Source organism: Drosophila ficusphila, unplaced genomic scaffold (assembly GCF_018152265.1).
Source record: "Drosophila ficusphila isolate 14025-0441.05 unplaced genomic scaffold, ASM1815226v1 contig_436, whole genome shotgun sequence".
Lineage (NCBI taxonomy): Eukaryota > Metazoa > Arthropoda > Insecta > Diptera > Drosophilidae > Drosophila > Drosophila ficusphila.
Window position 1 is genome coordinate 1,127,367 of NW_025064352.1, and position 141,948 is coordinate 1,269,314.

At 40.9% G+C, this 141,948-nt stretch overlaps 13 protein-coding genes and 2 long non-coding RNA genes across 15 annotated transcripts in view; 7 read left to right on the forward strand and 8 right to left on the reverse strand.

Moving 5' to 3' along the window:
- Nucleotides 1–3,494: 3,494 nt before the first annotated feature.
- Nucleotides 3,495–5,633, reverse strand: LOC108094548 (leucine-rich repeat-containing protein 24). Its single transcript, XM_017195157.2, has 4 exons — nt 5,365–5,633; nt 5,204–5,306; nt 4,118–5,087; nt 3,495–4,047 (listed from the first exon to the last, which is right to left on the reverse strand). Exons 1-4 carry the CDS (start codon nt 5,541–5,543, stop codon nt 3,638–3,640), a joined length of 1,662 nt encoding a protein of 553 aa, XP_017050646.1. The 5' UTR covers nt 5,544–5,633; the 3' UTR covers nt 3,495–3,637.
- A 623-nt stretch (nt 5,634–6,256) lies between these two features.
- Nucleotides 6,257–7,229, reverse strand: LOC108094524 (seminal metalloprotease 1). The gene is made up of 2 exons (XM_017195126.1): nt 7,013–7,229; nt 6,257–6,950 (listed from the first exon to the last, which is right to left on the reverse strand). The coding sequence occupies exons 1-2, from the start codon at nt 7,227–7,229 to the stop codon at nt 6,403–6,405; spliced, it is 765 nt and encodes a 254-aa protein (XP_017050615.1). The 3' UTR covers nt 6,257–6,402.
- Nucleotides 7,230–12,614: 5,385 nt separating this feature from the next.
- Nucleotides 12,615–14,017, forward strand: LOC108094536 (odorant receptor 35a). Its single transcript, XM_017195139.2, has 4 exons — nt 12,615–13,496; nt 13,560–13,655; nt 13,717–13,899; nt 13,949–14,017. The coding sequence occupies exons 1-4, from the start codon at nt 12,615–12,617 to the stop codon at nt 14,015–14,017; spliced, it is 1,230 nt and encodes a 409-aa protein (XP_017050628.2).
- A 4,562-nt stretch (nt 14,018–18,579) lies between these two features.
- On the reverse strand, nt 18,580–19,368 carry LOC108094535 (zinc metalloproteinase nas-13). Its single transcript, XM_017195137.2, has 2 exons — nt 19,155–19,368; nt 18,580–19,094 (listed from the first exon to the last, which is right to left on the reverse strand). Exons 1-2 carry the CDS (start codon nt 19,366–19,368, stop codon nt 18,580–18,582), a joined length of 729 nt encoding a protein of 242 aa, XP_017050626.1.
- Nucleotides 19,369–19,933: 565 nt separating this feature from the next.
- Nucleotides 19,934–20,797, forward strand: LOC108094527 (seminal metalloprotease 1). Its single transcript, XM_017195128.2, has 2 exons — nt 19,934–20,153; nt 20,226–20,797. Exons 1-2 carry the CDS (start codon nt 19,943–19,945, stop codon nt 20,768–20,770), a joined length of 756 nt encoding a protein of 251 aa, XP_017050617.1. The 5' UTR covers nt 19,934–19,942; the 3' UTR covers nt 20,771–20,797.
- A 661-nt stretch (nt 20,798–21,458) lies between these two features.
- LOC108094529 (seminal metalloprotease 1-like) lies at nt 21,459–22,427 on the forward strand. Its single transcript, XM_017195131.2, has 2 exons — nt 21,459–21,684; nt 21,812–22,427. Exons 1-2 carry the CDS (start codon nt 21,468–21,470, stop codon nt 22,357–22,359), a joined length of 765 nt encoding a protein of 254 aa, XP_017050620.1. The 5' UTR covers nt 21,459–21,467; the 3' UTR covers nt 22,360–22,427.
- A 1,875-nt stretch (nt 22,428–24,302) lies between these two features.
- Nucleotides 24,303–24,989, forward strand: LOC108094526 (seminal metalloprotease 1-like). Its single transcript, XM_017195127.1, has 2 exons — nt 24,303–24,339; nt 24,439–24,989. Exons 1-2 carry the CDS (start codon nt 24,303–24,305, stop codon nt 24,987–24,989), a joined length of 588 nt encoding a protein of 195 aa, XP_017050616.1.
- Nucleotides 24,990–25,410: 421 nt separating this feature from the next.
- LOC108094530 (seminal metalloprotease 1) lies at nt 25,411–26,350 on the forward strand. Its single transcript, XM_017195132.2, has 2 exons — nt 25,411–25,615; nt 25,668–26,350. Exons 1-2 carry the CDS (start codon nt 25,417–25,419, stop codon nt 26,219–26,221), a joined length of 753 nt encoding a protein of 250 aa, XP_017050621.2. The 5' UTR covers nt 25,411–25,416; the 3' UTR covers nt 26,222–26,350.
- A 725-nt stretch (nt 26,351–27,075) lies between these two features.
- LOC108094528 (seminal metalloprotease 1) lies at nt 27,076–28,048 on the forward strand. Its single transcript, XM_017195129.2, has one exon. The coding sequence runs from the start codon at nt 27,090–27,092 to the stop codon at nt 27,870–27,872; it is 783 nt and encodes a 260-aa protein (XP_017050618.1). The 5' UTR covers nt 27,076–27,089; the 3' UTR covers nt 27,873–28,048.
- A 20,587-nt stretch (nt 28,049–48,635) lies between these two features.
- On the reverse strand, nt 48,636–82,761 carry LOC108094546. Its single transcript, XM_017195155.2, is given in 5 exon segments — nt 48,636–49,789; nt 49,791–50,775; nt 51,990–53,974; nt 80,358–80,883; nt 82,614–82,761. Coding segments are annotated over 3 exon segments (3,108 nt in total). The 5' UTR covers nt 53,924–53,974; nt 80,358–80,883; nt 82,614–82,761; the 3' UTR covers nt 48,636–49,600.
- Nucleotides 82,762–84,709: 1,948 nt separating this feature from the next.
- LOC108094532 lies at nt 84,710–85,550 on the reverse strand. Its single transcript, XM_017195134.2, has 3 exons — nt 85,296–85,550; nt 84,845–85,102; nt 84,710–84,786 (listed from the first exon to the last, which is right to left on the reverse strand). Exons 1-3 carry the CDS (start codon nt 85,451–85,453, stop codon nt 84,762–84,764), a joined length of 441 nt encoding a protein of 146 aa, XP_017050623.1. The 5' UTR covers nt 85,454–85,550; the 3' UTR covers nt 84,710–84,761.
- Nucleotides 85,551–87,887: 2,337 nt separating this feature from the next.
- On the reverse strand, nt 87,888–88,659 carry LOC108094534. Its single transcript, XM_017195136.2, has 2 exons — nt 88,530–88,659; nt 87,888–88,472 (listed from the first exon to the last, which is right to left on the reverse strand). The coding sequence occupies exons 1-2, from the start codon at nt 88,575–88,577 to the stop codon at nt 88,119–88,121; spliced, it is 402 nt and encodes a 133-aa protein (XP_017050625.1). The 5' UTR covers nt 88,578–88,659; the 3' UTR covers nt 87,888–88,118.
- Nucleotides 88,660–102,257: 13,598 nt separating this feature from the next.
- LOC108098425 lies at nt 102,258–102,779 on the reverse strand. The gene is made up of 2 exons (XR_001771843.1): nt 102,667–102,779; nt 102,258–102,583 (listed from the first exon to the last, which is right to left on the reverse strand). It is a non-coding gene; the product is annotated as an uncharacterized LOC108098425 (long non-coding RNA).
- Nucleotides 102,780–102,908: 129 nt separating this feature from the next.
- LOC108098424 lies at nt 102,909–103,523 on the forward strand. The gene is made up of 2 exons (XR_001771842.1): nt 102,909–103,059; nt 103,127–103,523. It is a non-coding gene; the product is annotated as an uncharacterized LOC108098424 (long non-coding RNA).
- Nucleotides 103,524–140,325: 36,802 nt separating this feature from the next.
- Nucleotides 140,326–141,948, reverse strand: part of LOC108098444 (serine palmitoyltransferase 2) — a 5,476-nt gene continuing 3,853 nt past the window's right edge. The window contains 3 exon segments of the mRNA XM_017201347.2: nt 140,326–141,282; nt 141,346–141,608; nt 141,667–141,948. The exon segment at nt 141,667–141,948 is cut by the window's right edge and continues 843 nt beyond it. Of these exon segments, the coding sequence (XP_017056836.2) occupies nt 141,066–141,282; nt 141,346–141,608; nt 141,667–141,948 (762 nt within the window). The 3' untranslated portion in view covers nt 140,326–141,065.

The following is a 141,948-nucleotide window of genomic DNA, read 5'->3' on the forward strand; positions in this document are numbered from 1 at the left end:
CGTGCAAATCTGGAAATAAACTTCAAAGCATTTAACATCTGCCCATTGACCAAGAACGCCCCCGACTCGTCGGCGATGTAATCTGCACAATGCCATGGCAGAGTTTTAATTGCTATGACACAGCCAAGACACGGCTCACTGGATAAGGGAAGCGAAGGCATCGGGGATGCGGATGGGGATCGGGATCTGGATCTGGATCGGAGACGTGGAGCCGTCGACCCGTTTGCCGTTGTCGTTTTCTAATTTGATAAAGATAAAAATCATTTTGTAAACGCCCTCGACGATGTCGCCGTCAAGTGTGCATGCCCCCGACAGACGGACACCGAAAACAGGACACTCCCGTTCCAGGACACGCTCTCGCCTGCCGCTTAATTGAATGCTCATTTCAACGAGCGGACTACAGCTCTTCAGCTCTGCAGCGTCGACGGCTTTAATTGCATTTTTATTTCATTTCCGAGCAATTATCGCAAGTTCGTGTGCAAATTCTATAAACCCACCGAGGATAGAAGATGTGCACATGGAAAAAAAGTTGATTTCGTGGCTCGATAGTTGTATATGTCTCAAAATATAAAGGTTTTGTAATTTTGAAAAAATCTACAAAAATTTCAGTGCTTAAGGAAAGCTTATAAAGAACAAATTGTAAGAGTTAATGGGTTCAGGATTTGATATTATTTTAAGTAGTGTATTTTTTTTTATATTTAATTTTTTGTTAATGTTATTGTTTATTTTTTGTAGTGCACAAAACATTGGCTTGAAGCGGCGAGGATGTGGCACCTGCAACATCCCGAAGGCGAGAGGTCAATCGTGTCATGGGTGTATTTGTGCCATGTGCAACTAGTTAGCAGTTAGTGTGAGTGTGTGTGTGTAAGTGTAAGTGTGTGGTTGGATGTCCTGCGAAACCGTAATTAAAGGTAGCCAGGACTTTTAGCCAAGCTCCTTGCCAGTTCCTGCTGATATTTATTGTCGTAGCTGTGCATTCTGCCCTCTCATTGTCAGTGCAACTCCAAGTTGCTGCTGTTGCTGTTGCTGGTGTTGCTGTTGCTGGTGTTGCTGTTGCTGGTGTTGCTGTTGCTGCGAGTTGTTAGCAAAGCAATTAGCATGAGTTTGTTATTGCAACACACGGCCAGCAGTTGGCAAAGGGCGAGTAGAAAGTCGGAGGCGACACGGCGACCATGTCCGGCACCTCCTGAAAGTTTTACACCAAACCCAGGGGCCAAAAGGCTCCCCTCCGAATGCCGGCAAATAAGAATTTAATTTATTTACTCTGCAGTGGGCAAAATGCCGGCAAATGGCCATGTAGCGTTTAACACCCTGCAAACAAATCACAGGTAACTAAAACTTATGAAATAGAAACGTATAGATTGGGGTATAGGAAACTGGGAAGCGGAATTATGCAAATGGAAAAAGAAAATGCACAACTAAAAGAGGTGTACTATTTGTTTATATTGCAATCAGTAAAGTGTCGTTGTGTTTTATAGCGAGTAGTTTTCCTAATCAAAAATCGCTTAGCTAAAACCCTTGCAGGCTCAATTTTTGTTTTTGTAATGCAAAGCTTTCTATAATGGATCGTCTGGCCGTAAAGGTTTACTTTGAAAGGACACTTCACCCCCTTTGATATACTTTCAACCATTTTCCAATCAGTTTTCCTTACACCAATTCCCTTTCAAAGCGAGCCCCACAGTTTTTACAGTCTTGGCTTAGATTTAGTTCAACTTTCGCCACGGCAACCCCAAAGTCAGAGCCATCTCATCACTTACTTCTTTCTTGAGGGTAACCTTCGGCACCTTTTAAGCCGCTTGGCGTGTCCTTCAATGCCTCAAATCTCTCTCGTTCCGCCTCCTTTCTCCCCACGGAATCTGTTGCTTTGTTATCCTGGCCCTCTTCTATTGCATTTTATTCACTCGATGGGGAGTTCCGGCTCCGCTTGGCTGCATTCTCCACTGGGAAGCCGGGGGGTTTGATTTCGGTTTGCTGCTTTCGCCGCCAGCTTCATCGTGGATTATGCAAAAAGTTTTTCATTAATGTTGGATTTAGATATTTTTTCACGCTCTGCAACTGTGCTTCCTCCAGCCCGCCTGCTGAGAGCATTTTTTCCCGAAGCTTTCTCGATTCGGCTTGCCTCTTTTCCCAAATCCGGTTTTTTTTTTCGTCCTGCGTTTTGGTTGTTGACAACGCAACTTTGGTCCCAGGATACGTTAACTTTTGTGCACCGCAGCGCCGAGCTCGGTGCAATGAAAGTTGGCACCACAAAACACAGATACGTTCGGATGGATAGATAGACAGCTAGACAAACACTTAACAACAGAACCCATGAAGATGCCACACAGCAAATTTGCTTTACAAGTGAGCTGGCAAATGAAGGATGAATTAAAAGAGTTCCGTTCTTTTGGGTTGCAAATACTCTGAGGTTTTGAGTCATGGTTAAGTTCAGGAATCCGCAGTGAAAGAGTAAACCAGAATAATACAAATTAAGAAAAAAAACTTATACATTCACAATACAATAAAACACATAAGATTTGTCACACTTTTTTGCCCATTTACTACTCTCATTTAAAGATTGATTTCAAGTGTTTGCTATTTTTAATTAATTGGTCTTATAAAAAAACATATAAAAATTTATAATTTGGCTTATTCTGCTTTTAAATTCGTTAAAGTGCTCCCTTTTTGCCCAGTGCATTTCCACATACAGTTTTTTCCACAACATGCGCTTTTTTTCCATTGCAACATAACTTGGACCTTCTTTCTACCCCTATATATATATTTATTCTTTTTCCGTATCTGGTCGGGCTTTGGCGGTTGTTTCTTTGGAGACACTTTTGCCGCTTTGCAGTGCAAATTGTTGGGTTTGCTGTTGTTTTTTTATAAGTTTTATTCTTATGGAATTTTTTGTGCGGTTTTTATTTTCCTTTGTGGTGTTTTCGATTTGTCTGCCGACGAGGATGAAGGGGGTGCTCTAAAGGACCACCCATCTTCTTCCGCGTTTCAGCATTTATTTGAGTGTGTAAACTTTTGCTACTTGAATTTTTCGGGGATTTTCCTGTGGCAATTTCACAGTTGGCTCTGCCCCATCCTCATACTCCCCTCCATTCTGTACCAACTTTGATAGTTTTGTCAAAAGTTTTTATTGCGATTTGTTGCAGCTGCAAGTCCAAGTCTTGTAAAAGTAATGCTTATCACAAAAAAAAAAAAAAAACAAAGAAAATACAAAAATGCTGGAATTCCCCAATTGATATTTCTGTGTGTGAGATGAAAACGAGGAAACATTGAAGTTTTCAAGGGTTTCTTGAACAGCATGTTGTGGCCTCTCCAAAAAATCTTTGGGGGCTAAGGAGAATAAATAGTCTGCTTCAATTGACAGCCATAAAAGTATTTAAAGTAGTATTTATATATGTGTTAAATATTACTTTATAAATGTTAAGTTTGCTGGAAAATAAACTAATTAGTTGGACGCTTCTTAACATTCATTACTTTGAATTGGATATTTAAAATATTAAACGGATATTACAACCAAATTCTTTTCTTTGTTGATTATCTTATATGTGTGTTTATTATAAATGAGGTAAGTAAGAGAAGAGCGATATCTTAGAATATATAATAGCTATAACGAATGTTTGCCTTCACAGGAAGGGGACTTTCTTCACTTGTTATCACAATTCTCGATGACCACCACATCGCCGTAGTTTGGAGGCGGTGTCTCCGGTCTCGCGGCGCCACTTTCGACCACATCCGTGTAGAATCTGGCCGCAGAAGTTGGCGGTGTGGTTGGTGAGCTCTGCTCCCGATCCCGACTGGTGAAGAGGTTGCTCCGACTGAGTCGCCGGATGAGGGTGGCCGTGTTCTGATTGATGGTGCGGTAGTACTGACTGCGAGCCGGACGTCCGAAAAGGCGGGACACGAAATTGTCCTGCGGTCCGTAGGGTTGGCGTACCACGGCACGCGATGAAGTGCTTCGAGGACGCTGGGGATTGGAGCGCCTGGGTTGGCGGCTCCTCTGCGGCGACCAGGTGTGAATGGTGGGCAGACTCTCCTGGGAAGGATCCAGAGGGGCTAAAAAGGAAACCACACAAGAAATAGCTTAGAAAAAGAAGCGAATAATCCTCCGGGAAAGCAACCTCACCTGAATCTCCATCGACAACCTCTGGGCTGCTCTTCTTTTTCCTCATCTCACAGCAGCTCTTGAGGCACAGGGCAAAGGTGATGATGAAGATGACCATGCAAACGCCCGTGGCTCCGCCCACCACAAAGGCCAACTTAAGGTCATCCTCGTCGTAGGAATGGGTGCGTGAAATACCATCATCCAACTGGGCGTTTCCTCCAGCCAGAAGTTCATGGCTCACCCGCTCCAGGCAGGTGCGATACCTCAGGCAGAGCTTCTCCCGACTTCCCTCGCAAACATCGCTAAGTGATGACATCTTCGCATCCTCCTCCTCCTCGCTGTTTCCCTCCTCACTGGAGTCTAACTCCCGCCAGATGGAGAGAACCGACTGAGGTCCCTGGGTACTTGGTTCCACATGCTCCATTCGCTCGAACTTCATGGTTGCCTCTTCCTGGACTTTCACCTCCTCCTGGACTTCCACCTCCTCAGGAGCAGCTGCCTCCTCCTCCACGCAGTCGCTCATGAAAATGGCCACGCCGCGTTGTCGTAATCCAGTTGCCACTTTGGCCAAAGCTCGATCGCAGTTGAAGGGATTTTCCTCCACATTCAACGAGGCCAAGTATCGCGGCGCATGAAAATCCCCAGGACTTAGGGTCACCAGCATATTCTGAGCCAGATCCAGCTGGCGCAGTTGGGGCAGAGCACTCAATAGCTGGTTTCCCAGTTGATTTACCTGCGAGTTGCGCAGGTTGAGAGAGCGAAGCGAAGGACTCCTCAAAATTGGTCCTTTTCCGAGAGTGGACAACTTGTTGCCCTCCAGATTGAGGTGGATAAGTTGGTTGTTGGACTCCAGGATGTGTTCATCGATCTGCTCCAGGCGATTGTAGGATAGGTCCAAGTAGCGTAGTCTCGCCAACTCGGAAAAGGCATCTCCGTAAATTGTGTGAATGGCATTGTGGGCCAAAGTTAGGTTTAGCAGATGAATTGTAGTCTACGGAAAGTAGTAACATATTCGTTAAATAATAAACAATTAAAATAAATTATATGAATTACTTTCCATTTCTAGAATGCTTACAGTTCTTCGCACGAAAACATTTATCTACTTACCTTGAAGGAGTCATCATCTATTGTGGTTATATCATTATAGCTCAAGTCCAACAGCTCGACGGTTAGGGGCATTTCTATATTGGCGCTTATTAGGCGCTTGGCACTGCACAAAAAAGATTACATTTATAGTAAAATTCAGTAGTGGTTGAATGAAGACTCACCTGCATATCGCTCGGTTTCGCTGGACATGCAGATCACAGTGGCAAACGGTGGGACAGAACATCTGCTCCGGCTTGCTTCTGCAAACTTGAAGAAGGACACAGAGCAGTAGGCCCACGTAGAGCAGGATCTGCTTAAGGCCCAACCACATTTTGGGCTTTATGACGCATTGCAGAGCCATATGCTTTCTACAAATAATATTTTCTTTGACTGGAAGCAATGTCCCCAATTAGTGGTTCGTCATTTTCGAGTTGGTTGGTTTGGGAATGCTTGGTTGTTCTCGACTGACTTGGTGTTCAAAAGCCGTCTCTTCATTCACTTTATGACTAACTGGTGAGCTACCTTCCAGTGGTGGGTTACCTTACTTTAAGTGGGTCTTGTGTGAATTATTGTATACCAAAATGCATCCATTTGTTAATATACCAGGTAAGTGCTCTACACTTCCACTGCAGATAAGATAAGAGTCTTTGTTATTATCTAATCAGCTGATGCCGCTTTGGTAGTGTTTCAGTGAAAGAGAGTACGTGTTTTGGGTTTCACTTGATTGGAAATTATACGCCCAGAAAAACCAGTTGAAATCAGTAGCCGGTTTATTAGTTTCATGTGCGCTTATCTCGAAGCTATTAAACATACTTTCTTAAAAACAATAATCTACCGATTTGTAACTATAAAGATGTAATGTTTGATTCATCAGAGTTCAACTATTTGGTATTAAATAATCTTCCAGCCGCAATCAGTTGTGTTTTGAAGTACTTTCTATTTTAGTGATAAGCAACACTACACGCAAATATTGGGGCAAAAGTCAATGATTTTTATTATTACTGTTTTTAATTGTTCAGTTTCTTTATTTAAGCTGTAAAAAAGAAAATCAATGGAATTACTTGCTCGTTTTTAGTTCCAATATACAAGCGTTTTTATTTATTAATAATTTGAGAAAATACAAAGAAAGTTGTTAATATAACTTTTCGACACTTGAAAGTAAGGCAACTCTTATTTAATTTTAATTTGATAAAAAAAATGTAATTGTTAGTTTGCAAGCCTTACAATTGAAGTGGGCACTTATACATGGTGTTGAGTCGATTGATATCGGTCTCACTCATTTGTAAACGCTGACCCATTAACCCCTGTCCCTTTGGATCCAAAGCCACAATTGTAGCCTCACCGTTGATCGAAAAAGCCAAGGAACTATAGTGCAAAATGCTTCCATAGTCATACGGCTGATCGAAGTCCCCCACATCATCCTCTTCGTACTTCACAAAGTTCTTTTCGTGACCCTCGGATATGTTCTCTTCCACAATCTTTACGAACTCATCGCGATTTGGGGAGCATTGCTGATGATGAAAACCCAAAGTGTGGAGCAATTCGTGCTGAATGGTTCCCAGTTTGAAGCATCCGGTGTCCAGTTCGGCAGGCTTGAGTTTGACTGTTCTTTCACCTGGCTGGTAACCCACTTTTGAGCTGCATCCCGAAGTGGAGGGAATCACAATGAGATAGTTTTCCTCGTCTTGAGCAGCTGGCACAAAACGAATGCAGGAGTAATACTCGATGAACTGCATGCCAAGCTTAATATACTCCACTTGAGGAGCATCTGTAGATAAATAAGATTTTATTAAATACATAGAATGTACTGACGATAAATAGCCATCCTACCGAACTCCTCGGAGATCCTGTAAGGAACCGTGGCGTTTGGCCAGCGACGAGTCTCGGTCAGCATTCCATTTCGGGTAAAGTCCACATCCATATCACCCTGGAAGTATCCTGCAGTCAGTTCTGGATCCGTTTCCTCATACTGATTACCAAGGGGAGCTGCTAGTATCCCCGAGCACAGAGTTCCCAACAGGAACAAGTGAATCCGCGCACCGATCATTTTCGACTGAATTAAAGCGAATTAACTGCCAATAAATTTCAAATTATCGCTAAATGTGAGGTTTATTAGTACTTGTGATTGATTAGCCTTAAGAGGTCGCGTATTATGAAGTACTGTAAAAATGTTTAAAATTCCCTCAGTTTGTGAGTGTTGCAGTACTTCCACCCGCTATTTCTGAGTTCTGGTAAAAAAAATGCTTTAGGTCCGGTTTGTAGATTGTGCAGAGCACACCAAATAATACTATTAGTACTATTACAATTTTTAAGACAAATTGTTTTTTTTTTTTAAATTTTTAAAGTGGATGCTATATATAAAAAATTTCTTATAAGATATACTTTTTTTTTAATATTTTCTTAAAGGAAGGTATTATTTTTCTCCGACTGGACAAGTTGATCGTTAGCCATGGCTCGAGGCTACTTAGCAGCCCAGCTTGCACTTCCGTTTAGTTACAGTCACAGTGGCAGGCTGAGTCGCATTCCCTTGGCCAAGATGTAATGGCTGAAAATCCACTTGTCCGCTTTCCCCAGTTTCCCTCTTGTGAATCTGCTTCCGCACTCGGTTTGTTGGCTTTAATTTATGGCCATGGCCAGACGACTCTACCACTTCCACTGCGATTGCGACTGCGACTGCGAATGAGAATGAGAATGCGACTGCAAATGCGACTTCGAGTTCGACTTCAACGGCGCCTTCTGTCAGTCACTGGGGGGCGTGGCCAGTGGTCGTCACATCCGCTGTTTGCCCGGGCTTAGATTTGTCCACCGCCCCCTCCCCCCGTTTGGACCATCTTCCCATCGAACGATCACCGCAATGGGCAACCAAAAACTTTTCCACACACATTCTCAGCTTTTGCCGCTCGGGGTTTTTCACTTTTCAGCTGCAGCCGGACCGTCGGAAATAGTTAACTTTTATGCGCATTTCAAATCGGAAAGTTTTGCATTCAAACTTTATTAAAATTACGCTCGATGCTCGTCCAATTGTGCCTGCCATCCAACTGGCGAGCGAATCCAATCCGACGGTTGGCCATCTTCATGGCCATTATCGCGGAGGTCCGCAGAGGTTCCTTTTCTTTGTTTCGATGACATTTGGAGTCCCTGGGCATTCGGGGATAGAGTTGAAGTAGGACACATTGGATAAGTTTTATCAATTCCAATTATGAAGTTGAAAAATTGAAAATACTATACTTGTATCTGGCTTATAAATATAACTATATAACTAGCCATTTTTATATAATTACAGTAAACTACAAACTTAAAGAACAATTTAAAAGTATAATTATTTAATAAATTAACAAAAAAATTGTGTTATTTTAATAACTTTCTAGTCCTTTAAGATTTAAAAAATGTGAAGAGTGGACCCTATTTCTATTCTTATTAAATGTTATATTTATTATTCTCCTGTATTTCCATAAATTCATTTGCTAAAAATATTTGTAAAAAATTACTAATAAAATATGTGACTGCAAATGTTTGTTTTGTTCCATTAAAAATTTCGTAATTATCTGGGTGCAAAAGTGCGGACTGAATTTGGAAGTGCATTCCATCTTCCTCCATGTGGAAGGGAAACTCGGGAGTTTTACCCGCTGCACATTTGCATTGTTGTTTTGACTGCTGGCGCCTTTTTGTGGCCATTCCCGTGCTCCATCCCCTCCAGACTTCCAGCACTAATGACCGACATTGCTTCCTAATTACAAAAGTTTTGCATGCACTCGCTGGTGGGCCGAATGGCTTGCCGAAAATGGCTAAAAAAAAAAAACTTTGAAGTTTATTTTATATCCTTTATTTAACGTTGAAGCGCTTTAAGTTCAGCTTTTCATTCGGTTTTTAGTGGCGCTAACAAACGACTCCATTAACCGAAGGCGGCCGCAGTACACATGTTTGGCCAACAACAAAAGGGGGTAGGCCAAAAAATACCAGAAAATATTGTGTCCTGGCCGTGGGCGAGGAGCACTTCCACTTCCACTCAGTACATTCCAGTTGCACATATGTCATGTGGCACATGCTGACCCAGGAACCGAAACTATCCCGATCCCGAAGCGGGATCCACTCTTTCTGCCCATGGGCCGCACTTAATGATAAACAATGCTTGCGGTAAGTTTAACATGCCGCGCTATTACCCTGCCACTCAGCCGCCCTTCGTCCTTCCTCCTTCGTCCTCTTGTGGCAGGACCTCTTCCCCACCACTCCTCCCGCATAACGAGTGGACAATTTACACGCTGAAAATGAACGACAGCGGACACGGGATGACGGTGGGTGGACCAATTGATACCTCATCTCTATTGGGAAACAACCTATTTACCTGATATGGATTATATCTAAAATTCAGATTTGGGAAGGTATGCTTACAGTTTGACTTGATGACTATTAGCAGTTTAATTTATTTCTAAGCATTGAACTTTCTACAATATGGTAAACATTTTTTAGAAAGACTCAGTTGCATTTTATGTAGGATTTCCATTCTCATTTTGCTCTAAATAGTTTACATCTCATAGTTTATTTATTGATTGTCTATTTACCTATTTAAAATAATAGGGATACACCAAGTGTAGTGACTTAATATAAACATTTCATAAATCATTTTAAGCTGTGTATTTAAATTTAATTGATTTATATATGTATTTAATGCACTCGACTATGATTTATTTTGAATTGTAATACAAATAATTATGGTAACTTAAGGAAAACATCCTCATTTACTATGATTCCACTTAATTTATAGAAAATTTTAAATATTTTGTAAATCAAGCTCCATCTAAGTGCAAGATTCCCCAACAGTTCTAAACCAAATATATGGTAACTAGCAAACCAAGGACAAGAAGAAGCGACAAAAACAGCATGCTTAAAAGAGCAGTAAATGAGAATTTATCCACTTGCTGACCAACGAGACGCCCAAACCCTTCTCCCGCCCCCTTGCCACACCCCCCATTCCGCAGACAGAGAGACAAAAAGGAGGAGGAGGAGATATAGAAGGGGGGATGTACAAGTATAACTGGCCGACACACGCACATCGTAAAGTTTTAATCGGATGTTGTCCAGCTTTACATGACGCCATCTACTGGCTTAGAGTGCAATATCCTGTGGCACGCGATAACATCGAGCAAAAGAGTTGGGTGGCAGAAAACGGCAGAAACGGCGGACAAAGGATGGCGAAGGGATTCGCCAAAGGGGGCGTGGTGAAAGAGGAGGGAGGGGCGTGATGTGCGCCGCCACCCTTGTTTATGCGAAACGCTCTTGGCCCTTTGCTTTTTGACGGCATTTGGCACTGCCACTGCCACGCACAACAACTACAAGGATTCACCAGGATGCCCGCCGCCGACTGCCAGTGCCCAGCAATTCCATCTATGGGCTACAAAGCCGGCACAGTTTCGGGCACTGCTACAGCTACAGATACAGCTACAGATACAGATGCCAAGGCTAAAGGCAAAGCAAGTGAAACAGCCGCTACAAAGGCTTAAAAAGCGTAAAACACGAAAAAAGCGAGCGGAACATGGAACGTGGAGTGGGAGAAAGGGAGATTCTTTGTAAGCCGAATTAGTGTGGCTCTACAATCCCCAAAAGCTTCGCTGCACGAAAATGTATTAGCTACCAACTAAAAAAAACATTAAAATACAACAAAAAATAAAATAATATTAACATGAAGAAGGATGTCAATTTTTTCTGTACATAAAACGATTAAAACTGATTTTATTTCAAAGGGAATTTTCTTTTCTTGCCGTTTTGTGATGTTTTTGACGGATATTAAAAAAAAAAAATAAAACAGTAAATAATAAACAAATTTAATTTAACACCTTTATTTTCTCTTGGGGCTTCAAATTTTAAGATTTAATTTTTATAAGTAATTTAATTTTATAAAATTTTATTTTAACCTATGGTTCTGACAATTTTGGCCTTTGGTCAAGACAATGAAGAAAGGTAATTTAAATTTATAAGGAATTTCCCCGATGACTTTTATGATGCATGACTCTCACCTTAGCCTATTCGAAAACTTTGACTTTAAGTCATCTGGGTGGCGAAGCTCATAAACAATACATTGTATCCTTGCCGGCAAAGTGCATACAAAATGGCAGTGAAATGTGTGGCGCTCGTTGTTTTCTAGGCTTCGGTCAACCGCTTGGCTAGACGCACACTTGGCTGGATGGGCAGGATGTCCAGGACTGGCCACGAAAGCGGACCGAACCCACCGAACCACCAAGCCAACGAACCTCGTTGTCATTGTCGTGACAGGAAATTAAGATGAATGTGGCGAGCAAACTGTAGTTTCTATGCCGGAGTTGCAACTCCTCGCTGCTCGGTTTCCCTTCAGATTTCGCCCACTGTTTTGGCCCTGTTGCCTTATTGTCGTTGTTTTTTCTATTCGGTTAGACAAGGGAGAGACAGACGGCTGCCTCTTAAAATATTCATAACACAAACTGTTGCCACTATCTCGAGTGCGGACCGCAGCGGATGCCGGCGGACCGGGACAAATGGCATTGCTGGGAGTAATCCGGGAAAGCTGAAAAGCTGGAAAAGCGGGCGAAAGTTGCGCGTTTGAATTAATTGATTTTTATGAATTTGTTAAGTGAGTTTTTCATGCCCCAGAACCATAATGGGGGAGTTCATGACTAAAAAAACGTTGACTTTGAGAGAGTGCAAAAATATGTTATACATTAACAACGATTTAAACGACAGAATACTAACGTGGGTAAGTAGTTATTAGTGCGGAAATTTATTTTCATTTGGATTTGGATTTGGATTTTATTTCTTTTTTTGTCCCTTTGAAATACGAAGTCAATGTTTGTTCAAAAAACATAAACAATAACTGGTAATCAATGTTAAATGCCAATTAAAGGTGGCTAAATAAATAATAATAAAGATTTGATTTTTATGAGTATGAAATGAAAAAGAATCCATATTTTTTTTGTTAACATAAGTACTTATAAAATCCATTCAAATAAAAATGAAATATTGATATCGCTTTTTGCTGTATAGGGATTATCAGTAAAGCGATTAAAAAATTCATTGTTAAATAATTCTGAATAGGAAAGTTTTTAAATACCCAAGTTTTTGAATGATTTTCTACATTGTTCTGCAATGTTTACCCCTGTTTACAATATTACCTACGTTTAAAAACCCCCAATTAGGGCCGATTCCCCCGTCGTGGTCCTGGAAAAGTTGTCTAAATTATTCGACTACAAGCCATTACATCGTAAATGAGGCAATATTAATGTGAAACTTTCAAATGTTTCCGTTTGGCTTGGAACTGGAGGATAATAACTTAATTGAGCCATTGCACGCATGGGAGAGTTCATTTAAAAGTTGAGAAACTGTCATCGCCTGTGCTCCCGACTAATCCCTGCTGCATATATAAGTCGGAGGAGAGCCGACATTATTCAACAGTCTTGGCTCTATTATGGTTCGTTACGTGCCCCGTTTGGCAGATGGTCAGAAAGTGAAGTTGGCCTGGCCGCTGGCTCTGTTCCGATTGAATCATATATTTTGGCCCTTGGATCCGAGTACGGGAAAGTGGGCACGGTATCTGGATAAATTTCTAGCCGTCCTGGGCTGCTTGATTTTTATGCAGCACAACGACGCGGAATTGAGATATCTGCGCATTGAAGCAAGGAATCGGAATTTGGACGACTTTCTCACTGGAATGCCAACATATTTGATCTTAGTGGAAGCACAATTCCGAAGTCTGCATATTCTATTGCACTTCGAGGAGCTTCGAAAGTTCCTTCAGATATTCTACGCCAATATTTATATTGATCCACGAAGGGAACCGGAAATGTTTAAAAAGGTTGATGGACAAATGATTATAAATCGATTGGTTTCTGCAATGTATGGTGCCGTAATATCCGGTTACTTAATCGCTCCCGTATTTTCAATCATCAACCAAAGTAAGGATTTTCTGTACTCCATGATATTTCCATTTGACTCGGATCCCTTGCATATTTTTGTGCCCCTGCTTCTCAGTAATGTTTGGGTTGGCATCATCATAGATTCCATGATGTTTGGAGAGACAAGTTTGTTGTGTGAGTTGATTGTGCATCTAAATGGAAGTTATTTGCTACTCAAAAGGGACTTGGAGATGGCCATTCAAAAGATCTTGGTCGCGAGGGACCGTCCTCAAATGGCCAAACAAGTTAAGGAACAAATTATCATAACTATTAGGAAGAATGTGGCCTTAAATCAATTTGGGCAGCAGTTGGAAGCTCAGTATACTGTGAGGGTGTTTATTATGTTCGCCTTTGCTGCAGGATTATTGTGTGCCCTTTCTTTTAAGGCTTATACGGTGAGTGATTAAAAATAAATTAAATAAAACTCATCATATTAAACACTTTAATCTAATTTATAGAATCCCATGGCGAATTATATCTATGCAATTTGGTTTGGTGCCAAAACAGTTGAACTTCTTTCATTAGGACAACTTGGTTCCAATTTGGCTTTTACTGTAGGTGAAACTATATATTTATCTTACTGATATTTGTATTTTAACGTTGTTTCGAAATCAGACGGATTCCCTTAGCTCGATGTACTATTTAACCCACTGGGAGGAAATCCTACAGCACTCTACGAATCCCAGGGAAAATCTGCGATTGCTTAAACTCATAAATTTGGCCATTGCGATGAATAGCAAGCCCTTTTATGTGACGGGACTGAAATACTTTCGTGTTAGTCTGCAGGCTGGCTTGAAAGTGAGTATGAAGCGAGTTCAGAAACATTCCATTATCGCCTCTTTCACAGATTCTGCAGGCATCGTTCTCGTACTTCACATTTCTCACCTCGATGCAGAGGCGACAAATGAGCAATTAAATAATTCACATTTTTTTAATGCCGCAATGATGCCTCCTTCTGCGAGTCTAGTCCGCTGATACAAATGATTGCATATTAAAAGTCAATTATTGGTGAATTAATTTTAATTAAATTAAATTGATAAAAGGCACCGGCTCACACGCATCATTGATTTTCGCTTCCTTTGCTCGTTTTGCTTGGCTCTGTGTGTGAGAAAAATGCGTGTATGTGGAAGAGAATGTATATGTGTGTGTGCGTGTGGGTGGAGACGACTGAAAATATGCAATAAAATATTCATGATGATTCCTCTGCTGCAAAAACTTGCAAAAAGTTAATAAAACTTTTGCCACTGCTGGTGGGTAATGAAATTAGAATATCGCAAGCATACCAAAACGCACAGAGCCAGAAAAAAAGTATAAATTTTCAGCTTGCCATGTTTTGCCATCTCTGGAAATGATCAGCGGCCATTAAGCCGGGGTTGGATGGAGTCTCTGGCGTAAGCCATAAATCTTCAACTTTGGAGAAGAGTCTTCCCCCGTTGAATCCCCCCCTCTGTTCCGCCAACTATGTTTCAATTTCCTCTGGCACGAACATTTTGGTAAATTAATCCATTAAAGTTTCGCCATGAAAATGCACAAAAGTTTTCGCATAAAAAGCCCATGCATCTCGCTCACTCCGCTTCTGTCGCATTCGTGCTGTCTCTGTCTACCGCCCATAACTCCCTCATAAGAGGAAGTCGAAGTTCGACAGGCGTCGCGCTCATTGATAATTAGACCCTGTCGACGTCTCCACCGTCGTCGTCGATTTCAGGCTTCGACCCGCCCCATTAGCCAATTTGTACTTCATTAGCGCCATGTTGTTCGACTGGATTTGTGTGCTGCTGGCCTTCGCATCGCTTGCACTGCCTCGAATGACGACTAATGAGTTTTATTTACACTGGCCATTAGAGCGAAAGGGGTTTGTTTTACAGCCAGGTTAAGAATATATCTTGGAGATCTTAGAAAAGCCTAACATTTGTATCATTGATCATCCATGGTTGTTTGATTATTATATTAATAATTTACACAAGTAAGTATTTTGAAGCTCTGTTTACGGTTCTCCTCAATTGAACTTAAAGGTTCAAATTTAACTTTTTTATTATTATTTTTTTCATATTCAATTTAAACAGATTCCTTAACAGTTTCCGTAACAATATCCGTTCTTACTTGAAATACAAAAATTACCAAATTAAATATTAGGGGAGATTTACTACAAAATTTCAAACTCTGTATTTAGCTGCTAAAAACTGAATTTCTGATATCTTAATATGCATTGACTGTAAGTCGCAATAATAGCGCTTAATTAGAACCGACAGTCTGGGAGAAACGAGTGTTTGGGGGCCAAATCTCCCGTTTATGCACTCAGAATCCCTTATCGCTCCCTTTGGCTTTGCTGAACTTTTGCGCTAACCACTGAAAATTTTATATTTATGCTTGTGTTGCCAACTGAAGCCAAAGGCAAATGCACAAATATACTGAGGGGCAAAAGTAAATGCAGGAAAAGTTTTAAGCTTGTAATTATCATTAGCGATATTGTGTCTAAACTTTTCAAGGAAGCAACAGAATGCGAGTGAAGTAAGAAAGGGATTTTCCCATTTTTCCAGGGGTTCAACTTTGATTCGAAGGCCTTAAATCAATTACAACGCAGAAGTAAGGAAGCTTGTTAATTGCCAGATAAAGCAGCAAGAATTCTCGCTTTTATTCCAGTACCTGTTATGTAATACTTTCTCAACTGGCAACACGTCGTATGCTTAATTAATTTTAAATGCACTTTAAAAGTTTGCCCTCTCGAGTGGAGACCTTCTGGGGAAAATAGGTGGCAGCGAGGTATTTTTACCTTTAAGTCAACTTTCCTCTGGCCCGCGTGAAAAGTAAAAACACGACAGAGAAAGCCCCGAAGAAAGCCCATTCATGTGTGACTGCATTTGTCAGTCTCCGGCCCAGAATCAGAATCAGGCTCCGAGTCCTGGCACTCGCATTCCTTTTGGCCCAGGTCCTGTGAGTTGTGTGTGTAATTATGTCTGAGATTATGCCCACAGCCACGGCGGTGCTCCTACTACAGCTGTCTGTCTTTAATATGCCACCGCAGCCCCCTCACCCTTCGCTTTTTATTCCGCCTTATTTCTCGGCAGTGCTGGCAAGTAGGGAATTCCAAAGAGCTACAAAAATATTTCTTGTATATAATAGTAGTTAGAGTTATTTAATTGTTTTTTACCTAGTAAAAAGATATTGCAATTATTTACCTCACTACCGGGTATTTCCCAGACCATCTTTACATAACATAACATTTTTTCATTCGAATTATGAAAGTAATGGAATTTAGCTAGGATTATGTTAGTTGGGCAGGACTATATCCTTGCTCTTACCAGCCTGTCAAAAGTTTCTGCGGTCTGCCAGCTCATCTCCCCTTGGCGCCGCTGACGTGTTGGCATTTGCTTTTGCTTTTACTCGCTGGCTGCTTTAAGTAGAGGTCTTGAGATATTTTTCAGGGCTTGCCTTCGCCACGTTGTTCATATGCAGTTTCTCAGCTGTACTGCGAGAAAAATGTTGAGGTGCTATCAATTTGTATAATAACTAGATTACAACTTCAATAAGGTTGCTAATAAAAAATAGCTGCACTGGCATTAAACGATTTTTAATTAAAAAAGAATACAACATTTCTTCAATCACATTTATTTTTGTGGCATGCTCTTAGAATTCATGCAAAAGAATAACTTAAACACTTTACGAGGTGGTTGTTAGTTTGTCCAGTTTGGGAAAAATATCTGTAATGAGTACAAAACTGATTAAAATTAACCTAGAGCTAAAAGTTTCAGAGGGACAAGGACTCTTCAGCTCGAAATTTGTCCAAATTGTGGCCATTAAATACCGGCAGACTTAATTGCAGTGTACTCTGCTTAAGTATTCTCATTTCCCTTTAGTTGCCGCTGCTGCTGCTGCTGCTGGTGGGTTTTTGGCTTTTGCCTTGGCTCGTAAAGTCGCAGGAAGTTATTATCCTAAAAACTTTACCCCTGAGGGCAATACAAACAAAGGCGTAGCAGGGCAACAAAGCGCAGCATTCATGTCTGACTATGAAATGGCTATGGCTGCACTCGCCCCGCCAAGCCACCCAACCACCCAACCACCCACCAACCAACCATTCCACCCACACATGCGTCTCGTTTGCTATGCATGAAAATAGAATGTCATAAAATTAGAACGATCATAAGACGAGCGGAGGGCCAAACACAACACAAAGAGCCCGGGAAAAGAAAGCGAAAAGAAAAAGAAAGCGGAGCTCCAGCCAGCTGACTTTTTTACTGCTCTTGGCGAAAAGTTGATGGCCAGGCGTCCTAGTGGCCGCCTTAACCCATTAAATTCTCTTTATTATGCCAACAATATTTTCTCAAAATAAAAAGCAGGAAATTCCCAAGACATTATGACTTTAGAGCGTGATAATCGCGTTGAGAAACTGAGCTTGAATGAAATTTGATAAAAAAAAGTTAAAGAATGCAAATCTTATTATTGATCTTTCCTTACTTTAAGTTTTTTATGTTAACAATAATCAAAGCATAATAAACTTAAATTTAATAAGAAACCTTAAATAGAGATATGGCGAGGTAAGTTATTTAATTTGTAATCATTTGAGGTACAAATAATTTATTTCGGTTTGCCCAAGTTGTTCAAAATGTGACTACACACTTTAAATTATCTCTTGGAGTAAGTATAAATTTGAAATGCCTTGTCACTAGCAACGCGGCTAAAAAGCTGATAAAAAGACCAGCAACACCAGGGCTAAACCACCTATTCCATACTAGATGACGTTGGCCCATCTTTAGTTGCAACTAAAAAAGCGAATGCACTGCTTGCATAAATTAAATGTTTACGACTTCCGTTTTGCGGGCAGGTAGCTCTGGAGAAGCTTTGGCTTTTGCTACAATTTGTGCCATTAAAAAACCAAATATATGTATACGTGAGTCCTTGTGCGAGGGAGATAGAGAGAGAGTGCGGAGTGAACGGAGATAGTTGGTCCTGGGATTATACGAAAGGATTGCTTGGCTAGTTGGTCGTAGGTGCGGGCTGCTCGGTCGCATGGTTAGTTGCCTGGCGCGCTAATTTTTAATTACGACCACTAAATATTCAATTTTTAGTTGCCGGCAAAGGCAAACACTTCCTCTACGCTGGCCGGGGCTTTTTGTTTTCCAGATTACCCGGTCGGTGGGAAAGGTTTTTTGGGGTGGGGAAGACTCTAGTTTCCTGTCAAGTGCAACAACTCGTTAGAATTGCAAATGTTGCGATTACTTTGAGCCAGGATGTAGTCTGCCTGTGTATATAAAATTAACGCAACACGAGGGGTTTTTGTAACTTTAAGGTTGCTTTCTTGTTGCTAACAAGCTGGTCAATTGCGATACGGGAATGTAATTTGTGTTGTATGGAAAACAAAACAATATTATTATATTCAAAAAAACATGCAAAGTAATTCGAAATTATTAAAAATAACTTATATATGTTACAAAATATGTATTTTTATTTTTAGAGATTCACAACTATTTTTTACAGGGTAAATTAACAGTACATCCGCTTAAGTGCTGCCACATCCTTTGGGCTCAGTTTTCTTGCCTGGCCAATTTTCGCATTCTTCTGGTAGGGAACAATGGTTGGCTTTCCGTTCTTGGAGAACGCATAAGGACCATAGTGCATGATGCTATCGTAGTCGTAACCAATGCCAAAATCAGTCCCCTCTGAAGCCAGAAGCTTGTCAAAGTTGTGCTCATAGCCGGGTTGAATGTTTTCCGTATTGATCTTTACGTAACGATCTCTTTGCGGATCACTTTGGCTGTGAAAGAAGGCCAAGGCGTGGAGAAGTTCATGCTGAATGGTCCAACTGGACATGCAGTTGCTGCCCAGATTGAGAGGTTGATTTGTTAGACCCAAAAATCCCACATAGGACCAGCAGCCGGAACCCTGTCGTTGAATTATCACTTGTGGCTCTTTTGGGTTTGCTGTTCGGCGAAATCTCACACAGGTCTGAGATGAAATCGCAGACATTGCACCTTCAACACGAGTTTTATCCAAATTTGCTGCAATCAGAAAAATATATGACAATAAATTAATATTTTTTTAAAACCTTCTTTGCTTACAAAATCCACCAGCGAAGCTGTAAACCAAAGTTCTATCCTTCCAATAATATTCAGACCACAATTGGACAACACGGGAGGCTGGATTTCCTTCAAAAAATTTCAGCTGTTCTGGGATAAGTTTGATGTCATCCTCCAGAATATCATCCTCAGTGGAAGGACGACCATTCGCCGAAGATCCAATGGCGAGAAGCAAAGCGAGTACAAGAAAATGCATTTTGGTACTGATAAAAATTCTTACAGTGCGAGTTCTTTTTATTCGTTTCGAATGCATATACATTTATAGAAGTTTATATCAGAAGAGTTTTTTAAGATAACATGCGAAACCAGCGAACAGAACAATGTTTTGACCTAGGCTAACAATTGCCTATATTTGCTTCTTGCTTTTATTTATTTGGTGTTATCAAAAAAGTCCTCATGCTGCAAGCAGTAAAATATTATGTAATCCTTTGAAAAAAAAAAAACAAAATAAATTATAAATGATCAATTATTAAAATCATTGAAATGAAAAATATTTAATTTCCAGCAAATTAAAAACTTATTTATTTTTTTTTTTACCATGCCAAAAATATGCTAACAACAAAAACTTTTGTTTAACAATTCACTACAGATAAGAAATAACAGTTTGCCACCGATTTTTCAGACTGACCCATTGATTAGGTTCAAGTTGACATCGGTACCTACTAATTTAGATAACATAAATTATAAAGATTAAGTGTAATAGCGGACTTATAGAACGCTCGTGTGCTTAATTGTCCAGACAGTATTAACTAAAGCGTTAAGCAACCAACATGAACTATTATAGTGCGTTACCTCTGGTTTTGGTCCTGATCAGCGGCGCTTTTGCAGCCCCAGCTGAGCGGATTGAAACCGATCCGGAGCTGACAGCTGGTTATATTGAGGGTGACATGGTTCCCAGTGGATCTTTAAGAAATATTTGGCGCAATGAGACATATCGCTGGCCCAACCGCGTTGTTTACTATCACATCAATAGTTATATTGGTAAGTTCTCTTTAGTTCTGCCATAATTGTTCAAAATATTATTTTATATTAATTTATTTTCTATCTCTACAGACGTCGAGCACAGAAACCATATTGTTAGCGCAATTCACGAGCTCGAATCAATTTCATGTCTGACCTTTAAGGAAGCCACCACCGATCAAGAGTATTATGTAAATGTGACCTCCGAGGATGGCGGTTGTTTCTCCTATATTGGTTACCTAAATCGTGTTCAGCAACTCAACCTGCAGAATAATGAAATAGGAGTTGGTTGCTTCCGACTCTACACTATTGTTCATGAATTTTTGCATGCCCTTGGCTTTTTCCATCAGCAGAGTGCCGCCGACCGGGATGAATATGTCCAAATTGTGGAGGAGAACATCACCGAAGGCATGGAGTTCAATTTTGATAAATACACCGAGGAAACAGTTAACGATTTTGGAGAGAAATACGACTATGGTAGTGTTATGCATTATGGTCCTTATGCGTTTTCCAAGAATGGAGAGAGGACAATCGTGGCTTTGGAGGAGGGACAGGAAGATGTTATCGGCCAACGACTACAGCTGAGTGAAACTGATATCAAAAAGCTAAACGCCATGTACAAATGCCCCACTGTTTAGTAATAAACATTTTTTATCGCACCTTCATTCACAAATTTCAACCGGCTTTTGCAACATAATGAAGATAAATTTCGTTAAGCTATTGTCATCTTTTCTCGCGAAAAATGTAATCTGTTTATTGTGTTGACACATGCAATTAGGCAATGGTTCGTCGTTGTCATATGCTTTCAGATGAATTTTGGCAGTGGATTTCCTTATTTCGGGGGTGTTGCAAAATAAAGTGACGCAATGGGAGAGGAAATGGTTGGGCATTGTTATTTTTGGATAAAAAGTAAAGGTGAAAGACTTTTTGGGGAGAACGATGACGCAAGAATAAATCGAAATTAATGAAGATAAAGTAAATGTGTTTTATTCAGTGCTACTTAAGATTAAAATTGAATATTGTAATTTTTACAAAGGCCCGAAACAATTGCAAATCATTTTTGCTTTATTATAAAATAACTTTCGATCTAATCACAGTTGCCGCGGGAAAACCTGGAATGCTAGTTGAAACTACCTTGAAATAAGATTACGTATATGATGCAGGCAAACCCAAACCGATTAGATAGCATCTTAGTGGCGACCGTTGGTCAATTTAGCTGGCCATAAAGGCTTAACGCCGGCAAATACCATAAATTATCCAATGGCCAGGTAGACCGCTTTGTCACTTTATAATTGGCGATCTAAACAGTTAGCTGCCGAGCGTGGATCGATCAACATGAGGACCTGGGCCTTGATTTTAGCAGTTATTTTCCTGGTCAACTCCTGCTTGGCTGCTCCTGCCAATCAGCAGAGGATTGAAACGGATCCGGAGCTGACAGCTGGCTATTTCGAGGGAGATATAGTGCTCGATCCACAAGGAAGGAATGGACTTATCAACGAAGTGTACAGATGGCCCGATCGCACGGTGTATTACTACATTAGCCCAGACATAGGTAATTTTTTTTATTTTTTTTTATAAATTTGAACATAACCGAGCGATTTAATTGTTATCTATTGAAATCTTTCACATCTGAACAATTTGTATAAATTTATTTTTATTTTATTTTACTTCTTTTTTAGACACCGAGCACCGCAATCACATTATTCGCGCTATTCGCATCATCGAGCGAAGTTCTTGCATTGTTTTCAAAGAGGCCACCACCGATCAGCAATACTTTGTCAATGTCACGGGATTCCCGGAAGGTTGTTACTCATCCGTGGGCTTCCGTAATCGGTCCCAACAGTTGAACCTGCAGACTTATGCTCTGGACTCTGGTTGTTACCGCCTGGGATCCATTGTCCACGAGTTTCTCCACGCATTAGGCTTCTATCACCAGCAGAGCACGTGGGATCGGGATGAGTACGTCACAATCGCCGAGGAGAACATCACAGAGGGAATGGAGCACAACTTCAACAAGTACGACAACGAAACTGTGGAGGACTACGGCGAACCCTATGACTACTCCAGCGTGATGCACTACACGGCGTATGCGTTCTCCAAGAACGGAGAGATGACTATTGTGCCCCTGCAGGAAGGAGCCGAAGAACTAATGGGTCAGCGATTGCAACTCACCCAGTCTGATATTAACAAACTGAATGTCATGTACAAGTGCCCGAAGCAAGTGTAAAATGGCACAAATTTCATAAATATTTTATAATTTCGGGTAATAAATTGAAATACAAAAAGTATGCAAAAGCATTGGTTTTGTTGTGATAACTATATATATAGAGAAAAAAAAAACAGGAAAAACAGGATGAAAATATTATAAAAGGATAGAAAAAAGGACAAAAAGTTTGTTTACAGTAATTTAATTTTTTATTATTAAGATAATAGTTTTAAGTCATCTTCGATTATTTTTCCTTCGTCATTATTGCTGTCCTTACTTTTAGGCAAGTTATAATTTAACAACATAATTTATGGCGACGCAATCCGAATCTGAAGAAAGAATACATCTACATGAATTAATAGCTATCGCAGCTATCGAAAAGTTTCTGAAGATTTGACCGGCTCGAAACTAATTTTACTTTGTTTCACTAAACTTGATGTATTTTGCACATGTTTTTTGTCGTCATGTGCGCTCTTATTTGGTCAATTTTACAGTAAATATTGCATTTGCAGTATTTGCAATAAGCCTTGTTAATATCCGAACTATGTATATCGGCTAATCTAGTCTTTAAAATCGGGCTGCAGTAGCCAGACATCCCGAAACTTTTGCTTATACATTTCTTTTGGCATTTTGAATTTATAAATACAAATATTGAAATTTCGCGATCAGTGCCGAAAGAGAGAGTGCAAGTAAACCGTAAAAGAGTTGTTTTTCGATGAATTCTGTCGTTATAAGTATGTCGATATAAGTATGCAGACGAAAAGTTGCCACCTGTTTCATATTTTACAGCTGATAATAAATTTAAATTGGAGCGCGAAAGCAACTATTTAAGAAAAAAAATAATTAATATTAGATTTTAAAAAAGGACAGATGACCGGATAAAAACAGGACAGATCTGTGCGGAAAAAGGTCAAATTGGCATCACTGCACCTCATGTTAAGTTCCATACACCATAATTATTTAAAATGCACCTTCATAAAATAATTTTTAATTTATTATTTATTTATAAAGTATAGGCCAACGCAGTTACTGGATCCTTAGGTTATATTTTTTAACTGTTGCTTTTAGATGTGGCCCAAAGGTTAAGCGCTTGTCCAATGCAATTCCAAGATATTTGGCATGCAACGGCTTCTTTAGAGGGACTTCCTCTACCTGGATTTCGGGGGTGTTCATTATTAGCCTCTTCAGAGTGAAGCAACGGTTCGTTGTTTTCAAGGGATTGATTTTCATGTTCCACTGTTTAAGAATGTTAAAAATTTTTTATACTATTTCAAGATTCTCAGCGACATATGGAATTATAGGTGACTGCCATGTCATCTGCATAGTACTTATTGCTTTGGAAGGAGCTACCAGATAATGACTCACGTCCATCAAGGTGTGATCTTAAAAGTCCATAGTATGGCCATCATGCCACACCTTATCGAAAGCTGGCTGCATGTCTATAAAGTCTGCGTTGACTGTATGACTACCCCAGCGTGATGCACTACAAGACAAAAGCAACAAACTGAATTTAATGTACAAGTGCCCGATTCAAGTGTAAAATGCCACAAAACTCATAAATATGGTAAATTGTTCTTAGAGAATAAATCCGAATTTCGGTTAATAAATTGAACCCTAAAAGTATGCAAAAGCTTTGGTTTTGTATTGATAGCTACACCTTGAAGTATGCAGGAGTTTTGGATTTGGTTTTATAAAATCAAAATTTTCACGGTTTTCAAAAATATTCAGCATACCTCATGGTAATACGCCAAACGCCATATACATTTAATAATTTAAATAAATCTTACATTTTTAAAGATTTATTTTAATAAAAGCAAAGAAGTCCTAAGATAATATATAATATTTATTCGAAAATTATCAGAGTATGTGTCTCTAACTTTGACCTTAAACTCACGTCCATCAAGGTGTGATCTTAAAAGTCCATAGTATGGCCATTATGCCACACCTTATCGAAAGCATGCTACATGTCTAAAAAATCTTACTACATTAGCCCAGACATAGGTAACTTTTCTCGTCAGATTCAATTGATTTTCTATTGAAATATTCCAAATCTGAATATTTAATTTTTAAAATTTTAAATTTATTTTATTTCCTTTTTAGACACCAAGCACCGCAATCACATTATTCGCGCTATTCGCATCATCGAGCGAAGTTCTTGCATTGTTTTCAAAGAGGCCACCACCGATCAGCAATACTTTGTCAATGTCACGGGATTCCCGGGCGGTTGTTACCATGGAGGCATGGGCTTCCGTAATCGGTCGCAACCGTTGAACCTGCAGACTTTTGCTCTGAATAATGGATGCTACCGGCTGGGAACAATTGTCCACGAGTTTCTTCACGCATTGGGCTTCTATCACCAGCACAGCACGTGGGATCGGGATGAGTACGTCGCTATCGCCGAGGAGAACATCACGGAGGGAAGGGAGAATGCCTTCAGAAAGTTCAATAACAAAACTGTGGAGAACTACGGCGAACCCTATGACTACTCCAGTGTGATGCACTACAAGGCAAATGCATTCTCGAAGAACGGAGAGATGACCATTGTGCCCTTGCAGGAAGGAGCCGAAAAACTAATGGGTCAGCGATTGCAACTCACCCAGTCTGATATTAACAAACTGAATGTCATGTACAAGTGCCCGATTCAAGGGTAAAATGCCACAATACTCATAAATATGGTAAATTGTTCTTAGAGATTATTTAATATTCTATTAATTTAATAAATTGAACCCCAAAAGTATGCAAAAGCTTTGGTTTTGTTTGATAGTATGCAGGAGTTTTGGATTATGTTTCATAAAATCGAAATTCTCGTCGTTTTTAAAACATTTCAGCATTCTTCACGGTAAGTTTCATACGCCATAGATATTTAAAAATCACCTTCAGAAAAAATTTAAATAAATCTTACATTTTTTAAGATTTATTTCATTTAAATCCACGAAGCCCTAAAATAAGGTTCGTATTGTATTGTATTAAAAGTACCCACCTTTTAGCATTAGTCATGCTATATTAAGTCAGGCATGGAATGAGTATAAAATTATGACTTTTACTTTCGTTCAGTTCAATTTGCTTTTTGCACTTACAATGTTTAAACTGATTGTGGCTCTAATTTCGTTACTCGCCAAGGAAGTTTCAAGCGTCCTTTTGCAGGATCCGGAACTCATTGGAGGCTATTTCCAAGGTGACATCGTAGAGCCAATTCGTTCCCGTAACGGAATTGCTAACCCGCAGCGTAACTGGCCAAATGGCGTGGTTTACTACCATATTGAGGAAAATGCATTTGGTACGTATGCAGTCTGAATGAAAAGAACAGTGACGTTATATAAAATTCAAAGGCGTCAGGCATTATGCGGAAATTCTACGGGCTTTTTCTATTATTGAGGAAAACTCGTGTGTTTTTTTCAAGAAGTCCACCGAAGAAGAGCGCAAAAAGTCAATCCTCATTACATCGAAAGCCGTCGGATGCCATGCCATCTTTGTGGGCTTTCGCAATAATTCCTATGTGGTGAACCTTGGGCATTATCCTCTTGGCTTTGGATGCTTTCGCATCGGCTCCATACTTCACGAGTTGCTCCACGCCCTCGGATTCGAACATCAGCATGTGGCCCAAGACAGAGACGAGTACATCAGCATTCAATGGGAGAACATTATACCCGAGTTCAAAATTAATTTCATTAATAATGACACTACCACCAAGTGGCATAGTTTTGGCGAGTCCTACGACTATGATAGTGTAATGCACTATGTTCCCACAGCGTTTTCAAAAAATGGTAAGCCTACGATTGTGGCACTCAAGGATGGAGCCTCAAACATGGGGCAGCGATGGGGAATGAGTGCAAAGGACATTCGAAAGCTTAACAAAATGTACAAGTGTCCCGGCTATGTTTAGGATTTTATTTCAAATGCAGATTTTATAACCAAAAAAATCTTAGTTAATTAAAAACTTATAAAGATGAATTTGTTTTTGAATACAAAGCTTTCGCATCAAACAATGTGAAATATAATATTACACCAAATATGTTTCCGAATTTCAATTCAAAATATCAGTTTGGTACATTTATTTCGTTTTTACCTCAGTGTAGAATTTGGTACTTTTAAAACATGATAGCTTTTAATTCTCCTATATCGCCTCTCTCCTTAGTAAACTTCTTACCACGAAAACTAAAATGTTTAACGCCTTGAAAACCCTATCTCGTAGTGTTGGATTGGAGAACCAAGCCATGTGAAGCGATAAGGGCAAATTCAAACACCTAATAGACAACCAAACGAACACTTGTATTTTTCGAAGCGATTACGCGTGTCTTGATTGCTAGGCAATAATCAGTTATCAATTGACAGTTTTGGAGGAATTACTCATTTTTAGGAAGCAAAGGTTTTAATTTGATATTTGTGGGTCGGTACTTCAGAATTTAATCACTGCGGCACTTGATTTTCGGGTTTCTACATTTAAATCACTATCAGTCACGATTAATTGCGGCAATCCAAGAGACAAATTGTGACGTATGTCAGAGATATTTATCGTAAACTTACATGACTAATGGAAGGTTTCCACCCGGGCGCCTCATTGAAGGGTGACATGCTATAAACCTTGATCCCATTGGACGTTCCGATTGTCATTATCAATTTGCGAAATAGGTTTTTGCCCGTTTGTATCTAATCTGAGTTGTATGGCCAGCCTTCGTGCGTGTGTTTTATATTTAGGTTGCCATGCTCCCTGTCCAGTTTGTTAGTCTAGTTCGAGGAACCCACCTGGCAAGATGTCGCGACTCGGAATAGTATATCTTCTGGTGCTGCAAGTGGTGCTCAATAGTGGCAAACCCCTGCCAGCTGGAGTCTACGATCCGGAGGAGGCAGCTGGCTTCGTGGAGGGAGATATGATGCTCACGGAGGAGCAGCAAAGTAATCTGGAGCACGGACCCAAGGCCAGAAATGGCCTCATCAACACGGAGAGGCGATGGCCAAACAACGTTGTGGTCTACAGGATATCAGATGACTTCGATGCGGCGCACAAAAGAGCCATCCAAAATGGCATCGATACCTTGGAGCAGAACACCTGTCTGCAGTTCAGGGAGGCCACCGACGAGGATACCGCCTACTTGACAATTACGGCCAACTCGGGTGGCTGCTACACAGCAGTGGGTTACCAGGGAAAGCCCCAGGAAATGAATCTGGAGATTTACCCGCTGGGCGAAGGCTGCTTCCGACCGGGAACCGTCCTGCATGAGTTCATGCATGCCTTGGGATTCTATCACCAGCAGAGCTCGTCCATTCGGGATGGTTACATCAACGTGATCTACGACAACATTGTGCCCGGCAAGGAGTTTAATTTCCAGAAATATGCCGACACAGTGGTCACAGACTTTGAAGTTGGCTATGATTACGAAAGTTGTCTGCACTATCGACCCGGAGCCTTTTCCATTAATGGCGAGGATACGATAGTGCCACTGGATTCCACCGCTGAAATTGGACAGCGGGTGGGCTTAAGCTCCAAGGATATCGATAAGATCAACATTATGTACAAGTGCCCCATTCAGCTGTAGTTCTGAATCGGGCTACTGTGCACTTAGTGCCTAGTTAATTGTGATATAATATACACTTATGTATTCCTCAGTCGTCGACTGACGTGATTAGATCGGTTTTATTGATCTACGCTGTCATTGTCATTGCGGTCTGAACTATTTATAAAACAAGCGTAAATTAAAGCCATACACCTTTATGACATTGTCTCCGATAATTTCTTATCGGGGGAGCACCAAATTCAGGCGGGGCAGGAACTATCAGTTGGCAAATTCAGAAGCCTGAACCGCAGTTCGTGTGCCCATGTGTCGAGGTCTAGTAATTGCGTGCTGCTAATGCGATTTATATGCGAGATGCAAATGTCTGGGGAGCATCTGGGCCTGGGGAACGAAAGCCAGTACGAATGACCTGGGAGTGCCAGGACCTCCGAGCAGGCACTCAATTCTCACATTTTGACAGCGCTTGTTAGACCATAAATTCGATTCCCGTTCGTTTCGACGACACGGTTTGCCCTCAGCCGTGCAATTCCCTACCCCGAGCCTCCTGCAAATGTCTTCCTTTGCGCATTGTTTCATCCGAAATTAAGAAAGGACCTCAGCAGCGGTGTGCGAGCATGTTTGGGTAAAATTACCATACACCAAGGAGCAGCTACAAATATTCCGAACAAATTTTACATGGCAAAATTAAATTGGAAAAGGCACAAGATGGCTGATCGATGCAGTTTTAGGCAGATGGTGTCTGTTTAGTTAGAAAATGGTAACATAGGGGTTTTCCCAAGAAATTAAATAGAAATGGGTATATATATGTTAGTGCCATAAAAAAATAAAATCATCAAATATTAATTACCTTTTGCCAATCTCTGCTTGTAGAATATTTTAATTAGTTCTTAACAGATTATGTCGAAACAAAGTGTGAGCTAATGCAAATTATCAAATATTGGTCATAAATAAGGGTGATTTCAGTTTCAATTGTCGATTAGAAGTCCTTAAGATTGTTTGAGATTATCAAAAGATTAAAAACCTAATTAAAAGCTTGTGGGAAAGTATTTCAATGAGGTTATAAAAAAAAGCAGTAACAATAATACCAATGTTATGAATTACATTTTTGAAGCCATTCAGGAAATTAACTTTTTTATTTACTTTAGCTTGACGATGAGCAATCACCCAAGTTGAAAACCCGCTGCTATATTATATCTTATCAGTTAATTTTAGTTGTTCCTGTCAGTATTATCAGAAGTAAGAGCCAATAATAAAAATATTTACAGGTTGTAATTGGTTTGATTAAAGTCTTTACTGAAAGTTAAATACAAATCAGAGTTATCAGCTTGTTTCTTTATGATCAACGGCGATAAATCTTTAATTTGTTAAATTATTTATTTAACTTTTTTAATAAAAAATTGTTTGGTATGGATAGTTAGATAGGTACTCATTAAACCAATCATTGACAATATTTTTAGGAAGTCCCCATTAATGAAAATGTATGGTACATTTAATAGGGAATAACCAGCTATTAAACTGACTCATTGACGCTAACAAATTTCACAAGATCCGTAAACTGACTTTACCTGACATTCCCCGCAAAAGTATACCTCGTTTTAATGGCCACCAAGTGTCTGCTAATTGCGCTCAGCCAAAAAGTAAGCCATGCCAGCTGCGAACCATAAATTAGGCAGCCTTTCTATTGCATTCAATATGCAAATCAGCTGCAAACAATTCCAATTCCGCTGGCTCTTCGGGGGATCCGCGTTTGCCAATAATAACTCATGGGGAAAAGTGTGCGTCCACAAACAGAAGCGGAAGCCAAAACGCAAAAACCGAAGCCACATGAAATATGAAACGAAGTGTAGCAATTTCCCCAAAGGCGCAAAAGCGCATATGTGACTGAATGCGAAACAGAGAAACAGATCCTGGCTTCGAGATGGGCTCCTTAACTCCAGGAGCCGCGTGTCCTCTGGCCCCTGCGATTTATTGCTGACGAATGCGTATTCAATTTTAAAGCGAGCGCCGAAATGATTTATACATTTAATTTTATATTTCTCGCCCATCCGCTTAGCGGAAATGTAAAATCACTTGCAAGGACTTGCATCCCTATTTTCTTCTTCCCCGTCGTTCTTTTACGATCCATGTTTTGGGCACAATTTCTCATCGTTCATATTTATGACTATGACGTCGTAAAAAATTATGCTTTAATTTGATTATGGTGCTGCAAAGTGTGTGTGGTAGACGTGGCGTATGCGCAATGTGACTGGCCATAAATTCCCTAAAGGTTATTGGGTCAACGCATGGACGAATCTTATTTGCAATTCAGTTTTGGGAGTATTTTAGCACTAAGCCTTTCAAAGATGACTTGCCTTTCAGAAGATTTAAAGAAAATATTCTGAAATATATTTTTAAATTAGCTCTAAACACAAATGTATTCCTTGAAATAAAAAAAAGTATTGATTAAGGTTCATTATATGGATTAGATTTATTCAATATATGCGGGGCATTAATACATTTTACACAGAATCAAAGTTATCCTCTTTCTAAATTAAATCAAATTTAAGCTAGGGGCTTTTCTATTTATAAAGCGAGGTGGAACCGTAACAAATCAATTTGCATTGAGTAATATCCAACCAATGCTATTATCGTTTGCCATTAACAGGCCCATTATCCATTCCGAAAAACCTTATCGGGACAAACGATTTCGGTAAGCTACTTAACTGTAACTCAATCAAATAGCGAACTAATTAATTTGCATTTGCATTTCTTTGGCATCCTTTAAAGCTCACACACACACATACATACAGATGCGGTTCCATTTGCCAGGACCCACCCACAGATGTATACATTTAAAATGGTTATTTTGGCATGGCCGCCTTTTGTGTGAACATTAAAATCTTAATTTGAATATGTAACCGCTTGTCTATGCCACTTTTAATCCCTGTTTGGCACACTCCCCACCTGTGTGTCCCTTTCGTCCTGTGGGCATATCCTTGCCTGTGTCTGTGTTTGTATGTGTCTATGGGTGGGTGTTAGATTGTTTCCGCACACCTGGAACTAGACTGTTTCGGGTGGTCGACGGGCGGCATCATGTTCATTTAAAAAGGTAATTTCGGTGCTGAGCTTATTATGCTCATTAAGTCATCAGGCGGCGGCCAAAACGAAATGGGCCAGGACTCCGGCTCCTGCTCCTGGTCCGGGTGAGGATCCTGCTCCCGGACCAGAACAACATTATAAAGTGCACTGCGACCGCAAAACGTGTGCACTCATTTGCTGTTGTTGCTTAGCTGAGCTACCCCTTCATGCACTGCAATATCCTTAATTTATCAAATAAATGGAAAATATATTCTGATTTTATTTTGCGAGCAACACACAATTTCTGGTAAGTTTTATACATGTTTTATAGCAATATTTTTTCCATATGTTATTTATCATTATTAAATTAATACACCCTTTGAAAGGGTTTTGGTTTTATTTTGAGTGCAGTTACTGTCGGACTGCACTTCACTTAACTCCACTTGCTCTCCCTTTATTTTTTACCAGGCACAGGACATCGAGCGTGAATTAATTTTTAATGATGTTGTGTGCGGTGCAGTGAAAACAGGTCCCTTTTTGTCCGTATCTGGGTGCGTGTGTGTGCTGTGTCCTGCCCAGGATGTAGGTCATTTCAAAAAATTGTTTGCTTTAAATTGCATTTGCGTTGGCCGTGCGATGACATGATGCACTATTCGCCATTCAGCAGCCGCCCATCAGCCACAAGTGTTTTTATATGAGTCACCGGGGGGCAGGTGGGGGTCACGACGGGTCAGGGGTGAAAGGGGAGGGGGTACAGACAGGGGTAGGCGGCACCTCAACCACCAAAGAGTGGGTGCCACGCAACCACGCACAACCATGTCACTGGTTTAGGGGTCCTGGGATGGGTAACAGATGGCGCTTGTTTAGCCATTAGCGAGAAGTACTGCTGGCAAATAGTGGTGTCGATAACAGAAAGTTTGTAAAAAATAACCCTAGAGTGCAAGTTATTTATAAAGAAATAAAGATTCGATACAAAAATATAGTGAGTTCAAAAGAAAAACTAAAACTTTATGGCTTACTATGTTATGTTAAATAAATGCATCTGTTCAAGCAAAAAAATAGTATTTATGTTATCTTGTTAAGTTCGGTTTTAAAAAAAGCATTTTCTGAAAATTATAAAGAAACTAGCCAAACATCTTAACATTTTTATCTGGCTATAAAAACACTGTTCTGACAACACTGGCAGCGGTAGTGGGTCAACTGCCTAATTAAAAAAATTACATTACGAATTGCGTTATGACACCTCATGCACGGTGCACACAATTAAATTACTCCACCCGCCGTGGTATTCGCTCTTAAAATCCACCTTCTTTATGAATATCTTAATCTGGGCACGCACTTAATTTGCTTGATCAACTCTCGTGTTTTAAATTCCTTTAGTACCGCTGGCAAAGCAATTAAGCGATTAATTCGCATTCATGCCACTCGATCTTCGCCCATATGACAGCCTGCGAATAAATCAAAAAGGGATTTTTATTGTGGCAGCCGCTGGCTATTGCCAACAGTTTGGTGTTGGCCATTTTATTGCCAGGATTCCGGCTTTGTTGCCGCCTGTCGGGTGGTCGTGTTGTCGCCCCTGTTCTTTATTTTCTCAACTTTTTGTTCTTCGGCTACTTTGCTGCTTGGTGTTGATTCAATTGCACGCACACGCACGCTCTCGGTTTATGCAAATGCAATAAATTACATTTTATTATGAAAATTTAAATGCTTCAGTCCGGTGGCGAGGTGACAATAACAAAAAGGGTAGTAAAAATCCAATTAATTGTTATTTTATTTGTTTATTGTTTTCTGATTACGGTACAGGCGAGACATCGTGTGAATGTTTTTGGGTTCAGCGCCGCTTTTGATTTATTGTGCCACATTTATTTTTATAATTTAATTAAAACATTTATGGCAGGCATTTAATATGTATAATGCTGTTATGTTTTTCGTTACACTTTATTCGGATTTCTCTTATAGATTGAGGTGAAGAATAGCATATGTACATTTATTCTTTAAAAGCTTACCACATACAATATATACATTATTTCTAGAAAACATCTAAATACTATGTTCAAAAGAAAAAATTTTTTGATTTATTTTGAATTGTGGTTGAGTAATTATCCTCTTTTTACTAAACAATACTCCTTTCACAGCCATTGGCTAAATGCACCCTAAAACAAATGATGTGGTTTCAAGTCTCACTCCCAAGCGACTCACTTAAAAATTCCAGTAGCACCTTTTTTATACCTTCATTTGAGTTGTCAGCTTCAACTCATTTATCACCGCCAAATGTCTCGCGTTGGTATTTATTTATACTTTTCCGTGGGGATGGCTTAGGAGGGTCCACCGTGTGTGATCCTCCTACCTTCAACATCGCTCAGGTTGACAAGCCCCGCGGAGCAAGATAAATTATTATTTTAATTGCATTTAAATTACACGTTGCGTTGCACGAGGCGTATGCGCAATAACCTACAAAAAGTCAAGGCTGCTACGCTCCAAGTGACATTTTAGGGTGCCGGGGTTTTGGGGGGACTTGACCGCCCGCAGCTAGATTAACAGTTAGCCACGGCAAGGGACTTGACCAGCGTTTTGCTCGCCAGCATTTGGGGGACTTATTGAGGCCTTTATGCTAAGTCCTGATTTGGAACTGTTTCTAAGGGCTTCCAACCAAAAAAAAAAAAAAATTATACAAATTATGTTATTTTTTTTAATTACCTATAACCATATTTTTATATAATAAAAACAACCGAAAACGTTATATGTAACTTAAAAAAAAAACAATATTTTTGTGTTACTAATGTCAAATGTTGTTTCTAACTTGTACACAAAACGCAAAGAAATACTTGTGACTTATAGAGTACGTAAAAAGGTATTATAATTGCTAAGAGCATTTCAACTTCAACGTACTGAACTTCAGTTCAGATTATTTGATATATGAGTGCCCCTGGGACCTCGCCGCAGCCTTAAGCTACAATAATAAATGCTGGCATTTCTGGGGTCCTTAAATCCCGATTCACCTGCTCCGTCTGCTTTTTTTTTTATAAATACTGTATATACTTACATATATATAAATGTATACATTTTTCTGTGTGTTATAATTGCCAACCACCCGCGGCGACTTTAACTTTTGTGAACAATCTCAGGGAACAGTTGGCGGCTCCTTTCGGCCAGAAAGTGAGGCGGCAATTTATATTCATGAGTTGTTGTAATGCATGTACAAGTTGTTGGGGCTGCCTTCCCCAAGAGCATGCTTATTGTTATCCGTGAATTAACTTCTCTTATCGCGGCGCCTGGGCCCCTTGTTCGCCGCTTTGATTTGCGTGCCCTGACTTTTGGTTTATATCGCATATTAGGCTTATTATGGCCATACGTAAAATGTCCCCCTGCCGCTTCCTTTCTTCCTTTCGCCTTTTGTGATCTTGAATCCCTCATATTCTTGGGCTCACGCAGGAAATAATTGCCAAAATATAAACTAGTTATAAATTATTAGCCTAGCTCTGCCAAACGCATCCAAAGCTCCAAGTGACAACGGCAGCAGCAACGACAACTTCATATCCTGGCCAACAGGCAAAATGGCTAAGACAAGCTCAAGATGTAAGGGATAAGCACGGACACACATAGAGCTGTTGACTGCCATATTTTAAAAGCCTGTGCTGTGCGGTTGAAATTTTAAACAAAAACCGAGTAGCAAAATTGGGAAGGAGGAGGAAATTTTACTTAAGTTATTCCTAAAAGGGAAGTCGGCAGGATGCCAAGGAACGAAGCATCTATACACTTCCTAATGGCTTGAATTGAATTATTAAGGATGTTCTCGGATTTTGGCAGGGTTCTTATAAGAAGCTTAATTAGTCAATTAATTGAATGATACTGTCGCATACAAAGTGACTTATTGAATAATATTGATGTTTTGGGAGACTACCGACATTTTTGAAGTCAAAAATAAAATATATGTATGTATTAAATTTTGAAATATATGATAATAAAAAGGTAACTTTAATTTCAGCGAAGAAAATCGAATGAGGAGATAGCAATTACAAAACATTTTATACAAAATGTAATACGTAGAAAATGTTTCAAAATTTGATTTGATGAAGTCGAATCCTCTTGAGCCCTGCAAGCTCCTTGTCAAAGTTCTAATGCCCTGGAAAATGTGTTTAGGAATCAAACAAAACAGTGAAGCGCATCCGCACAGGATTGCCACTTCCCTCTTGCCACGAAGCAATGTCGTCAGCAACACATTAAAGCATCTCCATTGTCCTTGGATGCTGTTGTGCCTGCATGAGTATATGAGTGTATGAGTGTATGAGTGTGAGTATAAGGACGAGGATATGGGCATATCAGTGGATGTTGGCGCTTGTGTGTGGAGGCTTGTAAGCAGATAAAGTCATTTGCTTTGATATCTTTTACTAATTATTGCCAAAGCGTAGTCTAAGCCAGTCTTGTGCGGCAACAACAGGAATAATAAATGACAACAATTCCAGCTAACTGCGGCTGCTCGAATCCTTTTTTCGCTTCCAGCAAGAGCGGTACACACATACAGACTGGCAGCCCAGCAGACCACAACATCCTGGCATCCAGAGCAGGAGGGAGAATAACATTAACAGCATATTATCCTGCCGGGTATCCCCATACAAAACAAAAGCCAACGGAGCGTAGACCCAACAAGGATGCGACTTCCTAGGGCTGGCGATTGAGATTTCCTGCCGCCGCTGTTGTTGTTTTTAAGAAAGTGAAAAATATGATGAAATTAATTTTTGTGTGTTTGGATTTAAGCACTCGCGCTGCTGAAAGGTTGAAAACTGAAATGCCGTCAGATTAAATTAAAGCCTGCTGAAATGTTGTCATTTATAATTTTGGCACAATTGCCGCTAATCAAATTGCTGCCAGAAAGGAGAAAAGGGTTAACCGAATTCCCAGAACTGGGACTCGAGAGCTTTTTGCACGCTCTTGCTTTTTAATATGCCATAAAACTCAATGGGGATACTCACTGGGCCACAGCTTCTTCTTCTGCTTCTAGACAGCCCTGAAAACAGCAGGCTGCCATCCGAGCAACACTCTCTCATCCTTTTTGGCCAACCATTTATTGTAACGAATCTATTAAGTGGAAATTTATTTAAGCCAACGCAAAAAGTTTAAGCCATAAAGTGTAGCTTGTTTGTGCTGTTGCTGTTGCTGCGGCTGCTCGAGTACATAAAAATATTAAAAAATAGGAAAAGGCCAAGGAAGCAGCCAATAATAGGGAGGCGTTGCCGTTTTTTCGGCATATCTACGCTTTTCCGCTGCCGTTGATATTTTTATTGCACTGGCGGCTTAGGTTCGGCAATTTTCCTCAACCAATTCCGCTGAACGAGTCGCATGGAAATTTGCACAGGATTTTGCCTACAGCTTGGTTAAGCTTATGGATTTTCGAGCGAAAGAGAGAGTGGTTCTTTCCATAAATTTGCCTTGTATCCTTGGCGTATGCGTAATATTTTAGTGCCTCTTATAAATGAGTGATGCGTGGAGAAGTTGGGCTTAAAATATAGTTGAAACGAAAGCTCTTGAATAAATGCAGTATATCAAGTAAAATTATTTACAGTAGATAATCATTTAATAAAATGATTAAAACTACAATTTTATCTCTCTAAGTTCAATAAATAATATAAAACTAAATAATAAATTTTCTTTCGAATTAAAATGTAATAATTCGGTTCTCTGCAATATAAATTACTACAGACATCTTAAAATATGCTTTCTCTTTTTGTTGTCTTAACAATCCATGATTATCCCGTTATGGCGACCATTTTCTTGCATTATGCAGACCCATTTCTTTTATTAAACCCGCTTAAAAAGTTTTCCATTGCCAGAGAATACGCATTGTAAATTTTACTTTCCATAGCCTTAAAGCAGCTTCGAGAAAAAAGGGATTTTCTTTACCGCACGCCTTTTTCCTTTTTCCCATCCATTGAGGTAATTTGCAACGGACACAAAAAGGGGAGGGCAACAAAAAGAACTCGCGAATGAAGCCTGTAAGTGAGAAAGAGACAATTAAAAATCCATTAATTTGAGTAGCGGCAACCATGTAAAGCTACTTATATCGCCTCCCGAACGGGCAAGCCCATTCCCCTACCGTATGAAAATTTACATTACATTATACTCGCATTTAAATAATTTTTGCAAAATTAAAACGTAATGCATGGGACCGTTTCTCGTCGGCGGTGACCAAGGCAAAACTTTATGCCACGGGACTTTCAGCAGAGATGAATGAGAGTGTGTTTGTGAGTGTGTGTATGTGTGTGTTTGTGCGAGTGTGTGCAAGTGGCCGGGTGAGTGTGTGTGAGTGCATCCTTGATGCATTGACCGGGTGCTCAACCCGGCCCATGGCAGTGAAATTATTTATGTGTCGCACATTTAACTTGCACATGGCAAAATATGTAGTATATATTTTGCATTTACCGAGTGCACTTCCATCATTATCCACCCAGCAGGCCGCACCAGCCGTCCAGGATCACAACCGAATCCAGAATCCTGACCGGATGCATTCGCTGGGAGTTCAGCCCTTTTGGGCCGCACTTGCATTGTTTTTCGGCCAGGCCAAAAGAGCCTGGGCTGCCGCCTGCGGATTAAAATGCATGGGTTCATGAAGTGGTCATCTGTCATCTTTGCGGTAGGAAGAACTTCGCATGTTGACATTGTCGCAACAGTTTTTATGTGTACAAACATACGAATACAAAGGGTGGCACTCCAGGCAGATCCAGCTATTCAAGTCCAGCTCGAATGGCCAGCTTGTAATAGTATTTTTTCCTTCGAAGTTGAGGGGTATAATGGAATAGATTCAAATGACCAAGCATCCATCATAAATGGGATTCATGAAAGTGATAAGAATCTTTTTCATAAAATGTATGCAGCAAGAAGATACTTTTTACTCAGTTTATATAACACACTTTGTTTTGGCTGCTTAACTAAACTATAAAATATATATAAGTATAAACAAGTTCCAATTGAAATCAAACTTTTTTCAGCCATCTAATTAAAGCATTTAAAACTGTATTACCTTTTACCCTTATATATAATTGATATTTTTCTTCAATTAAGGTGTAAATATTTAAAAAGGTTCTAAAGGTGTTTAGATATTGACAGCAGAGTATCCCCAGTGCCTTGATTTATTTTCCTTGGCACTCACTGTTAGTTATTTATACTTTTGCTGTTTTGTTGCCTGTGGAGAATCGCTCGGCCAGGGTAACTGGTGCGCGTTTCCCTTACAAGCCGGATTAAATATGGCTTAAAAGTCAGTTGACACGAGTTGGCCATTTCTCGCCGACTTGTGTTCACTCAACCTCCGGCGGTTTGGGGCTCCTCGTCCTTGTCTCCGGGCGAAATGTTGTTGTTCGGCGGTGTGAGATGATAAAACATTTATGCAGATAGCCCAGGTCCAAAGTGCAGCAGCAATCATTGACGTTAAGTGGAAAACCAACGGGGTGGGGCCGAGGGATTGGGCGAAAATGTCTTTTAGATGTCGTTTAAATTAATTGCAATGAAGAGATTACATAAAAGTGGAAAATGATTTAATGCACATGGCTTAAGAGCATCACATTCTAGACGCAGTTGTTGGAAAAAAGAAGCCTGGGGCTCAGCTTTCATTATTTATTAATCTGTCGCAGTTTGCTTCCGACCATTTGATCCAATCTTATTTTTCAATTACCAGCAGCTCTTTGCCAATTAAATCACCTGCAAAATACCCAAAAGGGAAAGCAGGAACCAGCTCGGACAACCCTTATCTGGCCAATTATGAGTGGCCATTTGGCAGGAAATATGTTGTGAAATATTTCCCTTCAGCCCTGTTGCTTGTTTAATTGCTTGACTTGGTATTGATTTTTGTGAAACAGAAAGAAAAACCAAATCAAAATTGAAATTGGAAAAATATATCTCGTCTGGTCCTCAAAGGAAATTGTCAAATTTTCACATGTTGTTGGGTAAGAAAGACCGACTCTCTTCGGATAGAATTTTTGCTTTTTCATGACACGTTTCTGAAAAGCTTTTGAAGACTGAGATATGAGGTGAAAACGGAAATTAGCTTGATTAGATTGTCTGATGATTTCATTGAGCCTCAGACAGCTGGAGTATGAGAGAATATGATTCCATTTGCTGAATGCACAATAAATTCAATTATTTCACTCAACCCTTTAAGTTGCTGACCCAAAATTTAAACATAATACAAAAAGAGAAATTGGAAAATAGTACGTATAATAATTAATATTTTACCTGAAACAAAAATTGATTTCAGCTTGATTTACCCTTTATGAATCGTACGTTCCGTTCAAAAGGCTTCGTTGTAATATTTACTAATTTGACAGAATTCCGAAGTCAGATTTTGTGCTGATTCGCTTCTATTTGCGGCCTAATTTTGTCTGTTCTGCTTCTGCAACCCAAAGTCCACTCTGTGAGCAGCTGTCTGACGGTGGAACAGGTGCTGGACCTGGTCCAGATCCTTGTGCCTGGTGCCTTGTGCCTGGTGCCCTGCGCCTTGTTCGTCCTGCATGTCGCACAAATGTTGTATTACGTCCTGACATGCAACATGAATATTCACTTTGCACTTTGCGGGCGCATTGGCCGGGGCAAGGATTTGGGATACAGGTGTTTTCCCAGACTGTCCTCGGGGCAGGGCGGCATTACGAGCTGGATGTTGATGTTGTCCTTCCTACCTGAATTTGCATCTTAATCTCTGCCGTCAGCGCCGCTGTTGACAAGCAGCAGGAGCAGCAGAAGCAGCAAAAGCAGCGGTAGCAGGACCAAATCACTTGCTTACGTCCTCGAGAGTCCAGCACGGAGTCCCCTGCTGATTGCTGTTTAGTTTTGCAATTTAAATCAGACTTTCAGGTGCAATACCCGGACATTCCCGGCTTAAATTGGCAGGACATCTTTCGTCCTGGTATACTTATCATCTATCCGCCCACCGGGGAAACGGGAGCCTGTACCGCAAATTCCTTCTTTTTTTGGTTTGGACTTGGACCCACATAACGCCTTGGGGGACGGCTGGTTGGCTAGTTGGCTTTTATTTTTCGGGGCTGCCTTTTTGCTGCGAAATAAAATCAAATGAAATGAAATGTAGATGCATATCCTTTTTTCCCGACTGCTATCCTTGTATCGCCGCTGTGTGTGCGCATGTAAATTGTATAAATGTGCGCATAAATTTTCGTAGGCAAAATTTGAAATTCCGATTTTCGACCAGATTGGTAAACAATTTATGTAAGCAACCGAACTGAGCCGAACACATTGAAAATCTGGTCAGAAGTGTCCTCTGGCTTTGTTTTGTTAGCCCTTCGCCCCCTCCAAAAACTCCCCTAGTAACCCCGCTACACCCCCCTTTCCGAATGGTGCTGGAAATCATGTAATTGCGTAACCCTTTCGATAATAGGGCCCTTGAGTACTCGTGTGTGTTTTGGGTCCTTGCTTATGGTTATGACCACACAGACAGACAAACAGACTCGCCCCATCACTTTTGCTTATCTTAAGTATTTTACTTATGTCCTGTCGGAATGCCCCCGCTCCTGGTCCCTGTGTCCCCAATGTTTTCCATGTTTGCATTTGCACATTTTCCATTTTCCAGGCCATTTTGGACTGAGATTCACATGGTGATTCTGTGAACTTTTTCTACGAAGTTTTGTGCACAGAGAAAAAACTATTTTTATGACTATTTGAGATTTAATTATCATCTAGTTTTCGTGGTAAGAAAAAGATAATTGTCAAGAGTTTATGAAATGTGTAATAAATCATTCCTGAATTTTTAAATTAATTGATTTAAAAATTTATTTATTTTATATCTAACCCATTTTTTGTTTGAAAACACTACCTGTGAACATGATAAATTTAATTACTAAAACCAATCAATCAAATCAAAACCATCATCAAATTTTTTTTCTGTGTGGGGATGCTGTGTTTTGGAATTTTTGAAGAAGATTGCTTAAATTAGCCAGCAATTGATTTATGGCAGTTTTGAGGTGGCTTAACCATTTTTACTGAGATCTGGGTTGGTGAAATTATCAATTTCCTGCCGACTACTTTCTCCATCGAAAGTAATTTATGCAAAAGTTGAAAAGCAATCGGCTTGGAAAACCTCTTTCATGATTTTTGTTGGTTAACTTTTACATTGCTGTGCGAATATTGTTTTGTGGAATTTTTCCTTTGAGCTGCCAATTCCGAAGTGAGCCGACTGAGCGGCTTAACGTGCTCGACAATTTGCCATTAATTGAAAACAAATTTTCCGCCGAGATTGCATTGTCGACAGGCATCTGATTTCCGCACAAATTAATTATAACTGCCATTGACATGGCCCAGAACTCGACTGGCGATGGCCAATGGCCGATTGCCCAGCATGGGACCCGAAAAGCTGCTGGGACCTCGGCGATAAGGCGCCAGCCGAGCTTAATTCAATTTTATTGAGATTTATTCAGCCCGAAGCGGCGACTAGCGAAATGGCAGTGAAAGTGCTTTGCTCGCCCATTAAGCGGCATATTAAATTGCGCGTGGAAAATTGCTTAGTTGCAACTAAATAAAAACTACAATAATTGCAGCGACGAAGCGTCGGGCGGAAACGGAAGTGCCACTGTGCAGGCGGAAATGCAATGGCGAGAGAGTGAAATAGATAGAGTGAGATATTCAGGAAAAAAAAGGGAGAGTGTCATGACAATTGAGTAGATGTGTTTTTCCGTGTCGGTTTTGTAAGATGAATGTACCGCATATGTTTTGTATAATTGCACAGCTTTTTTACAGCTAATTAATTTCAATAATTGGGATTTTCGATAGCCTGCAGCAGTACAGCTTAAATAATCGATGGCAGGGCTTACTAATTTATGTTGAAATGTATAGGGTGATTGCAAGGAAAACATATGTCGGCTTAATATTACCCTTGCTCACTTGGTGTTTCTCTGAAGCGCCAGAAACACGATTTGTCTTGGATTCAATTTAAATTATAACCTTGTCACTTAACCTGAGAAATGCTTGTGTATGTTTTCGCATCGCCTTGAAATGAAAGTGAAATGTTGCTTTTTTTTAATTGCAACTGTTAGTGCTGTCCACATTAAGATAATGCACTTGAATTGAGATTAATTATCGGTTGACCTGTCAGCTGTCTAATTTGGTTCGCATTGCTCTCTGACCCGAGCCGTCAGGCAATTGAAATCCGAATCCGTAAATTTATACAGATGTTCGGGATGTTTTGTGTTTGCCAGTTGGGGCATTTAAATCGAGACAACAAATTAGTTTTATGTTTAGTGCTATGCAAATAAAATTATCGTTAGCCCGACACTCTGGGCCCGTTGAATGAAATGGCTAAAATTCTTGAATGGACAGTTGGATAGATTGATGGCTCTACATATTGATTTGTTTGCCAGCCATATATATTCCCCTCGTGCAGCCATTTCAATTATTTTGTTTTGGCAAGCCAGCTGCATATATTCCTGCATAAGTGTGTGTGCTCTTGTATCGGGAGTATCTGTGTGGGATTTTAATTAAAAATTGATTTAGCGAAATTTGCATAAATTATGCATAACTCTACGGTAAGCCAGCAAAACATACAAACCCAGCCTGTGTCAATAAATTAGAAAAGATTAATGGCAAATTATATAGCCATTTCCAGAGAGAGCTGGCAAAAAGCTCTGATATAATATTTCCATGTTCCTGTTGCTCAAATTAAAGATTTATAATTTACTTTACCACAATTAAACAAATATAATCTGCCACATTTGGCTTAATATGTAAAACATATTACTGCCGAACCATAATTAAAAATCATGTAATCTATGTGACTTTTCGAGCTTCTTTTGTAACTGGAAAGTGAGCCAAAAAAATATGCAAAGTTCACGGAACGGAGTTTTCGCAGTGGGAGTGCTCGTTCACAAATTTATTGTGGCAGCGTAAAATATGGCAAAAGTTTTGAAACGAAGTTGGCCGAGAAGGACCGCAGCAGCTTCAATAAACGAATGTGTGAGTGAATAAATGAATAACAGATTGAAAGATGGAGTGCCATTTTCAAGTCAGTGTTAAGTAATTATTTTGAGATGGGTTAGAATATGGTATTCAAAGGATATTATAATTTCAGGCAAAAGATCGCAACGCTAACAAACTGCATCAATGGTTAATTTTGTATTTTCCGGCGGGTTTTTTTTCAATTCTTAATTTGCAACCACCTCATTGGACTTTTTTAGGCTTAATGGATAGGGAGCTGTCAAGTAAATTTTAGTACAGTAAACTAAAATAACCAAATTGTTTAATTTATTTAATGTTGTTTGGTTTCATTTTCCCTGATTTCCACGCGTCGAGCAAATATTTATCTGCACTTTGCCAAAATGTTATTTATATGCATTGCTGGCGGTTTGTTGTGATTATTTTTCTCGTTTCCCCTGATGAAGAAACATAACCTGTGGCTCTTTACGACCAAACACTCGAACACTTTGGTTCACACCTGCAAGTGGCTTGCAGGGAGCATGGAAATGGACTTTGTTAGTTTCCCGAACATTTTTTTTTTTGCATTCCCCGCCCGGCACAAACAAACTCCCACGTTCATCGATGGCAAATCCAATTTAAAATCAAATTTTCCCCACCGGCCAGGCGGAGGAGAGCTCTCGACATGGCTTCGAGTGCAAATTAAATAAAATCGTAAAGTGGCAAGAAAAACGTCGTCCTCTCTCTCTAGTTGCCTGGTGATGATTGTCTGTGATTGATTTTAATCGCCTCAAGTGATTTCACTAAACGATTCAACTCCGAAATTGGTTACTTTGCATTGTGTCTGTATCGCCCTGCATACATATAGTACACACATATATATAGACGAATATAAGTTTTGCATATGGGTGGGTGGCGCCTTACTTTTGGCGCAGAGTGTTGCGCTTCCGGCAGTTTTGGCTACTTCAACGAACTACGGGTACATTTGAAAGCTGTCCGCCGCACATTGGCTCACCTCAAAAGTGGGACAGCTCTCAATTTTCAGGTGGCTTTCAACTCAGATATTCAGAATATGAGTTTAAAGGTTCACAATTATGTTTTGCTGACTTTATCAAATTATACCTAAACTTATTGAGTTTGGAGTAAGTTGAAAAAAATCTTTTATTATTTAGAAAAGGGTATTTCGAAATTTAGGTTTTTTTCACACTCAGTTGAGTGGCCGGCGTTTTTTCGCCTTTTGCTTTCGCAACAATTTCATAAAATTCAATTTAAATGCACACACGCCCGCGCAGAATATTCAACTGAATTTCAAGCGTAACAATTGCACTCCGCTCCCCGCCTTTTTTGTTATTAGTTGAATGGAGTGGATATTTTTCGTAGTGGCCAAAATTGTTGCGAGAAGTGCAATCTTGATACCGCGCTCTGATTGACATTTTTCGCGTAAAGCTTGCATTTAACTCGGCTCGCTTAATTAAAGTAACCCCGGCAAAATGAAGCCGCTGAAAAGCTGGCCAACAAAGCCGGGCGATGCAGCTGAGTCGCGAACAAAAGCGGCGAATAACTGCGGCCGACAAAAACCTGGCACAAAGTTTTTGGGGCCACAATTTGAGCCTTTTCGTTTTGGGCCGAGCTCAAACGAAACGGAGGCGACGAAACCAATACAAACAAAAAGCAAAGCACCAGATAGAGCCACAAAAAAAAAGGCAGGAGTAAAAAAGATGGCCGTCAGATTATCCTGTTGCTGGCAAACAACAAATTTCAAGTGCACTGCAAGGCCATAATCCTTTCGAACCGACGGCAAACCGTAACCGCCAGAGATCCCGAGGACTAGCAACTGCCATAACATGGCTGATTACCCGCTGCAACTTGGCCAAAAACCGCTAAGCGCCGGGCAAAGTTTTCATTAAAGTGGCTCCCGGCTTTCGTCCTTTGTAATTGCTCGCCATTGAGGAATTGGCCGCACTGAGAGCTTAGCGTGGTTCGGCTTTTGGCCATGAGTGACAGTCGCCAGGTGTGGCCTAGATTGACCCAGATTGGCCAGCGCAAAAGGAATTTACAAATGGAATAGTTGTTGGGAAAAAATTGAGTCCTAAAAAATACTTACATATATATAGATGTTTTTGCATGCCAAATATTTAATCGTTTCTTTTTTTTTATCAATTTGCGATCTGGATTTCAAGGTAAAGATTTTTGTAAAATACGTTTTTATTAAATTCCAATAAGCAAAACGTTAAATTCATGCCGTCCAAATTGCATTTACGATTTAAACCAATCACGAAGCTCTGTAATTTTAAAATGAATTTCGGCAGCAGAAAACATTTCAACAAAACTATCTGTCCTTCCACGGATTTCGGCATGCAAACGAATGAAATTAAAGCTGAAATCGTGCTACCATTTCATTTCCGGCAGCAGAGCGCTGGCACATTATCCTTGACATTTTTCCACCAAGCTTTTGCGCTCGGATTTTACTTTTTTTTTCGGCCGTCGCCTTCCTTTTGGCCCCGCTTTGTTTAATGAATTATCAGTGCGCTCATTACCAGCACTTAAGGGGCGGTACGGGGGGAATTGGGGGCGTGGCAGTGACACTGCAGCTTGAGTTTGTTTTATGTTACCGGTGTCCTTGCATCCTCTCTCTCAACCGCAGGCGCATTGAATGCCAGATAACCCCCTTCCTTTCCCGCCACTGGTTTCTTTTTCGCCAGCAGAGGATTATTTGACATTGATGCGTTGACTTGTTGAACTTGCGGTTGAGAGGACAATATCTGCTGGCTTAGCCAAACAGGAAAATTAAATCCAAGTGGCATTTAGGGGCAAACTTGATACATCCCACTCCCACTTTTGCCGTAGCTAATCAATAAATGCAATTGCCATTAACTTTTCGGGTGCAACTTTTGCCCAGCTCGCTTGTGTTTCGTTTGCGAGCGAAGGCGAAACTATTTTTCAATTTTCGCCGTTGGAAAAGTTTTTTGTTCGTACAGCTGCCTCGGAAAGTAATGCAACATCCATTAAAAAGGACGACAGCAGCGGCGTCCTGAAAGAGGGGTTTTTTCATGCTGATGGGGGAAACAGAGCAGGCAGCAGCACATTAAGCAGGCGGCAGCCTCTTCCTGTTCCTTCCTGCTCCTCTCATATCGATTGCCAATGTGGCCAATTGAAAAATAAATGACAGGCTGAAAAAAATAACAAAAAAAAAGTTATCTTAAAAGTGCGTTTTTTATATTATATTTTTATTATTAATTGAAACCACTGATTTATTAAAGCTGAGAAATTGAATCTTTACATATTATATTGAGTTGATTTATTGTTACATATATTATCGTATATTTTTATATTTTTTCGGTTTATTAATTTTTTTTTTGTTTTTTCTGTGTAATATGAAATATTCATCTCCGTCTGAAGGCCATCAATTGGCATTTTGCGGCTGAATGTGGCACCGCGCAAAGTTTAGATCTCCCTTCAAGACCAATCGATACCCTTACTACGATCTTGCAGGAATTGCTAGCCTTTCCCCTGAAAAATTGGCCACCACGTGAAGGCAGCAATTGATGCTGGCTAAAAACAAACAAAGCAGCGGCAAAAAAGCGGAGGAGAGAGCTTCTGAAAAACTGAAACAGGTAGCAGCTGCCTGGCGCTAAAGTGCCAACTTATGCCACGAAAATGCTTGAATATAATGGTCGTTGTGGGAGGCTTGAAGAATGGCATTGGGAGGTGGATGGTAGGTGGGGTGGATGGGATGGGATGGGGGTGGGTGGTTCACTGTGGGCGGTATGCAGTTGTGTGATGCCACCACAAAGGCCGCCAAGATGACGACGACGACGACGACAACGACATGCAAAAGTGGGACGAGAGCTGGTTCTGTTGGCTCTGCTGGTTCTGCTGGTGCGTTGGCATTAAGTGGCATGTGGAAGCGGCTACAAGGACACTGATAATGATGGAAAAATTCCCTCTGCACATCCACATAACACACATTGCTCCGTTAGCTCCGCTCATCGCTTTATCTGCCCGGGGAGTCAACTAGTTGGTACTCAGCTTAAAAGTCCTTTACCGCCTTGGCAAAAAAGCCTTAGGGAATATGGAGTTTACAGAGGCTCTTAACACTTGTATAAAATACAGGAAATAAAGAATTGTAAAAAATATTTAACGGATCAAAACATTTATTTTGTAATATTTGATTATATGCTTTCTACCGTTTTTTGAATATAAGTTTATTTTAAGTGCTTAAAATTTGTTAAAAATTCTCCTAAAATACGTATATATCCCTTATACCCTGCTCTGGCCACATATATAAAAATTGCACTGGCAGCCGCAAGACAGTGACAAAAAGGCACTTGCCGACCCTACACACCCTCCCCTCCCCCCTTCCCCCACACCTCCTTTATCCTTTTTGCTACTGACAGGTGCAGGAGAGGCAGCAGGAGGAGGAGCGGGTGGCAAACGAAATCGACCTTGACTGACAGCTTGACATGAACTCGACTGCTCTCAGCGTTGTTGCTCTTTACTCTGCTTCACGCCGAGATCCAACATCAGGCTCATTATTTTCGCTTTAGCCGGACAGCAGGCGGTCAGGTGGGTGGTTTCCCCCCAAAAAAAAATATATATATAAAAAAGGGGGAGAATGTAAATGGCTTTGCTCTTTAAAGCCGACAAACCGCAAAGGGCTGGGCTCGGTCCACGGTAAGTAACATCAACTAACAAACTCGCCCTCCGGCAGATGGAGTTCGCTTAAATGGGCAGCCATTTTTGGTTACTTTTGCCTTCTGACACGTCTGCGTGCTTGAAATTCATAAGCCAACCCGGACTTTTATCAGCCAGTCATAGCTTAATTACATGTTATTCACGTATAAATCAAGGCCAACGGAACGGCATCGAGATTACAGGGGGAAATTAGCTGATAAAATGATTGAAAGTGTGAGGTGTATAATTATGGAAAGAAAAGCGCCTAAAAAAACTTTGTATAAAGTTATTTTCAAATATTCAGAAACAACTTTTGAATTTAATATTTTTGTATGCAAGTTTTTATGATTTATAGCTCTTCATAAATTCTTAAAAAATTATTTACAAAATGGATGACCTTGTAAACTGTGTTTTTATTGGAACTCTTGACTCTGTTGCGTTCTTAAAATATTTACTGCTTACCCACTCTTAAGACGAGGCTTAAATATTTATGAGCTTACACGAACAAGGCCCAAATGAGCTATTGATGACCGAGACCACAGGAGGATTGGCTCAGATTCAGGTTGGCCTGAGCGTTTTACATTTCACACAATGTATCCGGGAAAAGTAGGCAACGCTTTTGTGCAAATGCCTTGCAGCCCAAAGACAAAGTCACGAGCTCTCCTGTACGACATTGTGCATGTGTATGTGTGTGCGTTGGAGTGCGAAGGATGTGGTGTGGGAAGAGGTATAAAACGGCTATCATGTCGTCGTTGTCGTCGTGCCAAAGGTTCATAAATTCGTTTTAATCCTGCTTTATGGCGACATCACATCGAACATGAACTTTAACGCGCATGTGACTACGGCGACGGCTTCATTTGCATTTTACAACTTCATTTGGCAGCCGGAATGCGAGGCGAAAATAAAAGAAATGTACGCCGAACCAATTGGCGTAGTTTTCGCCATGAAGGGAAGGAAGTTTCTGCCACGCCCAGTTCCACCTATTTTTTGTTTTTGGTATTTCCACCCAAAATGATTGTTTAATCTTGACCAACGCCCCCGCGAATTGTGAATGCGGCACGACAAGCGCCAATTACTTGCCTTTAACCCCGGAAGTGGGCATTTCCACGCCCCTCGATTAACCCATTCGATCCAGTAAAACTCGCTCGGCATTTATTTGTTTTTCTTTCAATTCTCAACTAATTTTATTTTGCTTTCTCTTGTTGGTTGGGTGAAATGCTTTCGAGTTTTAGTTTAGTGACACCCTAAAATATGTTTTTAGTTTTTTTTTTGTTTTTTGTATCGCTTTTAATTACAATTTAGAGGTTGGATCTAATTGGCTTACAATTTGTGACCTGAACTGCGTAACTGAAAAACAAACATCTAACAATCAAACGATACGTCAATCTATCGATCTGCAGTCTGTGCCAACTCATACTTATGATATTTAAGGTCATCTATATTTTCCTTGTTTATATTGAGATCGCTTAAAGTACAAAAACACTTGTAGTTAGACTAACACGAGAGCTTTTTGGGGATTCTAGAATTAGGTTCCGATAGGTGTGTTTTCGAGATAGTGTTTTTTTTTTTTATTTTTCTTAGGGATTGCTGTCTATACACTTACAATTTCTTATGACCTTCGTCTTCCGATTTCTTCGGGGTCGTGTTTAATATTGCGTAGTAGCGAGTATAAAGAGTGGAAAAGTGTTTCTATAATACAACAGAGGGGCTGGGTACCGAACCAGTTGAATGTCCTCCAGCTACCTAGGCCTAACTAACTAACCAGACAAATGCATTTAATCGATGGGCAGGAGCTTTCAGGGATTAAGGTGTATAAGTTAATTGTTCTCAAAATAATAATTCATTCAACGCAGTTTCAATTTGTTTCTTGTTTGGTAGCATTCAAAATAATTTTTCATAAGTTATTAAAAAAAAGAAATCAATTCAATATTATATTAAAATAATTATTGTATGACTCTAAAAATTAACTACATTATTGTTTCTGGAACCTTTAAATTTATTCTTGGTATCAGCCATTATTTTTTTTAACTTCTGTTAGCTCCTGCCATCTTCGGCATGCCGAAGCCCATCGATTTCCCTCCTCCTCCCTCACTCAATCCTCCGGCTGTACACGATTGCGATTAGCTCTTGAAAATATCCTGTCCGGGTTGCGGGGAGGCGGGAGATCCTCCGGATCCGTTCGCTCCAACACTGCCGTCCCCGTTTAACCGCTTCAACATGGCGTTGCGGTGCAGCCAGTAGGGCGGCGGATCCGGCGGTTGTCCCGGCAACAGGGTCTTCGTCTTCAGATTGCTGGCCGCCGGCGGTTTCCGGACTATGCGAGGCTGCACTGTACATCACGGGATCGGCCAACTGGGCAGCCGACTGGCCAATGGCCACGCGCAGTGGCGTCTCCTTTTTCCGAATCGTGTCGCAGGTCTCCTTCATTTTGCACAGCTGATCCTGCAGGTTGCGGTACTCCTCCAGGAATCTCTCCAATTGAGCTGCATGATAGTCGTAGGCGGCCACCGAGGAGTTGGCCGCTCCAGCTGCCCGCGAGGCAAGGGCGGAGAAGTCCAAAAGAGGCGTGGCCGCACTCGATAGCGATCGCTGATGCTGCACAGGACTCGAGGGCAAACTGGGCTTCTGACCCAGATGACCCGGCATCAGGTTGCCCTTGTGGGCGCCACTCTGCACCAGATTGAGGAAACTATTCGCCCGCTGACCACCACCAGTGTATGTGGCTGTGCTGGAATAGTTCGCATAACTGGATTCCGCGGAGTATCTCCTGCCCAAACCCATCGCCTCATTGAGGAAACTTCCATCGCCAAGGGTGCTACTCCCGTATTTACTGGAGTTATCCGCCAGCAGAGGCGACTGACTGTCCGAGGAGTTGCGGAAGTACTTGCCGCTGGTCTTCAGTTTTCGCGGCAGTGTACAGAGGCCTCCGTTCGGAGTGGGCGTGGCCTGGGCGTAACCCGTTCCACGACCCTCCTGCTGCGCCTGGGCCACCGCATACTTGGCGATGTCCAGCAGATCCGGGTAATTGCTGTCGAACAGATCGCTCTCCTGTCCTTCGCTGCAGAACACCGAGGTGGCCATCTCGTCCGCCGGATGGTTGCCGTAGTGGGCGTAGGGCGTGGCCGTACTTGGGGGATTCAGGGAAGAGGGAGCCGCCGCATTCGCTGGCTTGCTGTGCGGCGAGTTGATTTTCGTGGTGGCAATGGGCGTGGTCTTCCAGGTGTGGCCTGCGTATCCCGCTAAGCGGGCAGCCGCGTCCACCTGGCTGGATATCGAACTCGAGGCGGAATCGGTTCTGTGGGTAGTAAAAAAATGAAGTTACAATTAGCTATTTTTCTAAAGTATTGATACTCGAAATGAAAAAAATCAAACATACATTGAAATAGGTAAATTAAACCTTCAACAGTTCCCTTTATTATTATTTTATTGTTATTCAACCAATTTAAATTTCACGATTTGGCCACCTTTAAATTAAAAGAAGATAAAAGGCTCACCAAAAAATCTATAAATGAATAAAATCAGAAATTATCATTTTTTAAAAGCACTTTCCACATTTTTTTGGCACAAGCCTTGCGTAATATCCCTCTCTGAGTGGCGCAAATAAAAAATCCTCCTTTGTGTCTACACCCACTTGCATATGCCTATATTCGTTGAGTGCTCGACTTTTGAGATTCTCGTTATTCGGCAGTGTCCTCGTCGGCGTCCTCGTCCATGAAGATACCGGTCGCACATCCATTAGCCGCAGTCGCACTCGTGGCCGCGGTACAATTCCGTTCACATGACAAGCGCCAATCAGGCAGAGTGAGTTCTCAGTGTGCCCGAAATAAAGCACTTCTCGGATGACGATGAGGTTGTGGATGAGGATGTGGATGTGGATGAAGATGAGGATGAGGATGTGCACGTGGATGTGGATGTGGATATGGTCTTGGATGTTGGATGTGGATGTGTTCGCATATTTCGCGCGTCATTAGCACGCGCGTTCTTTCAGTTGGCGGAGGTGGAAAAGGAGGCAAATGGGCAGTGGAAGGGATTCGGGTTGGGGTCGGGGTTTGGGGGCCAGGAGAAGGGAGAAGGGAGAACCGAGAATGGGGCTCGAGCTCAAAGTGGAAGTGTCAAGTGTTGCCCATAATACGGACGCAATACGGAGATCCGGGCGCGTTCCGCACTCGAGCATGACAGCTCTTTGACAGGGACACGGACGCCCGGTCGGGGGACAATTGCCACTCGAAGTAACGAGAACCGCAGAAACAAAGGGCGCCCGAGGCCTACACTCAGCGAAAAGCAAATGCTAATGAGGAGAGTTAGAAATATTGAATACTAATGTATTCTAATTATTTATACGCAATTCCTTCTTAACAATAATTATTCTCATTAATCAATTTATTCATAATATTCAAAAGCATATTAAGAAAATTTAAAGAATCTAAATTAGGATTATAAATCATAATACTTAAAAAATTGTATTTAACGTTAATGCTATATATTTTCTCGCCGTGTAGGTCAACTCACCCGCCGATGTCGATGAGGCGCGGTATGTGCAGATCCGTTTCCTCCAGCGGCGCTGAATTATTCGCCCCGGATGCGGAGACAACGTGGCCCTGGGAGCCCTTCCTCTGCTGCTGCTGCTGCTGATTGGGATGTGGGTGGTGCTGCTGCTGGCTCGTCGGCTGGGGGTGGTGGTGCACCTGCTGCTGCTGACCCTCCTCCTCCTCGTCGTCGCAGTGGGTGGACACGTGCAGGTAGTCGCCGTTCCTCCGCTGAGCGCTTCCCGCACTCGGATTCACGATGGCCGCCGCCTGTCCCGCATCGTTATCATTCAGAGGAGTGTGCGCCGCTCGCAGGTAGCCCTGCTCCTCGGCATCGTGGAAGAGTCCAGCGCCCGTGGCACTGCCTCCCCCACAACTGGCTCCACCACCCAAGTCCGGTCTCGTCCTGGCGGTCATCTCGATCTTCTCGTAGCTCTCGCTCCTCCTCACCGGCGGCACGGAGTTCCAGAGTCGCAGTTTCCTTCGCCGCTGCAGGGAGCACAGGCAAATGGCGGCAAAGGACGATCCACCGACGAGGAGCAGGGCGGCTATAACACCCAGCAGGATAATCCTCACACCCCAGGGAGCTTCAGGAGGCCTCCTGGAAACAGCCAGGGTAACGCTGGCCTCCACTTTCCCTGCCTTGTTCTCCGCCGCACACGTGTAGATCCCCGCATCCTGCATGTCAGCCGTGAGAATGGTCAGATTCGAGGCATTCCTCAGCATGTTGACCACATAGGTCTTCCTGCCCTGCGTGGCTGCAGCGGTTCGCGGTTCCGAGTCGGAGTCCCCATCCCCGCCAGCACTGAGATTGGCTATCAGGCGGTTCTTCAGCAGCCACTTGACCGCCGGCTGAGGAACTCCCTCCACATAACAACTCATGGTTATGTTGCGACCCTCCACTCCATGAGCCGTGGTATCGGTGGCCACGATTTGAGGAACGCAGGCGAAGTCATCCACATCGAGCTTATCCCAAGCTCTGCCGGACAATCTTGGAGGCGACTCGCAGGTTGGTGGAATGCCACTGGGAATGTTTTGCTGCAACATCCATGCTCTCAACGGCCGCAAGGAGCAACTGCAGTTCCAGGCATTGCGCGCCAGCTCCAAACCGTGCAGCGATGCCAACGAGGTGATGGTGCCGCTCCTCACCTCACTCAGCCTATTCCCGTCCAGCTTCAGCCACTCCAGACTGCTCTCCAGTCCGGCAAAGGCCCGCACAGCAATGTGGGAAAGCTTGCAGTCACTCAGCTCCAGCTTCACCAGTTGTGGAACGTGACCAAAGGCGTCATCCGGCACTCGCAAAATGGGATTGCCACTCAGCCGGAGTTCCCTCAACTCCGAAACGTGGTACAAAGCCAACGAGGGAATGGCCGAGAGGAGGTTCTGGCTCAGATCCAGCTCCACCAGGTTGATCAGCTTGCGGAAGGCGTGCCGCTCGATCAGTCGCAAGTGGCACCTGGCCAGGTAAACCTTCTGCAGGTTGAGCAGCTGGGCTGCCGCGAAACTATCGTCGGGGATCGATTGGATCTCGTTACCGCTGAGATCGAGGAGCTGGGTGCCCGCGTCCAGCGGCTGGGGGATGTGGGTCAGGTTGGCGTTAAGGCACAAGACGGACTCCTTGCCGCTCCTCCACTTGCACTCGCACACCGCCGGGCACTCGGCCCTCAGCTGCCCCAGGTGGCAGCAGCAGCAGTAGAGCAGCCACAGCAGCAGCTGCAGGTGGAGTGGCAGGTGGAGCGGCCGACGGGGCGGGGGTGCGCGACGCAGGGGCGGGTGCAGGCGCCGCTGGGGGCGTGGCCCTTTTCGACGCACCTTCGTGGATAGAGTGCGTCGCTGGGCGCTGTTGTCGCTGGCTATGTCCTGACCGCTGGGCGGACCCGGAGCCTCCAGCATAGCGGCGGCTCTTCCCGCTGCCATCGCATAATCGACCTGCGGTTAAGAGGATCCCGCCGACGTGCCGCCGAAGGCCTGCAAATAAAAATGGGAAAAAATTTATAAACGGGATATATTTAGTGCAGCTGTCGTAAACTCGGAACTGCGGACAGTTAAATGGGCTCCGGGAAGGGTCTTTATATATTCTATTTGATGCACCGAAAAAAATTGTTATAAACCGGCAAAAATATTATATTTAAACACCCAGAAGAGGATTTTTTTGTAGTAAAAATCTTGGTCCTGAATTCGCTCTAAAAGTACCCTATTTTGATCATAGCAAGAATAAGAAGCGGCATATCTTTTAAGCTTGTAAGACAATATAGAATGTTTTTTTTTATAATCAGTCCGAAAACAGTTTGCTTAGTTAATTTGGACGACCAGATTTCCAAAAATCATAATCCTTCGTCTGTGAATTTGACTTTTCTCCAAATGGAGATGAAAACTCTCTGAAGAAGCAGTATTTCCAACGGAAGCCAAAAAATAAAAAAAAGTAGTAATGAACTTTACAAAAAACTATACATAGTAACCCATTTATTTTATTTGGATAATTTGTTGAACAACAAATGATCAACAGTTGTCTCTCCCATAAATTTTTCATTGCTGTCATACCATTGCAGTACCAGTAACTTTTCCATTTTCTTCGAGTGCTCAACTCACAAATGCCACACGAGTTGGCCACATTAAGTTATAACAACACCCTGCCAAAAGTTTCACAGTGCCACAAAGGTTCCCCTCCTCACTCACTTCGAAGCACAACTAGAAATTTGGCTTTCCTTCGTTTTCAATTTTTTTTCTGATTTTTTTTTTTTTTTTTTTTTTTTTTGTGGTTGTTGTTGTGCCCTGCGGTTTGTTTGACTTGGCTAAGGTCCCAAGTCGCCCGCTGCGCTGCGTGTGAGTGTTTGCGCGGCATGTTGCAATTATGGCCGTCGACCATGCAAGCCAAACACAACAAGTTACCGCACTCCCCTACTTCTTCGCGACACCGTCCCCTTGTCTGGCTTAATATATGAAATTTGCATGCAAGCAACGGGGCGTATGCACAACATTTTGGCATTTCCGCGTTAATTTTTCAAGCACAGACCGCACGGCTGCCGAGTTTCTATCTCGCTTGCTCTTTGTTGAGTTACTTAGGATCAAAATAAGAGTTAAGAAAAATGTATCATATATTGTCACGGAAAAAATTTATTACTTATTGTAATAATTTAAAGGAATAGGGAATAGGAATAGGAATTAAATTCAATTTAGCATTAGATCTAAAAAAATTTCAGAATATTTTTAGCAAATCTTCTTTCTCTTTTTAATTAAAATGTAGTAAAAACCCGACAGATAAATGTTTATCTGTTAAAAACAACACGTAAATTGAATTGTACTTAAGTGCTGTGGAAAATGCACACAATTTATTTTACGACAGGCTCTTTTCTCAGATTTCGTGCTGTAAAATCGCCTCGTTGACTGGCCGCTGGCATTTCACGGCGGTTTCTGATTCGATTTCAAGTGGCAAATACCTGGCGGGCAAGTCGATCGATTGCCGGCTTAATTATGAAGCAGCGTCGTATTCATATTTAAATAAAACCTACCGGCTGGTTGGGTAAATACTCAATCGAGCTCAGGGCAGTTGACTTTTTGGGGTACGATTGCGAATGGTTAAAGCCGGATTGCAAACAGGAACAGAAAGAGTAACGGGAACAGAAACCGGAAGCCGCAAAGCAAACAAAATGCTTGCAAAAACCGCGATGGTGTCGAAATGGCAGGGGGTGTGAGTAAAATGGAATGGCTTTGTCACTAATGCTTGTGTGTGTGTGTATGTTTGTCTGCTAAAGTGAGTTTATTTGTGTGTGTGTGTGTGTGTGTGGAGGGCGTTTAGGGGTCAATACACTGGACGACAGCCGCAGAAATGAAATGAAGTTTTTGCATGTAGCTGAAAATACTCAGCTGCATTTTTGCCTGGCCAAAACAAAGACAAAACGAATGCGAGCCAGATACAGAAAAAGGAAATACCCGCAGACATAGATACGAGTGTGCTAGTGAGTGTGTGTGTGTGTATGTACTGGTGTGCTGGTGTGTTGGTTTTGTGGTTGTGGCATTGCACTATGGGGCATTTGCCCACATTTTGTGGCCAAAACCCATTTTATAAAAGTCGGTAAAAAAAATTTTGTTTAATCGCAATGAGTTAAGATAACATTGAGGTAAAATGTTACGTACTTAAAATTTTAACAGACCGCACCACTGTTAAGATATCAGCTGTCAAAGTCAGCTGTTTTTTAACAGAAGCACATGCTGTAAAATCGTTTGTATTTGTTCAAACTTTAAAATGTTTAAAAAGCGCATTTAAAACCAATTTTTGTAAAATGTGTGAATGGAAGTCGATTCAGAATGGTTTGGAGTATATGTTTGTGAGCTTAAATTCTAAAAATTGATTGTGGCGTTCCTATAATCTTGTGTAAGTTCTAACCTCAAAAAAATTGAAACGTAGTCTTACATTTTTGTTTTTAAATGGAGCAACAAAGTGAGTCCAGCGGAGTCCAGCTCTAAAACTTGTTTTATTTTGTAGAGTGATCAATTCTCCTTATACTCAGTTAATATAAAAGTGCACTTTTGCGCACTTTCTTCAAAATTTAACTTTTAAGGTGCTAACCTAGCAATAGAAATTTAACACAGTTTGAGAGAAGAAATGGCACTTGGCCAAGCTCGCAAACATTTTTTACTATAAAAAACGCTAAGAACCAGGTGGACCATGAAAAATAAGTCTGAAAAACATAAACATATTAACTAAAAGTAAAGTTTTATAGTTTTATGTAACAGGGTCTAAAAAAGTGTTCCGCAAAATACAAAAAAAATCGATATAATCATTAAAAAAAGTTAGAACAACGATTTTTTTTTAAATTGTTTTGTTTAATAATTCTAGTCAGAAAATAAAAACAAAAATTTTTTTTTTTTAGTATTATTAATTAAAAAAAATTTTTTAATCTAAAAAATGGGTGAAGCCACGCCTTTTTTTCTTAAAAACATGCATTATTTTTTTATTAACTCGAATCAAAAAACAGATCACAAAAAGGTTGATTAGTTTTCAAGTTATTAATTAATGTAACAAAAACTAGTCGTTTGCCCCATAGTGCATTGTCGTTGCCGTTTATCATATGTGAGCACTGCGCCGTGAAGTATGCAACATGCAAATGCAAATGCTGCTGGCTGCCTTTGTTGTGGCCTTTCTCCGGCGTCTCCTTCGCCGAGTCCAAGTCGTGTTTGTTCTCCTTGTGCAGTTGCTGCAGACACTAATCCTATTTATGTTGCATTGCAGCGGGGTTAATAATTTTATTTCCAACAGCACAACTGCAGTGTCCGCTGCAGTCGCCGCTCCCGAAACCCGAAAGTCGAAAGCCGCTTTCCCTGCTTATGACATACGATACGTGCCCGGGGTTCGAGAAACTTTCCGTGGAGTTTGTCAGTTCTTTCTCCCAGACACACACACACACACACACTCACCCATAGCATAAGCCCAGGAGCAATGGCCGCTGTTAAAGGGAAGGGAGCGACCGACCGTTCAGCCTAATGAAACTCACATTAACGTGAAACACACAAATGTGAGATATCACATGTCACAGATGATTCCCAGACAACTTTTCCTACAAGCTCCCGCAAAGATACTGTGTTCCTTATACACAAAAAATAAAAATATTTATATGTATTATATAATAATAGTAATAATAACAAACTTTTTTAAAATAAAAGAAATTGGCATTTTTAACTAAATTTATTTAATGTAAATGCTTAAGAAAACAATGAAAAAATAAATTATATGAACATATTTATTAATTAATTTACAACTCATTTAATATATATTATTTTTTTAAATAAAAAAAAGGTTATTATATATTATACCTTAATATATTTCCCCCTAATAATATAATTGCCCCTACAAAACCGAACATATTATTTTTGCACCCGCAAACTTCCCACCGAAAATTCGAAAAGCTTATTCAGTCAACCCAAGCTAATACAATCTGTTCCTATTAGAAGTCCATAACTCTCCCGCATTATTTATGACTGCTCGGTATGAGATGTATTATGTGACAGCTGCCAAATGGTGGCTGACTGGGGGTTTTGGCACGGATTTTCGGCCAACTTTTGGCAGTCTCTCTCGCACACGCTCTTAGCCCTTGCTTTAATGTAAAAATAATGTCCTTTCCGGCCGCATTGATTGCAAATAAATTACGCACACACCGAGGCGTTTGGGGCAGGAGAGCGGGTAATACCCGAGATCGAGTGAGAGAACAGATTAAGTGGCCACAAACGCTGCCAGCGTTGAGTTCATAAAGGCACAAACATACACACACACACACATACACAAACCCAAGCAAATAGGCGGAAATGGAAAAACCCGGTCTGGCTAAAATGGCAGCGCCATTAATTTCACTTTGGCGCCGCGTTCCGTTTGCTGAAACTTTAATTAGAAAATCCGAGCAAAGATTTTTGTGTAGTTTTCCCTGCTTGAATGCCTCGACCAAAGCAGAATTTCCACTTCCTCTTTCTGGGCGAGCTGCTTGGCGCAGGTAATGAAGTTCTTTTCTCCACTTTTCTTGTGTTTTTTGCATTCACACTTCCGGCTTCATTATGCGCAAATTATTTTAGCTGCACTTCCCCAACCGATTTCTTACCCCCTGAGGTTGGGGTAAATATTATTTCACTTCTGCTGTCCGGAGTCTTTGATAGTAAATTCCCTTTTAATACCCTTACTCGTAGGATCCATAGTTAAGTCTTTGACAGCGCATATAATCCACGAAAATAAGTTAAAACTTATCTTTAAAAAGTTTGCCTGAATTTCCGTAAATATCTGTAAGGGGAGTTATATTTTTGAAAAAAGATTTAGAATAAATAAATTAACTGCTTTTTAGTTTATCGATCTTAAAGTATTAAATGTTTTCATCATACACTAAAAACAAAAGAAGAACTAATACAAATGGCTTTCAATTTGATTTTACCATTGAGAGTGTATTTCGGTTTCTCCCCATTTCTACCGAAAAGCAAACGGAGTTAAAAGTAATCTCTAGACCACTCCCTCCAGTTCGCTGTCATTATTCATTTTTGTGTGTATTTCTTTTTGTGCTGTGTAACCTTTTTGCCGCATTGTTTTGCAGCTGTACAGCAATTTTCGCAAGCATAATAGACTTTACCAGCTAAAAACAAAAAGCAAAAAAAAAAGGGAAAACAACTTGGGAATGAAGTGGGGAAACTCCGAGCAAAATGCCAGAAAAATATAAAGCAACAGCAGCGGCGAGGGAGAACAAGCAGAAGCTAAGCGTTATTTCTCAAGAGTCTTGGCCCGAGGAGAAGGCTCGTGGTAACCTGGGGAATACGCTTTTACCAGCATTTTCCTCTTAGCCGCGTCCTGTGGTCAGCAGTTGCAGTGGGAGCACGAAATCCAAAACCAAAACTAGGCCTAGTCCTTGCACCCGCGCTATTTGCCTCGCTGCATCCTTTCAACTCCGCCGTTCCCTAGTTCGCTCTCATTTTCGTCAAGGGCCACTTCACCGGCTGTTGTTTGTTATTTGTTGCCTTCCTTTGTCAACATTTGTCCTGCCATTTGTTGTTGATTTTAAGTGAGGCATTCCTGCAGGGGGAACTCGAAATATGCCAAAAGAACGTCGCTGCGTTTTATTAACCATTAGGCTAACGACCCCAATCGTTTTGGAAATACATACTATTTAAATTGTGCAGACCTCAGTGAACAATAACATTTTATCTATGTTTTTACAAATTATAATAAAAACATATAATTAATCAGTCACAATCAGAAGTAGTTTCACAATGGAAATCTAATAAACAACTCAATGAACATTAAGAGCCTCAAATATGCTCGCAACCATACATAACAATTAAATAAAATAGTTTACTATTTTCCTCACGGGCTTTCCCTCTTGAGTAATAAATTCTCCACCAATCAGCTTCAGACTCAGGAGAAACTCCAGAAGAGAGAATTCATATTTATGCCCTGCAAGTAGCAGCACTCAAACATAAGTTTTCATTGAGTTGGACACTTATTGGGCATGATAAATCACTTGGCAGATTCAATGAGCTAATTATTACCATAGGCAAATATGAATTTATGGCCCTTGATAAAAGCGGGATGGTGTTTTGTCATCGCTGTGAAAGTTTCGTGAGCGGCAATTAAATAAACGTTTATCTTGACCGGCCGTAAAAAAGTTGTTGGTTTAAGTGCCCGATAAGGATCCTTGGCTTCGGCTGGTAAACCCCGAGAACGTGTGTCTTATTAAGCCATAAATAGAGAAATAAAAGTTAAATTATAACAGGCAGCTAGACAGGCACGCGCACCTTTTACCGATCCCTGTACCTCGATTCCCTTTCCACCCAATAACCAATAATCCCGAAAGCCAATAAAAGCAAACAACCCAACCGACAGCGTAACAGAGCCGAAGGGGCCACCCGCATATTACGTATACGCATTACGTATACGCACACTCTGCCACACACACCAACACACGTTTACAATATCCTTAACATAAATATCCAAAAATACTGGGGGTGCTTCAATTTTACGACGATACGGAGTCAAGTCCCTCTGACAACGTGTTCAATTGCCGCAATAAAACTTCTTGATAATATGTGAAAATCATACAAAGCACAATATTAAATTAGCCCACAACGAAAATGTGAATGGCATTGACGACGACAATAACAACAACAACAAAAGCAACAACAACAATAACAACAAGAGGGGGACCAACAAAGCACATCGAACATTAAATTGTGGCCATGGACCATAAAATGTGCAAATGTCAGCCCGAAAAAGCGAACGAAAACTTGATCAGCATATTCTTGGGCGGGGAAAGAAGGGGCGTGGCCGAAATCAACTGCCGCAAGGTAAGCAAAGCCATAGAATCGAATGGTTCCATTTGAATGTGGGATCCGGGCATCAATTTCAACCAACTGACATGGGGATGTATTTTAGAAATTAAATTAATGTGTGGAGATATTTTGGAATGCCGGTCGATTCCCGGGATAATTTTATAACAGCTTCTGATATCTTTCTTTTTTTGTGTTATTTCGCAATGTTCTGAAAAAGCCACAAAAGCCAAATGTTAGTTGCTTTCCTACATAAAAAACAATTGTCAGTCTCAAATTGAATATACTTGCCTAACAAGTCGACCCACACCGAATTAGTTTTTCCTACCCAAACGAAATTAATTTACCCAACCGAAAAGTTCTCCCCAGGACTTTCACTTTCACCTGCTGTGGCCGTAATTCAATATTCAATTTTTCATTGACCAATCCAACCATCCGCCTTCATTTGTTTGAACAAGATGCAAACCTCAATCAAAACAAATGAAAACAGCGCGTCACTTTATTTGTTGGCTCTGTTTTGGACACACCGAACTTTTGTCAGGCGAAAAGTTCTAGGTGCCCGAATTGGTTTTGTGTGACAGTTATTGATTATTTAGTTGGGCTCCTCGCTGATAGTCGGAGAATGGAATCGAGTGGCAGGCCAGGCAGCTGGGAAATCACCGAAATGGGAACAAAAATTCCAGAATCGAAGGCTGCCCTGGCAGCTCAACTAATTGTCCAGGTCGGAGTGAAGTGCCATGGCAACGTGGCCGAGGACGGCCAGATGCAACTTTAATGACGAAAAAAGGATTTTTTGCCAGCGGTGCCATGGTCCGGAAATTTGATTTGCTCCTCCAGCTGAGCGTGGCAAGCTCTTTCCACAGAAATTCGCACATAGCGAAGGGCAGCCCTTGTTAAATGCAGTTTACCATATGCAAAAGGGACGTTCAGCGCACAAAAGCTCAATAATAACATAATATATATTTTTCTGATTTTTTCGTTCGGTTTTCCCCTTTTTGTTTGGCTTCGATTTCCTGGCGCGTTTTCACGCCAGGATGATTCGATTTGCACTTGAATCGCTGGTTGGCGGTTTGCAGACAGGCGGAGGCTGCAATTTTTTCGACTGAATGCCAACGATTGCGCCAAATTCCATTGCCATTTACACTCATTCCAAGCGCAAATATTTGACAAAAATAAATGCCAAAGTTACACATGGATTCTGTCGTCAACAATTTTTAGCCTTGACTATTATGCGCAAATCAAACATTGCGATTCATAATTGTATGTCTGCCATAAGCAAACTTTCTAAAATACACAGTTTATAAAAAAAAGATTTCTTTTATTTTCAATGTTAATATGAATACAAACATAACAAAATTATATACCCTTTGGTAAGGCATAAATATGTTTCCATAATTATGCTCTTCTTCTGTTTCGATCTCTTCATGTGATTTGCTTCACTAACTCTTTAGCTAAGAAAATCGAAGCCATTTCGATATCAAGCAAAGTTTCTTCAGAGAAGCTTGCAGAAATCTTGTGAGAAATCCTCTTATGACATCAAGGAAAACTCAGACAGTAACCGACTTGATTGCATTTCCTTAGCCTTCCACCTGCCTGCCGTCTGCGATTCTGTTTTCAATTTCCCTTATTTCAGCCCGCCTTCCAGCCGAGGAGACAATATTGCCACTGGCATTGCAGCCAGCCGTTGACTTTTCCAATTGCAGCATCAACATCAGCAGTTGGAAAGCCCCCAACCCCCGTCCATGAACCACCCACCAAGCTGATTGCTCCGGGAAAACTTTGAAACAACATGTAGTGGCAGCTAAACTAACAGATAACGGATAGCGGAGCAGTCTGCTCCTGTTGACGGAGTGGTTCGTCAAGGACTTCCTTTCCATTTCCACTCTGTCGCTGGCAGTCGCGTTTTCAGTTCAATGGCAATAATCAACCAAGTGTAAGCCTTTGTTTATTAGCGCTGCCACTGACAAAACGAACTCCTTACTGGGGATTGATATCGGGGAAGGTTGGCTCATATATAAATTGTCGAACCTTTTGCCTGGCAAACAAACATTTCACTTATTTAACTTCTGAATTGAGGTAAAGCTTAAAGAAAAGCCTTCGCGCATGAAAAATATTTTAACATATAGGATACCAGAAAAATAACTTTTTAGCTTCTTCAGCTAATTTTAATAAACAGACACAATTCAACGACTCATAAAATCACTACAATTTACAATAGGTCATACATCAAAATAAAAACTAAAAACAGTGAGTTAGAGCATCAGTTTTCACAACAATATGTAATCCTGCATTGTTTTACAGCTTATCCTGCTGGGATCTACATACAAAAAAAGGACAATTTATGATTGCCATCATCATCGAACTCACTCGTCGAAATGAAATGCAAACACATCTCGGCCCATTTCTCATAATTGAAATTGTAACGGATCAGGGAATGCAAATAAATACAGTTCCCGATCCTCGGCCCATTAAAATCCTTTCAATGGATTTCCCACCCGTCTATTGTGCACAGTCATGAATTATTGGCCATCGAACCCATAATCTGCCGCCCCTCGATTTTTTACGCAGGGCTCTTTGTCCCTGTTAAGGACTCTCGGGTGACCCACATGGAATTTTTCAGTTGTTAGTTGCAGTCAATTAAATGCAAGGGATTATATCAAAATCTTTGTTATTTTTAATAAATATGCAAACATTTGCATAGAACACGACCATAAAAAGAGAGCTAGTATCGAGAAAAAAGAGCCGAGCCCTTTTTATTGTTGGCCTGGCCACGAATGGCAATTTATAATAACGGGTATATTTCATGGCTTTAACGGCGACAATCGACAGGATAAAGCTAAAAACATTTTGCAGGACAAGGACTAAGCCCGTTCAAAGTCCGCTGCTGGTTGGCTGATGGAATTGTAGGAAACCCCATTTCCAAGGGACTGGCATTAGTTTGGCATAAATTTAAGGGCTTACCCACCTCTATTTTTGGTTATTTATGCTGAATAACAAAGCGTCCGCTCGGAAAGTATTTAAATATGCATATGAAATGGTCGGCGAAAGGGGGATTAGTACAGTGGATTATTCCTTCCAGGAAATTCGTTAGTGCATTGTTTTCCTTAATCCCCTTGCTTAACACACAACTTGAATTTAAAGCATGCCATAAATATTTGTATTTAATTTTGCGTTTAATTAAAATTTGTTTAATAAATTCGAGAAATTCTTTACTCTCTCATAAGCAAACACCAAACGGGGGTGGACTGTACAGTGGATAAAGTGGGCACAAAAAATGGTTTGACTTTATTTTAATGTATTTTGTGACTTATAACAGTGAGTTGGCACTATTTGAGGGATCACTCAACATTGAAATGTCACTCAAAATAAGGTAGGCAAATAAACAGATTAAAGGCCTTGGTTTTAATTTTATAGAATTAATAAGAGCTTTTAAATAACTTGTTGTTTGAAAATTTTATTTATGTTGCAAAATGGTCAACTCAAAGCTTTGATGTTTCTCTGCATTAGATTATTACATTATTTTAATTTTTTCAACAACCACTGTACCTCCTGAGGTATTGGCAATATATGGTAGAATTTTTAATACCTTTTTGCTGGATGCACCGGCACAAAAGAGTGCCACACCTGACCACATACACGCACAACCACACACACACAGGTGCACTCCTTCAAATTCCCATCCCAGCAGCCATTTCCCTTCCGCCTCGATTTTCCGGGCGCCGTTTTCCATATATAGTTTATTTGCCATTGTTGTTGGCTTTTGTGCGATGTGGCTGTCTGTTGCTGTTGTTGTATTGAAAAGCATTTGGTCATCAAATATGTATATGCATACGGCCATATATTCTACCTATTCATACATCAATATACATGCAGGAATATGTAGGGTATGGCATTCGGGTCAGTGGATCAAAAATGCCAAAGACGACTTACAAAAGTTAAAAACAGGCTGGCCATCAGCATCGATATGTGTGTATCTGTGTGTTCACCATGTACATGTTTTATTTGAATGTGTTCGCCTCCTCATCTGTGCCCCACTTTCGCTTTTGTGTTTGTGCATTTGCCATAATGGTCCAACTTTCGGTCAAGTGGAGGCCTTTCCCGAAAAAGATCTGAAAGGCGAAGGTCAACAGCTGTTCGATGGTGGGAGGTAAAAGTTTTTACTCAAGCTGTAATTCATTTGCCCTCGGAGCTGCTAAAGTTATTGGAACTTGTTTTGCGTTTCACTTCAATAAATAAATATCCTAATTGAATCAGAGCTTCTGCTAAACGAAATAAACTTTTTCGAGGTATAAATCTCGTATTTAGGTCAAAGTTTTCTCATTCTAATAATTCAGATTAAGTTGGGGTATAATAAATAAAATTATTTATGATTAACAGAAAGTAAAGTAATTTACAAATAGGGTGTGAAGTTTCTAATACCACTAGTACCTCATTCTCCTTATGCTTTCTTTCAACATTGTACATAAGTACTTTTTTCAAGATCTTATTTTAATCTGAATCACTGTTAAACGCGATAAGCTTCAACAAAGTGTGAGTCGCATTTTTTTGGTTTAGAGTAAAACGCTCCAGATTTTTCATTCCCTCGTTCCCTGAAAAGCCAATAAAAGTCACAGCCAAGTCCCAACGCCAAGCGCCAATCGCATTTGCCACGCCCACCGTTCACCACCCACCGCCCACCTCCCCGTTGCATTACCATAAAAAGCGAATGCAGTTTGGGGAGTACAAACGAAACGCATTTGTATGCACTTTTGCTTTTCCAAGCCAAACATCAGCCGTCGAATGCAACATTAAGGCGAAAGTGTTGTTCCTCGATATTCCGGCATCTGCATATGTGTGTGTGGGTGTGTGAGTGTGAGTGCGAGTGTGGCAGGACTTTGGGGGCGGGAGGCGTGTCCCGCTTATGCGCCATTATGCAAGAGGAGAGAAGGAGCGGTGCTAAGTGCTTTTTCTTTGCTTATGAGCGGCCAAAGAGCTCCAACGGGGAAGTGAAATGAGGAGCATTGTTTGACTATTAGGGGGTGGGTGGAAAATAATAGCGGGGGGTGGGGTGGGTGCTAATAGATGGAGTATGGGTGGTGCAGGATTAACGTTCGGATAGGCCACTTTTCCATTCACGTTTAAAGCTCACATCGAGAATTCAAAGCCAAGCCAGAGGCGTTGATTTACTCATAAAACTTTTATTATTGTGCCCATAATTAAAGAAAGGGTTTAATTTCATTATTAAATTGCCATATCTTAAACATATATTATTAGTGTTTATTTAAACTAAGATTCATGCCTATTTAACAATCAGTAATGTTTGGTTAAGTAAACCACATATTGGAAGGCACATTAAGTAAAAGGGTAGTGAATTTAGTGCAAGTATTGCATTATATAAATATATTTATTAAAAGGTTTTCTCTTTCAATAATGACATAAAAAAATAGAAAACTATACCCTAAATGCTTTACATATAAAATTAAATATTATTTGCTAAGGGATGTAAGCTGATTTAACAAGTTTTTGATTAAGGTGACTTCATTTAGATTAAACGCTAAAAATGTGTTAAAAGTAATCCTTGTCAAGTTTTTGACTAATCGAGCTAATCCGGTTTGGAGTCTATAGAGCATTTGGCAATCAATGTTAACCCGTTGTGTTCCGGCACAATAGAAGCCACTAAAAAGAGTAAACAATTTGCGCGCATAAAAGCCGAAGAGCAAATAAACTCCCTCCACAAAGTCCTGGCAGCCCAGAACAATGCAAATAAAACAAAAGCGAAACGAAACGGAGCAGTTGAGCTTGCCTACTAATGCAAACAGGACCAAAGCCACACACCAACACACCACGCACACATACTCTGGCAAACACACACACACACACATGTAGCTTGCCGCAAGGTGCTTTGTGATGCTGTTGTTTTTGTTGTTTCTGCGGCGACTGCGGGTTGGGATGTTTAATTTGAATTGCGGATAGGCATCCAACAATTTTTAATCATGTTTATGGCCAAGCAAATACACACACTCTGTGATCAGATTTAATTGCACACAAAAAATTATAAATTCAGAAGCAGGAAACACAAGCGCTGGCGTTTATTTCAATAAATAGAAAACAAAGATTAGCCCTAAAACCAGCCGAAGTGTAAGCCACAGTAATTGAATCTGCCAATTAATAATCTGAATGCGAATTCAAAATTCATTTAAGCCATTTAAAACATTACAGATACCGTTATTTAGCATTTTTGCAATTTTAATTGCATAAACTAAGTGATCAATCAGAGCGATTTTTAATTGTGGCATTTAGTTATGCTTAGAGATTGCAAAACGTATCTCTGTTAAATGAGGTTTTCGATATGAATGTATTGTAAAAAATATGGCTCTTTAAAATATAGAAATATAATGCTTATTAACGTGTGATAGTTACAATTAAGCTAAATTTATTTAGTATTTGTGATAAGAGTGTCACTTTGTATTTACAAAGTCAGTCTTTTTTTTTTATATTAATTTAACCTTTTCGGTTAGGCAAACTAATAAAACGAATTCGGATTTTCCATCTAAAAATTAAACACACCTTGCTGAGTCTGCTAATTTTAATTGTCTGAATCAATCCGCGCTCGAAATTTTAATTAAATATTTAAATTAAACGTTGAAACAAACAACACAAGTAAATGTGCAAACAGGGGAATAAATGCACACACGCCCCTGTCCTTGGCTTTCCCTTTAACCCAGTTTTCCTGTGATGAGAATTCTTTTTTTTTTTTTGCGCATAATAAATACTTTTTAGTAGTTTGTTGTTGCTGGCGTAGTCCGCCATTCATTTGCATTCATTAGGAATTTTATTCGTGTGTGCGGGAGTGTGTTAGCAATTAAAGCGAACTCCCCCGAAGGAACAGAACGGAGAAGGGGCAAAGTCAAGGACAATTTTCGCTTTACACGTGCCACGCACACAGAATCGGGCGGGATTGGCAGGAGCCTAGAGCCTGGAGCTTTTGCCAGGACAATCAAACAGTTTTACAAATGGCCAAACGTGTGTGTGTGTGTGTGAGCGGGCTTTTAAATATGCATGGAAATGCACAAAAGAGCGAAATGCATTGCCAACATGACGCTGATTACACAGAAAGCGGATGAAATACTCTCACCTTGGTTGGGGACTAACACAAAAGAATGGAAGGGACTTTGCGGCCGTGCATGTGTAACTCTGAACATGGCCATTATCTCGGCTTATTTCATTGGGCTTAAAAGTTTGAAAATGAGAAGCTTGTCATTAAAAGTGATTTGGGTTTTCAGAGTTAAAGTCGTGGCAAAATTCGATTGAAATATTTTCGTTAACATACCAAGATATTTAATACTTCAGCAACATGAAAATTTACTTTGGAAATAAATACTTCAATAAAATTTTTCCTTTAAATTTGTGGACAGAATTTTTCAATAAAATCTCTCAGCTTTAGAACTTCATGTAAGTTCTCGTTGCAGCATGGCCTTTGGAATCCAGAGATACCCGCATGGGTGTGGAGCACACAAAAAGTTTCCGAGGACAAAGGTCAAGTCCCAGATTGCCACGTAAGCAAAGCGACCACCACCTGCTCACCTGCCGCACCTGGCGGCCTAGTTTCGGTTCCCAGCAGCTTCCATCTTCCATCTTCCATCCCCGTTTGCTCCATATTACAATCTGACCTTTGGCCATTGTATCTAAAAGCCTGAAAATGCTGCCCCGTCATGCGGTGGGGACTTTAATATAGAAAAGGCCGAGGCCGACTGAACAGCTGAACAGCTGGCCAACTGGCCAACTGACCACTGGACTTCCCCTTCCGCTCTTCCGCTTCCCCCCTTTCCCCTTCCCATTTCCCTCTCACCATTTCCCGATTTTCCTGGCCATTTTCTGAGGCAACCTTCAGACCGGGCCGCAAACTTTTGATTAATGTTTGTTAGTTTGTCTCGGCGTAAAATGTATTTGTTTTAAAACAAAATGCAGTGCACAAAGTGTGAACGGGAGGCGTGAACGAGATGCAGATAGCACTGCTCCTGGCTGTATCCTTTACCCCCCAGTTCCACCCTCCACACCCCCGCTCCTTCCTCTGTTTTCGGCCCAACGACTTTTGCTTTTAATTCTCTCTGCTTTTTTTTATGGGTTTGCTGGTTCATTCCCTTTTACATATATCCTTTTTTCCCTTTTGCTTATTTTTCCCCTCTTTATTCCAGTTTATTTTGGCTGTTCATTCATCTTCACAGTCCGCAAGCGCGCACAAAAAAAAAAAAAAAAAAAAAACGAATATATTTTTTTTGATATATTGACTAGCAAAATATTTGGCTTTTACACGTGTCTTTGCACACAAGCATAGGCTAACACTATCCAAGAATGTTTGCACATGAAAAGATTTGCACAGAAGGAATCAAATATATTAATAGGAATTTTGGTTATTTAATCCCATTCTTAAATTGGAATTTTCCCTTTTCTTGGCATACAAACATTCAATTTATTGCAATTTAAATGGCGTTGTTTGCCATTCAATCAACTCGTTTCACTTAGGCAATGGCAACTGTTTTTGGTTAGTCATATTTTGTGTATATTTTTATAGGTCTATATAGACGGCCTACAGTGTTTGTTTTGTGTGTGTGTGCGATGTAGTCAAGCGTAAACTAAAAGATTAGAATTTCAAACATTTTTTTGCACTCAATTCTTTTTAACCGATGCGATACCCAATTTGTTGGTGGCTGCCTGCTTCTGGCCTCCATTTGCTTGTCCAATTTGCAGAGCAGCTGCCAAAAAAGCCTGGAAGGGCATGACGGAGTCGAGCAAGACAAACGAGGTATTAATGCGCCGTCCCAGAAAGTAGTCAGCGTAACATTTTTAAAGCCCCAGAAAAAAGAAACGGGCGTTTAATATACTTTTCACGCTTGATTTGTTGGCCGCAAAAATATGCTTTAACTCCCCGAAAGCTGTTGTTTTTGCTGGGGGAAACGTGCTGATTTCCGGCCGAGGATAAAGGATGCCCGCAGGAGGGTTTAATGAGTGCCCCCTCGCCGACCCTCAGGCTTTGTGCGAGACAAGGCACGCATCAGGAAATTAGAAGGGATGGACAGATAAGAATTAGCTGGCGGTGGCGGTTAAGCCTTATTGTTCTAAGGCTTTATGGGGTTTCTTCATTGGGTTTTTAAGGAAAATATTAAGAATGTATGAACACCAATCTTGTATATCTGACTTGACTACAAGAATATTTGATTTTGAATATCAAAGCATTTTCAAGAAATGTTTCAAGTATTTTAAAGGATTGATTACATCGGTTTAAATAACTCATTTCACGAGTAAAACTTCAAGCAATTTAAATATTTGATCTGCTTAAAATGTACAAAATCATGGCAACATTCATACGAGAAATACGAGAAATGTCTACAATATGCACAGCGAATTTTCCTCCAATCTACGTACGTGGCCAGGTGTCGAGCTGCAGAATTACCAGGCAAACTAAATGCAATTGAAACAAAATGCAGCTGCCAGCGGGAGAATGTCAAGTTCAGAGTTGCGTGCAAAAGCGGAATGATGCCATGATGCAATGTCAGTTGATTGTGAAAGCGATGGGGTGGGACTTTGGGGGAGGGCGAGGAGGAGAAGGGGCGTGTTGAGTGAGACATTTAGGTGCAATGCTGACTGACTAATCAGAGGGACGCTGGGTTGTCAGCATTACAACCCGTTTCCATTCCCATTGAATGACGTCGCTGCGATTCAACCATCATCATCGTCATCGTTGGCGGCGCATGTAAAGCGATATTTCAGCTGTCACTTCATGCTTCAACTATTCCAAATCAAATCAATGCGAAAGGATTTTTCCCTCGCCAAGTGCCGACTCCTCGTTGGCAATGATTTATGTTAAAAGGACTGCACACACACATCGATTGCCAGGGGAGGTGACGGAGGGGCTGATGAAGGCATTACACCTTTTACCAACGCATTGAAATCGATTGCGTATCAACTATAGAAAAAGCAGCTGAAAATCAATTCAGAAAGTTAAATTTAACCAAGGCAAATGGAGAAATTTCTGAATGGCGCTGAAGATGTTTTTCAAGGTAAGAGAAATTTCTTACATGTTTTGTGCCGTTTTATACATTTTATTTATAGGTTGAACGGGGTACCTTTATTTAATTTCCGAAGGTCTTATAAAGATGGTCCTTTTTAATTAATTATATTTAACTGTTCCTATAGTTTGTATGCAAAAATAGTTTAATATGGTTTAAAATTAAATATAAAAACCTTTTTGTGAGCCTTTTGAAAAAGCTAATTAGCCCTAATTTATGGTTTTACCACGTTTTTGGAGTGTACTTGTGGAAGCAGAGCTTTCAGAGCTCTCTACAGTTTTTATTGTCGTGTGAGTTTTTCCACCATAAATTCACAAAAGTGAATCTACATTGCAAATGCACGCGGATATGTGTGTGCGGGTGTGTATCGGTGTTTCAAAAAAGAGAAACAAAGCATAAATGTGGCTCACGAAAGGAGCAGGAGGAAAGGGGCTTCGAAACAGAAGCTAACGAAGCGTAAAGTTTGGCAAGAGCCAACCGCCCCCTTTTGCCAACCGTCTCTTGCCACCAGTGTTTGCCTTGTGGCATTTTTTTATTAAATATTCCTAATAAATTATGCAAAATTCTTGTATTGCCCGACGAGAGAGAGAGAGAATGGCAAAAGAATTCCGGTCAAATCAAAAGGATGGCGGCCAGCTGTGCGTGTGGGCGTGCCATAACTATCAATAACTTGGCCCAAAAAGCCAGCCTCAGATCTTTGGACCGTATAGAATGTGTCAGAAAGAGGAACAATGGATGGAAATGTGTGGAAAAAGTGCGGAAAACGGGTTTAAGGACGAGACGGTTTGCATTATAATACAATAAAAGTAAAGGATATCGCTGTATCCGCTCGTGTTCTGTGATAATAAAATAAAATTGAAATATGGTTTGCAATTGAGTGAGCGCAATGAGTGGAAAGCCTGAAATCGCTTTTCCTGTGTGTGGAAAAGCCACAAAGGGACAGGCGACCCTGTCAGCTACAGTATCTTGTATCTTGTATCTGAGCAGTTTATCCGAGACGGATGCTGCAAATCTTTTTTGATAGATGGCCTTCAATAACTTTACAATCGCTGTTTAGTTGCTGATGGAATGACCATCGGAGTTAAACTGCTAAATGGATTTGCTGCATTTCCAAAATAGAATTCATTAAAAAAAATTTTTTTGGAGAGGATACTTTTCTGTTACTTGTTATACTTCGAAACATGGCGTCTCCACCTTTTCATTTTCGCAAATCAAACATCTTGGAAAATTCAATGACTGCACAAATAAATGCTTTACAACAAAACAAAGTCAAAGACTTTTACATTTATTTCCTTTTCCCTCTGGTTTTTGAAAAGGGTAGTGCCTTTCCCATTGACAAGTCAACTCAGCTGTAATCAATTTACAATCGCATCATCATCAGCCATTTCCCTCTCCCGAGTTTTCTTCTCAATTGCCTGCGCATTCCGTCAACGTGGAAACTCGTGATGTATGAAAATTGTTAAACAAAGAAATAAGCTTATGAATTAATAAGCTCCACACAAGAGAAAAGCGAACGCCCACATCCATGAAAATACAGACGAGCATTTGTGGAGGAAAAAGGCTTTCAGCGAACTTAAGATTTTTCGAGGGCTGGCATAAAAAATCTGCAACACCAACAGCAAAAAAATAACAATAACAATAAATACAGCAAATGTCTTATTTATTTTGGATTTCTTGCCAGCAGCAAAATTAAGTTGCCGCCTGCAGCTTTGTAACACCAGCAAGAGATTGCCACACCCTCGGCCCCATAACCGCCCACACACATACACAAATACACAAACCCGCATAAAAAAAACAACACAATACTAAGAAAAACATCAACAAAAACATGAAGGAAAGGCAAAGAGTGTTTATCTGATTTAAACGTTGCCAGCAGTCGGCAACATTTCCCCGCTTTCCCCGCCCTTTTCTGTTTTCCTTTGGGCCCGTCGTTGGGCAACCTTTTGCGTGTCTGCCTTTCCTCCCCCACTCCGTAAAAACTTATGTTTTCCGACTTTCTCTGGCCAAGCTTAATTCTCACTTCTGGTGGAAACTTTAATATTAATCATACGACCCGTATGCCGCACGAAACAAATCTACACTGAAAGCAAAGCAAAATTTAACTTATCTATATCTATATATATCTATTTATATCTTTATGTATATATGTGCTCGTCGTACGCTCATGTATCTCTTGAAAACTCTTTCAAATATTTTTCACACATATTTTGAAACTTACAAACCTAAATTGTCTATACGCAACTCAAGAAGAAATGAAAATCCTTTAAAACATTAGTCAATTATAACACTAATATCTTATTATGTATCACAGACTCATACTTCATCTCAAAAGTATTTACCCATAAAAACTTCTTGGGAAAACAAGAAACATCCTTCCAGAAGATTACACATGACCAACGCATGAAGCGCTTAGTGTAAATTTTCCCACGCAGCTCCGTTGGTTTTTGTCTAAGCCCGTGCTATTGACTCTCCCCCGAGTGAAAATGTTTTCTGCGGTTGCAGTCGCCAAACGTCAAAAGTTCTTAGTTAAATTCGTTTTCGTTTTTCGCCAAACTTTCCTCAAGTGGCTCATTGTGGTTTGCTGGTGCTGTGAAATGTTGACCCACCAAACGGGAAGCACGAAAATACCAGGAGACTCCGAAGGGAGCAAAGATGGAAGATAACCACCGCGACACTTGCTTACTTTTGACAAGGACACGCAGCACGCACACAAATAACCGAAACTAAAACTAAGACCCTGACTAGGACAACATTCGCGTCTCTCGCTTTCCTTGCGGTTCCGGGCTTCCGAGAAATCCTGGCAGCGACAACTGAGCCCCGGACTAAACCCAAGACATGCAAAAACTTTTCGGATGTGGCAGGGAAAACGCAAATGATTAAGTGCGTAGCTAGCTATAATTCAACAAGACAACATTGCAGCGATAGACGCTGGGGGAAAACCCCGACTGGCAGCACGAAAGGGAATCCTCCCGCAATGATGCAATTGCAAATGACATGGCCAATGGAGCGAGTTGCCCCAAGTGGCGAGGCGAAAGCAAATGCTTTGTGGCACTGCCATGGAAGGGATAACTTTTGATTGAGGCGAATTGAATTTGATGCGACAAAGAGCCAAATGAGTATCCTGGAATCACGGCGGGGATTACGGGATAAATCAGGCAACCCGGGTCAACTTTGGGGCTGCGTAAATTAGCGCACAAAAGTTGGTCTTAAGTCAAACCTTGTATTAATAAAGTCTTCAGTGCTGGCAACTCAACTACTTTCTGGCAAGACATATTTTAATATTTAAATACCAAAAAGATTTATTTTTGTGTGGCAACTCATAAATAAGTTGTTATCTAACCAAAGAAAGCAGTCAACATTTTCTCTAATAAATATATATTTCAAATTGTTTGGAATTCAGAATGCTTGCTCAAAATACTATTTCAGTTGGCAACACTGAAAGTGGAATCCTGTGACAGCCATCTGGTCGTGTCTGCTCCAAGATTTCTGCTGGGCTTTTCCACCGCTTTTCCTGCCTTCCTGCGCTTCCTTGCAGATTTCCCAGCGACAGCAGCAAACACTAGTTTTGCTGTTTAGCATTTCAACACAAAAACAGACAGAGTTGTTGCTGCTCCTGTGGCAGAAGAGCAATTAATATGTATCTCTTACTCGGCACGCTTTATCACTTTACGCCACTCCACTCCTCGGCTGGCAAATGGAATTTCACTCCATGGCGAGTTCCTTATATTTTTGTTGCTATTTTTGTTGATTTTCCCCCTCGTTTTGTTCTGCTGGTTAGTTGTTATTTCTCCCCTCTTTTTTTTTTTTTTTTTGTTGTATTTTGTTGGTTTTTGTTTTTCTACATCTGCTGCTGGTGGACAAGAACTTTGCACGTAGCCATTTTATTTAGTGCCCGGGCATTTGGCACAGTTACAGTTAGTGTTACATTAGGCCACGCCCATAAGCGCCCATCGCCCATCTAGCAGACGCACATTTTTGGTAGCATTTCTCGCAAGTGATTTATGACAGGCTGGATGGCGTATACTTGATATTCCCTTTGCCATTGCATGCAAAACGCATTTTCGCAAATTTTTAAATGGCCAAAGTAGAAGAAGAAGAAGAAGAAGGGATAGAGGCGAAGGAGCAGCAAAAATGAGTGGCAAGAAATGGCACGCGCTCAAGCTAAAAATTTAATTAAAATGCACATTTGTTTGTCCTTGACAGCGTTTTATATTTTTTACTTAATTGGGAGAGCCGACCAGCAGCTTCTAAGCTCGAAGGGGAGCAGAGAAACGAGAGCGATGAGTACACGCCAGGATGTAGGATATCCATGCCACCTTATAAAACAAACTCACTCACTCACACACACACAGACACATACACACATACACTCTTGCTTTCCATGATGCGGTTAGATAGGGAAAATTACGACGAAACGTTGACACAGAAACTAAAACACGCACGACCAACCTGAATTAGTCGGGCAAGAAGTGTGTGCGAGTGTGCAAGTGTGCGAGTCTGACTCCAAAATGTAGTTAGTGAGGACGAGATCCTTGCTCCATCCTTCGCCCATCTGAATGCCATTTTGCAAGCGCTCGAAATGAAAGCGGCCCCGGCAGAAGTTAACTTGATTATGCTGCCGGGACATGTTGTTGATCAACTTGCGTGAGATTTAATAAAATTGACGAGGTGAAAACTTCAAAATTAAGGAGCACTTGGCGTTGACACAGTTGACATAAATAGCGAATGAAGTGAGTGCCGTATGAATTATTAACTCAACAGCCTTGAGACCTTTGTGGGAAAATGTTATTTATTTCAAGTGTTTCAAGGTTAAAAGGATTTTATATAACTATTCATCAAAATGTTATTTTGTTTTAAGTGTTGATAAACCAATAATAAATCCACCTTTTTATTGAATTCATAATCAGTTCAATTATTTACGATACTTTCAATTAAGTAAAATTCACAAAATTACAGCTAGAAACCTAATAAATTTATCTAAGATAGCGAATCATCAATTTCAACTCAATTATTACAGGGAATTACTAATTAAACAGTTTCGCCTGACATGAAAAACCCGCTGAGCATCCATTTGGGGTCCAATTCCCACAGCTTTGCGAAATCATTTCCGTATGCTGAGTGGCATACATATTGCATGGAGAACGGACTTTGCATTTTCGGGCGAACTTCTGCTGGTGTTATATTCCTGGCGGAAATTGGGAGCAGCAGTCGCTACGTGCCGCAAAAGCTGCCAACTTGCAGCAATTTTTCACATTCTACCGCCCCTACACACCACACCCCGAATTTTCGACCCGGGTTCATGGGGTCGTAGCACGCAATTACGGAGGATTGGCATTACCAGGACTTCCCGGGATCAGACAAACTAATATCCATTTCGGCTTGTCCCCTGTCCAAAACAAAACGCATTAAGGCGGAAGTGCATTTCGGGTTTATTTTGCATTTCGCAGAGACATGCACGTATTCATATTTACCTAAATAACTACTCAAAAGTGAAGGGAAGGAGGTGAAGGGGGTGCAGCAGCCGGGGGTAGGACGTTCTCCTGTTGTCCTTTTTATGATGGGCATACAAATGCTGAGCCAAAAGGATTTTACTTACAAACGAGCGAGCAGAGGAAAAAGTGCAGAAGAATCGCATTGTCTCTTTGCCAGGAAAAGGACGGAATGACGAAGGACGAAGGACGAACGACGACGAACGTGGAACTGAGGGGTCATAAGCCGTTGCATAGACAAGCGCACAAGGATATGTAGTGGCATAAGGATTTGTTTTGCCCGACTGCAGATGATGAGGATGATGATGAGCCGGCGCTCCTTCGCCTCTCAACTTATGTGCAGTCACGGTCTGTCTGCTTTGTTGTCCTGACACGAGCGCTGCCTGCCTGCCTGCCTGCCTGCCGTCTCTTTCTCGCCGACAGTTGCCGTCTCTTTCAGTGTCGCATCTTGTCTGGGACGTGGGACATGGGACATGCATAAGTGGCTGCCTCACAAAACTTGTTATTTGTATTTACTTTTGATTGTTGCAGCAGCATTTTGTCTTCCTTTTTTTTCTCCTTTTTTTTGTCCCACTGCAGACAAGTGTCAACAGAAAAATTGCACTTAACTTTAACTTTTATTCTCAGTTGCTACTCTCAAAACAATTAAATGCCCCATCGCATTCCACCTTTTTTTACTTAACTATTTTGGGGCCGCTGCATTTTTCATGGGCCAACTGTCAGGCTTCTTTGTCCTTTAAAATTTGCATCCGGGCATTTCTTCATTTCTGCTATTTGTTTTCCGTTGACGTCACTCGCTGCAAAATGAACTGTCAAATGGGAAAATCGAAGGAACGAAACGAGGCTGTCACTGACTGAATGATATTTTAATGGGCTCTTTCCATCTGATGTTGAGAGGATATGGGAGAAGTGAGATAAGATGAAAAAATATTTGTCGAATGTCTGCCAAAGGAACGCTGAATAAAAGTATATTTTGATTGTATTTTACATAAGATATGTAATCCTTTACAGCATCATGTCATTTAAAAACATTTCTAGAATAAGTTTTTTGTCAAACTTTATTTCATTATTACTGTTTTACTGTTGTAATAAGTTTTTTTTTTACTTTTTATTTTTAATAGATTATTTTTCTTTATAGAAATGACTTCCTTAAGAGTGGATAACTTTAAGTTTCCAAAAATTTGTTAGCTTCTTATGAACATGAATGTCTTTATTGAATGGCGAGTATGGTCCATGGATTCCACTTCACCGAACCGAACTCATTCAACTGCATTGGCTGGCTAAAAGGCCAACACATGACGTCAGGAACAGGTCGGAATTTCCCTTGCCCATTTTGCCCGCAGTTTCCCAGCTCCTCTGGACCATCGGAAATAAAAGACCCCTGCTGCTTGTTGGCCAGTCACCCACAAATAGCATTTTGTGTCTATTTTAGTGTAATTTTCCACTTAAACGGTTTTTTCTCTCGCAGGCAGCTGGAAAGCCTTTGGAAATCCCCCTCTCGATGCCGGCAAGAAGTCATCTACTTGTGCTGCGTCTGGCAGCCGCCAAAAAATGGCAAGTTGGAATGAAAATTATTGGTTTCCCCCTCCCTTTTGCCAAAAATGGGTAACCGAAAGAGGACGAGGAAAAATATATGGACGGCTCCAAATTGAGTTTGAGCGGTTTTACCAACACGCCCCGTAGTTTTTCACTCTTCTGGTATCGATTTCAATTGTGCTAAGGCAACTGTATCTCAAGCCCCTCCCCGATTTTCCACCACCCACCACCCATCCCCCTCCTCCAACTGGCCCACTCTCCCCCCCTTTTGGCCAACTTCAAAGTGAGCAGCGTGCAATGAAATTGACACCCGCAGCGTCGACTCCATTGGAACGAAACTATGGATGGGTGAAAAATAAATGTGTAACGAAATGGAAGCATCTCGCAGCGCCCCTTCCATTTTGAACCCTTTCTCCGCTGCCATTTGCCTTGGCAATAAAATCATTTTAATGAGATTCAAGCTTAAAATTTCGCGCTTTATTTACGTGAGTGTTGTGCATGAGCGTTGGGATGAAGGGGATGAAGGGGGAAAGAAAAAAGCCGCTGGCCACAAAGGGCATGGCATAAAAGTGGGCAGGAGCGTGTTAACTTTGATGGCTGAAGAAGAAAGTTAACGACTTCCTGCTACTCATCATTCATAAAATCGAATAAGGTCAAATTAAAATTGATTTCTTACTTTTTTTTAATGAAAGACCCCAATCTCTTTAATTATTATATAAATAATTGATATATTTTCTTTAAATATAAAAAATTTTCTGAAGAAAATATATTGCATTTAAGTTGTAGAACTTTTTGTTACAATAACGACCATTAGATTTACCACATTTGTTCTTCCAAATTGTGGGTAATATTGAATGCTCTTTTGCATAACATAACAAATTTTTGGCCGAACATACCCGAACTACATGCGAAACTTGTGCGCTGACTCAATTATGTAACTCAACGAGAAATTTAATTAAAAGCATGCAGATGATTTAATTGATTCCTGTGTATAACGCATACGCCGTGTGGGCACCCGCTGACCAACCAACCAACGAACACTGGCTAAGCAGCCCACTTAGTTAGAGTTGGGCAAATATTTTAACAACTTTGTTACGGCGTTTTTATGAAAATTGGACAGTAGCGAAAAACAGAAGGCGGCTGCTAAGTTGAAGGCTCCGAGATGGAGGTTTACACAGTTAATAATAAAAACCATTTACTATGCAAATATTTGATCGGCTGGCAGGTCAGCGAAGGCGAACAAGGCGAAGAAGGATGCCTTTCCCCAACTCGAACTCGAACAATTTTTCACGCTTAGCGTATGGGAATTTTCAATTTTGGACACGAGATGAAAGATGAGCGAAGTCAGAATCCAAGTTGAGTGCCAGGAAATGTGTTTGCGATGGGCTAAGTATGACTTACAGTATGCATATGCATTTCATAGCCACCCTCCCGACTTTTAGTTCGGTCTCGTGTTTGCTTTGACTTTGAGCGAGGCAGCCATGAAAAATTAAAAAGGGATCTTCGTGCGGCAGCTGAAAAGCATTTTCCACTAGTAACTTGAACAACTTTTTCCACTCGCTCGCCTGTCAGCATTTTCTTCTCGATTTTTCGCCGCCTGCGAGGAGATGATGTATGTTTGTATGTCGGACAAGTGCTTGAGTTCGAGTGGAATGTGGTGGTGGTGCTGGATGTGGGTTAGTCAGTCAGCCAAGCATGTGGCTTGCATTTAATTACGGGGATTTCCCCGGATCCCAGCCACAGACTGCCGGATGGGGGAGCTAATTGAGCTGCGAGCAAGTGAATTGCCAGGGCCAATATTCTGCGGCGAAAGCACTTTCTCTGGCCACAAGTTTGGGGCACACAATAAGGAGGTTAACAAGTCAGGGGTGGCCCGAGGATTATGGTTTCAGGGCGGGGACTTTAATTATTATTCATCGCTCTCCTTCAAGTAGTTTTTGGAAAATTGAGCACCCTCCTTCCATGTCTTGTAAATTAAACAAAAACATTATTTCAAAGCACTTTCAGGAGCTTAATTTGAATTTAAATTGTGTAATGCCATTCGATGTAGGTATTTTCCAATGCATGAAATGGTTTATTCAATTGGGTTGTTCAATGATGGAAACCTATAAATTTATATATTCTTGGTTAACAATTGTGTTCATTACTATAGTGCAAAAAGTTACTCTTCACTATAAAATTTCCATCAAATTTTTCACTAGTGAATCCATCACACTAGTCTGTCGTTCCAGACGAAGGAAATCCTATCTATTCCATTCCCTTTCCCAACTTTTTTTCCAACAATTTTAGCACAACTTTTTCCACTCCGAACTCGTCCGAAATTGCGATAGGTCAGGTTCTGTCAACCCCTGAAAAATGTAGCAGCTTCCATTAAATTTTGCTGCTCGATTTGCCGGTCAAAGGTGACCATTGACATCAATTTGCCGCCCCCTACAGTAAACTCTAAATAAAAAATATATAAAAAAGAAACGAAACGTTGGGGCTTACCTTGTGCAATAATAAAAATTCGTTGTACAAGGTAGTTGGCAACTCGTAAAAGTGTTGCCAATGTTGATGTGGCTGCTGCTGTTGCTTTCTTTGTTGTTATTTTAGCATCAAATGCTTTGGCGAACTTTTGGCTTAGTTGTTGTTGGCGATTTGTTGTTTGTAGCTTTTGTATTAGCCATAGAACATAGTTGTTGTCCCCGTTGATGACCGAGTGGCCGGACCTGCTGCTGCTGACGATGTTGATATTGCTGCCGTGATGATGTTGCTGCTGCACTTGCTGTTGCTGTTGCTGCTGCCGTTGATATTGCTGCTGCTGTTGCTGCTGCTGCTGCTGCCGTTCATTGTTTGTGTTTCGAAAGAGTTTTAAAACGTTTTGTGCTTATTGTTTTAGCCACTTGTCATGGCATGAATTTGCAAAACTATTTTATTTGGTTGTCTCCTGCCCTTTTAGGCAATTGTAAACAATATATGTTATTCGCTTTCGTTTGTTTGCTCGCTTTCTGATGAATTGTTTATGGGCGTTTGGCTAACGATAAGGGAGAACAATAAAAATTTAATTTTTAAAATATTTTCGTGTGTGCTTTTTTCGGATTTCACATTTCTTTCGTCGCTGATGATGATGATGGGAAATGGCAGCCCATATGCCAAGAGATTTATGACCATACAAAATGGCAAGCGGCTGTCTTGCTCCCAACTCCCCATTCCTCCCCCCCGTAACCCATGAATTATGCAATGAAATTTATTTCATTTTTCCCATATGAGGGCGAGAGCACAAGAGCATTTTTTTAGGACTGTCGGGTTCGTCCACACACTTCTGTTATTGTTATAAATGAGGGAGAAATGATTGTTTAATTTTTGCAAGAAAAAGTAGGATACTTTTAGCAGCTGCATCAAAGATTGTGGAAAAACTTTTGAAAATGAAACAACAATTTTGCTTCAGGAGGTGCTGACACCTTTATCTCTCTCTCTCTTTTGACCTGGCCCATTGTCTTTGGCCACTTTTGTCGCCTGACTTTTCCTCCACTTATTAGTCTGCGTTTTGCAAATATTTGCATACGAGGCACGTTTCAGACATTTTTCTTCAGCTCATTCCCTTTATTTTCTTCTTATTATTATTACTCCTTGCTGCCACTCCGCTTTTCTCAGTTTTCATTTTCCTGTTTTTCGCGTCCTTCGTTAAAGTGTAAATGCGAGATTTCTTTGCACCACATTAGGCAAACTTTAGGAAATGGGTAAAAATATGCAGAACGAAAAGTATTTAAGTCAGTTATGAAATTTTTAATGACGGAAAGTCGGAGTACAAAACATAAATTTGGTGAGACGGTACGGAAGTAACAGAAGTTGTATAAATTTTAAGATAAGAAAAGGAAAATGAAGGAAATATTAAAAGCGTGACTTGCCATTAAAGCCCCTATAAATTAAACAAAATAACAAAAATGTTATAAGCAAATTGTGAAAGTAAAAAATTTATTAAATTCCCAAAAATATAATTTTAATATTTAATAACACATATTGAATAATGCATAAATTAATCAAGAATACACAAAGGAATAAAATTCCTTTCAAAATAAAAATTCTAGGAAATTTAACGATAGTTTTTAAGCTCCTAAAAGCCTTTAAATATGATCGAAGAAACACAAAAAGAAAGCGATGTAAAACACGAAGTTTGTATTGGATCCACTTGTTAAGTATCAAGACGCCAATAAAACTCGAGGCTTGCTGCCCAATTTAAAAGCTGCCTTGACAAGGACACTCCACCGATTGATAGCCCGAACATTTCCAAGGAACTAATCCTGAAGGCGACCCCCATAATCCACTTAATCCGCCGAGCCGAACACGTTGCTGCCTATCAGACAAACGATTTCAGAGGAGAATAAAGGCGCTGCTGTAAGGACATTTGGCAGGCTTCCCCTGTTATCCGCCATCCCCTTTGACGACCCTTGATTGCTGCTGTTTTTCGGTCCCTTCCACGGGCGCCACATCAATTTGTAATTTGTAAATGAAATTGCCTTTTCTCCGGCTCCCCTACTCCCTTCTCTTTTTTTCCTTTTTTTTTTTGCGCCCACCAGAAAAATGCAAATTTGTCAAATTGATTTAAGGCCCGGTGTCGGCCAATTTAAATGCCAAAAATTAATTACACATGCACGCGCACACATGAGTATGGGATTTGGGTTTTATTCTGTTTATTTTTTTTATGGGGTTTTGTTTTGTTTTTTTTAGCTGCCTTCTCACTTGACACTTTTGGGTGTTACGAACTTTGATCTTTGGTAGAAGCGCTTGCCTGATTTATATCACCGCCCGATTTGCTGAGATTCGCACTCGTCCTCGTCGTCACTGGCACCTCACACATTCAGTTGGCAGCTCTGGCCCAAGTCAAGTATCCGCACCGTTGGCCCGCCGCTGAACGAACTCCGCCGCGCTCCCGAGTGAACTGACTTAGGGCGACGAGTTCCGCCAGCAGGTGACCCGAACCTGGCTTCGGCCATCGCCCGAAGCTCGTTCTTATCAGGCACGAAGGATGAGCCGAGAGAGGGCAACGCAGTCGCACAAGAGAGAGCCGGCATTTGTTGGTGAGTGGTGAGTTTTTTTTGAGAACAGCACTCGTTGGTGAACGGACCCATGTGCTGTGGTGAGTGTTGGCTCTTATCAGTAGTGCGTGGTGGGGCAAAATAGCTCTTATCGGAACTCCAGACTGCTGCCCCCTGTTCCACATCCTCTCTGGATGTCTCGTCCTTTGGGCTGACGAATGTGGGCAGGCGTCTGGCAGGAATGTGCCAAAATGTCGGGCAAACAACGTCGCCAAGCTGGTTTTTGTTTGCTCCCGAAAAACCGATGATAAGGCCAAGTCACTTGCCAGTGTGGCGAACTGATTTCTTTGCCACAGAGTGCGTGATGTTAACCAGAAAGTCACTCTTCTTTCAACCAAGTTATCACTTAAGTTACTTATGTCTTCTGCAGTCTTATTAACAAGTCATCGAAGGTAATTATTTTATATTGAATGTACTAACGAATATATAAGAATAATAAAACTTTGAAACTGTAAAAATAATCATTTGGTATTTAAACTTTTATTGTTTTATTTTTCCTGTATGTAGCAAACGATTTAGTTTTAAATAATTGATTTGCCAAAATTTCTTTCCCCTGGGTGTGCAAATATCCTCTAGTTAAGTTTTTGAATAATTAAAGCGGCCTAAACGGATATATCGTTTTAGAATTGTTCACCACAATTCAATAAAAAATAAAATTGTTTGTTTTCTAATGGCAATTTAGAATGTATAAATCTATAAAAGTTTAGAATATTTAATGCCATTTGTTGGAGTTTTATAATTTTGATAGGTGTTTTACTATATTCAATAAATAACGACCTACATGTTTGAGAATTAGTTTACAAACCAATTTGCTTCAGCTGCAGTAAAGGTCTGAGTTTTAAGCCTTTCACTTCGAACCCTACAAATCACAGCTCGAGTGCAACCAGTCACAATTTCCCCCTTCAACCGCTCCATTTCACAAGGATCCTGATGAAGAGCTGCAGCGCGAGGACAACGTGTCCGAGTCATGTTTTGTGCAGTCAGAATGACCAAGCTCCGGACACTCCGGGCACTCCGGCTCCTTCCTCCGATGGCTGTCACCTCGGAACATTCATTCCGACTTTCATGCTCCTGTCAGCCGGAGAGTGCTGTGTTTTGGGCCACTCCATCGCAGTCCGATGCTCGTGGCGATGGCAAAAGGAAATCCATCGCTTTTGCGCGCTTTCCTCGGGGCAAAATCAATGCAGCGGCATGTCAGCCTGGTTTATTGGCTTCCATTTGGACGCTAAGGAGGCCAAACTAATTACCGTGCATAATAAATCAGATCCCTGTCATAGTCTGCCATTAGTTTGACACCGCCACCCTCCTCTCCTGCCCTCTTGACCCCCTTGACTGGCCACTGGTCACCGGGAGAGGTCTTCTAGCATTTATGCAAATTGGCAGCAATGCCCGTTCCCCGGGGCAAATAACGCAGTCGCGGAGTATCGGACTTGGCCCGCTGCCTTCTGCATTATTAATTGCAATTTGTTTGCTATTTTTTCCAAGAAAAGTGTACCAGCAATAACCTAATAATAGTCAAGCACATGGCTCTCCCCTGCTGACCACGCTGACAATCGAGTTTATTTATGCAAAATTAATTGATTTCTATTGAAAACGAAGGGGCAGCGGAAAATGCAATTGACACATTTTCTTGGAACATAATGAGGGGTAATTTATAATCATAGCACAACTGAAAGCTTTTAAAGGAGCCAATTTGCGTTGAAGTTGAAGGGGTGATATTATGATAAATTGTTTACCGCAGGGACTTTTGATTATTCAGCTTAATTTCACTAACTAGCAATTTTAATTTTGGCATTATAACTTTAAGTATGGCACGTTAATACAGAAGGAATGATTGGTTTCTGTTATATAAAAAAAAGTTTAGTGAGGTTAAATACTTTAAACAAAAAGAATTCTCACCTTAGTTGTCTGAAGAAGTTGACTTTCTTGCGCGTTTCGGAAAGATTGTGCATGTGATCATCTAGAAACTTGAAATCGAGGCCGGTAGTGAACTCAAAATCGTTTTTGGGTCTGCGATTAAATACCGGATCAGGTGATTCGGTTTTTGGCACAAGTGGCTTGCAGCGGTTTGGATAAGGTTGAGAATATTGTCGTGTGTAACTTGACAACATAGGGGGTTCCATATTGTCATCGTTATCAGCATTTCCATAACGGGGGCTGTGAAAAATGTTATCAATTAGAAAATTAAGAAATTATATACAGAAAGATAAACTGTAATAAAATTGTAAATCAAGTAATCTGTGCTTTTAACAACGAAACAGTTTAAAGTAAACAAAAACCTTTAGAATCATTTGTAGGAACGTTTGAAGCATCCCTTTTTTTCTCCCAAGCTCGATAATTTTCTACTCACTCATCCATATTGAACGACTCAAAGTTGATCAGCTTTTTCTCCTGCGTGGAAATCGTCCTTAACCCCTTGGCGCCCTCCTCGAGCATCGCCTGCGTGGTGCTCTTCCATTCATCCTTGGTCATTGATTCCCACAGCTTGGTCTTCTTTTTGCAATCCATTTCAGCAGTGATTGTGTTCGAAAAGGTAAGTTAACGATGTGAACGGAACAGCCAGTCGGAATGAAGTTAACTGCGCGTTCATTCTGAGAGGTTTCTCAGAGTGAATTCCTTTCAACCTTTGAGCTTGCTATAATCCCCAGAGCACAAAAACAAAAATCACATCATTAAACAGGCACTGAGTTGCCGGCAGTCGTTGCACAATATTATAAACGCCACAATTGAATTCACAAGCGGATTTATTGTGGGCGGAGGCAAATGGTTTCTGAATCAATAGGCGATGAAAATGAAAATCGAATAGTGGGTCAGCGGTGGAAATGCACAGGAGCCAAAACGAGGTTCTGTGTGCTTAGTGGCCGAAGCGACTACAATGGCCAATAACAATGGCCGATTGGCTCATTGGCGTCTCTCATAATGAGCTGCCACCTCTGTTTGCTCTTGCAACGACATTAATACGGGCTAATTAAACAAATATTGTGTGCATCCGATTGCGAGTGTCTGTGTGAAGGGGTGTGTGCCTGGGTGTAAATCGCTTAGATGTTGTGCGGCGTGATTGCGTGAGTCACGTTACAAAAAAAAAAAAGAGTTTTTGAATAGAATATTTTTGTGTTTACCCTATTTCTCTGAAGGATCCAACTGAATAATGACTGTTTGGAGTACCACAATTAACAACAATTTAAGCTACATTTTATTTTTGAATGGTGTGTGTAAGAAAAATTTGGAATGGAAATGGTAAGATTTAAAATATATTTTATTATGCATTTCCTTAAATGTTTGAATTAATTTATTCTTAAATAGTGATGTTTCTTGTATATCTTATTACATGACTTTAGTAATTATGCAATTAAAAAATTTAAAAATTCCAAGAAGGCCAACTCACGACTGAAATCACGATGGCATCTTCATATCTTGTCCGGGAGTGTATCTATTGCCGTGCTTACGCATATCAGACGGCTTGTATCAACAGTCGACATCGGGTCGTCGATGACACCAAACCGAATGTTGAACAACATAATGCGCTGGCCGACGAGGGGAATCGGCGGAAACGGAAGTGATGCAGAAAATGAACGCATGGAAATCGGGGTGGCGGCAGTGGCGGTCTTCATGTGGCTCATAAATTATGGGGTAGCATTCTGCGTGCGCTGCATTTTGCGGCGCATAATTTGCATTTTTAAGCATTTTCACAGTGCATTGGGCATAATTAAAAACAACGACTCCGAAGCTTTCCAACGCAAGTGGAACTCCAAATTCGATTCTCGCGCCAATTCGAAAAGAGTACGCAAAAAAAAAAAAATATAGAAAACCTAAAGTTATTGAAAGGCACTGTGCTTAAGTGATTATTAAGAAAATTTCATTAATGGTACGGGAAAATGCCCAATATTTTTATTTTGAAAAGATTGTTTTTAAAAAGTGCATACTTTACATAAATTAAAAAAAAAAAAACATAAAATATTTATCAGTTTTAATTGCTTGCTTTCTAACCTTGGAAAAGTGCGCATCCCAATGCAAAGATGTCAGCGGCAGTCAGTTTTCTCAAAGTTTCTCCACCCCCAGTTGACTTTTACAAGGTTTTCTGGGGGCGTGGCCACATCAGCTTCAGGGGCAGGCAGCCGTGGTGCACTTAACAAATTAATGTCAGGCCACAATAAAAGTCAACAGCTGGTTTCAACAGGGGCGGCGAAAGGCAAAGCTTAGTTTTTGAGTCGGGCAGCTTCTTAGGTGAAAGGTGAAAAGGGCAGTGAAAGTGGTGGTGGCACGTGCAATGAACGGAAACCGACACACATAAGTTAAACAAATATACTGCGAGCCCGCACACCCATAAAAATGCAGATGCACAAATGCACAGATGGTCGAGCGTCGTAAAGTCTCCGAGAAAGGGGGAAAAAGGGAAGTGCACCTGCTGCCAAAGTCTGCGAACTCTCGAACGGAGAAGCTGAATCAAGTCCACATATTTAATAATCGAATTCCTCGCATGCACATCATTTTAAATTCACGTTCGCACTTTCATCCACATCCAGTGCACATTCATTCCATACTCACACATCCCGCACTTTGGCACTGCGGATAGAAACTGTCTGCCCTTCTCCCCGAAAAATTTTCCCCAAGCTTTTTATATCTCGCATCTTTAAGCAATTTTTCTCGCCAACTCGCGGTGCCCGAGATTTTGCGCTTGACATATAATTTTTATGAGGCCGGCCAGTGGAGTGGACAAGGGGGATTAAGAGATTAAAATGTAATTAGAATTTTTAAATGATTACAAAAAAAACTGGCCTAGAATATAAAATAATAAAAAAGAGTGTAGAAGCAAAAACTTTGCCTTCTTAATACTCAGGTTTAGTCTTAAGTAATATTCATTTTGCCTTAATAACTTATAAAACTTAACTACAACCCCTGCTCGAAAAGGGAGCGCAACAACTGTGGTAAAACATTTTCTGAATCCTTTCAGTATCCTTTATTTGCGTATAGCAGAAACTTCTGGCACGCACGTCCTCACCAACTTTTGATGGCTGAGGTGTGAAATTTTGCGAGCAGCACGAGGCAAATAGGCATAAAATTATTTAAAACTCGAAGCGAGACTGCACAAAAGGATGCGGCATAAATGCGTGGCAGTTTCCGCTTCACACTCCTCCAATTTATGCGCTATCGCTGAGCAGTTTCTTCCTTGAATTTACCGGGAAGCATCCTTCTTTTGCTGCTCCAGTTTTTTCCAGGCCTTGACGTATTCCTGGTAAAAATCGGCCAGCAAGTGAGGAACTTGTTCCACGGCCACTTCCAAAGGAACCAATTCGGGTTGAGGTAGATCCTTGAATTTTATGTACAGAAACTGCTCCTTGTAGGTGTTTTGTACAATATCCAAAATCGTTTCCACTTGATATCCTTGCTCGAAAGCATTGATCTCGGGTATTGGCGGGAGATTCGAAAGATCTGAAGAGAACTTTTTAAGGGGTTTCTGCACAGTTTGAACTAAAGTTGAGAGCGGCGTTTTCGTTGGCAAGGTGCAGGTTCTTTTGTTTACATGTTTCTAAGGAGGCCAAGGTTAGATTTTTTTAGTAAAAAATTGTTTGAAACATCTACTCACATTGGTTTGCGTAAATGGAGATTTACGTTTTCGGTCTGGTTGTTCCATTTCTTTTAATAAAATATATATATTTTTTATTCTTACTGTTCCTGTAAGTGGAGTGCTATAAACTGGAGCTTAAATCTTTCACTTCTTCCGAGTGGCACTTCATAGCCTGCCCTTCACTGGAAATTCATATGACTTTCGCTTCTGTTGCCAGTTCTCCAAATGAACTTCCTGCGGCCAAAACAACTTCACGGCACTTTGAGCCGGCCCATGGCAACTGGTTGGATGGGGATGGAAAACGGTGGAAATGCAGTTAAATGAGCGGAAATGCAAAATTAACTCGCCACGAAAGCACAGAGCAAACAAAGAAATTGTTGTACAACTAAAAAATGCTCCCCCCTTTTCCCCTTTCCCCCACACACACATTTGCAGAGTGAAGAAAAATGAAGGGGAAATAGAGAATGAGAAAATCAAGTGCCGTGGCACAAAAAACCGTTAAAAAAAACGCAATTGAAAGCAAGTAAAGCTGCAGAACAGAAAAAATGTATAATAGCAGAATAAACGTTGCCACTTGGCCAAATTTAATGCAAATATTTGGCCAGCCGCAAAAGAAAATGTTGTTTTTCCCCTTCCAACCAAGGCATTCATTGCTTTTCACTAATGTGATGGGTTTCTACGAAGGAAAGCGCTGAAATGAAGTGATTAAAGGTGGCATGTATAAAAAATTTAAGTTTGATTAAAGAATATTATAGACGTTAAAAATGGCTTCCAGGCTAATAAAACTTTTTTTAAATAAGTATAACTCTATGGAGTTGTTTTATTAAATTTTAAGTACAAAAGCTGCTTTCAATTTATGTTGCAAGTAGAAAAGTCTCAGCGAAGGAAACCTTCTCCTGACCATAAACCAAATTTTCACGCGCTTTTGCAAAATATATATTTCCGGAAACTCCGCCCGACCTTCTCCAAATTATTCTCCACAAAGAATTCCGCTGAGCTTGATAAAAAGAAGCGGAGCGTTCGAGAATTGTGCATGATTTATCTCTTCTTTGCTTCGTTTTATGCCGGTCTGCTGTTTATTTCCTTGCTGTGACAACGACGCACTTTTCGGGATTTTCGAAATTGTATTTAATTGTTGGGGTAGCCCAACGAGACAGGGGAAGTCCTTTTGGTCGGCATTTAAAATTAAACAAACATTCTGCCTTGCCATGGAAATGACAATAAAAACGGCATCAAATTTATGGCATACCGAAATAGAGAGGTGGAGGAAAAGAAAATGGAATTGAGGGAGGAGGAGGAGGAAAAGGAGGGGGAGAAGCAGGAAAGAAGGAGGAGCACCTCGTTCAGGGCATTTAATTCTCTTGCAACGTCCTTTTATTCCAACTCCATTTTGTCTGTTGTTCACTTTAAAAAAATATAAGCTACTTTTGAATACAAAAATATTGGAGTATATATCGAATTATTTATACATTTAATTATTTATTACAAACTACTCGGGATATGACAATTTATAGATATATTTTAAGGCTTTCTAGAAGTAAGATTTTCTCTAAGTGCACTTTGGCAAGGGGCGTCTGTTAACTTGGCACTGACTTTGGCTTTTTCAGTCGCACTGACTTTGCACAATTAATGGCCACCTTCTGCTGAACCGCTGCCACTCCCCCTTCTTCCGCCCACCCCCTCCTCCTCCCCCTACCCCGTCACCCGTCGACCGTTCCGAATTCCGCGCAATTATTGCTGCCATTGTGTGAGAACCTTTTGCCAAGTGTCTTGTGTGTCATCGTCACCGCTAAATTTAACATAATCCTCGGACGCTTCAGACCGAATGCTGCCCACTCCGGCAGCTTCAGTTGGGCGCCAGGAAAATTGTTGGCAGGCAGCTGACGCGACTTGGCCAGGATGTTACTCGAGGTCCTTTGTTAGCCCTTTTCCGCTGCTGCTCATTCGCCTGCCGCCTTTTCTTCTTGCGCATAATTAATTTCACGTTCTTGCCAAAAATTATGCGACAGGATTTGTTTGCCCACGCTCAGTTTTCCCGTGCCGGGAATTCCTTCACTTTGATTTCACTCCGCCTTGGTTTGTTGTATTTGTTTTGCTTTTGCTTTTTGGCAACATCTCGCCAGACGCCTTGAAAACTTGAATCCTCCGACGAACCATCAAGCTGGCCAATTGTGCTGCAAAGTCAGCTTAAAATAAAAACTTCCTGGAAATAATCTGTGTAAACGGCTAAGCCATTTTAAATGCAGAAAATGCCATTGTCAAGTCCCAAAAGTTGAGTGCAGCAAAACGATTTTCTTGAATAGCTTAATAGTTTTATTTTAAAGTCGTTTCCATAAGAATTTTAACGCCTCTTTGATCAACAGTAAATTTTTGTGTTTTTAAGACTAAATTAAATATAAATAATATTCATCTTTTAAAGTAAATTTAGGTACTTCCAATTTAGAAATATTGGTTCCTTCGTATATGTAAAATATTTAATTTGAAAGCCATACCGAATCAAATCAATGGGGATACTGGTGCATTTGAAATGCAAACAAGAGTCCAACCAGACAAACACCATCAAAAATGCATGTTTATTGATGGCATGAAGTTCAATCTTGCAAATTTCCCTGAATAAGTTTAAGCACTCGCAATCCCGTAATTCACGTTTGGGCATTTATAATTGTTTTGCAGCTACAATCGATAACAATTTAAATCCATTGCTGCCAATAAACAATTATTGCAGCCACCAGCAAAACAGAGCTTCTGCCCAACTTGCCACCGATTTCCCAGCCAACCAGGCTCAAATGGGTTCTAGGCCATCAGCCCCATTAGCCACAGAGTGGTAGTCGCATATAAGCCGGCGGACATTTGGCCAGACTCGTTGAGCTTTTTATCTTCATAAAAACGCCGCCAGACAAAACACACATACGGAAAGAGATGGCAGACGGACTTACCAAAAACGAAATTCATTGCAAAAATGTTCAAAAATTGGCGAACGAAAAATTCTGTGAGAATTCAGGGGGGAAACTGTAGGGTGGGCAATCCATCGAGGAGCACTAAATAAAGTTTGCACTGAAAAACTATTAGGGAGTCGGCACAAAAAAATTCACTTAGAATGTCACAGAGAAAAAATAACAATAGACCAGCAAAAAAAAAAAAGGAAAAGGAAAGTTTATCCACCCATGGAAACTCGTATTTGCAAATTCCAAAAGAGGCAATGAAATGGCAACCGACTGGATGGGATTGGATTCGAGGAATCCGAAGGGCTTTTCGGAGAAGAACAGACCGAAACAGGAAATTAAAATCGAATCGTGTGTGCTTTGAATTGTGCATCTTCCATTCGAGGACGTGTATCTTTGTATCTGCGTATCTGTGCATCTGTGCGATAAGTAGACGCCCCAAACACCAGAAAGTGTTTAATTTGATAGGGCCCCAGGGATTCTAAAGCGGGAGGGGGGCGGTCAAAAAGTTTTCGCCGTTACCTTGACTTCCAGAATTTATGTGCAAAGTTTTTCCGCGTCTGCGTCTGTGTGTGCGTGGCCAAATTATGCAATTTTAACGCATAAATTTCATGACTCGCGACCGGCGGCCATTGCAGGGAGGAAGCTCCAGGATCCAGATTCCAGTTTCGGTATCCAACTCCAGTTTCAGTTTCAGCTCCGGCTTCCTCTGCCACAGTTCCAGCGGCAACTTTGGCCCCAAGTTCACACAACTGCGACTGTCTAATTAAAGCGTCCAGCTGCCGGAACATCTTTCCTGGCCCAGAATCGGTCTAACCCTCATTTCCCTCCGCGATGCCAGTGCAACTTAAATGCAGCAACCAAAGTAGGTAAAACCGCTTTTATAGCCCCCAGAAGGGTATAATAACTAGTATAGAAGGGTTGATCAGGGAACCTAAAGAGTTTACAAATATTTAATCTGAAAAAGAACGATTAAACCGAAAGAACATGTTGGCAACTTTGTTACATTTAACAATAATTAAAAAATACTGTTTTAAAATTGGTCACTGTGGTTTTTAGTTACCCAATTTTCGAAACTTTTTTACTACGCTCAACTAGAGGAAACCGTCCCTAATGAAACCCAGCCAATCTGCTCAGATATTCATATATCCCGCCAGTGCATTAATCAACTCCAAGTGTATTCCATCTTCGTCTCGTCGCGGGTCTGCTGATGGCGGAGTTTGGTCTTGGTCCCGGTCGTAAATATAAAAGTTGGCATCGCTCCCCGGAGACAAATCAGTTTGATTTTGATTGCATCTTTTACGGCCTTTGGCACCTTATAACTTTTTCCGGCTCACCTGAGCGACCCGTGAATTCTGAAGTGGCGAGGAAACCGGCGACACAGGTCCGAACAGAAGCCCCAAGCAGATGTTGGGTAGAGTTTCTATCACGGCGACGCTTGTCTTAATCCCAACCAATTGCACGGAAAGAAAATAAGGTAGAAAAGTAAAAGGTTATCAAATAAAAAAAGCACTAACAAAATATACAGCTATTCCCCAATAAATATTCTCATCTGCAACTCAAGCAAAATAAATTATATAAATTGAATCCCTAAACCAACAGATTACTTTAATAAACTCTCTATCTTTTCAACGATACCTTTATTGCTTTTATTTTCGTTTAAAATATTTCTCCCAGTGCTTATTTCTCTTCTCCTTTCCGCTCAACTGCAGTTTGGCATCATTGGGCCATGTCCTGTATGTGTTTCGTCATGTTTCGCAGCTCGTCCTTTGCCGTTCGTCTGCTTTTACTTGCCAGGATAAGCTCGTAAAACTTTTTGTAAGCCAGGAGCGAGGGAAAAAACTTGACTTTGTTTATTTGTTGTTTCGCTTTTTTCAGCCTTTGTTTGCCGGAAGTTTTATGCGTGAGCCGCAAGGTGACCAAACGGCATGGAGAACAAGGAAAATTAAGGACTTTAATGAATCGTCGGGGAGCGGTTGAAACTCCTATAGGCAAACCAAAAAAAAACAAATATTTAAGGCGGATGGAAGAGCTAAAAAAAGTCTCGCACAAAATGCTTTTACAATTGAAATGTCAATAATGTTTTATGACATTGCAGCGACGGGCCCAAGTAAAACCGACCAAGATGAACCAAACCATCAACCCCGGAAAGTATTTTCATTTGCCTGACAAATCTTGACATGCAACAGCAATCAAAAGCGACGGCAACGGAGAAGCCCAGGGGCCAGTAGGGGGTTAAGGGTGCGGGCGCCAACGAAACAGGACAACATTTTTGTGGCCTGTCTTGCGGTGTTTGCCTGAAATTGGCCAGAAACGAGCGCAAAAAGTAAAAACGATAAAAGGGACAGAGGAAATCCAATTCAAAATGCCATCAGACATTCTAATTTCATTCATTTTTCAATACGATTCCAAGGTCCAGCCACTCACTTCCTTGTGGCCGCATAAATTGTGATTCCGATAAAGGCAAAACAGGCTAAAACACGGAATCAACTGCAATGAGAACGGGAACAGTGACATTGACTGTTCCTGTAGCGTGTTGCGAAATTTTGGATTACACTACTTACGGACAAATTGAATTTCATCGCATATTTCTATGGCACATCCACACTCACCAACTTTGGATAAGATAACAGAAATTTTATTGTCGGGTAAGGAATGTGAATTCCTTTTGAGTTTTTAGTCGTTTAAAATGGTCCATTTCATGACATTTTCGAGTTTCCAGATGATTCGCTAATAAAAGTTCCTAAGCTTCATGTCCGAACCCCATTACTTTGATAATTATGTTATAGTCAAGTTTTAAAGTGGCATACCTCAAAACTTTTGTTATCGCATCCTTGAAGAAACTGCATTAAAAAATATTAATTTGGTAATGATCGATATTTTGACCCTTATTCTTCTCAGAATTTTTTAGATGTCCATAACTTGTTCTTATTTTTTAAAGCCCAGTTTGGTGAGGTATTTGTTTTATAAGTGTTTTTTTTCTTACCACATTCCATATAGATACGCAACGCGACAACACAAGTGACACTAACCCATTTTGAGTTTTTGTCGCAGTTCCATTTGCCGAGCACCTGGAGTTAAAAAAAAAAAAAGTCAAACCGACTCCAGACAACATGACAGTTAGAATCTTTCAAGGAAATTATTTTTTTAAGGGTATCCTTTTGGACTTAAACGGGGAACACAGCAGATGTAAGGTGATTATTGAACATTGATTTGGTCTTGGGGGCGAATTGAATTTATCCAACGCCCATTGTTTGACTGGCAGAGCGAAATTGAATTTGGCTGTCGCAAAATGATAATTAGCCTCGTAAAGCACGATAACTAATTAAACCTACAGCAACAACAGATACAATTGGTTACAATTCGCCAGAAATACAATCACAAATTAATTGTGGCAATAATTGCTTTATAAATAACTGTAAACCCACGACTAGCATGTTGCCATATATGTTAGTTTGTAGGTTTATTTCCATGTGTGTATTTGTGCAACAGCACGAGAGTGGGTTGTGTGTATGTATGTGTTTCCTAGCAAAGCTATTTGAACGCTTTACGGTAGATTAGTTAATAAGCAAACCAAGTTGATTTAAGGCCGTATTGCGAGATTACAGCTAATACACTAGAATAAACACGATATTTAAAAATACTATCAAAAAAAAAAAAAAAAGAAAAAAAACAACATTTGAGAAAATAATTACTTTTTACAATTTGTTTGCATTAAAATAAAATTTATATCTCATAAAGGTTAAATACAAAAAAAAAATAAAATTAAATAAAAAATTACAAGTTATAATTTTATATAAATCAAGAGAAATAAGAGTGTGCTTCTAAAAATAAGCAGTTTCCTTCAGTGTAATTTGAGGAGGCCAAATGAATAGGCAGAGAAAGTGGCCAAGCTAAACGCACGCCTAATGAGGCCAACGGCGCGTATGATTGATTTAGGTAACTGTTAGTGTGGGGCTGAGTGAAATCCGCTTGGGGCTGCGATTTCTGTTTGCATAATTCATAATTCAATTGATTCGCACTCAAATGACGGTCTCGAGCTTAAATTCAACATCATCTTATAGCTGAAATATGCTAAGAAGTGAGATTATTTGTCTAAAATCCTGCAACTCTAGCCGTCAATAAATTTCTTAGTAACTTAAACCATAAACATAAACTAGAGGTGGCAATTTCAATTTTAAGTTAATGCTGATTCTTTAACCAATAACCAACTCTGTAAGATAAATAATTATAATGCTTAATAAATTAATTTTTAATGCAGTTAGCCATAATTCTCATAAAAGTTTCAAACCTATCCGTCAAAGTCGTTTTCCATTATTCAGTAACCCATCATTCAAAGGCCAATCGCAAAATTGCGTAAGATTTAAGTGGCTCACGTCATGATACCCATTGGTCCTGGACTTATCCTGATCCTCTTGAGCTGTCCTGGGGAGGCCACTCATTATGTAAATTGTGTTCTCTGTGTATTTGCCACATCGATAACATTATTAGCAACAAATGTCCCTATCCTTGACTGCTGACCAATTTTGTCAGCTTTGCCAATTTGGGGCTACCCTCGTCTTCGTTTTTTCTCTCGATTTTCCTTTTTCTTTTGGCGATGTGAATGGAATGCCTGGATTTGGAGTGCGTCCGCTGTCAACAGCATTTGTTGAACGCTTCCTGGGAGCCGCTGCTGCCCTCCCTGCCCTCGATTCGCCATCCTTCTCGCAAGGACTTTTCCATTCAGACTTATGAAGCATCGCGCATTGTTGTGCCGGGACAACCGTTGACAGGCAGAAAGGAGACAAGTTTTTCTTTCGTTTTGGCTTGGACAAAACGGTGCGTAGTTGAGCGCAGCTGCTTCAAAATATAATAAATAAATAAACATAATTTATAAGTAGCAGATTTTTTATGTCTGTGTTGGCACAAATACTTAAGGACTCCCGCTTCCATACGCCGACAAGGATCTGCTCGACACTCGAATTTATTTCATTTTTATCTCGGCAGATGAATGCGGTGCCATGTTGCGGGTATTTTTGCCGAGCCAAGAGCCCAGAGCCCAGAGACAAAACACGATGAGATTAAGCATCTTTTTTCCACAGGATACCTTATTTTGCGGGTTGTGGCAGCGGGCAAGTGGGTGATGGTGTGCGTGCCACGTCAAGTGCATTGCGTGTCCTTACGTAAGCGGGATGTTGACGATTCAATTCACGGTTTTTGCTGATATTAGCTTTTTATAGTTTATTCTTTGCCCTAAGCCAGTGTTTTTATACATACATCAATTAGCCATTTCATATAAAATAAATAGTTGGTTTTAATTTCAAAAAATTAAAGGAAATAATTCTAAGCTCTTTAAGCGCTGTTTACATCAAATGCGAAACCTACATAAAACATTCTCCACTATCTCTAGCAACTAAAGTGGTTAACCCAGTTTCACAAAAATTAAATTTCAGAGCTGTTTGCTTTAAGATAAAAAGCATAGTTTCACTTTTAGCGATCTGCCGTTCACACTCACCCACTCAACGTAAGGTAACGTAAAATAACACTTTTCGTTACCCTTCGTTGTTGTGGCTCGCGTACCCTTCACCACTCAACTCCCGACCCACTTGACCCACACAGACTTCATATTGCACTTTAGATTGTCAAAACCACAGCGGTCCCGCCCCCTTTTTTTTCCTAGCTGCTGTTAAAAATGCCACACCGAAACGAAGAACAAAGAATTTGTAGGAGGCCTGGCTAACCGGAAGTCGAAAACACAAACGTACTAAAAGCCGCACTCAGCAACAGCGCGGGATATATTATATATATATAAATATATATGGGTATGGGTATATGTATGTGGGTGTGACGCGCGAGTCCGGGAGAACCACACCCACATACTCGACTCAAGCCGAAGGGGGGCACATTCAAATGGTTCCATATTTCTTGACAATTTAGGACACCATTAGCGAAAAATTATTACTGTGCAGCCAGTAAGTGGAGTGCGAGTGGTCCGAGTGAGAGTCGAGCGATGGGAATTTACCCGGGCCTCAACTCCGGCAGAAGCTTAAATGGGGGAAAAAATAGGCGACAATAGGCGAAGGCGGCGTCGTCCGATTTTTGGCAGTGACAAGTCCCGCAGCAGCCATGAAAACGCTACGAGAAAAAATCGAAGGAAAGTTAGCTTGGTACAGTGGTTCAAGTTAAATAAACTACTAAAAAAAGATAATCAGACATTAATTCCATGGGCAAAAAACAAATACAACAAAAATTAATGAAATGCGCATATTATCCCCTACAAGTTTCAAAAAGAAGAATATGGATATTTATTAATTGTTTAATTATAAAAAAGGCATAAAAAGAATATAATTCTGCTTGGACCCAAAAGAATTCTAAAACTTGTACTCAAGCCCAAATAAATTATATAAACAGGGTTATTAGAACCACATTCCATTAACAATAAAGTTTAAAACCAGGGTGCATTGTTGTTGGCTTTTTCCCTTTTTTTTTGTGTTTTGGGAAAAGCGCGGAAAACTTATGTGGGTGCTTAAGTGAACCATTAGCGCCGCGCGTCATTAAGTTGTTTCCGCTTCGCACACTTCTCGCTCTGTTTTCCATTTCGGCTGTGGGAAAGGAAAAGGATCCGAGTCTCTAGGCGCAGACATGCGGCAAGTATCGAGGTGGCAGGGGCCACATCATTAATGGTTATGGACCCGGCCACAGACCCGAGGCAGACACCTAAGACGGGCTGCGTCCGTCCGTTCGTCGGGCCTTTTTTTCAAGTCCTTTGCGGTTCATTGACCAGACGGAGGGCGTGTTGATTTATGCCGCTCCAATGGTATCTGGGCGGCAGGCTCGTTATTTTCCCAGCAATAGGCTCAACATGTTTTCCGCCTGCTTTCCTTTCCTCCAGCGCAATTAGATGGTGGAAATGGGAAATGGGTGGGCCAAGTCAAGTCCATACACCAACCAGTGTCAAGAGCAAAATTCAATTAAACGCAAATCGGTGCAAAAATCACACGAAACGTCAGGTAGCCGTGTTGTTGGCCTTGTTGGTTTTGTTGGCCAACTGGCCAACAGGCGCTGCCGGCAAACAGACACCAGCACCACGAGGCCATCGAGAAACTCAACCGGCTATCAATGGCATGTCGCCCCGTGACCACCGCACTCCAGAACTGCGGAACTGCAGGCCAGTTCGACTCGGTTTAGCTCGGGTCAGTCCAGTTCGGAGCTGTTGGTAGCTGTTGGGAGCTGTTGGGAGCTGTTGGGAGCAGTTTCGAGCAGCGGCAGTTTGTGCACCACTTAAACAGTAAGTCCAGTAAACAAGGACACTGAGCGAAAACTGTTATTAGAAAATAAAAGTGCATAGTGTGTGAAATTCTTGATTGATTTGATATACTATTTAAAGAATTTGTCGTCTGAATCGTAATACTGATTATTTAATTGTAAAGTCTGTATTTTTGTACTCAAATCACAAATTGAAACATTTTTAGAAACTACTGAATAGGTATACACAATACTAAAGATAAATCAATGAGTAAAACAAACTAACCATCAATGTGTGTTCAATTTTTTCTGGCAGTGTGCACACCTGAAACGCAGCAGCACGGCGATGGTGTGCGTGCAGCTGGCTAATGGCAAATAAAACCCTCGGGCAGAACGGCAATCGGAGCAGCGCGGGATCAGAAGCCTGAAAATGCCTGACGACCCGGCAGTCATTACGGGCTAAATGGATTTGATGAGCGTTTATGTGCAGTGGCGGCGATTGCATGTTCTAATTATGACAAAGGGCGCAGGACCTGCCGCCCACTGACCCTTGACCCCACTTCCCCAATTCCCCCTCCCCCTTCCACCTTGCCCCTTGCCCACGCCCATTTGGCTTTGTCTTGCGCCCTGCATGTCAGGCACTCGGGTGTGCGAGTGGCAGTTGTGGCAGTTGCACCTTGCCTTGCGCAGCCAGCGTGTTATGTAAATGTTTGCCTTTATCGCCGTTCAACGAGCTAAGCGCAAATTAAATTTGATATTAATAGTGGGGGAAATGTGGCAGCCACAAGCCATGGGAATGCTCTTATTAGCCAGAGAGTGTTTAGGAGAAAAGCAACTGACTGCTTATTAGCAATTCGCTCTTAATTATGGTAGTAACTTTATGTAAAAGTGGTGAGAAGAGAAATTTAATAAGCCTCATCACGTTAAAATATAGACTTATTTGTCGAAGTGCTTTTCAATTTAATTTCTTTAAAGCTTAAACTTTAAATTCACCTATACAAACTCATCAGTTGTGAAAATAAGTTATTCAAGTTCAAACAAATTTACCAGCACAAGGGAATGGTAAAAAGAAACTTCCTGGAATTAAGCCACACGAACTCCATGGGTTAATCTGAAACCGAATAACAAAATCTGTTTATTAACCTCCTGTATGCTACTGAAAATCGCCATAGAAATCCCGGCACACACAAAGTTATTATTGTTTGTACCTTAGCCGTATTTCTTTAGCACAGCACTCGGGCCGCCCTGCCAATTGGCTTATCAGATATCCGCCTTTGGGTCACGCCCCGTGCAAACCGAATTTGCATGTTTATTGTGCGGTGGCTTTATGGCTGTAATAGCAATAATTAAGGCTTATTTACAAGCTCACAGTGCCCGGGCCCGGGCGATGGCGACAACAATTAGAACGCCCTCGCCACGAGGATAACGACCGAACAGCAGCCGAGGACAACAACTGCAGGAGCAGAAGGAGCCACTACAGGTAACAGCAGCTGGCTAACCGGCTCCTGCCATCCTGCGAGCGTCCTTCTGTGTGTCCTGCGCAAGTGTGTGGTCATTTGACGGCTCATATTGGTAATTATTTGCACATTGGGACAAGGATAACACCCACAGAACGGGAAGGAGGAGGCGGTGCGGCAGGACGAGGTGTTCAGGGACAGTCGAGCGCTTTGATTAGCCGCACCACCCACTCGACCATCGATTGAACCACCCTCTCAACCGCCCACTCAACCACCCGAAAGCAACACAATCAACGGTGGCAAAGGCAGCAGGAGCTGCATGCCAATGCGGTGCAATGCAGTTGATCGAAGTTCTTACACAAAAAATAATTGATATATTATACATACGAAAATTTCACAAAAAATAAACAAATTTAAAGAAATTTTATAAACACTTTTCCCAAGCAACATTTATAAATTTTATTACAAAAATGTATATAACTATTAAATAGTCTCGATGTTTGAAAGTAGCAATGATCACATTTTTTTAGGTGCAGCTTTTAGATTTCAGCTAAGAGCTCTCAGCTCTTGAGCGCTTTTAGCTGGCAAATGAAATGAAATGCTTTCCGAATAGCCGATTGAGCTGAAGCAATTTGGTTTATATCTTTTATGCGGGCCAAACACAAACATTTTGCACGTAAAGGCAATAAACCCTGCACATGCCCTTTGTGTGTGTGAAACGCAGGTGAGAGGAGCTGGCATTGAAAATAAGAAGAATTCTCCCGGCGAAGAAGGACTTCCAGCGAATCCGGCAGGAAGCTCCATGCCAATGACGATATCATTTCAAATTGTTTTCAATCAAATGTGACTTGCATCTGTAATTTGTATGCAAACGAGTAACGAGTTGCCTTCCCGATTTCCCGCTTTTCCGCTTTTCCGCTTTTCCCCCGCACAGCAGCCCATCAAACTGATTTGTGATTGACGTGGTGGGAATGCTGCGGAAATGGCTGGAAAAGAAACGCTGACGACGTGGCTGCCAGCGTTGAATAAACTGCCTCTGAGGAAAACTCTTCAGGTTTCAGCCAGTTGATTAGGTTTTGATCGTGCCTTGGAGTTGCGATGGCTCGGAAATTGATTTGGTCTGGAATACAACCCAATAGAATCCTGCTGACTACGAAACCAATAAAACCATTGTTTTCAGAATTGACTTTTGTTTAAAAATTACTCTTCATTTCGATCAGAAAATACAGAAGACTTTTCAAATATTTGCTGGATAATTTTAGTGAAGAGTTCTGTTTTATCAAACAATTGATCATATTATATTTTGAAATCATTTACATTTATTTATACGTGAAAAAGCGATGTTCATTTTTTAATTAACACTTGTTCAAATAAATATTTCTTTTGATTGTTTTTTACTCAAATTGCGAAGGATTTACCCACAACATGGATTTGGTGGTGGTGGATATGGATAAACAGGAGGATAAGGAATAGGCTGAGGAATAATATTAACTTGTGTTGGCGGGGCTGGAGCAGGTGCCGGAGCTGGCACAAGAACCACCTTTATAATTTCCTTTATTTGAGGTGGTTTAGTTGTTGTTGGTGGTTCCATTCGTGTGCACCACGGGCAGGTTCCGCAAATCAAACATGGCATCATACACCTGAACTTCTGGCAAATGAAAGTTCTAGGCAATTTTTTGTCTCCTAGATCACCACTTTTTGGTCTGATGGTGTGTCCTTCAGAATATGTTGTAACGTTTGCATCACTTCTTGCCCTGATGGTGGGTCCTTCAGAAGATGTTGTAACGTTTGCGTCGCAAATAAACAGGAGTGAAACGAAAAATATTGATGTTATCCACTTCATTTTGATAAGACGCAGCTCGAAAAAGACTTCTCCAAACCGGGTACTTTAAATATATACTATTGCCAAGCTTGCCAGTATTGCCATATTTTTAAACTGGCATGAAGTTGATTAATTTATTTAGTTACACTTGAACTTTCGCATTAATACAGTAAACTTACAGTGAAGTAAATGGTAGAAAAAACTTATATGCGAAATTTATATATTTTTCTATCTAAAAACAAAATGCCACTGTTTTTAGTGTTCGGAGAAAAAGAAATAAAAAATTAAAAAGAAACATATGTTATTTTTTAATTAGTTTATATTTTAATATATGGTTAAATGCATAGTTCTAGATATTATTTTTCTATCTACCTTTAGTAACTTTTAAGCAAGGTTTATTATTTACATACGTTATGGTCACAGTAAATTCGAGATCCTGACAAAGTACAATGAGCTTGTTTGATATCACAACTGAATCTTTCCCGAAATTAATCTTTTTAGATCTTTGTAGACATGGCGGACAGGACTTACAAAATGACAACGAGCATTCTAAGTCACATCTATGGTTTCCATAAAAGCACGTTATACTGTTTCTGCTCTGGTCAGAATATCTTGCATAATTGGTAACTGGAAAGGGCACCACATCATTATTATACCTTCCCTTCTCAGCACCGCAAACACACATAAATGATATCAGGAAAATCACACACTTTCACTGCATTTTTATGTGATGTAAGTAGTACGTATTCGTCTGGCACTCCTGTAAAAATCTTGTTAGATAATGACTAATAACAACGACCTTTTGGTGATTCGGAACGAATTCCGTAAAATCCTTGATTGTTTTGATATACTTTAAAATTTGTTGTGGTTGTTATAGCACGAAGAAACTCCGATAGTAATATATAAACATAGATAATTGCGAACTGTAGGAACAAATCAAAATAAAACTACGAAATCAAAAATGGTTATATGACTTTAAAAAATGTATAGTTTATATTATACAACCTTACATTTCAACCTTCGTCCAAGAGCTTTCGTGTCCATCCGTCAGTCTCTCGTTTTATTTGAACCCCTGCAGTCTGTTATGTTAATTAAATTATAATGTGCGTGTTAATTATTTAATGAAGCGTATTGTTGTATCCATTGTCCATAATGCACTGTGCATGTCAGTGGCAGCTTCACTCGATTGTGCAATGACCGATGACAGCCACAAAGGACTTCTTCATCAACAACATCATCATTTACTTCGCCTGAACTTTGACCCGACCACGTTGCCCACTTTTTGCGCCCCTTCATCAGCGTCTTTGCCGGCGGCTTAACCCGCCTTTTGTCTGTCTGGGGGCCATTAGGATGGATATGCTGGCTAGCCGCTCATTAAAGGCCCAGAAGCAACCTCGGTGGATGGGAAAAGGTACAGGTCGTTGGAGCGCATGATGAGGAAGCAAAGATGTTAAAAATAATATGCTTTTCTAGGGAAATAGCCCGCTTTGTGTTAGCTCTTTGTTTAGTGCTTAATGAGGACAGAGATTTTCATTTAGAATCAAAATAAACAACACCTTGACTAGAATTAACTACATTTAATCCTTAAATTTGGGTTGTCTTTTAACCAAAGTTATAGTTTTTATTTTTATACCCTTGCAGAGCAAAGGGTATTATAATTTCAGTCAGAAGTTTGCAACGCAGTGAAGGAGACACCTCAGACCCCATAAAGTATATATATTCTTGATCAGCATCACCATCTGAATCGAAATATGTATGTACGTCTGTCCGTCTGTCCGTCGGTCCGTCTGTCCGTCTGTCCGTCGGTCCGTCTGTCCGTCTGTCCGTCTGTCTGTTTCTATGTAAACTAGTCTCTCAGTTTTAAAGCTATCTCGCTGAAACTTTCCCAAAAGTTGTGTAGTTGTTGCACGCAGTATATATGTCGGAACGAGCCGGATCGGGCGACTATATCGGATAGCTCCCATACAAGAGAATGAAATAAAAAAATTTTACACCGTTGTTTTTGATCAGATCGACTTGATTCCTTCCAGATGGCGTTTTCTAACTGCTTTTGAATTTCGGATTAAATTTTATCAAAATCGGATAACTCTATCATATAGCTGTCATAGGAGAGATCAAAATATATGTATATAAATAATGGAAAAAACATTATAATGTCGTTGTTTTTAATGCCACGAGCATGATTTTGGAACATATTGTTTTTTAAATACTCTTAAGTTGAGAAAAAATTTCATAAAAATCGGAGTACTATATCATATAGCTGCCATAGGAAAGATCGAAAAATCTATATAGAAATAACAGAAATAACCTCGTTGTTTTTCATCAGACAATAATAATTTTTGGAATATAGAGTTTTCTTATGAGTCTTGAGTTACAAATTAAATTTCATAAAAATCGGACGACTATATCATATAGCTGTCATATGAACAATATGGAAAATTAATAGAAAAATCGTCATAGCTTCGATGCTCTTGAGCTTTTATGTATTTTGTTCGACATATTTAGTAACTGCAAGGGTATATAAGCTTCGGCTTGCCGAAGCTAGCTTCCTTTCTTGTTATAAATAAATTTTATCATTAGGTAACTGAAGTTATTTGCTAGAATTTATAAAACTATTTTAAAAATATTAACTTTATTTATAAATTTATAACTCATAATTTTAATAACCCTTTATTAATTTTGAAATACTCGTTCTTCTTCGCATAGTATATGAACCCCAAGTGGACTGCGAAAAAAAGCTAACGCGTGCGTAAAATTGCATTAATGTTATTACGGCGAAAAAGGACATTTTGCGAAGAAGGTTTAATTCCTGGAGCTGCTGTTGCTTTCCACCCTGTTGTTGCGGTTCGCAAGCCATTGGGATAAAGTAAAATGTACTTAAAAGTGAGGGCCAACATTTTCCTCTTGTCATTGAGTGAGGGAGTTCCGAAATGAAATCGCTACCCTTTGTTCTCGGAAAGTTTTTCTTTTCTTTTATTTTTAAATGAACCAGAGATAAAGGTAAAAGGGTTAATTTCATTCTTTTGAGCTCTGAAGAGTTAACCACCTTTAAGTCTTTAAAACCGGCCCTAGTCTCTTTGTTTTTTCTTTTTGTTTTACTAAAATATGGCTCTTATAATTCAGACAAACACACAGTGGCAAACACGGATTGAGCCGTTTATCAGTGTGGGTTGGAGGTTTTTCGGGTTCCCGGGGTTTTCCACCTAAGAGCTTACACATGTGAGTTGTGGAGCTAAAGAGCCTGCGGAAATCTACTCGCTTTGTTGATTTAGTTTGCACTTGTTGCGTGGCTAACAAATTGTTATCCTTTATTTATGGCGGATTTCGTCGCCATTTCTGCTCCTGCTGCTCCAGCCTTGCCCCAAAAAAAGCGGCAACAAGGCGCTAAGCGCATTAGCAGGCTCCCTGGGAGCACTCCTGTGTGTCCTTGTGTGCCAAGGTTATTTATTGGAAGTGTGCCGAGTGCGGTGACAATGCGCTAATGTGCGGCACACGCTGGGCATAAATTCCATTCTTATTTTTGCTGCATTGTCGGGGAGAAGTCCGAAGCTTTTAACCTTTAAGTGCGCACCAGCTTTGAAATTAGAATTTTTCTCAAAAAGGGTTGACCACTATAGTTGACCACTTCTGAAAAGCGTCCAGATTGTGGCGCAATCAGTTTCAGTCCATACAAAATATTATTTAAATTAAACACTTTTCAAAATTATAGAACTTAAATGACCACAAACAATTACAACACCTATAAAAGAGTTAAGAAAACTAGAAAGCAAAGACTCGAGAATAAAGAAAACACATGCCAATCTATAAAGTTTTTTTTTTAAGTGCAGGATGAGCTCAACATGTGGCAGCTGCGGCACGCACAGCCAGTGGAACGGGAAAATCGCATATAGATGACATAAACTCCTTCACTTTTACGGCAATTGCGTTAAAAACACGCACGAGAGGGCAGCGAGGGTTAAGCGGACAACGTGTCGTATGCGCGCTCAAATCAAATGAAGCGCAGTTGACGGCGACATTGCATTGCAAGTGTCGTGTTTTCCCCTGTGTGTGTGACATTGCAACGTGACGAGAGTGAGAAAACATCATGGAGGGAAAGGGAGTTGGGTTGCCAAGGTGCAGCAGACAGATGCTGGGTAGCAGCTAACCAAATGCGCATTAATTTGCCATTTAAGTCCCGCTAAATGGAGTAGAAGCTACCAAAATTTAACTGACAGAAATTCAAGTGATAATCTTCATACCTAAACTATAAAATTAAAGACTTATTATCAAGGAATTCGCAAATTAAATTAATATTCAGCACTTGCGCATGATTTAAGAGAAAATTGAATGGAAAAAAAAGTTGACAGCCAGCAATTAATAAACATGTATCCCATTTCATGTGGAAACAAAACTAATTAATTGTTGCGGTCGGGCCTTTATGATTTTAATTCACACAATCTTGTTTTGCCAATAGCCAGGCCAACAGTTTTATTGCCTTCTGAGGGCCCACGCCACAAATAAATATGGCCATAAAGTGAGGCCAACAGTTTTCCGTCATTTGGTGAGCAGTCACATCCATCAACTGTCAAGCGACAAATCCGATTCGCGTGTGTTAGTATCGGATTACTCAAAAAAAATCCCATAAAAACACTAGAATGCCTGAGCGGCAATGGAAGGCAGGATATTGACAACGACAGCAATTTTTGCTAGTCAAATAAATGAATTGAATTGTTGTTTACCGTTCGTGTTATTTGAAATTGCAATTTCAAAAACGCTTTTCCAAACTGACAGCAGGAGATATATCGCGAATTTAATTGCTATGTACACAATGCAATCGCCGAGCGGAAGTTGGCTGCGGCATAATTTTAATAATTCGCGATAGATATGGAAATTTATATAAAATTAAACATAATTTAAATGCCTATGCCTTTTTGCATTTATGACTAAAATGGAAATTCCGATTGATTAGTTGGAAATTTAACAGATTTAATAGGAAACGAAAATAGGCATATCTTATATTTATAGATGTACTATATGTAAATTTATTTTCTATTAATAGCAATATTCCATGACTCAATCAATCTCCATTAAATATGCCTCGTCACACATTCGTTTTTGTCTTCTGCACCCATAAAAACGTGATATAAATTCAATCGACCATTTCTATTTGGCTACGGCATGCAAATTGACTGGATGGAAAATATTTCGCAATTAAATATTTAAAATGCAAGTACGCTGTCATATTTTGTGCCCATTTCAATTTGACTTGCTTGTTGTGCGCTCCCATGTTTTCTTTTTCTCCTTTTTTTTATGCGCTGCCCCCATTTCTGCGCTTGCGAATCAAATTGAGGCTACCAACTGTCGGTAATTTGCATATTTGAGCTGGAAATTGTCAGCCAACGAAGTGGGCTTAAGGCCCACATCCACAGGACCAACTCTGCGGCTGATTGAAGGAGTCTAAACTGCGCTTTTAAATAGATCGGGGTAGGGGTGTGGTTTTCGTATGGCAGTGGGCGTTGCTAGTAAATTCATGGTACTCAAAATTGATTTATTATGCAGTAATTGTTTTGGCCCACTTCGGAGTCTGCATACACAATGGGGTTCAGAGACTAATAATACATTTAACTACTCGAGCATTAAAATAAGTGACTAGGCAAGCAATTGCCTGTCGCAAAATGGGAGCAATTGGCTAAGCACTTTGACACAGATACTAGATATCAATATTTAAAAAGGTACAAGTTGGGCTCTAACTTAAAACATCACGTCTCTGTGCAGGACTCTTGTCATCTTCCTTATTAATCGCCCTTTTGAGTCATCCCTTAAATTCAATTAATTTTCTGAATAATTAAAACTAAATCAATGCCTCGACTTATAATTGTTAAAGACACCTCCTTGATTGTATTCTTGGGAAATCCCACAAGCTGCTTAACCAGAATCCTTGAGGCCATCCCTCATTAAATGCTAAACAAAGTGGGCTCCTTATCCGGCCTTATCCTTGGCGAATCCTGGCTGCTAAATGGCCAACAATTATGCACAGACAACGTAAATTTCAATGATTTCATTGTGTGGCTTTTCGTTTGGAATTTATTGCTCGAACGGCGTGAGTTGGGATTGTGTGAATGGGATTTGGTTTAGCGGAGTGCGAAAAGTTGCAGACTCTGCTGGCGGAAAATCAACATGAAAATAAAGTTTTATATTTATTATTTAAAATGGTTGTGTGTAATTCTGCGAGTGTCGACGTCGCTGGCAAATTAAATCGTTTCCATAAGCCCGCTCCGAGGCGAAACTCAACTCAACTCAGTGGCGGGCGGCATTAAAGTTTTATTAATGAAGTGCTCCCCTTAAAGCAAACACTTTGGCGACAAGCCCTTCGGGGAGATGCGGAAATAAAAAAGCATTTTCTCATTCAATTTGCATTTTTCATTTTCATTTTATGGCAACTCGGAAAAGAAGTCCTGGCCAAAAAAAAAAAAAAAAACGGCAACCAAAACAAATGTTGCCCATCACGCCGCTGTCATTCAATCCAAGATCAATTGCTGTAAAAATGACAAAATTATGCCAGCGTCGCTTTTTTCGGAGGGGGACTGGGAAATTTGCAGTAGATTTGGTCGCTTTCAATTCAGTTTAATCTGTTCAAATGACCGTCGTTCAAAAAAGAACAACAATAACAGCGAAAAACTAGTCAGAGCTGCCATTTGACAGATTCAATTTGCTGAGCGGGAGTTTTGTCAACTCGACTGGGAATGATTCGTGCGGAAAGCGAATGGTTAAATTGGGTGTGCTCCATCTTTGTGTTTGTGTTTGACGATTATTAGAACGGAGGGGGTGTTAGCTTTAAAATAAAGGAACTTCGCTGAAAAGAGGAAAATAAAAAAGTTTAAATTTAATTTAAATTTGTATTTGATGTTAAATCCCTTTGTATTGTAATTTTCACCAGAAAACTGTAAGGTTCTAAATATTGTGTAACTTTTTCTTTGACTTGCCCGGACTTTAAATTCGGCTTTAAGCCCTGGATAAGCTGCCCTTCCTGAACTCATATCTCAGGCAGCATCGCAGAGCAATTTCCACGTCTTACTTCTTCCTCCACGGTGCACATAATGTTCTGCTCTAAGTGCCGAAAAAGATGCAGCAGCTGGAAACTTTAGTATGCCCCACCAAAGACCCCCTTTGAACCCCTCTATCTTCATCATAGTCGGCGGCGTCATACAGAGAAACTAAAATTAGAGAGCTCTTAAAGAAAGAAAAACTTTTGGCCCAGTAATGGCTTCATAACACGCAACATTACAAGGCAATATAAGTGCGGGGGCGTGGTTGGGCAGCTGTAGCGCCCCTGCTAATATGCAACTATATATTATGGGGACACTATCTACCCCAACCTCCCCTTTCCTCCTGAGGAACCCCCTTTCCGGGAACTGTGTTGACTTTGGCGGCACCTGCAGCAGCGAGTCCTGAAGCATCGGGACACGGAGTTGCGCAACAGCTGCCGACGTGCAGCTCGCTGCCGTTAATAACTGTTATAGTTGTAATTATAATAAAACTTGACTCTAAGCAAGGTTGAGAGATGGGGAAGAAGGCGGGGCGGGGGGAGGGGGTAGCCACGCCCTCGCGCATCTGCCGACTAACAGTCTCCAGGCAGTTTGACTGACTACGCAAAGGATTTTCAGTCAGCTCAACCGCAATCCCTGTTCGGTGGCAAGGTTCTTGGGGATATAGCTTTTGTATTATGCAGCAAGCTGTTCAAGCGAAAGTGTATTCACTGATTTATAAAGTTTTTAAAGGTTAACACAACTACCCAGGTTTTCTAAAGTATTTATTTGTATTATAAAGTAAGCTTTTGCTTGTTCTTCTTAAAAATAAAAAAATTAAAATAAGAAAATTGATTGAAACTTAATTTAGCCCACTAAAGCGTAATATTTTTTTAATAGTTATATTTTTGTGCACCTTGCCAGGACTTAAAACAATTCAAGGCGCTTGCAGCATTTTCTTTTGATTTTTTTAAACAACCTAATGTACGAAATTAGATGTATCTTTAGAGTACCCACGGAGCGTTTATCCGCGAGCCCCGACTCCAGCTTATTAGGGCTGCATGTGCTGCGGGCGTTTACTACGCTGTCTTCCGGTATTCACTTGCCGGTCCGCCATCTTGGCCATCCTGGCGTCTTGACTCGGAAAATCCTGTGCGATTGCTGTTTGCGGCGGCGGTGGCAATCGCTTGGCGATGCTTGAGCACACGGCAGACGCACTTGAGCTGCCTGCCACGAGTACAACTCTCTATCGCTGCGAGTGTAACTGTCTGGGATTTTAATTAAAATTTTTACCAAAATAGCTCGCAAACTGGCGGACGGTGGAGCGGGCCAGAGTGCCGAATAGTTGGCTATTCGGGAAATTTATGGCCAGGGGAAAATCTGAAAATCTGTGCTGCAAAAACTATAAGCTGACATGAGCGGAAAGTTTTATCTACACTACACATACCATCGGCATATATATATAGTATACATATATCCCATCGTCGCGCTCCGATCGATGGCACTCCGGGCTAATGAATATTTTCGAATATAAAGCCGAGCGGGGGACAGGGTGTAATGCAACTGCGATGCGGTTTCTTTGTTTCCATTCGTCTTTTGTTTTGGCCACGAAGCTGCATCTCCTGCCACTGCCTTTCCTCCAGCTCTCAGTTCTTCTTCCACCTCCCCTCGCGACCATTAATGCCAAATGCCAAACGCGATTGCAAAGGCGTCGAAGCATGAGCCGAAACGCTCTGTGGGTTGACAATTTTTTAGATTCCTACGAGATGGGATGAGTTAAACAAATAGCGGGGTTAATTGTTTATAAAAGACGTCGTAGCTTTTTAATACATTTGCCTTTATTTATAGGGGTTTTTAAGAACAAAATCTGAGTGTAAAAATTATCGTATTAAAAATTTTTTTACTGAAATACAGTTTTTGAAGTGTTTCTAAAACAAAATGTCAAAAAATTCGGTAAATAATATTAATAATTGAATCAAAAAATCATTACCTAATTTTTAAAATTTTTTGTCAAGATTAACCTATTCTAGTCCACAGTCCAAAAAGGAGAAGCAGTGCACCGCCTCGTCGCGCAATTGATGGTATCGATGGCAGCGGCGACTGCGATTTGAATCGCAATGGAACTGAGAGCGCAAAACCAAATTGAAGTTTGCCACGATTTTCCTCGCCCTGTTCCTCCCCTCGCTTTTTCCTCCCCTTTCGCTTAACCCCTTGCGGCTTTTCTATTTTCAGGCGTTTTTTAACGCTCGTTGGCTTCAGTTGCTTTTGCTCTGCCTGTTGCGGCTACTTGTTCTTCGCTTCTGCCAGCGCATTTTTCTGGCCTTTGGCTTCTGACCATTTATGGTCTGTCCACGCCCACCCATTCCCGCCCTCCGCCCGCCGCCCGCCGCCCACCGCCTTTGTTTCGCGGACACATGCCAGCCTTTGGCGGTGCTTCCGTTTTTTATGCGATTTTCCGAGCCACTTTCGCCGCGGCTTCTGGTCGGTCAGCCATTTGCCTTTGCGTTCGCCAGCCGCCAGCCCCAAAGTTTAATTTAGGGGCTCCACATACGTACTCGGCTTTTGGTGGCTCTTCAGAAATAAAAGGTCCGCCGATGGCACTTCTGGTATATGGTGATATACACAAGCTAATAGGTGGTATCAGTGGGATTTTCGAGAGTATTGAAAGTGTTATAAGCAGCTTTTATTTCGTTTTGCTAACTCAGAAAGAATAAACTATACTTAAACCTGGTAAGTAAAAAGGAAAATTATACATTTTTCTTATATTTATTTTAATTGAAAAACATAATTGGCTATTAATAAATTATTTCAGAGTGTTTAAAGAATAAAAAAGCTCCTGCTATTATTTATATGCTATCGTCAAAAACAATACGTTTGTCCACAAACCTTGCAATCAACTTTTGAAGTTTCTAATTTTTCGGCTTTATTGGCCAACCTTCCATCGCAGAAGTTCACCGGTGAAGCTGTTGCATCCGCGGCTTTCGGTTGACCGCTGGCAAAGTTTTTGGCTTTTTTGGTTTCTTTCGGGCTGCTGTTGCGCCATTAAAACGGTCGTGAAAAGGCCGCCGCCATCCAGAAAAACACAGAAGAAGAAACGACGCTCGGGGGGCGCTCATAAAGTTTTTGGGGAGCGGCGGCTTCGTCTAAAGTTTTTCAATTCGCCGCGGCAACACCTACAAGCTCAAGCACTCACGTATTTACACTGAACGAAGCTGGTGTAATAACTTTGGCTAGTCAGTCAATGGCTTGACTTTTGCCTGCCTCCCGACTCCTTTTTATGGCCACAGGACCCGCAAGCCTCGTAAATTTTTAAGTGCAGCTCCCCATTTTTTTTTTGGTCTATTTAATTTTTGGTGCTTTTCTAGCCACTTCTTCGTCGACTTTTGTTTGGTGAAATTAAATTGTTTCGCCGAAAAACTTGTCGAAGCAGGGAAAATTTAATTTGTTTCTATATAAATATTGCGAAAGTGAATTTTAATCGTCCTGCACAGCGCACCTCCCGCCGTCGTACTTTCGTCCTTTGAACATTCCTCGAAATTGAAACAATTTCCTTGGCAGATGCTTGAGTAGCTCCGGTTATATTCCCCGATCCCCGGCGAGCGCGAAGCGAAACGGGTTATTAGTTTTCGATGTTTTTGTTCGGCAGCCAACGCCGCCGGAATGGAGCGGAAATTGGTTTTTAAAAATCCATTACGGCCCCGAGCGAGGAGATCGCTTCGGGACATCCTGTTGATGATTTCGGTACCTGAAACGTGATGGCTTTTGCAGGTCGTTTCAGTTTTCTAGCCTTGAACCTCGGCCGTAATTAACCAGCGATTCCGACAAACTAATTGGACGAGCCGCTCTCGACGAAGAAATCAACATAATTGCTGGCACAAAATTCCACTTTCATGGATCGCGATTCGGGGGATTTTTCGTTGAGCGGAATTTCTATCATTGTCGGTTGCCGTTGGCGTTTCCTTGGCAATTGCATTTTTCCTTGGCATTCCGCCTCATTGCGTTTTGGCCCCGGCTTCTTCGAATTTTCGCCGTCGTAAATAACTTGAGTATGAGTTGGGACTACACAGAAAAAATTTGTTAAGAAGCTTAAATAAAAATGCTATTCAAGTTACCTGAAAGCATTTCTTGTACTTTTTATTTTATTATTGTACTAATTTCATTAGGTTTTATTTCAATTTTAAAAGAATTTATAACGTATATTTATAAAATACCGATTAATAATGGAACCAAAATATTTGTAAGGGCACATCAGCATTTTTGTTTGTCTAAAAATGTAAAATTATTTAAAAAAAGTTTTCATATTTTTTTTTTTTTTTGATTGTGTACTCTGTGTACTTATTCCTGCATTTTCCAGTGCCATCCGTTTCCTCTCCACAAACTCACACACACACACAGACATGCAGGGCATGCAGCTTGCAAACTGCAATCGATATCAAGATACACTTACAAAATTAACTATCGTCAACATACGTGCCTGGTAAATGCAATTACTTGGCGATTGACGGTTCTTGGCTCCCAAGACGGAATGTGTGGAGCAGATGGTGGCATCCTTAGCATCCTGCTGCCGAAAAGGATACACCGCATGTCTGTGGCACAAGGTCGCATCGAGAGCTCGTCGTCGGTTCTAGTTGGGTTGCATAAAAGTGCATGGCAATTGCATTAGGCGACTAATGAATGCAACAAGCAATCAGGCAACAAACTGTTGCATTCAAAGCACTACTAATGAGTGGCTGAATTCAATTTAGTCGAGAACTGCCACTGAAGACGCACTGAATTAGGCGGCGTGGCATGGAACTGTGCCTTTTAAATACGGCTTAAAGGTTAAATGCTAGTGGTTGCACAAACAAAATCCGTATAAATGTTTAAACAAGCCAACGCAATCAACCAAAACAAACCGAAAGGGTGGGGCTATAAATAAATTGCGCATACGCCGTGTGTTTGCCTGAGGTCAACAAAAAACAACAAACGAGTCTGGAAAAACATCTATTAAAATTATGGTTGCGTTTTATTTACCATTTATGTGGGGCGGGCGAAATTAACAAATTGTAATTAGGCTTAGGCAGGGATTAGAGCCAACTTGTTGAATGAGGGATTTTAATTGGGGCCAGTTGCCACATTGTCCTCGTCCAAATTAAATAATGGCAGGGATTTCATGAATATGCATGGCCCGCAAGCGTCTGGAATCCAATAAATTAATTTACAAAAATAGTTTAAAATGTAAATTGCTTGCAGGCGAATGCCAGATATAAAATCGTCATCAAAATATTTCTACTAAATGTTGTAAAGAAATTGCATTTTGATTTCGAAATGTGTGTCGCTCTATCTCGATTCTAATGAAAAGCTCCAGCTTTTCCGGAGAAATGTAATTTTATTGCTGCCAGCTCGTTTGCCCTCTCGCTCTCTCGAAGCTATCTATTGGCCAAGACAAATCTCGTTTGCAAAGATTCCACGGTAAACATTTGAGCAGCGCTTCCTAGCCAGCAATCGAGAAATCCCCCCATCCCTTGCGCAAATAGAATTGAGATAAACGCATCCTTTTGTATCGACTCGCGAGGATTTTGGATTTCGTTTGGCTCCAGCGAGTATCCATTTACCCCCGATTCCCCTTGCTCCTCGCAATCTGAAATCGGTGGGCTTTTGCTAGGAGTTAACTGCGCCTCGTTGGGCCCACAAACAAATTTAATTAAATTGACTATAGCAATTTGCTTTGTGTGCGTTCTCGGAGGCGGAATGCGATGCGGATGTGTTGGCTGCTGGGTAACCGTTAAGTGGAGCGGCTTCTGTGCGCGAATCGGGACTTTTTACCAGGCCAGATAGTCGAGCTGGCTCCTGTTCAGGAATATCCTTTTTTGAGGGGAATATAAGTTAGCTTCCCCAAAACGAATCCATTGAATGGCTAAAAAATTTAATAAATATGAAATAAATATAGAAATAAATATAGAAATAACAGCAAAAAAACGTATTTCAAATGTTTTCCAATGAGTTTCTTATATATATAAAGATTCCCAACAGGATATTCTAAATTCGCACCCTTTAAAAACTATAATTTTTTGCTCAGCCGACGCCTGCTAAGGATTTCTTTGGAAACTTTTATATTTTTTCGCGCTCCATAAACCAGCCAAAGCTCATGGCAAGTGTGTGTGACTATGTTTTGTGTGTGTGTGTGTGTGAGGGGGAGTGTGGGGAAGTGTGGGCGTGGCACTCTTCATAATTAATTAGAAGCTGACGAGTCTGGGCAAGTTTTAGCATCTAGCAAGCAGCATCCGCTTAGCCAGCTTGTCTAGTCTGAACCACTCACCTTTAGCTATTAATATAAGAAGTTTAGAGACAAACTGAGAGAAAATGGAGATGAGGGGGGGATAGAATTATGAGGGGGGAGGAGGGGGGAGTCATGGGGAGGACTTATCATATATGACGAAACTCATGGAGAAAGTTGCTGCATCAGCTGCTGCTTTCGGCTTCTTCTATTTGGGCTCTTGCTTTTGGAAACATAATTTGTTTATGCACAAACATAGTCTTAAGCTACTTTTGTTTATGCGCCACGCCCACTCCAGAATCACTTCAAGTCCTCGATGCATTATGCCGAGACTCTCGCCCACTTTATTTGCAAACAATTTGCAGGTCTGTCCACATTTGATGCATGAGCAGAGGGCAAAGATGAGGATTCAAATTCAAATTTCATGAAAGGGGCGCTCTAACCAAACCGAGTGCTCTGGGAATCCAACGACACAATGGACACGAAAATCCAGGTGATAAATTACCTGGTGATTCATCAAGAGGACTAAGACTTTGCTCTGATTAGGGGCTATGTGCCAAGCCGTAGGATTTTTACTTTCGGTCTTTCGACCTTTGCTTTACACGAATTATGTAATCCCGAAAGGGGTAAAAAAAAGGAACACAAAATACGATGTCGTGCTTAGAATATCCAGAAGTGAAAAGTAACCCGGACTAGTTGAAAAGCTCATAATTTTCAGCTTAGCAACCATAATAAAAAAAAACCCATTAAAGCCGTAACGGTGGGCCGCATTTGATCTGCATAAATAATCCCTTTAAGCAGTTGGCCATTTGTATCTTTTGGCGACCTTTAACCCACTTGCAGTTTAACTGACTCGGCTGAAACTTTCATTGATCATTAAGCGAAACTTTGTCCATAAGTTAAGTAACTTTCACCTTCTGCCGGAGTCCCTGGGTGACGAAAGCCCCATTTTCTTCTGCACTCGTCCTCCGCATCTGACTCCCGCCGTGTTGGCCAGCCGCAAATGGCAATGTTTATTAGCCATAATGATGCTGACAGTGCAGCGAGGCAGCGACGGCAGAGAGGTTGCCATGGAGAATATGTCCTGGCTGCCGGGACAGCGTGTCCTGTAACTTTGAATAAACTGGAAGTTTTGTGTGCGGCGAAAGAAGCAAACAACAAGAGCAAAAATCGTGTCCTGCTGCCGCCACTTTTCCCTACACAAAAAGAAAGGTAAGTGTATCTTAATTACATTAGGTAAGGTTTATCATTATAAATTAGCATTGTTGGTAAATAATCTGAAAGCCTCCAAAGCCAAGTAAATGAGTGAATAACAAATATTCCCTTAAAAATTGTAAGTCAAAGAGCCTTAAACATCTTTAAATATTCATTTTGTTTGGGTTTCTTTTTCTTATTCAATTTCATGGCTTTCCTTATTGGAAATATTTTTTATTATTTTTCATGTATAAATCAGAGCTTAAATATTTCAACTTTTGCTTTGAGTGCATTTTCAATTACAGGCCTCAAAATGTATACCATCGGAAATATTTTTTATTATTTTTCAAGTATAGATAAGTGCTTAAATTTTCCAACTTTTTCTTTGAGTGCATTTTCAGTTTGTCACCTCTTGCCCCTTGACAATTTTACTTGGCTATTTATAACTGTCATTGCCTGCTTGGCTGGCCGGCTGGTTGGTTGGTTGGTTGGTTGGTTGGTAGGTTGGTTGGTGGGTTGTCTTTGTTGTTGCCGTGGAGCATCTTTATTCCGTTTTGTAGGTGAGAGCGGCGCAGGATCCTTGTCCGCTGGAAAGGCTCACCAATCACTCGGCGCCCGGCGCAAATTGCGGTCATTTCTTGTTGTCGCCTCCGACGGCGGGAATTACAAGCCCCAAAGTGGCTAATTTGTCACTCAAGAGGGCAGCCCAAGTGGCAGCCGGACAGCTGGCCATGCAAAGTCCTTGGTCCTTCCTTCGTTCGGACGGATCCTGGTCTTGGCCCTAATTCGATCATCCGTTCGAGTGCTTGCGAATCAATTGCTCATGCCGTATGAACGAGGATACTCGTATCCTGGCGCACATCCTCTGAGCAAATGTTTTGCCTGGCAGAATAACAAGGGATATCGGAGTCCGGAGCGATTCGCATGTCCAGTTTATCCCCTCCATCGCCTTTATTGCGATTTTATTGAACAAAAATGCAACTTTTGAGTATGCAAAATGTTTCGCATGAATTGCCAATGTCCCAGGAACGTTTCAAAAGCGGAGCGGAGCTGTGCGGGAAATGTCTGTGCACAAAATGCAAAGCTGATCAGGAAGTGAAGTTGGCTTAAAAGCTAAATACTCTTCCGCACTTACTCTGATTTCACTGTTGCCGCTTTAAAGTGGTAAAACGCTTGCAGAAGGCTTACAAGGTTTAAAAAAGAGTTGACTTAACAAATATTGAATGTTTAAAATAAAGATAATTAAGATAATGTTTAAAAACAGATATTAAATCAGTGAAAAAGGTTTTTAACAATTAAAAGAACCCATGGAAAACTTAACAATCAAATGTTTGATGCAAAGTAAAGGGAACTTTTTTACTTTGCTATAAAACCGATTCCATAATCTCAATATATCTCAATACTTTGGGAAAGAATCCCATCTAGACTACGATTTGCTCATCTCTGTTGGCACAATGCAAATGCTTTGCATCTGATTTTCGTTTTGCCCCTTGGCAATTGGATTTGCGTACTCGAGGATAAACATTTCAATTGCCGTCCGGACCAATGCTTCATTACCCTCCTCACAAAGCCCCTTGGCCCAAGTACGGATTGCCTGCTTTTTGGCATTGTCTGGCTGGCAAAAGTTTTTCAATCTGGCCAAGCTGGAAATGCAAAACGATGCGAAACTATTGCAAATTAATTTGGCTGAAATCAGGCGAGGGAGGTCATCAGCGATGACCCTTCGCCATTTTACCTGCCGTTTCTGGCCGGCCACACAAGTTACTAAATTATGCAAATTAAAATATTGTACACATAATTACAAATGTAAATCGCATTAATATTTCAATGCGGACGAGTGCGAATAGTACTGGCAAAGTCGATATAAATTTGCGGTCAACATATCACTGGAGCCACTCACCTTCCTGGGAAAATTGTTTACACATGTGGATAAATATCTCGCTCACACGCTTATTTATAATGCGTTCGATCCGTTTCGTTTTGTATTGTAATTTTTTTTTACCAGCATTGGCTCTGTTTTGCCAACGCCAAATGACCGCAAATGATTTTTATAGCTGAGTTAATTGAGGTTCGGCACGCGGTTTTCATTTGATTAAGTTTAATAATTGCCAGAAGAAAAGCACAAATATTTGCATTCGACCGAATAAATTGTGAGTTTGGTGTTGACTTCAATCAATGTTGAAATACAGACATATTTAAAGTTAAATCAATATTGGCATAGCGAACGGAATTGAATATACATGAGCCTGGAAAAGAAACCACAAAGGGGTTAATTCCGTAATTATTATAGGCAACAAAAAACACTCACTGAAAGCTTTTCTAATTAATTGAAGAACTTTTTTTTAAATTCCGTGTTGGTGTAACTTTAAAAAGGGAAATTCTTTGTGATTAATTCTGTTGTTTTATGGTAAGCCCATCACATATTACCTTTACCTTGATTGTAGCTTTCAACTTTTTTATTAAAGAGCCCGTAAAAGGTTTTAAATTTAATAGACTTCCTAGGTTCGTCGGCCTGACGTTTTGTAAGTGCTATTATTGTTTCAACTACATATGTAGATGGATTGCGCGTATTTGCTTTTTTATGCTTTTTGTGCCGAGTGGGCCTGCTCTGATATATTAGTTACACTTGCTGCCTTTTGGCCACGTTTGTTGTCGGCCGGCCAACGGTTGTTTTTCCTCCATTCGCATTGTTATTTATATGCGTGTGCGGTGCATGTGGAAACATCCGAAAAAGAAAAGCGAAAAAGGACGCGACCGGCAGCCACATGCTGCGGTCAGCCACACACATCAACGGCCCGGGAAAAATGGAAAAAAAAAAAACCAAAAACAAAAAACAAATAAGAACGTAGGAGCGGCGAAAGTTATTTACTGCAAATCGGTTGAGTGAAGCAAGGATCGCAGCTGGTTACATTTCAGCCAAAGTTAGCTTTAAATGCGCTCCACGCTCCCTGTGTTCAATTAAAATTTGGGAAAATTATTTAAAAACTAACGGAATAGGAAAACTTTCGCTTGGCCCGCCCCACTTGAAATTAATTGGGGCCACGCTCTTGGGTCGCAGGGCAAACTTCCCCGCACTGATTTATTTTTTTATGGTTCAGCATTTAACATCAATTTGGATATCGAGTGCCTGGCCCAGAAATTTTCCAACTTTATTTTTGGTTTTGCTTTGGCCAAAGCCAAATAGAAACAAAGGCTTTTGGCAAACGGAATTGAGTTGTGCAAATGTGCAACGGAGTCGAGGTAATTAGAAAGTTGACTTCAACTTCTGTTTGAGAATAATGGTTCTGAAAAGTTAATTCTACCATAACCAACGGGCTTGTAAAGTTATAAATTTTAAATTAAGTAATGGTAGAGCTTAAAAAGAATAGAATAAACACTTCTAGTGAATTTTAAAGGGGGAGCTTAAATTTAAATTTAAATTTAATTTTATAAAACAAAAAACATGTTTACTCATATAAAACACATTTATATTTGTTAATTATAAATACACACAGGCTCCATGCCAAAAGCCGACATAATTTACGGATAGAAACGGATAAAAAATAATAGGATTAAAGTCATGAATGTTTCGGGTATTAAGCTTTATTATGCTTAAATTAGAATAATTTGTCGGATAGCCGAACATAACATTTTAAAGCCGTATTAAACTTTATTATTTTAATGCTGTCTGTTTTTTTCAGACGTCTAAACCGACAAGGTTTATCCTTCACTTATTTTCCTAAACATTTGTGGCTCAAGGACTGTTTGAGGAACAGAATAAATGTGGCCTGCACTCGTATTAGCCATCGCCTGCAGTTTCGAGCACTTATCCTACGTTAACTTATCTTGTCCTGGTCAAGGATGCATCTCATCTCTGTCTTAGCCGGCTGTTGCCACTCGAGAATCAACAAAAATATTTCCCAGACGTCGACAGCAGGCACAGGGAACTTTTCAACGGCCACTTCTGTTGGCCAAAAGTGATTGGGCCAACTCAGCTGCAGATGCAGCCGCACTTGCCGCTCCGAATTCCCAATATCTTCAAGGGTCCTCGAGCCGAAGGCGTTTTTGGGGACATTTGTCTAAGGATGACAGACGGAGAACATATGGACCGGTCTCAGACTTTATCAGCGGAAGGCATTCTCGAGAACTGGCCAAAGTTATGAGCCGGGGCCAAGTAATTAAACGTAATTTCATTTGGCCCACAGCTGAGCACAGACACACAGAACAAACTAATGAATTCCGCGCGAAAAGTCAAGGGGGCCAAGAATTTATGATCACGGAAAGGAGGCGAAGCCTGGGTCCTTGACAAATGTTCGACGTTAGACGGAGGCGAGTTGGAGCCCCGAAAATTTGGCAATAAAACACTTGGCAATTACACTGGCCGAGACTAATATTTCTTGCTCTCTTGCCGCTCTCGTCAGCGAAGCATTTTAATTTCGGCCCAGCTTAATTTAATGAAGACATTTCATTTGGAGCTCCTGATTTAGGCGCTTAACCCTTAAAGACTTCGCTCGAACGGGCCCTGAAAATTTCAACGCCATTTTCCGGCAAATTGCAGGAGGGACTCTTAATGCAACAATTGTTGCAGCAATCGGGCAAAATGGACCCTCAGCCATTGATGGCTGTTTCCCGCCCCCCTTCCTGTGCTCCCTGCATATGCACATATAAATGCCTCGTTCAGGACCAACAACATGCGGGATGTTCGCGTCATTTATGCAAATGAGGCCAAGGATGCGTTGCCCCATTTAAGCTTCGCTATTGTGCGTGCTTCCCCCCTCATCCTTCCTCTTTTCCCTACCCCACCAACCCTTTACCCTTTCTGGTGTCCTTCTGCTGGCTGGACTGATCGATAATTGTCAGCAGCCAAACAAAATGGCATCGAAATGGCAGCGAAATGGCCAAAAGCGACATCTCGCGAACGTGCCTCACATGCCGCCAAATCCGAGGGGAAACGGGGCAGCAGTTTCGGGAACACATTTCCATACAACTTTCCAATTGAATGCCCCACGTTGGCTTCGACTTTGAGCCGGGAAAGTGAGAAAATGGCTGTAAGCCAGGCCAAAAACTTTAAAGCCAGCTTGCAGATTGCCCAGGCAGTTGTGATACTCGAAAATCAATCCCGGATGGAATAATAAATCCTGCTCCGCTTTCTTAATTCCCACATAAAAATATATGAAAGAAATTTATCAGGCAAACAATTATCATTATCATATATTTTATACAATAGTTCTTAAATAGAAAGCTAATTATCTCAGCCACTCATTATTCTTGTGAGTCTTTATTCCCATACTAAAATGAAAATTGTTTTTCATCTGTATCGTACTAAACCATTTATTGGCCTTTAAATCTATAAGGGACATTTCACTGGTCCAAAAATGATTGGTCTCTAATGAAAATGGCCCGGTGATTAATGAGCCGAAAATGATGTGGCATATTGAACAGCAATTACGGCGAGCAACACCCTGGGAAATATTTTAGGCAATGTGTTGCATCCTCAGCATTTTCCAGCGGATTTTCATTTGGCTCGGCAGATGGCGGTCATTCCGGGCCAATATTTCGACACTCGGCGACCCCTCGAACATTGTTAATTAATTAAAATTCAATTAGGCGGGTCTTCTCCCCACTTTTTGGCCATGCGAAATGTCTTGTCTTCGTTTCTTGTATTCGAGCTGTTAATTGGAAAAACGAGCCGGCGAAATTAATTCCGAGACGCATTTATTAATATTCATTATACGCATTCTGAGGGGGCGTGGCATTTACTTAACCCAGTTCCCTTCTTCGAATCCCTTCCTGGATTGCCATACATTTCTCTTTACTTTCTCTCGCTGGACGGAAAAAGTTTTTAACCTTTTGTTTTCGAGGCTCTCTTCGCTCCTTCGGTTCTTTATCTTTGCCTGCATTGCCTTTGACACTGCAGCACTCGGTGTCCTGCGTCCTCGGATTCCTGACTCTGACTCTGACTCTGGCTCTGTGTGTGACTCTAAGTGTGCATAAAATATGGCGCTAAAATGCAGTTCCACCTCCCGGTTTTCCCGTTCGCAGAGCCACATCCTCTTGGCACCGGGCACATTTGTTAGCCTGGTTTTTATGGCCACGTGCGATGTTTAAAATTTACTCGCTTACTCGTCGTCGTCTGCCGGCATTTCTTTCTGCCCCAACCTCGAGTGTTGCTTAACCCCCAGTGAGCTCACTCCATATCCTTGCCGTCCTGACAGCTGCATTGATTTTATTTTTTACGATATTGGAGTCCTTGGGGCGGGCATATTTGTGACAGGAATTTTTGTTGATTTTCCGTATTTATTTAAATGCTAGCCAGGCAGCGTCTGCTAAAATTCAGATACAATTTCAATATTAAATTTCCGTTTATTTACTTGCCCAAATTGAATTCCATCTCTTCAGGAGAGGCACGCAGAAAATGAATTTTTCAAATAGCCAGGGTGTTTTTTTGGGTGTGTTGGTGTGGGTGTGGGTATGTGTGTGGGATCTATTCAAAGTGTCAGAAAGGACTCGCTGCCCCCGAGATTTACTACAAATTACGGAGTCTATCCGGGCCGTACATCGGCGAGTTGAGAGTCCAGCGGAGTGTCCTTATCAGCGGACATGCATCTTGGCCCCGATGCGGATGTGCGGCATCAGAGTGGCAGAGGTGGCAGAGTGGCAGGACCCGACCACAAAGCACTCGAGTTGCTACCTCGCCACTGGCACCGTAATTGAACCGGAAAATTACATATTTCAAGCTATTTTTACGCCGCGCTTAATGGCGAACGTGAGAGAGCAGCGGCGAGCGGAGTTGTTTGTGGTCAGCAATGAAATAATTTATTGTTGCCTACTTCAGGGGTTGGCCCACCTCCTTGGCCCCCTGGCCAAGATAAGGCCGCCAGATATGAGCCGGGGGAATGGCTCACATAATTACACCTTAACCCGCCGCATCGGATCGCCGCGATTAAGCGTTTTGTGTTAGGAGTCCAAGAGTCGCCCATCGACCTGTCCTCGAAATGGGGGAAAAATATGTGGAACCGCCAGGATTTATCGCGGCATCACAGCGAACTGCTGCGGACAGTCCACTTACACACCGTTTAGTTAATCGTTCCGGCGATGGCAACAGGAGTCGTAAATAGAGCACGGATCGGATTGAATACCCGCTGATAAAAACCTTAACTAAACGACTTACCAACGATAAGATGTGAAAATGGGTGAAAAAAAAGAAAGGAAGCTAGCTTCGGCGAGCCGAAACTTATATACCCTTGCAGCCATCACAAATTTCGAGCAAAATGCATAAAGGCTAAACAAGATCTACGTAATGACCATTTTTTTTTTATTTTTCTATATATTTAGCGATTGTTCCTATGACAGCTATATGATTTCGTCGTCCGATTTGAAAAGTCATCCGAATTTGGAAAAGGATTGCATCATAAAAAATTTAAAAAAAAACAACTTCAAAATCTGATTACAATTAGGAAAGTTATGAACCTAGAATTAATGAAATTAGGTTAACTTTCAGCAAACTTATTTCTTGGAAATTTGGAAGGGGTTGTGACTGAAATTAGAACTTAGAATTAGAACCACTTTTTACAAATATAAGAAAATACAAATATGTACTTAAAGCTAGAAAAGCAGTATTGAAAACTTGAATGTACAAACCCTATATATATTTAGCTTCCAGAACATATTTAGTTATCTGTAGACCTACAGATTTTTGAAAACCCCTTGAGTGTCGTGGTCAATTTGGTGACACCAGCATTTATTCGCTTTTGTGCAAGGCCGGAAAATTCCCCCACCGAGCCATTCAAATGCAACCTCCGACACTTCGTCATCGTCTCGACAATTGGCTCTCCAGTCGAGGATCCATTGTCTTATTCCTGCCTCCGTCTTGTGGCAAACACTTGCCAAAAAACGAACTTCTGCTGTGGCGAATTTCGTGCAATTCATAAAAATTAATTAAGAGCCCTGGGGTCCAGCTGCCCAGCTCTTGAGTCGCCTGCTCCTCGGCCCTGTCGAGTGGCACAAGTTATTGCCAGTGTTATTGTCTTGTTGTTATTTCAGACTATTGACCAGTTCGCACTTCAAGTTTGTTTGCGTTTGCCGGGCGACTTCCTTCCTTCGCCTCGGCTTCTGCCCCTGCTACTTTTGCTGCACTCTCAAGAGACCCAAGTGTTTGTCTCCTTCAATTCCGAAGGACAGTCGAGGGCTACATTACTTTTTATACCCTTACTAGGGAAATAACTAATAAAATATAGAAAAAAAAAACATTTGATATACATAAGAGCTATTTGAAAAAGGGAAATATTCTACTGAACACACATATACAGATTTATTTAATATATTACCAGGCTGTTAAATAGCCTTTTATTAACTTAAAATGTTGTGTTAATATTTTTCCAATGAAAATCTTGCTAGATTTTTATTTTAACTAGAAGAGCATCCCTAGTTTGCCTCTGCGAAGTGTCGTGTAATATCCCTTACCATTTACACTGACTTTACGCCTTCCTCTCGGCGGCTTGTTCAAGTTGTTATTTCATTTTTCACTTGCACTTGCCGGCTCGGTTGTGCTTTCGCAAACCAAACCAAACCAGTCCAGAACAGACCGAAGGACCCATCGCATTCCGATCCGGCCGGAGATAAACCAGCTGATGTCTAACCACCGAAGTAAAGTTACCAACTATAAATCCTGGCCAGGCTGCTGCTGCTGATGCGGTTTGCAGTGGGTAACTTTAAGGCATAAATCGATGTCAACGCTGTTTAAAATCGAATTGCAAGTTAACCCACAAGTGCGCAACTCTAATTATGAGTGCCACTCGCTTCCACGCCGCAGGATTAGACGCTTCCATGTTTGATTAGGCAACACTTGCAGTCGGAGGCTCACGACTTCTTGGCTAATGCGTTTTCAATCATCCCAGTCGAGGTTGTCAATCCGAGCGAATCGAGAGTCGCGGAAGTTTTCTCCTAATGAAGGAGGCCAAAGAGTCATCAGGGGAGAGCAGGATTCATTTCAAAAGTTTTCCTAATGGCTTTAAGCGTAATGAAGCCGGAAATTAGTACACATTTCGCACAGTGGTTTTGCGGGAAATAACTTTTCTCGCTTTAAATTTAAATTCAAGAATATAGCTAAAGAAAGATAATTTTTTTGTACTTCTTATTAGGGAATTTCTTTAAATATTTGTGGCACCCCATTAATTTTTTTGTATGCCTTCTAAAGTTAAAAAAGGTACAATTTTAAGAGGTTGTCTTTTTTAAGTGCTTGGTTAAACGGATAAAAAATAATCCGGGAAAATTGGCAACCTCATTCGCCGTTTATCTCCACTCAAAGTGTGAAGTCTTTTTGCGGCTTACCCACTTTTTAACAACGTTTTCTCTATTCCCATCACAAAGCTTTCTCGAACGGCTTGCGCTAGTTAATTCACTTTAAGTTTGAAAACTAAAAGTTTCAGTGTTGCCGCTTTGAATTTCGCTAAAATGGATAATTATTTTAGCAAATTGCGCGAAACGCTTGAGCAAAAACTTGCAGACTCTCGACTGTCTTGCCAAGTGGCTCACCTAACGCGAGGTGTCTGCCCGTCATTGGGATGTAGGATCTGCGGGTAGGCCCCAAGTTCAACAGTTAAACAGTCAACAACAACGGCGGCAGAAAGTCATAACTCAACTCGACTTTCGGCAGACACGGAGAACTTTCAAGACGCCCCACGCCCTGTCCACATTTTAATTAGTCGCATTTGTTGCAAGCCAACCGATTTAATGCACTCGAAATCATTTCGCAAAAGTTTTCAGCGTCAGCGGTTGAGGGGGGTGCGGCAGTTAAAACCTCCTCCTCGAAATGAAATAATTGCTAAACGTTTTCGGAATGCAAAGTAGGGATAGTTAACAAAGTGGATGTGCTGGCGGCGGTTGAGAGTGTGAGTGATAAGAGTGTTAAATGGTGTGTTCCGGATTAGGAAATATTTACAGCAAAAGAAACGTTTGAAAAAGTTTTATTTTTTGTTTCTAAAACAACATACACTTGATTGTTTTTATATGCAATAGTTAAACAGTGACACTGACTTTAACACAAGAATGATTATCATAATGATTCAATCTTTCTAAAGAGGAAGGTAGAAATTCATTCTTTCTGGCATCAAAACTAATACATTTATTTTATAGTTTTTATATTTATTTTTATTAACTAAAAGGTTGGATTATGTTTTCGGAACACCACTTGCCACATAAAGGCACGTGAAAATGTCTCTCGCAGAAATCAGCGACAGCAGGAGATACTCTCGATCCCCCGAATGGTCCGACTCCCCGGGAGTTGTCACTACGTGCAGAGCATGGTGAGTGGCGAAAATTCCCGGCATTGGGCACAACTTTTAACACAATTTATAAATGCTACACAATTTATAGAATTTTAGAATTAAGCCCGAAATGTATTTCGGTGTGTGTCGCCTGTTGGCGGCGCCAGCATAAAAGTTGAGTCGGCCGCAAAAGTTGCCCAGACTCTCGCAATTGTCGAAAACAAACAGCCAGTCGCTTGTGGCAATTACCGCAGTCAAACGGCCGAAAAAGTTCCTCGGACTCGCCAGCTGGGCCTAAACTCTTAAATTCTGGTCCCGAAATGCAATTACGAAATATTTACGCATGCATTTACATAATTATTTAATTGGGTTATCAAACATAAACCGATTTGTATTTATGTTTCACTTTGCTTTGCACACTTGCAGTTTAATTGGTTTTTCACGAAGAGAAATGAAAATCGCAGCCCACAAACAGAAATATCAATTACTATTAAATTATAAATATAATTTCAAATTATTTACACCGAAATCAAATCAAATACATTGATAAGGCGCAAGTGGAAAAATGCAGCGGATTTAATTTGTAAATTCCAAATATTATTGTGCAGCGAGAAGTGCGTAAATTGAAAATCTATTCAATAGAATATTTAATTAGCAATTGCAGGGACTAATGCATATTTTTCTAAAAAGATACAAACACATTATGCTAAAGGGCTAAAAATATGACAGAATTAGTATTCGAAATCTTTATCTATTAGTTATCAAATTTAGTGTTACGGATCGATGCCTTTCGTATAAATTGAGGAAAGAGCCAAATTGAGCAATGTTTTGATATGTCACTTGGGTTTGGCATTCGACACCGGCGAAATAAATCGAAATGGTAAGGGAATGGGAGTTGCCCAAACAAAAATCGGAAGCTTGCCCGCATTGGCATAAATTTACAATAAATTGGCGCACGCAACTTTGCCGCCGCACAATGGAAATGAAGACATTACGTATACGCCACTTTGTACCTGCCAGCGTGGAACGTGCTCCCCAAAAGCGAGAACGAAAGGGGAAATGTATTAGAAACGGAAACAGCTCAAGGGAAACACTTGAAGGAGCAAAATACGATTACGATTACCCCCGAAAGAAGGTCGACGGCGGTCGGTTTTCGAAGGAAGGGGATGTGAGGAACAATTTGTTGAGTGCGAGCAACAAGTAAGCGGCAAGGGCGAAGGACGAAGGACCCTTCGCAGCGCCACAAGGTGCTCGGCCAGAGACCAACTATCGAAACTAGGCAACTGTAACTATGGAATGGGGAGGGGCGAGGGACGAAGGACGAAGGACGATGGGCGGCACATTCCTTGCAGACGGCGCGCCGCATAAAAATTTATGATTATGTTAAAATGTAAAAGTGGCAGCCAGGCGAGCAACGGAGGAGCGTAAAGTCAGCCAGAGCACAGCAGGTGAACGAAATCGTGTTAATGTCCTTGTCAGCGATGAGCATGTTGCTCAGGATATTTCCAAGAACTTCAGCGAGCTTACAAGAACTTAATATCAAACGTCGCAGAACGTCAAGACAGAGTCTAAATTTTAAATAAATATTATATAAAATGTAAAGATCAAATGTAAAATGAAATTGTATTCTATTTTGTTATGTTTGATTTAGTATAAAAAAAAGGTAAATTTTATTAAATGTTTCATAAAGTTTTTGAAATAATATTTTACATTCTTGTTAATTAATTTAGATCTTATACCTGAAAAATATGATAGACAAGTGCTCTTCACTAGCAGAATCGCTCTTTTTCTTTGCCAACTGGGTCGCCTTGTGGCATATAAAATATGATTTTTGTGCTTAACAAAAATGCGACAAAACTGATGACGGCAACATCGCGGGTATTATGGCAAATAATGACACTACAGCGGCAACAGAAACGCCAACAAATGATAGCAGCTTGCGGCATTATAACAATTTTTACCATTTTCTTCGCTGTTAGTTTCAGTTGCCATTAACAGCGCCTGACAACCTGTCATCGTTGGCAGGAGTTCCAGTTTTGTTTAACTTTCAAGTTGCCACGAGCTGTGTCGTCTAATGTTGTCTATTTAGCATTTTTTCACACGCACATTTCGAAAGTCTGTCCAAGTATTTTTTGATCTGAAATTTTCCTATTAAGTTATGGAACATTTCCGGTCACTTCATTTAAGATTTCAGCACATCCGGCAGTGAAGAAATTTCAGTTAAATGCACATAAAATGCGCTCAAATAGTTTGGTAATCCCTGCTGGTAAGCCGATTGAACAAAGCTCATCGGTTTCGGCTTTCTCACAATTTTCAATAACCAAATGCAGAGTCCTTGTGCCATAAGCAACCTTAATATTTCTCAGATTTGTGACTGTTGGAAAATTACTTCCTGCCAAGAGCAGCAAGCTTCCGTATCCGAATCCGAATCCACATCCACATCCACATCCGCATCCGCATCCGCAGACTGCAAACTGCAGCAAGGCTAAGGGAAAGGCAGCATCAAATCGATTATGTTGCTATTACTTCCGCCAGTTGTCGCTGCCAGCTGCACTCGCTCGGCTTTCCCACGACTTTCCTTTGATACGGATGCGTTGCATACTTCTCGGATCGGGGCAGGAAAAATAAAGAAAAGTGACGGAAGAGATTTTAAATTTTATTACGATTTATTTTCCATATGGGAACGCTGAATTCCATCTCAGGTAATATGGGGATATTCTTTGCAAGAACTTAAGGGAAACATAGTATGTTGTATCTATATGTAAGTATCCCTGCAACTGAAAACATCTTTTTATAAACTTGACTTTCTTCTCAATATTTATTTCATTTACTAAATCCCTTCAGGAAATTTAAAACTATACGGTGTACATTTAATCAGATTTAAAATCACTATTCTATGGCCTTAGCCACTTTTATTACCTTTTCATCTGCGGCGTTAAGTTAAATTTTATACTGCAAGCGATGAGGGAAGGATAGTGTTTCTTGATCCCCCCGACAAGCTGTTGGATTTCAGACCAACGGCTGTGGAGCTCACACATGTTGCCACTGCCGATGGATACAGTCATCCCCCGCATTGGACTCTCCACACTCGGTCGATCCACTTCGGGGCCACTGCAAACTATTGTCGATTTCGCAATGGGAATATTCTCCCAGCCAAAATGCAAAAGGCTATTAAAACTCCCCCGGGGCACGCCCCTTTCGAAGGGGCAGAAAGGGGGCGGGGCGGTGAAGGGCTGCCCCTTTTGATTGCCTGGCAGGTGGCGTTGGATCCCCGCATCATCATCATCAGCATCGTCATCTGCCGCGCTTCTGTTGGCCATGTTGTTGGATGTGGGAAAAGGACTGGAGGGCCCAACCGATTTTCCCTCCCGATTCCCGCGCCACTTCCGATGCCAACCAGGTCAGCAGTGCCCGCTGGGCATTCAATTGCGAATTCAATTGGCAGTGGACACCCGAATTGCAGCAGTTCATGTTGTCCAAATGGCTAATTATCTGGGAAATGCGCTAAGCACTTGCACATAATTGCCCCATAATCCTGTCGCCGTTGTTGCACGGATCGTGTTCAACGAACTCGACAAGATTGAGGACAGTTTAGTCTTTGATTGATAACGAATTGTGCACAGAGGTCTTGGCTGGAGGAAAAATACACTGAGAACGATATTGTGTTGGTAGTTTTGATGTATAGTTAGTAGATTATTTTTTGTTAGTTATGTAGTTTATAAAAGCTATTTTTAAAATACTGCTAATAAAAGAAAGTAGTCAGTCCAAATTTTAGTGAATTTGTTTTGTGTTTAAACGTATTTAATTTAAGCTCCCTTTTTCCTGTTAACTTTGAGCGGTGTTTGTCACCCGGAGGATTGATCCTTGCCCAATCTTTGAGTGGCGAGCAAGGCGTGTGCTAAATGGGCCGCGCTAATTAGAAACCATTTCCGGGAATTGGCTGGAAACGGAATGATTGAGGCTGTGGCCAAGTCTCGTGCGTGCCATCTTACACTCAATTGATTTAATGGTCCCGGAGAATGGAGCCTGACCGAAGGATTTTCCGAGGAGCACGGCTCACATGGTGTCCCCGCTCGTTAAGCCGTGCGATTGTCCTCGTTTTATGCGTGTCACATAATAAATCTCATTTGATTTGTTTACTTCCCATTACTCCTTGGGCTTCGGACTCCGGACAGCGGATGCTGCTTAGGATCTCTCGGCCATTGTCCTTTGCGCCTGTCATTAAACACGGGTCATTGTTTTTGTGGCCCGAGCATCCGGTCAGACTATTCCCCCCTCTCTCCACTCTTGGCCTAATTCGATCGGCCTCCGTTTAAGTGCCGCCGTTTGTTCGCTCCTGACTGGCAATTTAATTAATAATCAAATTACGCATACGCCACGTGACGCGTAGCTTTCAAATTAAATGCAATTCGGCTCAGACTCTTGTGTTTAATAAATACCCGCCGCTGCGAACTTGTTTCATTCAATTAAAGTCGTTCCGGAATTCAATTAGGTGCGATTGTGGTGGAATGTGCAAATACTTTGGAAGGCATCCAAAATACTTATTGTCCTTTACTTATTGCTAATCGAATGCCAAATGTTTCGTAAACAATGCAAGCTGCTTTACAGAGATTAATTTGCTTGAGCAGCTTTTTTGTATTTGGATTTGTATTTGTCGGATCAGATGAAACGGGGCCTACTTTGTTCTCTTGGTCAGAACAGGTGAAGCGGGGCCTTCTTTAATGTGAAGCAGGGACAATTAAAAAGGAAGTTAGAAATTGAGTGAAAGCATGGCAGAGCAGGATAGATTTAGACTGCTGCCAAGTGAGGTCTGTTCGTTAAGCGCTGACATACATGTTAGAAAGAGATGGCTAACAATGTAAAAGAATTGAGTAGAAAGTATAAATTTGGAAAGCAGACTCTTGGGAAGTCAGTTCGGAAAGCGCCAAGCAAACGAGCAGAACTTGCTGCTAATAACTCGGTTGAAAAGTCCAACGAAACCCCGACAATTGAAAATGGAAAAGTCCAACGAAACCCCGACATCAGAAGTGGGATCTGCTTTGCCTACTGGTCATGCCACTGATTCGTATTTGTCAGCGTTGGAGCTCCAAAACCGCAACCTAATGGAGATAATTAAAAACATGCAGGCTCCAAGGGCGCCGCAATCGGATGAAAAAGCGTCAAACATAAGACTGCCAAAATTTAACCCTGACATTGCTGGAGCGGAGCCCTCATCTTGGTGTAGCACGGTGGACCTCATCTTTGCCGACAACGTTCTCCAAGGTAGCAATCTGGTGATAGCCCTAAGTAAGGCATTGGAAGGCACCGCATCACAATGGCTTTCACAAATATGCTTTGCCGGAATAACTTGGGTGCAATTTAAAGAGCTATTTGTGCAACGTTTCGTCGGAATCGAAACTGCTGCTGGCATGGTTTTGAATGTGTTAAATAGTCGACCAAAACCAGAAGAAGGCTCTGCCGAATACGGTAGCCGTATTGTAACGATGCTGATGTCCAAATGGAAAGCCAAGGAGATTGAAGAAATAGCTGTATCTGTAACATTGGCTCACATGGCACAAGTTGACGGCAAGTTGGCGCGCTGGATTTTCACCACCAACGTTAAAACACGCAACGAACTACAACAACAGCTTCAGGCACACTCCTTCAGGAAGCGCGGCGTAGAAGACGATGCAGCAGGCTCGGACCGCAAGAAGTTTAAATTTCCAACCGTGGCGAAATGCAATTACTGTGGAAAGGCGGGACATAAATATGCAGAGTGCCGTGCCCGCGTGGAAAAGTTGCAGAGTAACGGGAAAACCTACAGCGGCAACAAGATGACAAGTGTGAAGGATCGATCTGCAGTCAAATGCTTCAAATGCGCCGAAATTGGACACTATGCAACCGCTTGTCCTAAAGGCCGTTCAAGTGGAAACGAGCGAGTTTATGAGAAGCGTGTGGACATCTGCTCCGTAGCTCCACCCTCTGGCATAATAAGGACATCCGGTGAGTCAGTTCCTTTTTGCTTCGATTCTGGTGCTGAGTGTTCACTGGTTAAGGAAAGCGTCGCCGATAAATTTAAAGGAAAAAGACTAAATAATGTTGTAAAGTTAAATGGTATAAGTAATGATGAAATTTATAGTTCTCAACAAGTTTTATGTAATATAAATATTGAACAATATTGCTTTGAAATTTTGTTACATGTAATCTTAGACAAGTATCTGAAATACGATGTGTTGGTTGGTCGCGAAATTCTTAGCCAGGGCTTCGGCGTAACTATTGACGCTGATAAATTTCAAATTTATAAAACAAAAAGGGTAGACGTTGTGAGTTTTGCAGATTATGAAGATATTATAAATTCTGACACTTATTTAGACGGGTCCGATAAATTGGCTTTAACAAATATCCTAAAATGCTACTCTGATTGGTTTATTAGCGGAATACCAAAAACTCGGGTCTCGACAGGGCAGTTGGAAATCAAATTAATAGATCCGCAAAAAACAGTGCAGAGACGTCCCTATAGGCTTGGCGAGGAAGAAAAGAAACTTGTGCGGTGTAAAATCGATGAACTGTTGAAAGCAAATATCATTCGTCCAAGTTGTTCTCCTTTCGCCAGCCCTATGATGTTGGTAAAAAAGAAAAATGGCACTGACCGTCTTTGCGTGGACTATAGGATATTAAATGATAATACAGTGGCTGATAGGTACCCTTTGCCCCTCATCGCAGATCAGATTGCCCGGCTTCGTGGTGTAAAGTATTTCTCGTGCTTAGATATGGCTAGTGGCTTCTACCAAATTCCAGTACACGAAAATTCAATTGAGCGAACCGCGTTTGTGACACCAGAGGGTCAATACGAGTTTCTGACCATGCCTTTTGGCTTGAAAATGCACCTTCTGTTTTTCAGAGAGCCATAATAAAAGCACTAGGAACTCTGGCACAAACATACGCTGTCGTTTATATTGATGATGTGTTGGTTATAGCCGAAACTAAAGAAGAAGCGTTAGACCGGTTGCGAATTGTACTAGAAACATTAAGTAAGGCAGGATTTTCATTTAATGTAACTAAGTGCTCCTTTCTTAAAACTCGCATAGAGTACCTTGGTTTTGAGATAAGTAATGGAGAAATTAGGCCAAACCCGCGTAAAGTAAAAGCATTGTTAGATTTACCCCTCCACAATCTGTGTCCCAGATACGACAGTTCATAGGACTGGCTTCATACTTCAGACAGTTTGTACCAAAATTCTCGGAGACGCTTAAACCTTTGTATCAACTCACGTCGAAAAAGAACGTTGATTTTGTCTGGCGACAGCAACATGAGCAAATACGGGTTAAAATTATAACAGTGTTGACGCAGGCACCGGTGTTGATTATTTTCGATCCACAATTTATAATAGAATTGCATACTGATGCAAGTTCAATTGGCTATGGTGCTATATTATTGCATAAAATTAATAACAAACCCCAGGTGGTAGAATATTAGAGTAAATGCACATCTCCTGCCGAATCAAAGTATCATTCTTACGAGTTGGAAACGCTAGCTGTAGTTAATAGTATCAGACATTTTCGCCACTACTTGCAGGGGCGTAAATTTGTTGTGTATACGGATTGCAATTCCTTAAAGGCAACTCGCTCAAAATTGGACTTAACGCCGAGGGTACATAGGTGGTGGGCATTTTTGCAATCATTTGACTTCGACATAGAGTATAGGAAAGGTGATCGAATGGCGCATGTCGATTGTCTATCTAGGAATCCAGTGTCTGATCAAAACATAGTTCAGAATAAAGTACCTGAAAAGCGAATTAATCTGACAGAGGTAACCGATAACTGGTTGATATCGGAACAGCAGCGTGATAGTGAGACCTCCGAGATTGCAACTAAACTAAGAAATAATGAATTGTCAGATAATTTAGTTAAATCTTATGAGTTGCGCAAAGGAATTTTGCATAGAAAAATACAACGAAATGGTAAAACCAAATGTCTGCCAGTTATTCCCCGATCCTTAAGATGGGCCATAATAAACCATGTCCACGACTCAGTAATGCATCTGGGATGGAAAAAAACTCTGGACAAGGTTTATAGTTATTACTGGTTCCAAAACATGTCCAAATATGTCCGTCGATTTGTTGAAAATTGCATCACATGTAAATTATCAAAGCCATCTGTAGGTAAAATACAGGCAGAGCTACACTCAATTCCCAAAATAAGTATACCGTGGCACACAGTGCACATCGACATAACAGGAAAATTGAGCGGCAAAAACGACATTAAGGAATATGTCATTGTTTTAATTGATGCATTTACAAAATTTGCTTATTTTTACCACACCTTGAACATAGACACCGAAAGCTGTGTTAAGGCCGTAAAATCAATTGTTTCATTATTTGGCGTGCCTACTCGAATTATAGCGGATCAAGGTCGATGTTTTACCAGTATGGGTTTCCGTGAGTTCTGCACTTCTCAAAATATTGATTTGCATTTAATTGCTACTGGTGCGAGTAGGGCCAATGGCCAGGTCGAGAGGGTAATGAGCACTTTAAAAAGTATGCTAACCGCGGTGGAAACCAGTCAGAGATCATGGCAGGATGCGTTGGCCGAGGTACAACTGGCAATGAACTGTACAGCAAATAGGGTAACAAAATTTAGCCCATTAGAATTGTTAATTGGAAAGGAAGCTAGACCTTTTGGGCTTTTACCTATTGATGCAGAAGGTGAACAAGAAATAGATAGGGTAAATTTACGAAATCAAGCTACACAAAATATGGAAGCCAGTGCACGATATGATAAACACAGATACGATAATAATAAAGCGAAAATTAACAAACATAAGTTAGGCGACCACGTATTGCTTAAACATGAGGAACGCCATAAAACGAAGCTAGATCCACAATTTAAAGGGCCATTTGAGATCATTGAGATTCTAGATGGAGATAGATATCTGTTAAAATCTTTAACTAGTAAGCGAATTTATAAATATCCACACGAATCTCTTAGAGCTTTGCCAAATAATCAGCTTATAAGCGAAGATAGGGATGACGTGATAGAAGATGCTACAGAAGTATAAGAAGAGAAAAAGAAAAGACCGCACCATAACCGAAGAGACGGGTTATGGCGGGGGTCAGGACTGCACCATAACAGAAGAGACTTGTTATGGCGGGAGTCAGGACTGCACCATAACAAAAGAGACTTGTTATGGCGGGAGTCAGGACCGCACCATACAGAAGAGACATGTAATGGCGGGGTCAAGAGAAAGATGGAAAATAAAAATGAGAAAGGTGTTAAAGAAATTACACTAAATGAAAATGTAAAATCGATGTAAAATGTTATATTATACGATTTATGGATAAGATGTTATAGATAAGATTAATGTTACTGGAGAGTAACTAAACGAAAGAAATTTATTTATGTTAAAACGAAGAAACTGTATGGAAATGAAAGACTCGATATTTGTTTAAGTAATTTATACCTTTAAAGCTTTTGTCCAGTGAATAAAATAAAAGTTTGTTAAAAAAAAAAAAAAAAGGAGAGGTGTTATGAAGAATTGAGTCATAAGGTATTGGCAAAAGGAGTGGAGAACTGACCACACGAGGACGTGTGATTTGTCAGGAAGGCCGTGTCGGATCAGATGAAACGGGGCCTACTTTGTTCTCTTGGTCAGAACAGGTGAAGCGGGGCCTTCTTTAATGTGAAGCAGGGACAATTAAAAAGGAAGTTAGAAATTGAGTGAAAGCATGGCAGAGCAGGATAGATTTAGACTGCTGCCAAGTGAGGTCTGTTCGTTAAGCGCTGACATACATGTTAGAAAGAGATGGCTAACAATGTAAAAGAATTGAGTAGAAAGTATAAATTTGGAAAGCAGACTCTTGGGAAGTCAGTTCGAAAGCGCCAAGCAAACGAGCAGAACTTGCTGCTAATAACTCGGTTGAAAAGTCCAACGAAACCCCGACAATTGAAAATGGAAAAGTCCAACGAAACCCCGACATATTCTATTCTATTTCAGTTTTTTGAGTTTTAAGGGAGAAATGATCATATTTGCCTTTTTACGTATGACTCAAAAAATCTTTAACATGTGATCCTACTTTTAACTTATTTTTTTTCTCCAATAACAATTAACGCATCGCGAAAAATAAACCTCTTAAAACTTAAGTGCCAAAGTGCAACTTTAATTTCTTTTCATCTGATAAAGATCACTTCGCTCCCCCCTAAAACATAAACATCTGGCGCCAGCATATTGCCCCCAACACACATTTTAATTTGGGCCAGTGAATGGATTGAATATTTGGGAGACATTAGCCTTGACCACGCCCCCACATCATCTGGCGAAAACAATAACCATAAATGTTAACAAGAAGGCGTTGGCCCACAAAACACAGAACTTAATGATGCCCAACAAGGGGAAGTCACTCGAGCCGAAAGTTGTGGGCCAGGACATTTAGCATGTGCCGGTGACAGGTGCTAAGGTGTCTGCAAGATTCGAATGCCAAATTCTATCTGCCCATGGAATTAATTAGAAAACTGCGGTCGGCTCTCAGGTTTTTCCCTTTCCATCACCCTTAGAACATTCGGCAGCAAATTTAATTTGCGGTTGCCTTAGCAGGCGAAAGGACACACATTCAGGCAGGCATTTAAATTTTGGCTTGCGAAAATCACAGGAAATTCCTTGATTAAATCTCTGCCTTTTTGGGTGGGCGATGGCAACGTGATTGATTAACGTGTGTGTCGAATCGAAAGTGTTGGGCACACAGTGAGTGCAGACATGTATCCTTATCCTTGAGCAGCAACAAAAGTCAAACTACGTCTCATTGCCAGCCCTTTTGGCGAATGACTGATTGTCCTTGGCCCTCGTCTATAGCCGGGATCCCCTTTTTATATCCATAACTGAGCAACTGAGCAGCCGGGCGACACGTTTGCCCATGAAAAATCGTTCCAGCGAAATCTTATTACAAAACATGTGCTTAAGTAATAGCATCCGAAGTGAAGTGAAGTCAAGTGTTTGACTGCGACGAGAGTCGTGTAACAGATTGCCAATCCGCTCCTGCAAACGGGGCCAAGATTAATTTGTTTGCACTTTGATGGGTGATGTCCTGGCGACGAGTTGATGGAAATCAAAATTGAATCGTAGGTGGAGTGTGCGTTCTATGGGGCTGCCAAGGACAAGGCTTGAAGTATTATTGATTTTTAAAACAGGTAATGTAATAAATAATAAATAAATAAGGTAGAAGGTAAGTTTAAAGTTTAAAAAGCTATCACCAATCGCCTTAGAGCCACTTCTTCATAACGTCTGAATGTATTCTTTTGTAAGACTCTTCTTTGATCACCTTTAACTTCCAGAAGTCACTAAATAGTGTCTTCCGCCATAGAAAATACTTGCAGGGATTTATATTAATGCCGTTGCCATTTGTATATGTTACACTTCTCAATCAATCGCTCCCGCCGCACAGTGACTACCGAAAGTATGCGCATAACTCAGACGCCGCCATTTGCATGCTTCAAGTGTTCACAAATAGGATTCGGACTTGGATTTTCCCGCATTGCATAAATTCCCTTTTGCGCCAGCTTGACGAGGGGAAACTTTTTGCAACATTTTATCAGATTATGAAACACACAAAATGCAACTTCCCGTGCTGGGGATATAAGCAGGAAGAAAAATACAACTCGAATGTGTTCATACCGTACCCACATATTTCGCAAAGTAAGCGGAAACATTAAAATTGTATTTGTGGGCCAAAAACCGCGGAAGTTGCTGGGCTTAAAAGGTAAGTCACAACCATTGCAAATCCTGGGAACCACGTTTGAAGTGAAAGCTTGTAAATTGTGAGACTTTGTTAAGATTGAAAAATCGTGGTTTAATAATAACTAGTTATTTCCCAGCTTCCAAAAAAATTAACCAACAGTATTAAATCATAAGCGACATTTTATATTTATGCCCCTTCATAAAAAAGGTGTAATAAACTGCTTGAAATATTCATGTTTCTAGCTAATAGCACGAAAGTATGGGACTTTCCGCTTCGCCAAAATATATTTTCGTAAGCGAGTGAAACACACTTATAGTTTTCCCTCCACGGAGCAGTAAAAAAACGCAGGTGGTAAAACAAACAAGCTGCACGCGAAAATCGCATCAGCAATTTGTGAAGGACAAGAAGCGGAAGTAGCAAACATTAATGCATACTGTGGTGGCCACAGGAATGCCGATGTTTTCCTATAGCCAGATCGGTGGCCTCGATTGGCCGCATATCCTTATCAATCTCTATTAAAGAACGCTCTGGGAAACAGCATTTGAATTGGAACCCGGGCCACTTGCGGTGTTGAAGATGCAGACTCTTGTCTGCGGCGCTGGGCAAAAAGCCATGACAAATGGCCAACAGGATGCATATTTATGATTGCACACACTCCCGCACACACTCGCACACACAACCACTCGAACTGTTGACCACACTCAAGGGCAGGCTAAAATGCTGGCGTTGTTGCTGCAGCCACTTTGGCAGTACTCGGGTAAAATGCCAGCACAAACTTTATACGCACGTAGTCAATTACTCACACCAAGTTGGTTGGGAAAACAGCCACCCAATCGCACCACCCACCCACAGCCCAACCACCCACTCACACGTGCTTGCATAGGATACACATATTTGTGTACCGACGTGTATTGTCATTTTCCATTTTGGCAGCTCGAAAAAAGTAAACAGAAAGCAGCAGATAAATTAAACCCATCGAAACTGATGTGGACGTGTCGTTCAATACAACCTGAAAATCTCATAGGTATATATTTTCAGAATTATCAGGGCGCTTTGACCCGATTTCCATACTCCACAAAAAATTCCATGAATATTACTTCTTTTTCTATAGCAGTTACTTTAAAACATATTTCGCCGTAAAAGACTTTTAAGTGGATCAGTGTTTACTAAAAAGTCCACAAACAGAAAACAGAGTCAAAAATAAATACAAAAGCAGAATTTCCATTTACAATTTTAAGATACATACATATTTTTACATGTTTTAAGAGAAAAATTGTCGTTTTGATCGTTTGGTTTTTGAACTCCTTAGTTTTATATTCACAAACAAAAAATTTAAATTTCATTTATTTTAAAATATGAATATGAATGACTTAAAATAAAATCGAAAACAGTGTAAACGGCCGTGTCCAGCAAGTTATTTTAAAATCAATTCGAATGCACTTTTAACGAGAATTCCAACGCTCGCTCTCTCACCCAAAAGTTAGATTCATTTTGCATGTATTCCCCACAGAATAAAGAAGGACAGTTCAATAAATATTTGCCAGAACATAAAATTGAAAGTATTGCCTAAGCCGATAAAACAACAACGCCCCGAACAAGCCGCTCATTTTAGCCCTTTTATTGTCCTTCGATCTGAGAGTTGTTCGCTCTTTGTCTTAATTTCTTAAAAGGCAGAGACAATTACAATTGGAATTTATTTGGCATTGTGGTCGGCACAGGATAAGAATAGCAAGGAGTGGTGCAGAGATGTCATGAGTTACTGTTAATTAGAAAATTGTTATTCCAAGGTTGGGAGTATATTGTCGAAGCTTAAAGTGAAAATTCGTGTTGGGGATATAATGACAGATATTTCAGTATAGCTGGTAGATGCTGACCGAGTTTCACATTTATTTTTACTGGGGCCATTCAATGACATAAATTTTCCATTAGACTACTGCGTCTTTTACATTAATACACCTTTACAATTAGTTCAATAGATAAAGCAACAGTTATTTATTTGTTGATAGAAAAATAAAATCATTAATACATAATCATTATACATAGATACGTTCCTGACATTGCCTTTAATTTCGGCCCAGATTTTGGACCCTAGAAGGCTGTGCAACATGCAACATGTTGTACAATTAAATCGCTGACGCCGTAGACGTTTCTTTTGGCTTAGCTTTAATGGCTTAATTGGTAGAAGCGAGGTGCTCGACTGTCCCACGAAAAAGGGGCTTTCCCTTAGCTTAGCTCTGAATGTAACCAAAACCTGATCTTCCTAATACATTTCGCTGTCATTTTCACACAAGTACTTCAAATGCTGCAGCCGACTCAAGAAGACGTTTGGAGTTTACAATTACAATAACAACTATGTAGAGGTAAATGCTAAATAATTAATAATATTTTATTGCTTAAGCTATTTACTGTTCTGTTTTGTTTTGGTAGCAGCTGTTAAATATTCCTTCCGATTGATTTATATTCCAAGGTATTTAGTCATAAATTATTCTCTGGGAATATAAATTAAAAGGAAGGAAACTTCAGCAACAGCAACAGAGAAAAAAACTGTAAAGTACTTAGCTTAACTGCAACTCATACTTGGTCAACGTAACCAAACGTTCGTGATTGATCTCTAGCAATTTATGGACTGTGTTTTAGTTTTGGTCTACCGATCGGGGAGACTTTCTTTACCCCAAGCTTAACTGCTATTTGTGTGCATATGCTTCTAATATATGACGGGATTCGGATCACGGGGCTTGCGTGAATACTTCAAACCGAGATCATCGGCGATTTCGTCTATCGCCTCCAAGGCAAAGTCCAGCTGCTCCTTGGTGTGGGCGGCGGAAAGGCAGAAACGGATGCGTCCTTCCATAATGGGCGTGGCCGGGAATCCGGCACCCACGGCGGCAATGTGTCGTGTCGTCAAGGTGCGAACCACAGCGCTAAAAATACATAAACAATTTCATTGGAGATCTTTATCCTGAATGCAATTTTTTTCAACTTACCCAATTTTGGAAAAGAGGTAGACCAACATGGGCACCACGGGGGAATCCTCGTGACCATAGGTGATAACTCCCAACTGTGCAAGACGTCGACGGAAGTAGCGAGTGTTCCTGGCTAGCTGATGGATCTTCTTGCGGCCGATATCGGTGCCATCTACACCCATAATGGTCTTCATGGAGGTCAGAATCTGCTGAGCAATGGGCGGTGAGATCGATGCAGCGTAGCAGTGAGCATGACTGTTGGTGCGAAGGAAGTCAATCAGTTTCTGGGGAACAAAAACAATTGTTAATGGAGATAAACAAAGGGAAAAGTGTTTAACCCACCTTTGATCCAGCCAGATAGCCACCAGCACTACCGAAACTCTTGGTGAAGGTGCCCATCAGAATGTCCACCTCATTGGGATCCACGTTGAAGTAATCCGTAACTCCACGACCATGAGAACCCATCGCTCCAATGCTGTGAGCTTCATCCAGATACAAGTATGCCTTGTACTTCTTTTTCAGCTCAATCAATTCGGGCAAACGAACGATGGAACCTTCCATGCTGAAGATGCCCTCGACCAGAATCAATACTTTGTCCCACGGCTGGCCGCCCTTCTTGGGATT

Bases quoted from the DNA above. Each gene is read 5' to 3' on its own strand.
- LOC108094534 (XM_017195136.2), bottom strand. From the start codon at position 88,577: ATGGAACAACCAGACCGAAAACGTAAATCTCCATTTACGCAAACCAAT. The intron at 88,473-88,529 runs GTGAGTAGATGT...TGGCCTCCTTAG, and splicing joins CTCCATTTACGCAAACCAAT to AAACATGTAAACAAAAGAAC.
- LOC108094526 (XM_017195127.1), top strand. From the start codon at position 24,303: ATGTCTAAAAAATCTTACTACATTAGCCCAGACATAG. The intron at 24,340-24,438 runs GTAACTTTTCTC...TTTCCTTTTTAG, and splicing joins CTACATTAGCCCAGACATAG to ACACCAAGCACCGCAATCAC.
- LOC108094532 (XM_017195134.2), bottom strand. From the start codon at position 85,453: ATGGATTGCAAAAAGAAGACCAAGCTGTGGGAATCAATGACCAAGGAT. The intron at 85,103-85,295 runs GTGAGTAGAAAA...CATTTTTCACAG, and splicing joins GAGTCGTTCAATATGGATGA to CCCCCGTTATGGAAATGCTG. The intron at 84,787-84,844 runs GTGAGAATTCTT...TTTATATAACAG, and splicing joins AACTTCTTCAGACAACTAAG to AAACCAATCATTCCTTCTGT.
- LOC108094548 (XM_017195157.2), bottom strand. From the start codon at position 5,543: ATGGCTCTGCAATGCGTCATAAAGCCCAAAATGTGGTTGGGCCTTAAG. The intron at 5,307-5,364 runs GTGAGTCTTCAT...TTTTTTGTGCAG, and splicing joins CGAAACCGAGCGATATGCAG to TGCCAAGCGCCTAATAAGCG. The intron at 5,088-5,203 runs GTAAGTAGATAA...TACTTTCCGTAG, and splicing joins TAGATGATGACTCCTTCAAG to ACTACAATTCATCTGCTAAA.
- LOC108094529 (XM_017195131.2), top strand. From the start codon at position 21,468: ATGAGGACCTGGGCCTTGATTTTAGCAGTTATTTTCCTGGTCAACTCC. The intron at 21,685-21,811 runs GTAATTTTTTTT...CTTCTTTTTTAG, and splicing joins CTACATTAGCCCAGACATAG to ACACCGAGCACCGCAATCAC.
- LOC108094536 (XM_017195139.2), top strand. From the start codon at position 12,615: ATGGTTCGTTACGTGCCCCGTTTGGCAGATGGTCAGAAAGTGAAGTTG. The intron at 13,656-13,716 runs GTAGGTGAAACT...TTTCGAAATCAG, and splicing joins GTTCCAATTTGGCTTTTACT to ACGGATTCCCTTAGCTCGAT. The intron at 13,900-13,948 runs GTGAGTATGAAG...CCTCTTTCACAG, and splicing joins GTCTGCAGGCTGGCTTGAAA to ATTCTGCAGGCATCGTTCTC.
- LOC108094535 (XM_017195137.2), bottom strand. From the start codon at position 19,368: ATGCATTTTCTTGTACTCGCTTTGCTTCTCGCCATTGGATCTTCGGCG. The intron at 19,095-19,154 runs GTAAGCAAAGAA...TTCTGATTGCAG, and splicing joins CAGCTTCGCTGGTGGATTTT to CAAATTTGGATAAAACTCGT.
- LOC108094530 (XM_017195132.2), top strand. From the start codon at position 25,417: ATGTTTAAACTGATTGTGGCTCTAATTTCGTTACTCGCCAAGGAAGTT. The intron at 25,616-25,667 runs GTACGTATGCAG...TAAAATTCAAAG, and splicing joins TATTGAGGAAAATGCATTTG to GCGTCAGGCATTATGCGGAA.
- LOC108094524 (XM_017195126.1), bottom strand. From the start codon at position 7,229: ATGATCGGTGCGCGGATTCACTTGTTCCTGTTGGGAACTCTGTGCTCG. The intron at 6,951-7,012 runs GTAGGATGGCTA...ATTTATCTACAG, and splicing joins CAGGATCTCCGAGGAGTTCG to ATGCTCCTCAAGTGGAGTAT.
- LOC108094528 (XM_017195129.2), top strand. From the start codon at position 27,090: ATGTCGCGACTCGGAATAGTATATCTTCTGGTGCTGCAAGTGGTGCTC.
- LOC108094527 (XM_017195128.2), top strand. From the start codon at position 19,943: ATGAACTATTATAGTGCGTTACCTCTGGTTTTGGTCCTGATCAGCGGC. The intron at 20,154-20,225 runs GTAAGTTCTCTT...CTATCTCTACAG, and splicing joins TCACATCAATAGTTATATTG to ACGTCGAGCACAGAAACCAT.